Genomic DNA, 144,179 nt, shown 5'->3' on the forward strand with positions numbered 1-144,179 from the left:
CCTTTGATCCAATTGCCTGCCTGCTGTCAATCAGCCAGCCAATCACTATCAATGTCAGTCCCTTGACTTTAAACACAATGGATTGTTATCTTATTTAACAGCTTCCTATGTAGCAACTTATCAAACGCATTCTGGAAACCCAATCAGATACATCCCCTGGCTGACCTTTGTCTAACTTCCTTGCTACCTCCCCAAAGAATTACAACCTTCCTTTGATCACACCATGCTAACCAGCTCTATTTTACCTGGTACCTCCAAGTAATCTGCAATTTCCTCCTTAGCAATGGACTCTAAGTCTTGCCAAAAACCAAAAAGTCAGGCTAACTGGCCTATAATTTCCCATCTGTGCCTTATTGAAAGTGGTCAGCCCATAAAATTATTGAACTTGATATTGAGTCCAGAAGGTTGCCGAGTTCCCAAGTAGAAAATCAGGTGTTGTTTTCTAATTTACACTGAGCTACACTGGAGCACTGCAGCAAGACCCAGACAGATGTTGGACAGGGAACATGGTGGTGTGTTGAAATGGCAGGCAGCCGAAGCTCGGTCATTTGCCAGATAGAATGTAAGGTGTTACGCAAAGCAGTCACCCAGTCTGTATTTCATCTCCCCAATGTAGAGCAAGTGACATTATCAGCAGTGAATAGACTAGATTGAAGGGAAGTACAGGTAATCATTGATTCACCATAATAATGTAGTTTAACATCATTTTCTCAGGGGCAACTAATGCTGACCTTGCTTACAAAATAACATCCTACGAAAAAATACTGGTGCACATGTGCATCATAATGACGTTTAGGCTTCTTCAGCTTTAGAGAATGTATCTGGAAAAACCCCAAACTTCAAAACATATTCAAAACAACATAATGTCATCTTCACTTTATGTGATTGGCATCATTGTAAGCATTTTTATTACATCATGCTTGAACAATGTAGAGAACAGCAGAAAAGACAAAAGAAGTGACCTTGAAACAGAGAATAAAGAGACACCAACAGAACGAGGCCAACATGAAACAAACTGTATCAGCAAGAAGAGAGATAATGGGAACTGCAGATGCTGGAGAATCCAAGATAACAGAGCTGAAGGAGGGTCTAGGCCCGAAACGTCAGCTTTTGTGCTCCTGAGATGCTGCTTGGCCTGCTGTGTTCATCCAGCTCCACACTATTATCTTGTATCAGCATGAAGCTATTGACAGAGATTGAAAGATCATTGTGTGACAATGATGGGAGGAATGTTTTACAAGCCTTATTATTCTACAAGTCACACCATAGTATAATTGTTCCAATTCAATCAAAATGGCCAATTGTTCCCCTGATATCCAAATAAAAGAGAGTGCCACCAGGCTTCATCAATAGACTCAAAATAATCCATTTCTTATGTTACAGAGGTTATTCTTCAATCAAGTGACAAAGCCGGGTGACCTCTTAAGGTATAATTCTGTTTTAAAACCACATCACTATTTAAACCAAAACACACCCTCACGACAGAACAAGGGTGCTGCAGGGATTATATTTTTCAAAAAAAAAGGGGGGGAAAATACCCTATTGCCCAATGATGCCCCAAATACAAGTTGCTAAATTCTCATGGTCCACTGAACGTCATGCTGACAAAACAAACATCAGCTTTGGGTTTGTAAGTTAGTCAAAATACTGAGGGGTGGGCTTTATCAACTTCCCAAATTTCATCCAAGAGCAAGGGATGGAAACAGACATTTTTTGGAGCCTTACTGCTGCTTCTTGTCACACATTCTTTCTGAATCCAATGTTTGAAGCAGAAGTCAAATCCAGCCAGGGTTGCTAGGTAACCATTAGCACAGAGGCCCGATAGTCTTTCCAAAGACAGGTGATCCAGAAATTAAGGACAATAAAATCTTTATTCCAGATACGTGTCCAAACAGTTCAGTATCTTAACAGTTTTTTTTAAATCAAATAGTCCATAATTATACTTACATATTCACACCAATAGCCACACTTGCTAATTATGTATGATCAGTAAAAATTTAGCAAGTCACAAAGCCATCATAATAAGGTAGTTGTCCTATAACACAATAGTTGCATTCTTGTGTGACCTTGTGCTAAGAAAATGGTGATTGAAAATTGCGTTACAGGAACATCACTCTAGAGAGAGAAAAAAACGCTACACCTGTACAGCAGGACGTTTGTGTTATCCAAACAGCATCTACTATTCAATTGCATTAACGAAACACGCATTATACCAGAACTACCTGTACATCAAATTTTAAAGTGGTCAATCATATTCTGGTTACATTTGGACATGTGAATTATTAAGTCACTACAAGCAGTTAGGAAAAAAAATGGAACAACTGAGCCCTGATGTCACAAAGTGGAAAGACACTCAAATAACAGAATGGAAAACAGTACTGCTAATTCAAAAACTTTGTTAAATGATCAGGACTACAAAAGTTGAGCGGATAGGCACGCATGTTTATCATTTTATGATGTCACAAAACCAGATAAACTGTAAACAGCATGGAACTTTAAAGGTCAGAATTTCAAAATATAAGCAGGAATTGAGAGTCAAGAATTTTCCCAATGTCACAGCCCAGCCGCTGTCCCAGCAGTGCTGGCAAACTGAAGCAATGTCTCCTAGACAGCAGGATGGCCCAGAGTTGGGCCTGCAGTCAGAGGTGCGTTTATGCCAAGACTCCAAGGTTTAAAAATAAATTCCATTCATTTTTCCAAGAAAATGTTTCCGAACATTTGTCTAATTCTTCATCTTAGTGAAAGGACGACTCAACCTGAACCCTTTAATTGACAGCTTGGCAGTTGTCAAACCTAAACAACCTAGCAAGCACATTTTGTAATGGTCATTTGCACTTTCACTCACGTTAACATTCACAAATTGAAATTAACCTAAATTTAGATCCAAACCAGTCAGTGAAGCAGGAACCAAGACACCTTGCTTTGCAGAGTTTATTAATTACTGGTCTTACATCTCGTATACACACATACACAGACAGTCCAATTTTATAAAATCAAACTTTCACCATGCCACATATGCACTTAACAAGTTATCTTTCCTTAAATATTAATCGATTGTCCGAACCTTATCCAGCGTCCAATTCTTAAGTCTCTAGATCTGAAAATGCTTGATACCTGATGAAGTTGCAATGAGAAAGTGACAGTGCCAACGTCATGCCTGTTTCTCCTTTGGTAAGGGCGTAACACATTTACTTCATTTTTCCATTGATCACAAGGTTCAGCTTCATTGAATATTAGTGGGAAATCATATCCCAACACTTAATACTTTTGAAGATTGGCTGAAACCAAGTAACTTAAATTACAACCTTCTGGCTGTAAAGTACTCTTAGTTCCTAAACTTCACCTTTAAAGGAAACATCCACTGCAATCAATTTCAGTCCAGGTACAATCCAGATGATTAAATAAGAGCCAAGGCACATTTCTTTCTTGATAGAGTTTATTAACCTCTTCATCTCAATTCCTTCCACACTCCATTCCTACCTACTCCTCTGTTACCTCTACCTAATTAGTTAATCAATTAATCCTAATCATCTGCTTAACTACTTGCTATAGTCAGAAGTCACAACAGCATTCTATAAAAGAAACCACTACTTTTACTCACCTTCTGTACTCTTCCAGCCTCCAATCCATGGCTCATGCCTTTACACAGTCAGCATGATTAGGTGTTCCAAAATTAATCCACCATAATGAAAATTCAAGTAGATCTGAAATGACTACTTCTACAATGGTGCCAGCAATGTTTTTAAGTTGCGTGTGCAATATTCCTGACCCGTGCTCTTTCCTAGCTCACTGAAAATAGGAGACAGAAACAGAAGTGAGACTTGAACTTTTGCTGTTCAGTTGTGTTTCCACTGGCTCCCTGTAGTATCAAAACAGAACTACAAAATCTGGTCCTTGATGTCTATGTCATTCATGGATGAACCATTTAAATAATAAAGCTGCTCAGTCCACCCCAGGCTTAGGACACATTGCTTTGACAGTCTGGTACAAAGCCTCCTTTCATGTTTTCAAATACAAAGAGATACAAAGACAGAAGTCAATTTTATCATCCTGTAGAATGTTGTGAACAGATGATGAGGATGTCATGTGTGAATCCCTAATGTTTGATTATTCCCTACATTTCAGTTGAATTCAGAATAAAGCAAAAAGTTTCTCACAATTGCAGGCCTGGTTGAAAATATTTTACAGTGATGGCATAATCTGCAGTGTAATGTCATTTCTATCAATTGATTTTGTGCCCAGACTGAAACCCCTTAACTACACAGGCACGGGTGGGGTCACTGCAATGGACAGAAGAGGTAGCGGTCAATCATTTAATTTTAACTTCCAGGGGCAGCCCAGTGGGCCAGGATATGCAGGAATATTCTGTTCAGATCCTTCTAAACTCCTGATCTATTCCTTTCTTCTCCCGTTCAGTGCTAGAGTCAGCTTCCAAGTACTTTCCCAGTGCTAACTTCATGTTGGGGACAACTGCCTTAGTTTTCTGGCCTCGGAGATCTGACCCAATTTCTGTTCTGTCACCTGCCAATGATAACATCATTCCCATTGGTTTAGGGTGAAGTGCTGTGTTTTTTAAAACAAAAAGAGCTGTGCTCGTAAATTTGGCTTGGGCCCCTTGGTAAACTGCCATTGGGATTTTCCTTGCGGCTGCAGGGAACATAGTTCTGAGTCAAAATAAATACATGAGACAAGAGCAGCCAGGTTCAATAACCGTTTTGAAGACTGTGAGGTCTTGAGACAAAATATTCTATCTTGAGTTTCCACAAGTTTGAGAAGGATAATGCATGAGAGTAGATGGAAATATTTCTCTTCATTCCAAGCAAGAGGGCTCATTGATGTAAGGAGGTTTGCTGCATTTATTATTTTTATTACACAAAGACAAGTTTCAGTGATTGAATGGTGTAAATTTAATTACAAATAATTACCTTTTGCATGCACTTGTGAAATAAAATTACAGTGATTTATCGCTGACCACATCAGCAAACATTTACTCACACACTGGCAAAAGTACTGGAACACCACATAGACATATGTGAAAGACAGTACCCAATTCAGTTCACAAGGAACTGCTATTACAAATACTGGGACATGGGAATTAGAAGCAGGACTAGGCCACAATTCTTCTTGAACTTTCTCTTAGTCTCAGTTTGATCTTTGGCACCAACCACACTTTTCCACCTAGTCCCCATATCCCTTGATTCTCTGAGAAACCTAGAATCTTTCTTAACTTTAAGCATATTCAATGAAGGAGCATCCATAATGTTCTGGGACAGAGAATTCCAAGGATTCAAAACTCCGAGTGAAGAAATTTCTCTTAATCCAGTCTTAAATGCTCAATACCTTCACCTAAGATTGTGCCCGTGTTCTTAATTCCCCACCAAGTGGAAACAAGCTGTCAATATTTATCCTGGTAAGCCAGTTCAGAATCTTGTATATTTCTATGTAACTGCTTCTCATTCTTCTGAACTCCAGAGAATGCAATCCCACTTTACTCAGCATTTCATTACAGAAACAGCAAGTCACCCTGAAATCAATCTAGTGGGCCTTTGTTCTACTGTCCATAATGTAAGCATGTTGTACTCCACACATGGATTCACCAAAGCCTTATATATATATATATGTAGCAGAACTGTCTTGCTCTTCAGCTGCAATCCCCTTTCATTAAAACCAACTTTCCATTTGCATTCCTAATCAAGCACCACGGAAAATGGGAGACAGTGACAAGCTAATCTTGCAGCTAAACTCACCACCATCCAAACTCTCAAAACTCCAAGTCATTAATCCTGGCTATAATTATTTGAAGTTTCAACACTGGTCCTTATGGTGTTGTACTAATCCCAATCATTTTTGTTTCGCCATTGTACATTGTCCCTTTCAAAAACATTCCCAATTTAAGATAAGCCAATTCATGAGCATACTTACAACAGGGTATTACATTCCAGAAGCCTTCTATCCACAAGCTCTAAGAGTTAATGACATGTAATGAATCCCCTAACTGCACATAATGAGAAAGAAGTAATTTATTCTATGACAATATTGATTTAAGTGAAGTAGACAGTTCATAAGAACACAAAAAGGATAAAAAACAGGAGCAAGGATTTGTAGTTTAACCCTTTGAGCTATGATGACAGAGTAAAACCTTTACGAACATATGAAATACAAGTAGTAGCAGGATACTTGATCCCTCAAGCCCACTCTACCACTCAATAAAGTCATGGCTGATCTGTCTGGAATTTGAATTCTACGTTCTCATCTTCACCCGATAACTTTTCATTCTGCTACCTAACAACAATTTACCTACCTCGGTGTTAAAAATATTCAAAGTCTGCCTCCACTACCTTCTGAGGGAGACAGTTCCAAAGTTGCACAACCTTCCAACAGAAAGTAATTCTCCTTCCTATCACAACTCACTATGATTAATGTTCTATAAATCATATCTTACTAGGCCCTGAATTATGACAAACACAAGATTCGATTAAACTGCTGAATTTCACCAGTTATAGTGAACTGCCTAATTCAGGTTAAAAGAATATACATACCAGATATTTTTCATTAGCAAGTAAATCACTATTTGTTGCAAATATTTTGTTAAGTCAAATGTAAACAAGAGAGAATGGCTAATGTACACGTTACGCCTTTTAAAATATCCCAGCCACATTAAAAACAAAACAGACACAGAGACATGACAAAGCACAAATATTTTTTATGAAGGAGGCACAAAAACAAAAATGGCTGACAGCCATATTGCTGGCACCAGGATGGATCATGGATGTCAAAGAGTTATTTCCTTTTGGTTCAATTCCTTCTGATACTTTGCTGATGACACAAGGTTACAGGTACACCTATTAATTTCATTCGCTGGTTGGGGATTCACCTTTCAGTGCTTTTAAAGTTTTCTTTTACTCTTTTCCTTGCAATAGAAGATATGCAGAAACAGCAGCTCAAAGGAGAAGTGAGGGAGTGTAACTAGCTACTCAGAATTTGCTTCTCCTTTTCTTTACAGAAGTGAACGAAAGACATGGGATAGATGTGTCTGCTGTATTGTACATACACAAAGCTACAGTCATCTGTCCTGAAAGCAATCAGGAGGTTGGTTACAATGCTCGTGACCCCACATGACTTATTGATTTATCCGAAATTCTCTGTCACTGCTTGACTAGGGCAACATTGTTATTACTGGAACAGGTGGAGTTGTATATGCACAGTGCGGAGCTGGAGGAACACAGCAGGCCAGGCAGCATCCGAGGAACAGGAAAGCTGATGGTTTGGATTGGGACCCTTCTTGAGTTCCAAACTGAAACATCAGCTTTCCTGCTCCTCTGATGCTGCCTGGCCTGCTGCATTCCTCCAGATCCACACCGTTATCTCTGACTTCAACACTGGCAGTTCTTACTATTTCTACCTGTTCGAGAAACTGGTCTTTAGAACTGCAATGTCTTCTTACATAGCTTCCTTGTTTAAAACAGTACCCTCTTTTCCCACAGTCCAAATTTTAAAAAGTAGCCTTAACATTATATCTAAGATAATAAAATGTGAGGCTGGATGAACACAGCAGGCCAAGCAGCATCTCAGGAGCACAAAAGCTGACGTTTCAGGCCTAGACCCTTCATCAGAGAGGATTTTTGTGCTCCTGAGATGCTGCTTGGCCTGTTGTGTTCATCCAGCCTCACATTTTATTATCTTGGAATCTCCAGCATCTGCAGTTCCCATTATCTCTTAACATTATATCTGTTCTGAAAGGGTGACATTGAATTTTAGAACTGTGCCTATTAGTTTTGGACTGACCCAAAAGAGGAAATATGCTTTCCACATCAACTTTCTCAAGACCACTCAGGATCTTATACATTTCAATCAAGTCAATTCTCATTCTTCTAAAACTCTGGAGGAAAGAAATTAGCCTGTCCAACATATCATCATAAATCAACCTGCTTATTCCAGGTACCAATCCAGTAAGCCTTATTTGCACTGCCTCCAATGCACTAACATCCTTCCTTAAGTAAGAAGGCCCAAACAGAACACAATTTACAAGATACAGTCTCAGCTACATGCTATAACTGAAGCACAATATACTTACTTTTTAGTATGAAGGGAATTTAACTTAAGAATAGCATCCCATAGCTTTCTTGATTATGTGCTTTACCTGCATGCTAACGTTTTGTGACATTTGCACTGGAACAGCTAAATCCCCCTGTATTCAGAATTTTACAGTTTTTCTCCTTTTAAGTAATACCCTGCTGTTTAGTCCTCCCACCAGATCCTGATAGGGCCTTCTGGACTTTCTTTGTTGCAGAGAATGGTGTCAATTCCCCCTCCCTATATAAGCATACACTATTACTACATTCCTTTTTGTTTCCTCCACTTAAATAGCTTCCTTTACCATGGTGCCATGATCAGTGTGCACATTTACCTTGCAGCCCAAAGAGGCTGAAAGAACCTGAAGCCTATTGGACAATTTCAAAGGCAGACACTCCTGCACCTGCCTCACTCTTAGTCCTAAACGTGACCAGTGAATAAACCAGAAGACCCTATCATAATGGTGTCACTGCCTTCTGGCACAAAAACAATGCAACTTCCCCCTTCCTGATGCGTTGCAGTGTCTGAGCTGAAGCTGCTTGAACTTTAAATATTTATAAAGGTGTGTTTGCCCCGGATCAAAATGGTACCCAAGACCTCCCATATGTGATCCTTAATGAGTTTTACTTATATTATTCATTATTTATTTAGCCAGTTGTATGACTTAAATTTTAACATAGAAAAGTACAGCACAGTACAGGGCCTTCAGCCCACGATGTTGTGCCATGGAATAATCCTAATCCAAAAATAAAATAACCTAACCTACCCTACATTCCCCTCAATTCACTGCTGTCCATGTGCATGTCCAGCAGTCGCTTAAATGTCACTAATGACTCCGCTTCCACGACTACCACTGGCAAACTATTCCATGCGCTCACAACTCTCTGGGTGAGGAACCTCCCTCTGACGTCTCCTCTATACCTTCCTCCTAACACCTTAAAACTATGATCCCTTACGGCAGTCAATCCTGCCCTGGGGAAAAGTCTCTGGCTATCGACTCTATCCATGCCTCATTACCTTGTACACCTCAATCAGGTCACCTCTCTTCCTCCCTCTCTCCAGAGAGAAAAGTCCAAGCTCAGTCAACCTCTCCTCATAAGACGAGCCCTCGAGACCAGGCAGCAGCCTGGTAAACCTCCTTTACACCCTCTCCAAAGCCTCCACATCTTTCCCATAACAGGGCGACCAGAACTGGAACAATATTCCAAGTGTGGCCTCAGCAGGGTTTTGTAGAGCTGCAGCATAACCTCGTGGCTCTTAAACTCGATCCCCCGTTAATGAAAGCCAAAACACCATATGCTTTCTTAACAACCTTATCCACTTGTGTAGCAACTTTGAGGAAGCTATGCACTTGAACACCAAGATCTCGCTGTTCCTCCACACTGCCAAGAGTCCTGCCTTTAATCCTATATTCAGCATTTAAGTTCGACCTTCCAAAATGCATCACTTCGCATTTATCCAGGTTGAACTCCATCTGCCATTTCCCAGTCCAGCTCTGCATTCTGTCAATGTCTTGCTGAAGACTGCAAGAGCCCTTTTAGAACAAATTTGTTTCCCATATTAAAATGGAAGAGACCTAAATCACTTACCAGAGACTTACTGAATAACTAACTCTGTTGTCTGAAGCAGACCAAGAAACAAACTCATTTTGTTCCAATGAATCTAGCTCTGCCTGAAACTGCATGTCATGTGGTCCTCACCTCTGCCATTCTTGGTGATATTGACAGCCTGTGTTGGGATCCTCACATTACCCATTCCTCTCATAGCTTATTTTCAACAACTTCTTCTTCCAGCATAATACCTTATCCTTAATTCCCTGAGGGCCTACAAATCTATCAGACCTTGTCTTGAATTTTAAAATCACACATTGTATGTATGGAACGAGCTGCTAGAGGTGGTGGAGGAGGCTGGTACAATTACAACATTTTAAAGGCATCTGGATGGGTATATGAATAGGAAGGATTAAGACAGATATGGGCCAAATGCTGGCAAAAGGGACTACGTCAGATTGGGATGTCCAGTGGACGCAGACAAGTGGGTCCTAAAGATATTTTTCCATGCTGTACAACTCTATGACTAAGTGGTCCGATATTACAGCAATAGCATTATTAATGCTAAGATAACAGGATATTTTCTTGCAACAGTGCAAATAAATAAAGGTTTTACTGCCTACTCATATTTCCTCAAACAGAAAGAAAAAAGTTCATATTTAACTGAAGGCATTAAAATCTGCTCACTACTCTATGGCAATCAATACATATTTTCATGGTTTTTACAGAAAGCTCACAGATTAATCCACGATTAAAATTTACAGGTAGGTTAGCAGGGTTTTTTTTATAAATTGTTGATTTTGTCAGAATTGGCACTTTGTCAGTTAAGATATGCTGAAGATTCTGCACATCATAAGCTACCTGTTCCCAGTGGCAGAAGTTTGCAGTTAGCAGATCATTTTGTACTAACACAAGGTGTGCTTTTCCCAAGAGCAATTCAAGCCCTTCCAACTTATAAGGCTTCTGATAGGAATAGTCTTATGTTTTTCTATAAAACACATGACCCATGACTGACCCCAGTCCACCTAAGGTTGTGTAATTAGATCCTTCTGTCTGGCATATTCCCTGTGACATTAAAAGATGCTGTAATCAGTTATTTTGAAAAAATAAAACATATAAAGTTATTTGTGTTGTCTCTTTCTTCAAGAAAGATTGCAAACTTTAAAAAGACCTTGCAATTTTAATTAAAAAATGCATCTTAATGAAATTCTACACACACTACCTGAGTTTAGTAAAGAGAAAGGCATTGATTTACAGGTTTTTGAAAAAAAAAAGTGTCACTATTAAGAAGTCATTCAAATATAAGAAGAGAGATAGAGTCTAGGCCCAAAACGTCAGCTTTTGCGCTCCTAAGATGCTGCTTGGCCTGCTGTGTTCGTGCAGTCCCACACTTTGTTATCAGTAGTTAGTCATTGTTGTCTGCATTATGGCTGACAATGAAATTCATGCCTCTGCCATCAAGTGTATTGGAAAGATTGGCAGGTCTGTTCAGCTTCATTAAGAGTGCTTCCAGTAAAGCAGGTTACAGTCAACAAAATTACTTCTGTGCTGCTGTCAATGTGATTTTGTAGGCAAATGCAGTAGCCAATTTACACACAGTGAAATATCAAATGGGATAAGAATAGGAGGCCCCATTAATCTGTATTTGAATGTGTTGTTTGGCAGACAGTTGTTGAAGACAGAAGGAGAACTTTCCTTCTCTCGATCTAATCAAATGATCTTTTACATACACCTGAACAATAGTCAGGATCTTAGTTTAGCATTTCTTACCAAAACAGCCTTATCTCAATTAAATCTGCCCTCAGCAATCACTGAAGAGAACATTTAAGAACTCTTCAACTGAGGCTTAATCCTTAAATTGAACTTCCCCAATTCATTCTTCAAGCTCAGACTCAGAACTACCTCAGTCCACAGCAATGTTGAAAAAGCCGTTCAACAGCTGAAAATCCACGCAGCCTCTGGAGCAGATGGAATCCTTGCTAAAATCCTGAAACACTACATACAACTACTCCTGCATTGCTCCACATCCTCAGCCCGAGGAACTCAGGAATGCTGCAATCATGACCATATTCAAGAAGGGATCACAATCTTTGTAGAAAGTGCAGAGAAGTCTCTGGTGGAAACATTGGAGTGATTATGCAATATCCTTGAAAACTCAGTCATTGAGTCTCAGTATTCTCATGTCACCATGTCTGTATACCCAGTTCCAGATCATTGTCAACTCCTTCTCCAAAATATATGAGAAAAATGAGATTTTCATTAAACACCTGGAAAGCCAAGATCTCCTTTTCCTAGTACACCACCTCCACCATCCATTAGAATCAATGGGGGGATTCTGGAAAAATGTGACCCAAATTCCATATCTTGGGAGCCTATGTTAATAACAACAACAAACAAAGGCAACAAAATACATCATCACCTACAGTAGCCAGGTCAGCCGTCTGCCAAATCAAGGAAAGAAAAGTTTGCAGACCACAATCTCAAACAGGAAGCTAAGGTTATAATTAACTGTCCATTGGTAATACCATGCTCCAATGTGTTCTGGAGACTGAGAAGAACCTAAAACAGAAATGTCAAAGCAAATACAAAAAGTAGCAACAATGGTAACTTCACAGGATTCTTCAAAACCGAAGTGGACAAAGGCAATCCACAGCAATAGGAGATAACAAAGTGTGGAGCTGGATGAACACAGCAGGCCAAGCAGCATCTTAGCAGCAGAAAAGCTGATGTTTCGGGCCGAGACCCATCAGAAATGGGGGAGGGGAAGAGGGTTCTGAAATAAATAGGAAGAGAGGGGGAAGCGGGTCAAAAATGGATAGAGAAGAAGATAGGTGGAGAGGAGACAGACAAGTTAAAAAGAGGTGGGAATGGAGCCAGTAGAGGTGAATGTAGGTAGGGAGGAGATAGGTCAGTCCAGGGAGGGCGGACAGAACAAGGGGGTGGGATGAGGTTAGTAGGAGATGCCCAGGGTTACAAGGCCAGAACCCTTAAATATTTGATGGTGATTACAATTTGGCAAAGAATTGAGGGACAATGACTGTTTATGGACAGCGATTCCTTCAGGAAGAGAACAGTGTTTCATTTAAGCATAGAAGGAAGCCAAAGAGGAACCACCTTGCATATTCTTTTCCTTAGTCATATTGCAGATTGCACATTGAAATTTTAAATGGTGGGCTCTTACAAGCAGCTGAAGAGGAATGATCAAGCCTCTGAAGTATGCAAAAATAAGGAAGAGGGCCTGTCTGTAGCAGATCACCACATTACATATTGCTATGCATTCCTTGGAGCATTTTACAAATCTTCTCAAAACTTGCTAGTATTTCACAAAATTAAAAGAAATGCAATGAATGTAAGCTGTTGTCATTCATTCACAAAAGCAATGTATTGTATCTGAACTAATCTTTGACGTTGCTAAAATTTGAAGCATTTCATTTTCTTGTCCTTGGTACTCTCTCCCAACCTGCAGTTTTAAAAAAATTTCTTCGTCCTTAAAAACAATCAAATCTTGAGAACACTGCAGACAGCCTGTCACAGGTGACAGTGCAGCAACAGAATCTGAGAACCTTAGGAGAACTGTGGTGAATATTTTCCCCTATGTTTTTCTCCAACCAAAGCTGTCAAAAAAATGGTGATATAGTTTCTACCTCAACTACTAACTTTTGAAGTGAATGCTATAGTCTTTTCGTGGTAATCCTGTATCTAAAATCCCTCATTCTGCATCTCTCAACTTTTTATTTTAAAAGAAACAATCTACTTCTCTAACTATTCCAATACTTTACAATAAAAACAGCTAAAGCCTATGAAGTGTGTTGTTCTAATGAAGAAAGACTCATCTTTTCAACTCTTTGTCATCTTTGTATTTCTAAGTAGGAAGCAGCTACCCAGTCAACATGTTGAGTACTCGCCATTAAGGTTCTTTAACCTTTGTTCGACAGCAACCTTCTACTCACATCAAGCATAAATAATTTAAAAATATTTCAAAAAAGAAGATTACAACAGCTAATAGTACAACAGAACATTTTGCAAACTGTTATTAAGACAATAAAGCAGCTGTACATGGACAGCAAGTTGTAAAAATGTAATCAAGGTAGAGAGCTTCCAAGAGATTAACAACGCAAGTGTGTAGTCGACCATGACAGAATAGCAGAGACTCCAGGTCAGCATTTTGCTGTAGTCTTCTTAAAAGGCATTTATGGGGATCATAGCACCAAAGGCAAATGTTGAACTATTAACAAACATTAGTGACACAGTTCTGATAAATGCATAAATCCATTTTTACTTAAGGCAGGTGGATCACATCTGAGTATTACAACAGAGAAACCAGCAGAGGATATACAGAAACAGAAATTGCTAGCAACACCACAGGTCTGGCAACATCTGTAGTGAGAAAGCAGAATTAACATTTTGAATCCAGTGACTCTTCATCAGGTAATACAGTCAGGTTGACCATAAATGTGTCTTACCAGACGACAGGGGATTGGCAAATGTAACTCCCTTCTTCAAAAAAAAAAGAATGAAACCAGGGATAAGCCAGAAAATCTTACAATCAATGGTAATTAAACTACTAAAGTTTATATTAAGGGATGAAATTACCAAACATTTGAAGATACGTGGTTTAATCAGGGCCAGCTAAAGAGCAGGTCATGCTTGACTAATCTTGGAGAACTATTTAAAGAAAAACAGAAAGGATGGATAAAGGAAATTTAATAGATGTGGTTTATATTTTGTTTTCAAAAATATCATTTGATTAAATTATACAAAAGAGATTTGTAGAACATGGAATGGAGGGCAATGTGGTGCAAACGCTGCTATAACCTACACTTAAAAGTGGAGTGACCAGAAAGCATGCATGCTGAAGTAAATTAGCTCTTTACAAGCTTAAACAGCCTCCATTCATCATGAGAATGTAAAGGGTTACTGAAATAATTATTCACTTGAACAATTTTAAATCTCTTCAAAGCTTCTCTTTTTGCTTTTTGATAATTTTGGCAGTACTGTGAGAATGACAACTCTTTTGCTGAGCCCCATGACAAGATACTACAGTTAAAAAAAAAGTTCAACATGTAAGCAATCTTCAACAAGCCAGAAACCAGGATATATTACTGAGTCTGCGCACCAGCAAGGCAACTACAAGTTTACACTTGTAGCACAACAGAGTAACAGCATCAGTGGGTGCATCCTCACTGGCAAATATCTAATTTCCCACAAGAAGTTGGCCATTGACCTCCTGGAAGTCCAACTGTTTTGGGTGGAGTGAATGTGCTACAGTGAAGGGTGTGGAAAGTGGAAGTCTCAGTAAGCATGTTACAATCAATGCCTTGGCTTCCAATGGCTTCCTCTGAAGCCAGCAAAAAAGAAAGTTTTGCAACTTCAAAATGGTTGAGGTCCTTTTACTCTCAGAAGCACTGGTCTGTTATGTACAGATGCAAGGGCTTTATCTTGTGTTTTAAACCAATACTACCACCAACACACTGAAAGCAGTTTGGAGTACCTTACATAGTGTATTTCCGGGAACACACCATCTCTGACACTACTTGCTCTTCATCACTAAGTTAAGTTCTTAAAGTAAGACTTTTATTTCATCTGTACATAAGACTATAAGCAGTAGGAATAGAATAAACCATTCAGCTCCTTGAGCCTCCTCCACCATTCAACAGGATCATCACTGATCCTCATTCCTCATGTCCACTTTTCTGTGTTTTTCCTATAACAATCCCCAACTAATCAAGAATCCATTTATCTCAGCCTTAAATATACGGGAGGACTCTGCCCCCCACAGTTCTCTGTGACAAGAAGTTCCAAAGATTTACAACCCTCATCTCAGTCTTAAGTTGGAAACCCTTTTATTCTTCCATAAAGGTAAAGTCACCATAGACCACATGACTGCTTTCAATTTAAAGAAATGATTGCTGGTGGTTTGGCCTGAAGTTCACTAGTCTTCAGGTAAGAGCAGAGATTTGGAAGGAAAATCCCCCACAGTAACCTCAACTGGTACGGGAATTGAACCCACATGCCATTATTATCGGCCTGTATCTCAAACTACTTATCCAGTTTACTGAGCTAAATGCCCTGCACATCCATGTATAGTAAGTCATCAAATATAGCTCTTCAGCGCATTGTCTAAGGCCTCGCCCTTTGCATGCACATTCTAGACTGGTGTCTTCTCTTTTACTTATGTCACACTCATACTTAGCTTTATCATCATGATTTACATTCCTCTCATAATACCATAATAAAAGTTACCCAGACTGTAAAAGTAGTTTAAAAGCAGAAAGCCTTGGCCACACCAGCCGGCAAGAATTCTGCAAGCAGACAGAGGAAATCAATAAAAAATACACAAGTTCTGTGATTTTTAAGACCAATCCTGACAATTTAAGTTCAAGAATTGACTCAAAAGTATCTGTATTTTTCTTAACAGATTTTTGTTTTATTTAGATGTTTGAACTTAGACCCTAATCTGGGATGTGCCCTTCCAAAATTTCACTGCCAGTCTACCTATTATTCCGCCTTTGAGCTATTCCTTAAAACTTACCTCTTTCTGTTATCTATTCTTATGTCTCCTAACGTGGTTTGATGCCAACGTTTATTTGATCGTTCTCCTTTGAAGGATGTCAGGGTGTTTTACTACATTAAAAAGCAGTATTTAAGTGAAAACGGTTGTTGTTAAAGAAACATGCAACTACAGCTTAGGGGTATGTAAGTTTTCTTGGAGGTATCAAATCCAGCCAGTCTCGCAGAAAGAAATAATTATCTGCTAATAACAATATAAATTCTCTGTAGTCTTTGAAATGTTGTTTGTGTGAGAAACTGGCAGACTAAAAGTTATTCTCAGAGCCAATTTATCTTCCATGGAAGTTAGGCAATAGAAAATTATTAAACCAATCTGAACAACTGAAGCTAATTGTCTGAAAATCTGAATTAATTCAAAACATGCTTGTACATCTAGTGTGAAAGTACTGCTTTGATCTGGTACATCAAAGCTGGCCTAGAATACTGCACAAAATGCTGACTTCCCCTATTCTGCACTTCTCTGGCTGCAACTGCTTGTTCCACATCAATGGGGTTACACATATCTCTGGGCAGATGCACACCATGTTATGCCAATCAAAGCCTCAGTTGAGAGAGTCGGGATAGAACAAGTGGTTCAAATTCCTAGATTTGGAGGAGACATATCAAGAGAAAGAAAGATACACATTTATGCAGTACTTCAGAGTGGCCTGAAACCCTTTAGAGCTAATGAAGCACATTTTGAAATGTAGTCATTTTTGTAACAGAGTAGGTATGGGAGCCAATTTACATACAGCAAGCTTGCAAAATAGCAATGTCATAATGAGCAGGTAATGCATTTAATGAGGCTGATCATGTGATAAAACAGGGAAAACACCCCTTCTTTTCTATGAAATAGATATCTAGGATATTTTACTTTACTTTTGAGGGCAGACAAAACTTTGTTTTAACATTCTCATCCAACAGATACTCACTTCTACCAGAACAGTAAGCAATCAATACAATACTGGAATTTCAGTCTAGAGTGGGACTTGACTCCATAGCTTATCATGCAGGAAGTAGGAGTGCCACCAACTAACCCACTTCGGTGTTCACAGAATTAACAGTAGTTAAGGATGGTGAGGTGGCATGGGTGACAGTAGACCAGCCAGGAATATGGATGTGACTGTCAGTCTTCCTTGCTTTTTGACCAGTTTTATATTTTCCAGCTGCAATGAGGTGGTGGCATGAGGATGGAGGAGGGGAATGCAATATTTCAGACAGTGCCTTACACTGCTCAAATATTGGTGAATATTAACAATCACAGAAAGGTCAAAACGGTCAGAGCTATATACCTATCAATATATGCCCCTCAGCCCAAAATTCTCCTCCAGAAGTCTAACAATTAATCAAGTGTACTTACCCCTTCCATCTCTTAGGCATATTCATAAGGTCTTACAGTTCCTCAGGATTAAGATTTTTTTTCATAAAAGCATGTGTGCATATGCATGCATACAATTTCATGGTAAATTTACATTCCCAGAGCCTTCCAGACCAGGTTTCCACTGGCATGTATTGCTGTAATGCACGCTGGATTTTTTTTTAAAAACAGAACATCAGTGAAAACTATAACTCCTATGAGGTACCTTCCTTCCAGGAAGCCACATTTCTTTTGCATTAAAGTGGCAATTTCCAAAATCAGGTGAAATATGCAACTCAAGTGCCAGGCTCTATATAGAAGGGTAGATATCAACTGTAGTTTAATGACATTAAGGCATAAGGGGACAGTGCAGGAAAGTGGTATTGAGCTAAATGATCAGCCATTATCTCAAAGGGCACAGCAAATCTGAAGGATCAAATTGTGCACTCTTGCTCCTACATTTCTAAACCTATATGTGACCCATATTTAACACTAACAACTAATTGTATTAATACTATTAGTGGTTTTGTTCAGAGTAAGTTTATATATTTTTCAAGATTTTGCAAAGATACAAAAAAAAAATTTTTATTTGGTCAGTACAATTGGTGGGTTGAGGGGTATTGTTGATATTTCTGTAGATGGGTTTCTCCTTGGTGATTTGTGCTGTAATTTTGGTCATTTGAAATTAGTTGAATATTTGATTGCTGACAACAGATAAATAGTTATTTGGCCAAACAAGATTTGGTTTTGAGAGGAAACACTTTGGAAAATGGGGGGTGTGGCTGACACAAATGATTGAAGTCCACACTCTGCGGTATCTCCCCACGAAAGTATATTGGGTAGGATAGTTCTAATTGTCTAGATACACGGCTCTCCCGGGTCCCCACCTCCGAAAGAAAAACACATTTAACAGTCACATTGTCATGGAGTTTTGTTTTAATAAGCAGCAGCACCGACTGAACAAAATAACCAGAACTAGAGAAGACACATGTGAGGACAAGAACATTTACTGGAAGTAAAAAAAAACTACACTTCTGATGTAAACAACAACCAACAACAAAAAAAAGTGTCAATCATACTTACAGGTGCTGGAAGCAGTCGTGATTGTCTGAACACTTTTTTTGCAAGGACGCCTCTGCCAGGAGTTTGCAGACTGCCTGCGACGAACGCGCATCCCCCGATGGCCAACAGGCCGCGCGCCCTGCTCGCACCACGACTACCACCATCATCGCCGCCGCCGCGCGCAGACCCCGGGGCTGAGGACAGTGGTTGGAGAGCTGGGGACAACTGCAAGGCCTGTTAAAGTAAACGGGGTTTTGTTTTTACAACTAACATGCAAATATTTTTCTTGCGGGATTAACCCCTCTCCAACAATCGGCCTGGGCTTTAGTCCGCCGGTTTAAAACATTAATTTTAGCTGATGCTGACCAATTGCACTGGGTTGTGACATACGTCCCATTTTACTGCCCTGACGAACCGCAAATGAACAGACGAAGGAACACGTGGAAACATCTTTAGGACATTCTATTTGCAGCCTAACTTTCACTTAAAAACTGGTGAGCAATCAGAGTCAATGCAGTTAGAGGATCTCTTTGATTTTTATATAAAAAAAGACTGGTGTAATTCTCTCAAACGCGGGATGAAATTTGACATTTCCGAATTGTACCGAGAAGAAGTGTCCGTGGCGTACACGCTTAAGTCAGTTCAACGTAATGCGATTTTGGTTTAATACTCTAGCGCGGGTTCCTTTTCGGTACAGTACAGTTTCTGTCTGTGATTCGCTGTAAACATCACATTGGCTGGAATACGTTAAAGGGACCATGATAAACCAAGAAAATAAAGGTTATGGAAAAGCTGCTAAATAAATTCAGACCGATCCTTAGCATCGCCACTATCCCAACTATTTGATTACTGGGGAATCAAACGTGCCCAAAGAAATCACTGTGCTGCCCATTAATTATTAAAAGTTAGTTATCTTGATATACAGATAGATGTTTGTCAGTGTTAAAATAGTTACATGATGATGAATAGATCTATATAAATATCGTCATTCTCTTGGACTCGGGTTGGACCAAATTCCCTGTGTGTACGTTCTTGGATTTGGTGTGTGTTTGTCTGCGCCCGCGCTAATTGCAAGTGTCAAGAGTGTTAATGTAAATACAATTTCAGGCAATGATGGAGCTATATATTTATTATTTTGCTAAATGGAGACCAGGCTAGGCTATTGCATGGCACATTGAATTAAGCAAAATCTTGTGCACGGATAGTGCTATTCAATCTTACACAGTTATAACTTTTAATTTCTTGTTTTCATTTCTGAGTATTTGACTGCTTAAATGGCATTTAGTTATCTTTGATTCAAACCATTTGGACAACCTATCACCAATAAAGCATTCAATTATTTGCAACATGGTGAATTGCAGTTGCTTCTCATTATTATAGTTGGTTGTCAAATAGACAATAACCCATTTACAAGCATTGAAAATTATGTAACTGAATTACTTACAGTATCATTCAATATATTGAGTATATGATAGCAATTTAATTTGAATATGTAGCACCATATATGCAGCTGGTGTTGAAAAATGTCTTGCCAAACCTTATGTACTTTGCCTAAGAGAGGGTAAAAGCGACTGTCCTGAATTTATTTAGGGTGATGAGATCAGTTCTTCCTATTTCAATTCTACACCAAATATTAGAAGTCTTATTAAAGCATCCTTACAGGAATCTTATTAGCAATATACTAAACCATACAACTAGATCCGTATAATAAATGCAAAATTAATGGATGCATAATATACAAAAAAACAAAATTAAATGAATGTGCAGATCAGCAGGCTATGCATTGTATTAAAGAACAAATCACATTACATTGCTTAAAATTAGGAAAATTTCAAATGTAAACTACTTACAAAATAATATTTAAGTTCTTACAAAACAATATTAAATATACAATTTTAACAAAAGTAAATGATATTTTAAGCAAGATTAGATTTAATCATTTTCAGTAAATACATTTCAAACTCCAGCCTAATTCTTTTTGTTCTATTGAATTAAAATACTTTACTTCAAATAACTTCTGCAAGGGTTATAATATCATGTCATATAACATCTCCAGTTACGAATCGGAATGCCCTTGCGTTATGAAATTTTGGTTATTGCAGCATTGGAATAAGATACAATATTGATAATCTCATCTAATTTATGAGGTAATTTGTAATTATTAGCATTTTAAGCAACAATAATTACAGACATACCATCAGTATAAAGTATGTACTTTCTGCTTCTGATAAATTTTCACTGATTGCTTGAGGACTTAAGATCTACTACTATCATGAGATAGTTTTTTAAGAGCATTATTCAAGTAACACAATGCTAGGTTTTGGTGTAGGTTTTAGAATTAAGTTTAGAAGTTATGGTTTTGACATGTTACAGTTTTTATCAATCTCATTTTGTAAAATAATTTTGTTTTACTTTGATTGTTAGCCACAGTTTTTATGTCCAACTGTTCCTTTATTCTTCTGATCCAGCTGGTTGCATTTCCCTCAAAATTAGCTGAATTTCTGTCGTTGTGACAGAGGTTGCCTGTGGAGTTGGATCAGGCTACACATGGGCAGGAACATCTCACTGTAACCCATCTAATTTAAAATTACTTTGGCAGATTAGCATAAGTATAATTTTACTTATTGTTCTTATTTAGATACTTCTCTGTGGTAGATTGTTAGTCGTAACATTATGCAATCTGCTGTCAATATGTGAAGTTAAAACATATGTATTCATGTCCCCTGTGCATTAGATTGTACCCAAACTAGTTTACTGCTATTTAAAAACAGGGGATATGGATTAGGATGTCTTTTTGATTATACTAAAGTATAATGTCATTTAGTGCTGCATACCTCATGTCTAGGCCCAACCTGGCAGTTTATTTCATTTTGGCACTACCTTTGACCATTAACATATCACCTGTTATGAATAGCTGGATCCCAATAATTTCTCATTCCAATTTTCCAATATTTCTTTCTTTCTACCAATTTTCTTTTTAAAAGTTCATTTTGAGTTTCTCTTCAAAACTGTATTTATTGATCTATTTACACTATTTTTAAATAGAAAGAAGTCATTCCCATATCACAGTAACTACAATGAAGTTTTAAAGGTTTTGTGATTGGTCTGTATTTTCAAAATATATTTCACAAATGCTGTTCCATTACCTCCTTAGGAATTCAGTGTCATGAATTGTGCTCCCACCATTGCCTCTCGTAGCGTTTGTCCTCATAATCTACCAGCTAAGAAAAAGTTCTAGCCGCTTCCCACCCGTGCTCTTCTGATGAACAGGTATTGTTTTCATAGTGTCATAAAGATATACAGCATGGAAACAGACCCTTCAGTCCAATTTGTCCATGCCAACTGCATATCCTAAATAAATCTAGTCCCATTTTTGAACATTTGGCCTGCATCCCTCTAAACCCTTCCTATTCATATACACATCCAGGTGCCTTTGAAATGTTGTAATTGTATCAGCCTCTGCCATTTCCTCTGACAGCTAATTCCATACACTCACCACCTTCTGGGTGAAAAGGTTACCTTCAAGGTCCCTTTTAAATCTTAACCTTCTCACCTTAAATCTATCCCCTCTAGTTTTGGACTCCCTCCTCCCCCTCCCTCCTAAAAAAGGGAAAACACCTTGTCTATTTACCCTATCCATGCCCCTCAAGATTTTATAAGCCTGTATCAGTTCACCCCTCAGCCACCAACACTCCAGGGAAAACAGTTTCAGTCTATTCAGCCTCTCCTATATTTCAAACCCTCCAACTCTGGTAACATCCTTGTTCATTTTTTAATTTGAAGCAACAACTAAGTGAACAATTATATTATTGTCCTACTTAGCAAAAATTTAAAAAATGGAAATCTGTCTTTCTCAGATTTCTTTCTTGTAATCATATAACATACAGACCACTCTCCTGGTTCTCAGAAACTCTCACATATTCTTTAAATGGCCTCCCTGTTACTCTTTACTTCTTTATTTTTCTATCTTGATTGCAGATTTTTGATATTTCCTGACAGCTTAAAGCAAAAAAAGGCTTTGTCAGCTAAATCAAGGAGTGTGTGAACAGGACAGGAATATTTTTAACATAAATTAAATTCCTGATATTCTATACATCACTGAAATGCATTATGGAATTGTACTGGCAAATAACAATGCAGCAACTACATGTTCACCACAGATCATAGTGTCGGAAATCTTCAAATGAACATCATTAAAGTTTTATGATATACATCTGAAAAAGGTAAAAAAAAATTAAGTGAGTCAACCAACATATCCCATCTCATAAGTTCATATGCTTTATCCTACTTAGTGATTTCTTTGCTCATAGTAAACCATTAAGCCCCAGTGTGTATGTTGTAGACTTTGAGTCAAAACCTGCAAAAGAGGCAGCAACAATTAATAATAAGGGTATATGTTCAATTAAATTAAATCCATAAAATGATTGTATACTATTTTTGGACAATTTCATGTTGTTTGTTCAATGACACTTTATTTGAAAGCTGGATGTTGATTTGTTCAGGTTGTCCCTATTTACTAAGTGAGGAAAATTGAGTCTTCTGATGATAATATAATAATGATCTGATAGCAGTGTGATATATGTATGCATTCAGATTTATCTGATAGGAACATATTACGTAACAAAATGATATTTGGTATTTTGAAATAGTTTGGAGAATCAGATGTGGATATTTCTGGTAATGGATTTTGGATTCCCAGACAAAGATTTAACTGACATGTTTAAAAGTCAAAAGCATCATTTAATGATTGAGCCATAAGGTGAAATCACTGCCCCAAAATAAAATTACTATTATTTTACCTACATTTTACTCTGATGTTAGTGGAAATAATAGGTCTTTTTTTGTTTTTTAAGCTTTTTTCAATAAACTTGTGACAATGTTATGATTAATGTCAACATGTAAGATATTTGTGTGGTTCATATCTTAATGTTTTTTCCTTAATTCGGATGTAATCACTGCAGCTTCAGTTCTGTCATTGATTACCAACAGGTAATTCAGTGAGTATGCATTATATAACAATGAATGCACATGTACACATTATATTTCCAGATAGAAGTTAGAAAGCAAAGCTAGTTGACTTGCACTCAAGCTGATCCTTCAGTCATCAAAGTCTGCTCTCCATTTCCCCCAACAGTAAACATGCTATTGCTTAAGGCTACTCAGTCTCTTAATGTGATGTCCTTAATTGTCAAACCTAGGTGGCCCTTTTCTTTTGGACATTTTTGCATAATTATCTTCTTGCCATACTTAAAACTCACTAGGATGGGTAAAGATTATATTTCATAAATATGGAATTGCTAAAATCAGTTGCATTTTTTCTGTCATGGATATTTCAATATTTCAGCTCATAGTTTTACTATTTGCTTTGTTTTGTGAAATGTCCCTTGTTCCTTTTTGGTGTTATGTAATTGAAAAATATTGTGTGAGAATGATTCAAAGCTCAATTAAATGTAAGCTGATCTTTTTAAATGAATAAAACTTAATGTGATTAATAAAAAGATCTTGAATTTGTACATCAAGTTCCATTACATTACGTGCACACCTACATATTAGATTGATTCAATGTAACAGCTAAACCAATAAATAATAATAATAGCAACAACAACAAATGAAACTGGTAGTTATTTACTATTACAGAATTTATCATGTAGAGATTTTACATTCTTATTGATGTGTGTATATATGAGATTGCAAATGCTGTGAAAACCATGTTAACTCATGACTTTAAAGGAAATAACAAATCATAATTTATAAATATAATCAGGAGCAAAGCAAGATGCAGTTGGGTTTACTATTGAGTAATTTGTTTGCATTGTATCTTAAGTTGTGCCATAGGAAGAGGAAAATCCATTAAGGAACAAAGGTATGCCCCTAAGAAAATATTTTTCTTCAAATAGAAAAGATATTCCAGCACTTAGAAAGCCGATCTTCTAGCTAAATGTAAGCATGGAGAGAAAAATAACTTGTACTTGAAAATAACACCCATTTATGCACACATGTACAAGCTTAACATGATATCGAAAACAAATTGCAAGAATATTTGCATTTTTAATATCAATTCTGGAAAAAATATAAATTGTAATCCACTAGCAAATCTCACTTATTAGTCATGTTACTTTTATGCAAATATAATATGAATTAGTGGTTATATTTCTGTTATTTTTCATATTTTACACAACAGCAATATATTCAGTTATAAAATTATCTATTTTGTTATACATGAGTAGTTAGCCACTTAAAAAGATGTTCATCTTTATAATGACAAAAAATGGTGATGAAACAGAATAAAGTAGCATTACATCTTAATAAGTTGATTAAGTACTGAATATTTGCCTTATTTTACATTATAGCAGTTGATTGCTTAACGTTAGTGAGATTGATAAAGATTGTGGCAAAGTCAGTTTGACTAATGAAAACAAACCTGTTTTATATGGGGTGGATACGATGGGAAGTAGTGGAGAACTGCACTGTACGTTTGGAATCAAATGAAAAATAACTGACTTGTGCACTATCACAAACAAAATTTCTGAAAATATTGCAAAAATTAACGGATTTGCCATTGTAGATTGTATTTTATGTAGATAATAAAACATGAAGTTCTGGAGAAACTCAACAGATCAGGCAGCATCTGTGTAGAGAAAAACAGAGTTAACAGGACCAGTTAATGACCTTTCATTGAAAAGGGTGCAATGCATCATGCACTAACGACGAAAGCATGGACGAGCGTGCGGTTTGAATTTTTTAGTGTCTCCTCTTCAAAATTGTACTAAACTACGGTTAATTTTCACTACTGTATTGGATTTTAGTTAGCTTTATAGTTTTAATGTATCAGGATTAAAAAGAAGCTGATCAGGAATCTCATGTATTTGGATCGTTGTAGCGACGTTACACCAATCAGAGGTCACGTTCGGCCTGATCTGTAATATTGAAAATTAAACCTGAGTTTGCCAGAGCTCGGATGGTATGTGTGTGCTTTCCAAAAACGGCCCATTGGCGACGAGAACATTTAAAGAATGTATTTTATTTTACAAGGGCAGCAAGCAAGTGAATACAAACACTCAATTACAATCACTTTGTTCGTGGAGGGCTGTGCAGCAAATGGCAGCCTAATGTTCAGAAAAAAGTTAGGCAGATATTTTTAAAAAACAATTTTTTTATATGAGCCAATCGTGACAGAAACATTGGACGAGCAAATTTTCACGTAGAGTTTTGAACTGTCCATTTGCATGTCAGATTGCATTATTCTACGTAATCTTTAATCCTGCCGAAAAGACGGACAGTTTCTGAAACTGGAACATGATGGTCAGGGTAAAAGTTACATGATACTTTGAAAATATTTAACAAAATACGATCTACTGAGAAGACAATTCAGCAAAAAATTCTAAGAAATCGCAGACCTTGTCTTTAGTAATATGAAGGAACACTTGCAGTTACATTAATCGCGTATGTTAATTAAATTTTAAAATGTAAAAATATTCAGAATGTTAGTTACATTCATTGGGAAAAAATAAGTTTATCGTTTTGAAGACTTTTATAATATTATTTAGCTGAAATTGTGAAATATAATGAAATAAAAATATTATGCGACATAATGGGTCTGTCATTTTCCAATAGCAATAGGAAGGCGCTTCCATCACTTCAGTTTTCTGCGACATCTTGGAGCAATCAAGCAAATTAAGGCTGGTCGACCTACCAGCTTCTCGGGTTAGTAGTGGGAGGTTGTCAAAATACGGGGCAGCCATTAGTAGAAACGTGATATCCATTCATCAGCAAGTCTAATCACTGGTCAGACTCTGCCGAACCCTCAAGCTTTCCATTCTCAGATATGCAACCCTGGCACGAAGGAGTTTACAAATATTGTCAAATTGATTCTTGTACCGTCATTGAGTCTGTCATTCGCTGCTTGGCCACTGAAGCTTTTCGTTCTCTTGGATGGTTGTTCGTTGGCGACAATATTGTTTTCCGCTCAAATACGAGGATTAACTTTGAATCATAATTAAATAGTAACTGTTAGATGCAGATGCAATTTTCCACCTTTTAAAATACCTATCACGTTTTTCCAAAATAGTGTTCGCTAATCAATAGCGTTGAAAAATGGGCAATAATTTAAAATATATTTTGATTTACTTTTGTTTCCAGATTTCATTTGTTTTCAGTGCCTAATAATTTAGGCATCCAATTTCTTTCTATTGTATCAGCCTTATAATAGTTATATTATTTGAATTTTTCGCTTTTCTTATTTCAGTGGAAAAGAGTGAAACAAACCGGCCCGCGTATGGACTGAATTAAGGTGAATATGCCTTAATGTTGTTTTAAGATCTAAACTCACGATAAGCAAACCTAATTGGTGTAAGTGACAGAGCTAATGCGGAAATAACCGTATCGTTCTTCTCTCTCGCTCCTTCCTTTTCTCCCTGTCTTCCGGAAAAAGAAAGAGGTTGATTTCCATTATGTTACAATGAGTCTCGCCATTAATAAAAACTAGCACTTTAGATAAGGAAATTTATTGAATAACGTATGTGCAACGTTGGAATACATAAACGCAAAGTATCCTCAAATATTATCCAACTGCACTTGTCATGAAAGGCTGCGTAATTTGATTCAGCCGTCGGGTTTCCTGGAGTATTATCAATGGAATTAATCTGCATTGTTCATACAAAGGGGGCGATCCACTTCGACAGAATCTTAATTCACCACAGACCCGAAAAGATTCTCCCATGTAACAAAATTGCGCTCAAGTTGTAGCTTGTGTTGACTAAGGAAGTGTGGTATTAATGAAACGCATACTTCTTGAGATTAATAGTAAGTTATCTTATATCACGTCAAATTAAGACGTACAACCGCTTATTACTGGTAAATATAGTGGAGAGTTTCTGTAAAGCCTAAAGAAAAACAGTGCCTTTAAAAACAAACAAAAATGAATAATTTGGGATGAAAAGAAAAGAGTTTCCGAATTTAGTTCAGATAAATGAACAGGATGTGGCGGATCAGTTGAGAACGAGGAAAGCGGAGCGGAAACTTAAATCAGGTACATTTTACACTCTAGCCAGAAGTTAAATAAATATGGATAATTAAGCTGTAACCACAGGATAAAATTTATTTGTTGCGCACTCAGAACGCAACATAAATATTATTTTATCGGTAACAGTTTACTGTTTTACACTGTTAAAATGCTGGCTCGAATGATTAGGAACAGCTTTAACCTCGTTGTATTAGAACTTTGAAGTTTCTATTACCACAGTTCCCCAAGGTGAGGGTGTGGATTAAATTGACAACTCGCTAACAGCTGTTTAAGGCCTTGTTTTCTAATAAACTCTTCTAAACAGCTCAGTCTGTTAATTGAGGTGCGGGAAATGGAACGTTTTCAAACTCCTATTAAATAGTTGAGAATATAGCGAACTTTACGTAGCAAAAAACAGTCCCGAGTGAAAGATGTACTGAAAGTATAAGCAAGATTTAGACTTGGCTTTGAAAGTAAAGCCCGTCAGGTTGGGAATCCACGCTTTGTTTTGTTAATTCGATAGGTACATTCTGACTTGTTTTGATCCAAAGTGTTGCTGACGCACAAGTTGTTGGAAGAGTCGTAGAATGAAGCATTGAGCCGATTCAATGTTCTGGGATTTGCTGAAGTTGTGACTGGTTACCTCACATTTGTAACATTGCTCGCGGCAAAGAGAAGCATCTGTTTGATTATTCCGACCCCCGCCCCCGAAAAATAAACACGCAAAGCACACCGTCATTACCGCGATCCCTTCTTCACCTTTGTTAATATCTCACCTTTGTTATTTAAACTACGAAATCAGGATTTGCAAATTCGAAAATTAGACACAACAAACACTTAAGCTTGCATTGGATTACTTGAATCGGTTCTGCTTTCTTATCTCCTTTCGCACCAAGATCAATCAAACGTTGCAAATTTCGGTTCTGAAATTAGCTTTCATTGTTTGACATTGTGGTGCAAAAATGATGTTGTGATTAAGTAGAGTTTTCAAAACCATAGTTAGTTCTGTCCGACTGATTAATACAGATATTCGTAAACAAAATAATGTCTCTGTGTAAAAGCATCCTCTCAACAGTCCTCAAATAAGTGATTAGTATGAGTTCGCATCCAGTTAAGACTGTGCGTTATCAAAATCCCATCTATTTGCTTAAAGTTGGATGATGATAAAAGCATATTTCATTATAAGGTCATGAGGCGACAACCGCATTATTAATACAGTTGTTTCTGTTCAATCTCAATCAGATGAAAACCAAATTATACTTTCACCCTCTCCACTGCTTCCCCCAGCCCCCACCAAGCTCCCCTCACACGCAACCGCAACTTTGGGCAGAAAGGCATTGTGGGAGCTGTAGTTCAATAGCCATTGTCAAAGTTTCGCCAAGTATGAGAAATGTGACTACAGGTACCAGAGCCCAACGCGATCAAGGCCACGCGTTATTTCCAGATCACTGGCGCCACCCTTGTGTTCTTCTATATCGTTGCTGCAAATGAGGGGAAAAAAAAGCTCTCCTGTGCGGCTTGCTGCGACGTCAATCATTGAAGAGATTCCACGAGGTTCTTGTCAAGGCAGCTAAAACAAATAAATATATAGGCAGACAACAACAGAACAAGAAGCGAAAAAAGTGCCCTAGGATCGTTAAAGCGCGGCTTGTCCTTCCTTTCGTCGATTCTATTGTCAAACTATAACGTAACGCAGTGTTACAAGGTAGGTCTGGAGCTGGAAGCTGTTCGCTCAGCGAGGGAGACACCTCAAAGGGGATCGGGTTACTTTGAGTGACAGCGTCTCCATGGTAAATAATTTGACTAACTATTGTCTTATCCTCACCATCCGTAGGTCAGATAACCAACCAATCAAATTCTACATAATGACTATTCATGCCAACTTAGAATAATATTATTAAAAACGAAGGGAAAGCACTCTGGACGTCTTCAAGTGCAGTATGTTGGGTCTCCTGTGAGAGAGAGATTATTTTTTATGCGTCTACAAGTACAAAGCTCTAGTAGAGACTGTAACCTTCAAGCGAAGGAGCGGCACAGAACACTTTTTTTCCATTAGGACCTGGATGTGATTTTAGACTATCTCAAGGCGGGGGAGATATGTCGATGCTTCCAACTTTTGGGTTTACTCAAGAGCAAGTGGCGTGTGTGTGCGAAGTCCTCCAGCAAGGAGGTAACATCGAGCGGCTCGGCCGCTTCCTGTGGTCACTACCTGCCTGTGAACATCTGCATAAAAACGAGAGCGTCCTCAAAGCCAAGGCCGTCGTGTCTTTCCACCGAGGCAACTTCCGCGAACTTTACAAGATTCTGGAGAGCCACCAGTTCTCTCCGCACAACCACCCGAAGCTGCAGCAGTTGTGGCTAAAGGCTCACTACATCGAAGCTGAAAAGCTGCGGGGGCGGCCGCTAGGGGCCGTGGGCAAGTACCGAGTCCGGCGCAAGTTCCCGCTGCCGCGCTCTATTTGGGACGGCGAGGAAACCAGCTACTGCTTCAAGGAGAAGTCGCGCAGCGTCCTGCGGGAATGGTATGCTCACAACCCATACCCTTCGCCCCGGGAGAAGAGGGAGTTGGCCGAAGCCACCGGCCTCACCACCACCCAGGTCAGCAACTGGTTCAAGAACAGGCGTCAGAGGGACCGAGCCGCCGAAGCCAAAGAAAGGTACGAGTAAGTAAGACAAATACATCATTCTCATATTATTAAATCGAGCAGTTTAACTCACCTCACCGGGGACAAACCGCGGCATCTTTCATTTGCAGCAATCGTATCGATGTGTAAGTCTGCACTATCATCGATTCGGGGCCCGTTCACCAACTGGAAGTGCGTTTGTTTCAAATTGTGACTCTTTCTGGGAGAAATACGCTCGAACTGACAATAACCTCAGACATCAAAATGCAACGCAGGCTCCGCCTGGGTGGCGAGAAGCGAAGGCTGCGGCTGCGGGGGAAATTTTTTTTTAATTTAACTTCTCATTTGGCTTCGAAATGTCTCGAACCGTTAAGTAGAGGATGAAATGATTCCGAACATAACCTGCCCGTGGATACATTCGCTGCTTGGTGATTGATTTTAAAGTGTGTTTTCTGCAGCCGTCGCTGCGGAGCGCCGTTGATTTTTGTTTATGGAAAAGTGAAATTTTGCAAAAGTATCTGGTTTATTCTTTGGCGCCAGTTCCTTGAGGATACTTTAGAAATAAAGCAACGGTTTAGAAATCGGAATGGTGTTAACTGTAACTTGTTCAGTGCCTTCAGGACTTATTCCGTCAGTCAGTCCCCAGCTGCAGTGTTAAGTCAAAAGTTGAGAAGACTGACTTGAAATTGAAGTTTTTATATGCCTTTTTTTGGCATTGAAGATATTCTAACCTGTTTTTCGAATGGCCCCGCCGTTTACATAGAGTTGTTCCTTGATTCTTATTTGACTTATTCTTTCACGTGTTTTTGATTTTCTTTTCTCTCTCTTTGCCTGTGCAGAGAAAACAGCGAGAACTCGAATTCCAACGTTACGGCCGGCGGCCACAACCAAATGAATCATTCGATGAATGGGAACAAAAATATGTTAGCGAGCTCAGACGAGGAAAAGACTCCGTCTCAAACCCCCGATCACACTTCGAGCAGCCCAGCGCTACTCTTAGGATCCCTGGGCCAGAGCTCCAACACCAGCCTGCAGCCTCTACACACTCTGGCCGCGCCTCCGGGTCCTAGCGCCGTTGCGGTACCCAACTCAGATGTTATACACCACCATGCATTACAGGACTCCATGCTCAACCCCATGTCATCCAATTTAGTTGACCTTGGCTCGTAAAAAAAAGAACAATTTCCTTTTACCTGCGAATAATTAAAGACACTCTCAAGATTATCCTTTTATATATTTTACTTGACAATTAAGCGATGTACATAAAAAAGCGTTAGTGGATATTTTGTCAACCATGGGAAGGAAAGAAGGATATAGCTATTCGAGTTATAAGGTACTGTATTAGATCACGTAAGAGATTGATGTAGTAAAGTCTTAAGGTTTTATATAACGGAGGATGTCTTTGTTTAGACAGAAAAGTTAATATTTTACTGGTCACAAACACAATCTCGACGTATTGCTCAATTAAAATTACACTACAGCACATACAGTCATATGCACACAAATACATAAATATATGCCGGTTACAAGAGTGAGTAGATTTGTAATTGCGTGCATAATGAGCATTTTAAGTTTTGATAAAATATGCTAAAAGATTAAAAACACGCTATAGGAAGATCATTTACATGTAGATGAAAACTGTACAGAAAGCTGGCTTTCCTGTAGTAGAATGCGTGGAACGTGTAATCGCAGCTATATTGAACTGAAAACAATCCGTAAACTTATAATGTTATTTCATCAAGCATAAAAAATATCTCCGTCTACAAGAAGGAATGCTCTCACGCTGCATAAAAAGTGTTTTATTACTCTTTATATTACGTGACTACAATCTTTGGAGGCGAAATCCTGCTTATTTTATAATAAAATCAGAACACAGCTATTATCTGATACGTTTGTTTTTTCCCCCTCCCGTCCCTTCAAATAGTTAGCAACAATTGAAGTTAATATTTTTTAACATTGACTTCGGCACGGTTTTGTATTATACGATTATTCATTAACAGCTAGAATGTGCTCGTTTTGCAAAGGATGGCGGAGCTTCCATCTATCGCGTTTACCATAGGTGCATGTCTAATGTGACGCCGTTGAGATATATGTGAAATTTGCCACTGGGTTCATGTACAGGTTCCAGGTAATTATTGTTGGTCTAACCATGAAGCCAGTGTAATACAGATAAAGAAAAGGGGCTGGAAAAACAGTGCACAATGGGCCTTTAAAAATCTTGATGGCTGTTTTTTTTGAAAAAGATCACTGTCCGAAATGAGAAAACGATCCACACAAATCCGTTTACTAATTATGCCAGTGAAACTTAAAACGTTTTGAGGCTCTCTTCCTTTCTCAATCTCATGCAGCTAATTATTTACGTCAGTACAAAAATACAGACGTCTATTTAACCCCAATGTAGCCTGCTTCATAGTTTTTGATTAACTTGACAGTATAGCCCACACCGTTGCCCCCAACTTTTTACAGTATAAAACGGAAAGAAAAATATACTCGAAGGTTAAGTGTGGATATGTTCGGTATGGGGCGTTATTCCAGAATTGTCCATGTCTGCTCAGCTAAATATATTGTGCACACATGTCACTCTGACTGCTGTAGAGTCAGACTGCTTTTAATGTAATTTGAATGCTCCAGAAACGTAATCCTTTTCGCTGTAACGTTATTCGCAAAGCCTCTTACGATAACTGATGAACGTGATAATATAACACGATCATCCAACATGATTATATGTCCATGGGCCAAAACAACTGTGATATCTGGCTTCTCTTATTGTCCTTATACTGAAATAAATTACGTTGAGCAATGTACAGTCTGCGATATAGAAGTCTCGGTCAATTGCGTTATGCGCATCTTGCAAGTGAAGTGCTCTTAATTTAAATTTAAAATATTATAGTCAGTAGTCTTCACTGCAGTAAAATACAATGGCGAAGGAAGTTAATTATATGTTTATATCTGCACTGGGCAAATAAAATGTATAACAAATGTGACTCCTGGGATAAAAAACGATAAAAACATTAGTAACAGCAGCCAGTTGTTCTCTTAGACTCTTGCAATACATCAGTTGAGGCTTGAGAGCTCTTTTTTTTAATCTGGTGGCGATTGTAAATATATCTGCCTATTTATTTATCTGTTTGTCGGTCCGTCTTTCAGAATACCGACTTGAAAAGCCACTTTTGACATAGTGTAATCGCAGGAAGTCATTGCATTGATAATCTTTGCATTGTTTTAAAAAAAATTGGGTGTCTGATTATAAAGCCACGTTATCATGCGATATTTACGAGGCATCCTCCATGGCCCCGATTTTAATTTTTTCAGGGTATCGTGACTGTCTTTAATGAAATGATGTATCATGTTAAGGTTCACTTAGTTGCCAATGGTGATAGTAACCCAATTGTTTCCACGGCGATTTTATCCGTTAATCGGCTACTGCAATAAAATAGAACTGCGTTACAGAAGAGAAATAGTTGCAGTGACGTAGTCTCAGATAAGGACGGAGGGGAGTTACAAGCAGGTTTGGAAAGGGTAATACAACTTGAAAATGAGTGCTCTACATATCACATAACTGTAACCTAATATTCGGGATAGGCTTATAAAAGTTAACTCAAAATAGAGACAAGAGTGTTGCCGTTTATTAGACTAACCGTCGCCGTGCATGCTACTTTACTGCTTCATTCATACTATGATTCAGATGAAGGTACTAGGGTTTTAATATCTATATACGCGTTAAGTGGCGACTGGCACTCCAGTGCCATATTGCAACGTTAGCAACGAAACAGCAAACTCATAATCATGCAATTGTTCTGCAGTTAACTAAACAGGCTACATGACCTTATCCTCTGCCTTCAGCGCTGTTTGTTACTCCCGGAACTGTGAAACGTTTCTTTTAATTATAAGTACGGATTTCTTTGAGAGAACGGGAAGAGTGGAGGAATTGTTGCCTTGACACAGAAGCGTGAGTCGTGTTTAATTGTGCGTGCTCATTCGGAAGTAATTGGATTTAAAGTTTTATTAATGCACTGGCGTTCGCCATCTTTGACAGGCTTTACGAAATATATCTAAACATTTACTTACGTGCTAATACCTGGACTAATTTGGAATAATACTTTAAAATCAGGACGTTTAGCGCCACAATGCCTTTTGCTGTGCAACAACTTATCGTAGTTCGGACTTTTATATGAGCAATTCCGAGTTGTTCCTTTTCTAAAACGTAAATTTGCATAAATGGGTGAATATTACATATATTTCTCTTAACAGCCCCGTACGTTTAACTCTTTCATTAATCCTGCTACAATATAAATACACAAATAGAAAAGAAGCAAATGTATTTTGTTCAGAAGTTTGTCTTTAAATGTCTTGAGGCACCTTTCTTTGTTACTGTTGCTTATTAGTCCAAAGTTTATAACTGTATTTAAAATCACTAATACCTGATCTGAATTTTATTTATTGTTACTTTTACCGTGAAATAATTTGATAGAATGCAAGACGCCAAGAGAGTTAATGCCTTTTCAATGAACCAACATTTCGGTTGAGACTGTCAGAAAAGACGTCTTGTCACAAAGGTGAAACTGCCAATCAAAGTCACCAGTTAGGTGTAATGAGCAATTAGACGAAATGGTTGCACACGACAAATAATAATTGTTTTTCATATTTTGGATAAACATAATTTATTTTTTTCACGCGTTTAACAATTATAATCTTCTGTAATTTCAAATTAAATATTGTCGATCTACAGTCGAAACAAACGAGGGTGTTCAATCTGGTCCAAAAATGCGGTTATTTACTATTAACTATTTAAATTAGTAAATTATTTACTAACCCAAAAAGGCGCTAATCAAACATGAGAAAACGACATTAATTTTGTTGCATGGGTCAAATTAAAAGAACTGGAGGGGTAAACAGGAATTAAACAATAACGAGTTTGTTTCAAATTGTTTTGCCTTTTATTTCTTCCCCACACGGACAAATAGAGAAGTGCACGCATTGACAGGCTGGCAACTGACCCACAAGTTCAAATAACAGCAGTGTGTTGTGGTGGGGGTGGGGTGGGGGTCAGTGATTTAGTAAAACAGAATCACGATTCGCAACACCCTGCGTAACTTGGGGCTGAACATAAGATTATGTAAAATCGAAGGGAGAACCGCATTAGGAAGAAAGACTTGCTCTGCTGGAACCAGACGTCTAGCTGTTTGTCAGCCGTTTACAGGATGGGGAGGAAGCAGATTGTTTATTTGGAGATACAAAATTTCTGTCCAAATTGACTCTCGGTTACTTCAGAAAGTGAACATTGACTGCCAGAGCCCTCTATAGGCTTGCACTGTCACTTGTTCGCACAGTTCTTTGGCGATTCGCCTTTTACTTGAATTTTACTTAATTTATGGGACTTTCTCAATTTCCACTGTGAAGTTGATTCGCAGCCCAGGGTGCGTGACCACGCAGCATGAAACATTCGCTTCTTTAAACATGCAGTACTCATTTTATCAATGTTGGAAAGCTCAATCAACCAAAAATCTCTTTAGACTGTATCGCATGTATCCCCTTGAAAATAGCTTACTGTTTGGTTAATCTTTATAAATGAAAAATCAGTTTGCGAAGGACCACATAAAGTCATGTCACTACAACAGTTAAAAAAAGAGAAATCTCCTAATTGCGCTGTTTGGTTTCCCCAAGGAGAAACAGGACCTTTACAGGTGGACCATTAGGTTACCCTAATGGTATTCCCTTGTCTTTCCTAAATTGCACCAGCGGATGTCGCTCCACTCGGACTAATTTGCTCGAGCCCATCTGAGTGATTTTAATAATCTTTTCATTTTGGTTTCTTTTAATTGTAAGAGGTTTAGAGAACGACTGGATCAGCAGTAGAAAAAACCTGCCCCAGATATGACACAGTTCAATTGGTACAATTCAGGTGTTCACAGATAAACTTAATTTCTTCCATTGTTCCCGCGCAGGATTTTTTTAACCAAGCATACGTTAAGATCATGCATGTGATGTTTTAAATAATTAATATAACCTCACAAATCAAATGTTATAACACGCATTCGGATTTAAGTGGTTGATGAACATGTTGACGCTTGAATTCGGCCAGCTTTATTACTAAGCTTGAAACCTGTTTGGATTTTGTAATCTCATACAACACAATACAAAGTAAACGTCTTTGTCATATTAAAGAAATGTCGTTTGTTCAGGTGCATTTATAACTATTTTAGACTAGACTACTAAGCTGTCTCTCACGTTGTTCGGATGGTAAAACTGTTTTAACATCAATCCAAGTAAATGCTATGCTGTCAACGGTATGCCATTGAATTGATTATGTTTGTAAATCAAAATAACTAATGCAAAAGCACACATTTTCAATAAAGTTAAGATATTGGATCAAGGCATAGAAGTAACTTTAGTGGAAATTAAACTGATTTTTTGCACATGTTAATTTCAACCGGTGAAAACAATTCTAAAGTCTGACTTATCCACGTTAAGCTAAACTTGACGTTTTGACCTCGGCGTTCAGATTTCAGTTTATACAGCGTCTCGCTATGCCGTTTTCTCCGTCGCTAGCAGTTTCCTCCGTAAATCTAGCAGTAAACTTACAGGCTCAGCGGTGCTGGATGTTTTAAGTAACACTGAATTTAAATTCTCTTCTTCTAAAACAAAAACAAAATATCTTATAATGCTGTTAACCCCATCCCTTTACCATATATCTGCTTAAAAATTACAAGTCAATTTCATAAATTAAAAATCATTGACTACAAGCGAATTGCCGTACGGCATCGAAGGGCAATGCAGCCACCAATATTTAAAACTATATATGTGCTTTATTGATTTCAATGTAGGTCTATAAAATGGCTCAAGAAGATGAAACTGGTTTCCCAGTGCAATTATATATTAAAACTTAGGAGACGCGATGTTTCCACATTAAATTGATCATATTTTCGAAGGGGTTACCTTTACTTTAAATCTGTCAGTAAGACTCCTTTACATCTAATACAAGGCTTGTTTTGACGTGTGAGATGATCCATTTAAAAATCTTCCTCGTTGCGGCAAATGTCAGAGCAAAATTTGCCAGTGTTCCCCCGCCTCCGAGTCTGGCATTGGAACCGACTATAGTAAGTTTCAGACGTGTCGTTCACACATGGACTAGCTTCACCCGGTGAAGGGGAAGTAAATAGGACTCGTTGAATTGACTTCAGCAGGCAAAAACAAATTATGAAAATTGGATAACCTCTCAGGATATTTTCTCTCTATTCGGAGGACTGACTACAATACTCAGCACATTTGCGATCAAATATGAAAGCTAAAATCCAGCAGAGCTTTACAGCTGTGCTTAGACGCCTTTGAAAGTTAGAACGGAACTAAAGTGACTGAGCTGAGATACCGACCTAAGGGTCAGACAGCAGGTAACCTGTCAGTCGAGAGTCACAATAGGAATTTAGAAGTGTAATTAATACGTAAGCTACTAAACTCCATTCGAGTAAAGAGCACAAGCGAAGCATCTCTTTAAAATCAGGATTTACTGAATACATAAATAACGATCAATGTAATAAGTAGCACAACTGCTAACAATAGTTTTATATAGAGTAATTATATTCTCTGTACTTCGTAAACAGGAAAGGTTCAACGCGCTATTCAAATCAACAAGCCTCATTTAATTTGCGTGCTCCGGAGTTTTATATCACTGATAATAAAAACCTGATATATTTCCTTTTACATACTTCTGGCTCTCCCAGATGTCTTTCTGAAAAGATTAGTTGATTTGTCCAATAATCTATTGGCATTATACAGCGCAGAATCCATTTGTACCATTTGGAGTTTAGTGCGAAAGTAGCTAAACTCGAGAGGAATGTAAATCGCTGGGTCCGGCGGGAAAGATTATTCCAAATGCTATGAATCTGTAGCTAAAACTCGAAAACATTGAGCAAATGTCAACTGCTATTTAATTCCTACATTTTTAAAAATATTTCTAGATTACTAAGGGGAAATTGAGAGAGAAATTCGAATTCATACTGACACTTCTTCAAAACTTTGTTAATTCTTTTAAAGACTTAAACCATTTCTCATTCTGCACGGATGCTCTCAGGCCGGCTAAGTAATCCCAGTATTTTCTCTTTTTTTGATCCAATATTGCCAGCGTTCGCAATATTCTACTTCTTGTCTCCTTTATTAACTGCAGCTTGTTTATTGAGGAGCTGACGCCAGTAAAACGGAATGCCTCGAGAGTCAGTGTAACGCAGCTAATAGCTTCAGGTAAATGCTATTGCCCTAAGTATGCGATATATGTTTAGACAATTCTGCTAACCGATGGAAAACCGCACTTAAACAAATTATTATAAGAATATTTATTTTCAATTTCTCAAGCTAGAAATGCTGTTGGTTAACTCTGAAGAACAAATATTGAATTCAGATTTATGTATATTTATAGCACTGATATTACGCATATAATGCATGTAGGAGAGATATGTCTCGTTGTTGCAATATCTCCACCGCCTTAGTGTATGCCAAAAACACTATGCACCGGCATATTTGACAATAAAGGGAGACATCTAGATTTATGCACATATTTGCATTTCAAAACCCAGGATACGTTTATAGCTCAAATTTACTGTTATAGGGAACGATTTATCTTCATTTGCCTTTTTAGGCAATATATGACTATATGCAACAATAATAATATAACTAAAAACCTATTCAGATATTCATAAATCATGAAACAGAAGAGTGAAATGAAATCGTATAAAGGCAATGTAAATCAAGAGTCAGGGCAGACCTGAATACTGTGGTAAACGGACTGAGAATCTCGAGAAAGGAGGAATGGGGAACCAGCGATGCTAGAGAGTAATCTCACAGATTATAGTTTTTCAGGGGGCGAGTGCAAATCTCTTGCGGTCCAAAACCTGATTGCTACGGCGTGTAAGTTTCATAAACGTACCTGACATTAATTTAAATGCTTAGAAAACAAAGATTCTCTTCTCTCTTTCTAGGAATGCATAGTTTCTAAATTCTGAGTGAATGATACACAACCTGACATCCTGAATTATCTCTTTTGCCGCAATAATAATGTACTCCCGACATGTAAGTAGAGGTCAGAACTATAGGCTAGGTTCTCTCATATCGAAAAACCAATAAAAATGTTAGTATACGCATTTACACGTTATTTATCCACTCACCACCTATAACACTGACTCGACCTCCCAAGCCCCACAGCCCTCCTCATAAATACAATTGCATAATTGGCTAATCCTTGAATTACATTATTTCTAGAATTAGCCAAGCTCACTGTGAAACTACTTGGCTAAAATTTAAAAAGGCTTGTCGCTACTATGCTGTATAATACCCAGGAGTAACGCAAAGAAAGAATCAGTGGTTTGATTTATCACCCAAGCTTTGTTGAAATCATCTGTTTTTATTTTGTTCTGTTTATACTGCAATGCATGTAGTTTTGCAGCGTTTCAGGCATACCGCTTCTCTAATACAGGTCTATTTAAATAATTCGTGCAGATACGGTAGGATGAAGTAGAGTAAGGGGTTGCGATACAGAGCATAAACACCAGCGCACAATAGTTGGGCCAAATGATCTGTTTGGGCGCTATAATTTCTATATAATTCCATATAAGAGTGCAAGAGGTTCTTCAGTTGGGTCTCAGTTTGGTCTACCCAAACCCCAAACACATGAATATATTTCTAAATAATCTTTCAATCCTGGAGGATGTATGAGTTCTCATTTTCTTGCTGTTTAATTGTTGCTAGGCATTGAAGTAGGATATCTTATTAATTATTATCGTTATAAGTACAAGCTGCATGAAAGGCTTTGTAATTAACCTGTAGCATTTACATCGGGCCTCCAGTGGCATCAGTTACTGGTCTTTCATTTGTTTTTCAAACTGTTTTCGAATTAAGGTCACATTGACATTGGTGCTTGTAAGGCAGCGAGACGAAATAAGAGATACGTAGGCCGACCATTCAATAACGGAGTTGGATGCACAGCATAAATTAGTTTACGTTTGGCAATATCCTTTTATGTTCGGAACGACACTAAACGATTACGTTTATAATCCTACTGTTGGGTGATTTCTCTTGGATGGGAATGAAAGCTGAATTTGCCTCTGGTCCGGACAGACAGATGCAGTTGGGGTGCTAACCAAGTAGAAACCGCTAAGTTCCTTGGCTCCTGTTTGGCTGGAACCTTTGCTTGTCTTTTTCGAGGTAGTTCTGTCCCAATAGTTAGCGTTTCAACTAGAGATTGGTGTGGTGAATCCCTCCTCTCTACTTACCTGTATGACATCTTACGGATATCAATAAGTGCCCGTGAGGCCCAAATGACTGTCTGAACCAGTCTTGACAAGATGCTTGCTTTGCACTGAAAGCAGTGCCAAAACTATGAATAGTGAGTGACAGTCGGTTTCTCCTGGGATTTGGCGCAGGGCCTGATACCGAATTTGCACAAGTTAGCAAGATCCTGGCAGATATCGGTTTTTAATTAGATGTTAAAATTACAGTATAAATGCGGATCTGATCCTGAATACATAACTAGGCCTTGGCAATATTTACTTTTGCTGAGTGAGTTAATCCATTAAAGTACAAAAATAAGGTACTGTCGTGGATTTTTAAAATCACGTTTACCGGTTAAAATCAGTTATTTCATTGAATCTAATTGTGCAGTGTAAGTAGATCGCTGTAAGAATTGTCCTCCCGGTCCATCATTTTTGGCCTTTTGGAGGCCTTCTCGTCCTGTATGTAGATGCGAGCTTTCAGGTAATACGCCTGTGGAGTCAATATTTAGATTTTTTTTGCTGTACGTCCTTGAATGTTATGCAGAGGGGCAGACCATTCGACCCAACTAGACTATCCAGGTAGTTACTCCATACATTCACACGTATTTTATCTGATCGTATCAACATGTCCTTCTATTACATTCTCTCTCATGAACTTCTCTAGTTTCCCATAAAAGGTATCCATACTATTTGTCTCAGCTACTCCACGTGGTAGGATGCTCCCACTGGAATTGTCATTTTTGTCATGCTTTCCTGAAGGCGTTCCTTTGAAATTGTCTGTTGGACTGATGAAACATCGTTTCATTTTAAAGTTATTGTGCCGATTAGTGAGAAAATGCAAACGCTGCAGACAGCATCACAAGTGTGCCCAGTACTTCCGCATTGCTCATGATACACTTTCGACTGATTGCTGACTGGTGCATTTTATCAAAGCAGCCGATATTTCTAACAAAAAAAACTGATCAAAAATGCTTGAAATAAAATAACACATAATTCATGGAGGATGAATATTTCAACATTTCAGTTGACCATTTGGCATTGTCCTCACCAACAGTGTTGATTTACCAACATCTGACATATAAGTTGTGTGTTAAATGAAAGCAGACAGAATGGATGGCTCTGGATTGAAAACAGGTTTAAATAAGTTTGTGTAAGCTTGTTCACGCATCAAAAAAAATGTCTAAGTAACTGGAACAACAGCAACAGTAACAATGTGGTTGAATGCATTTCGAGAGCACTTTTTATGTAAACTTAATTTTATAACTATGTAAACAGAAATGCATTTCAGTCGGTATGGGTTTATTCCGGGGTTATTTAATATAAGAAGAGTCAGTTAGGAGCAGAGTCACAAGGGTTCAATTTCACAACTAAACGCCATGATGCATGATCAATTAACAACTTGACTGCTCCACGTGGATATAATTAAATTGTTCTTTGCAGTAAATCACATATGTAACAATAACATTCTTATAAACCTCTACAGGTAATTCTTACAAACTCACTATGGCAATTAACCACGTATTAAAACACAAAATTCTGTCAGTTCAAAATCTTATAACTATATCTTCATTTTAACATCGAAAGTGGACATTCACCTTTGCTATGAACCATTCCAGAGTATCATGATGTATGTTAAAAGATGTTCTAAAATTTAAACCTGGAGCCCAACCTATGAAGTCATAGGTGAAACACTTTATTGTAAATAGAGGGAAGAAATAAAAGTTTAGCAATACAACTGAAGGATTGCTGGAGGTAGTGTAGGAAAATGGGATTTTTTCTAGAGTAGAAGTTGGGGTGACCAGCAGGGTGTCCATGCAATTAGTTCTTGTGTCTCCACAATTTGGATGAAGGAGTCAAATGAAATGTTTTTAAGTTTACTGATGACAAAAAATACTAGGTGAAAATGTGAGTAGTGAGGAGGGAATGAAAACTTCTCAAGGCAATTTTGACAAGTTCATTGAGTGGGAAAGTATATGGTAAATGAAGGACAACATGGATACATGTTAAGTTGTCCACTTTGGGAGGATAAATAGAATAGCAGGATACTATTTAAATGTTGACAGATTGGGAAATGTTGATGTACAAAAGGACTCATGTGTCCTCATTTACCAGTTACTGGAAGTAAGCATGCAATGCAGTAAATGGTTAAGAAGTGTTTTTGGCTTCACTACAAAAGGGTTAGAGTACAGGAGCAAAGACGTCTTGTTGCAACTGTACAGAGCTTTGTTGAGCATTGTATGCACTTGTTTTCTTGCATAACAAAATATATCCTTGCTGCAGTAAAGGTTCACCAAACTGATTCCTAGGGTGGCATGCTTGTTGCACAAGGAGAGAATGAGTCAACTAGGCCTGTATTGATTGGAGTTTAGAAGACAAAGAGGAGATCTCATTGAAATGTCTGCAATTTTGTAAGGGCTGGACAGACTAGATGCAGGAATTATGTTCCCTCTAGTATCAGGACTCTGAGTAGGCTATTTAGGACCTGCAGCATGGTGACACAGTTCTTCTGGGTGCCCTGGCTTCCTCCCATGGTACAAAAATGTACAGGTTAGGTAGGTTGGCTATGCTAAATTGCACATTCAGTGCAGACTGAGTGAAATTACCCATGGGAGGGTTGATGTGATCTTTGTGAACCTTCTTTGGAGGGTTGGTGTGATCTCAATGGGCCAAATGGCCTGCTTTCACACTGTTGGGCTCCTATGATATTGAGGATTTTTTTTTGAGTTCCACTGTTGCTGACAATCCTTAGGACTCAAATTGAGTTTGACTATTTTGGAGCATGAACACCTCATTTCATGTTTGTGACTCACCCTCAGACCTCCAGATCCTCTTCTCTGTGGGTTGTTCCCAGCACAGCCAACCCATTTTTGACTTCACAATTCCTCAGCATTTACCTTTCTCCCAACTTATCATCAACAATCCCCTTGCCTATTTCTTGTTACTATCTCTCTCTCTCTCTCTCTCTCTCTGTCTGCATACAAACTCCATCTCTCGGCACATTTGACTTTCTCTTTGCAACCCTTCCCCCTCCACACACACAACTCCACCATTGTCAGCACAAATATCACCATTTCCCAGGTGCTTTCAATTCTCAGGAATGGTCACTGGACTGTATATTAACTCTGTTTTTATCACTCCACAGATGCCAGACCTGTTTCTGTTTTCATTTGGGATCTCCAGCATTCACAACTCTTTGTTTTATTATATTGGTGGTGGTGCAATCATTGTTTGTATTTAAGTAGCAAACATGTAGATTTCAGGACACGAAAGAGTAAAGATATGGAGAGAGAGTGGGAGATGGAGAAAAATAGAACGTAGGAACAGAAGAAAGCCATTCAGCCCCTCGAACTCGTTCCACCATTTAATGGGACTGTGGGCTGACCCGTGATCTGACTCCATTTACCTGCATTTTGCCCATATCCCTCAATACCTTTGCTAAACAAATAAAAAAAACTCAGATTTAAAGACAGATGATCGTTCTGAATGTTGGGGTAGGTTTGATGGGTCGAATGGTTTTCTCCTGTTCCAATTTTCAATGTTTCAATTTCTTTTTCACTCCTGAAGTCTATTTAATACATCGACTGGAGTTCGTTGATCAATTTATTTGTCAAAAAGTCATTTAGGTTCAAAGAAATCAATTCTTCATGACGCCGTGCAATTTCTGCTAAAGGCGCGCTGTTTCTCTTTCAGTGAAGAAGCATGTTGAGCCTCTTGTCATCTGTACGTCACAATTAAACAACAGAATCGGCAGCATATTAACCACAAATGTTCTCTTCTGGCTTAAACTGTTCGCCTGCCGCCATACACAATGTAATCTGCAAAATACGTATATTACATTATACATTTGGATTATTATTGTTCACTTGGTAGGCACGCCATGCCACTTGACTTCGCCATCTATCAGTAATTGCATGGGATCTTGCCTCCTATTCATAACTGTAGCACAACCACAATTGTATGTGAAATGTATCCATGCCTTTTTGGAAAGTTTGTGAAAAGACATGGACGCAATTCAGGCATAAGATCAAAATACATGCATTTATTGCAGTTGTACTTTCAAGCTAGTTGGCAAAACAGACTCTTAGAACTTGTAAAAGATCACCAATATTTTTAAGATTGATACAAGAAATTAGATTTTTGAGTTTCTAATCATACAAGTAACGTGATATCGGAGGAGAGACACAGCAGTACGAGATTTTCATCGAATTTATCGATTTTTTTACTAACGCAAGATCGCGCCCAGAATTGTCTGGATTCCAATTTGTAGGTTTTGGGCACCATAAATACTCCAAAATAAATGAAAGGTCGACCCAGTCAGGCTAGGGTGTTGGTGTTTTAATGCAGTTGTTGTCGTGGTTTAGACAAAGAACTAAGGAGGTGCTTAATGTAACGCTGAAATGAGGTCGTATATAGCAAAGGCTTCCAATGTCGTGGCCTGTGTTAGTAAGGTACTAAATCAAAATACTGAATGTTCTCCATTCCAGTAATGAACTGGTATTTTCGGTAATCATATCCAACCCCCTGGGTCTTACATGGACTGCACTGCATTGGATATATGGTGCATCGGTGCAAGAGGTCAATCAGCTCTACATTGACGGATCTATCTCGCCTCTAAAAGTAGACCGCATCAGTGCCTGAAGGAGTAACGGCGCGTTGTTAAAACAATAGTTACGTCAGTATCTTTCTCAACTCAAAAGCGAGTAGAATGTCTTCTGGTTAGTTAGTCCCGTTTAACTATACTATTAAGCCGCATCTAACATCCTCATAGCATTATCGCAGTCAGGGATATCTAGGGAGAGTCAAAACCGAAAACAAGAGTTCTTGTCTGAACGGTATGGCATATTTTAATTTTGCTTGTTTCTTGTTAAAAGATCATGCAATTTCGAAAAAAAGTCGAACAGTTTTTTATATCTTGAACCACGTGATTTCGCTAAGTGTGATTTCCCAACGTTGTGTTTGATTTCTCTATTGTTATGATTTATGCGACTTTCATGTTTCTATTAATTATTAGCTTATTTGATTACATTGAAGCATAATCAGATTCGGTTTATTGACCAGAAGAAAAATAAGCACCCATTCCCGATTTTCTTTGGATTTAAAGATCATTCCTTATTTTACGGGCACGTTGCTATTAAACATTTACACGACACCTTTAAGACCCTGCCCCCGACCTCCCTACCCCCGTCACAACCCCCTTACCCAAATTGAGCAAGGAACGCTACATGTTGCCATCTGCTGGCACTGCAGTAGTCTCACACCCCTAAAGGCGAGAAAGACTGAACCTTATGCTGCGACACGTTGTTCCATGGCAACATGTTACTTATCATCGTGATTGTGATTCTTCTTCGCTTAATGAGCAACAGGAGAATATTTATTGATTAATATTTATATTTATTTATTTACTGTTTATTGAGGACGCAAATAATTTTCAGTAAAATAATTAGTCAGGGTTTCACCATTGGTTTCACGCTAGAGATAACTTTTTTGCTTAAAATGTGGCAAATTTATAATAGGGATAACGAAACAATTCCTTTCGTTGTTCCTGTGGATAATCTACGAAAAATAAACATCAAAATCTACATAAAAATACGATTGAAAATACTCTCATGACAGAAATCAAGCTCGGAGGAAATCTAGTGAGAAAAGCTTTACTATTTTGATCATAGCTTTTTTGAGTTAGAGAGACCCAAAATGTCTTTAGTGTGAAGCGATCCAAATGAAAAGACATAGATTAATTCTCTGTCTTCAGACTGAATTAATGGTCCTTCTATGTGCTGAAGCGTAATGGAAATTACCGTATAACCGCTGGGAATGTACTGTACGTTTTTGGCTGCATGTTAATTCCCAAAAGGAGTCCGACCACTTTAAAAAATACCCCAGGTACACGCTTGGCGGGCTAGTAATCTTTCATGTCCGTGAATACAGTAGTGCGCTTCCTATCCTTGAACCAGCAGTAATTTCATAGTGCCATGCTAATTGAGTCTGAAATGTCATAGAATCTAGGCTGAAAGCCAATATATCTCCCTAGAAGTCTCCAACATTTGCTGTCGTAGCAGTGCCATAAGACGCGTTATTAAAGAGAGCGTGAGGACCGCGAGGGTACACATCCAACGAGCAGAAGTGACGAAGTGATCAACAGAAGATAATAGTTCTTATGCCATGCCAAAGGTTAAACGTTCTTTCCGAATATAATTGATTTTGACTATAACCTGAAAGAAAATCAGGAAAAAAAGTCGTATTCATATGTTGTATTCAATTGTATCTGGAAGCATTTAATCGACTTACTTAGAATTACATAGAAGCAGGGCATTACACCCAATCAGTGAACGCCAGCAAGTTCGCTGGAATTCAAGTCCTTCCTAATCTAACCATCAACATAATTCTGTTTCCTACTCCCTCATAACCTTATGGAGGCCACCCCCTTTTATAAATAAAAACCGAAAGAACTGCGGATGCAGGAAATTAGAGACCAAACTGAGGGTTACTGGACCCAAAACGTTAACTTCGATCTCTGCCCATAGATGCTGCCCAACGTGCCGAGCTTTTCTAGGAATTTCTGATTTTGCCCCTTCCTTTTGTGCATCTGTACTACTTCCTTCACCAACGCCCCGTGACAGCAGGTTTTAAGTTCACATCACTCTCTGAAAATGTCTTCCAAATACATTAATTGATTTATTGATGACTATTGTGTATTGATGATGTTTAGATATGCTGTTTTCCACAAATGCATTTTTGGGTCTATTCAAGGGGCCTTTGGTGAGGTGGCAGTGTCCCTACTCTGTGCCAGAAGGCCCAGAAGGCCTAGGTTTAAGTCACATTATGTCATATCTAGGCAGTTTTTTTATTCAGTGCCTATTCAGATGTTTAAATAAACATATTAGGTCATCTCTCCTTCTGTTTTCAAGTATAGAGATCTAGCCCGTGTTCACAGCATAACCACTTTTCTGGTACCAGCCATATCAATCTTTCTGGCATCTTTTCCAGTGCCTCAATGTTCCTTTCTTATATGGGGACCAGAATTGCACATGATAATCCAAATATGCTGGGATTAGTAAATGCAAATTGTTGTTGTTGAATTTTCTGTGAAATATTTCTATTTTATTTTCCTGTTTTCACATGTTTACAGATGACTGTTGCCCAATCTCCTACTTTTGCTTTGCAGAATAGTGCAAAGTAATGGAAAGGTTTCATAGGATAATGAACAGTTCTGCAAAGCAAAACCTCACCCTTAGGTAATATGGGAGGACAAAGCAGGCACCCACATCCAGAAAACAAGAACATTCCCCTGGGTTTCAAAGCAGAATTCAGGAGCAGAGTTCTGATCTCAGATTGACTCCTTTGTTTGGATAGAGAAAGAAGACTGCAGATGCTGGAATCCATGGTAGACAAACAGGAGGCTGGAAGAACACAGCAGGCCAGGCAGCATCTGGAGGAAAGGAGAAGGCAGTGTTTCTTTTCTCCTTTCCTCCAGATGCTGCCTGGTTTGCTGTGTTCTTCCAGCTTCCTGTTCATCTCCATTGTTTGGAATAGGTCTTGAAACCATTATTTTCTGATTGGGCATAAGAAGCTCTATTAATTCTTCACACCTGGTCAAATAAACAGATTATGGAACTATTGTCCACGGTCCTTCACCCTATAGAAAAAGATGTTTTAATATTGCACACAAATTTAGAAAAAAGATATAAATGTTGTGTCAAAAACTAGTGGGACTTTGAAGGCTTGACTCAGCTTGCCTCAGTCAATAATCATCAGTTATCGTTGTCAGCAACCAAATACACTTCCCTAAGAGGTACAAACTGCTTCTAAATAGTGTCAGAAATGTGCTGAGACCCCTTGCCCCCATCCAAACCCTAAGGCTATCAATATATTGAAATGTACATTGGGAACCAATTGGAGGAGCCATGGTAATGTTTAGGAGCTGTTCTACAAGTGGCATCAACTCTGTGCCTGAAGAAGATAATTAAATTAATTTCTAACGCATACTGTTCCTAAATGTGGCGCGGCAATAAAAGAAGGATTGGAACATTAGCATTTCTTTCTATATGAGCCACCTATTCTTAACTTAATCTTTGGCTTGTTGCCATTTGGTTCAGTTTACAGGAGGGGGCTGTGGTGCTTGTACCAAATCATAGAAACATTTAGAACAATCTAATTTCACTGGCCTGCTCTATAGAGTTGCCTTGTATATTCTTTAGGTCTAAAAGGTTATCCACTTTCCTTTTGAAAGGTTCATACTAACACTTTTTTCTAATTATTTTCATATCATAGACAAGGATAAAGTAGAAATCAAATTTTGGACTTTCAAGTGGTCTTTGATAAAACACCACACATTCAGCTGAAAAAAAATTGCCAGAGTATCTGAAGTGAGGGAACAAATAGTTGAACGGATAGCAAATTGGCTAAAACATAGAAAACAGATAATAGGGATAAAAGGTAGTTATTCAGATGGAAGGAAAATAGGAAATAATTTTCCGCAAGGATCAATGGCAGAGCTACTGCTATTCATAATTTTACCTAATGGTAAGCACTTAGGAAAAATTAATTCGGTTTCAAAATTTGTTGATGATTCCAGACGGAGTACAGCTAACCCTAATGGAAAATACATACAAAATGCAAGAACATTGAAAAATTTGCAGATTTTGAACTTAATTGGTGGATGAGCTTTAACTTTGATAAATGTGAGGTGATGCATTTTTGACATAGAAGTAGAAGCAACAGGTGCTCCTTAGACAATTTAAAAAGAAAATCTGAATGGTATATAACAGGAAAGAAATCTCGGGATTCAGAAGGATAAATCGTGTAAAGCAGCATCCTGAGTAAGCAAAATAGTTTCAATGCTAAACCAAGCATGAAAATATAATTCTGGAGTATAGAACCCAAAAGCAGAGAAATTGCATTAAACTTGCAAACCTGCTCATGCTCCACTTGAAATATTATGCACCATCGCTATTAAAAGGACATCAATCCATAGGGGGAAAGTGCATTAATTATTTACCAATATGATACAAGATAGATCTCTAGAAAATATTGAAGAGTTTGGGGCATTTTGTAGAAAGAGATCACTTATAGGTGATGATTGAGGTATTCAAAATTATGAATTGGTTGGACTGGAGAGAATGTTTTAGTTCTAGGAAAATCCAAAACTAAAAACTAGACAACCTAAACTAGCTCTAAATATTCAATCACTATTAATGAAACTGACTGGGAAATTATTCTCCAGTCTCCAGTTCATTGGATGTTTGAGCTTCTGATACCCCAATTCTCCATGATCCTGCAAAACAGTCTCTGTCACTGACTTAGGGTCAGAAACTTCATACATTTTTTATGTACTTTACTTGGTAGTTACCCAGGAAATGTTGAACAGAAATATCCTAGTGTAACTCGTGGGAACCTATTCAATTAACTCCACCCAAAACTCACACTGACATTCCCCGGCTCCCTACTCCGCTCCTAACTGACCTGCCCCCAACTCAGTTAATCCCCCATACCCTGATTTCTAAGTCATCCAGCCCAATCTGAGCTAACAACACTTTCGACTCGAAACAATAGATGCTGGTCCAACCTGACTACCCTGCACCACACAACTACCCTCCTGATTTAACCTACTAACTCCCATCAAACAGCCAAACCACGTTATGATCCAACCTGATTAGACCCAGATTTGACAACCCCACCTGACCCAACCTGGCTAATCCCTACCCATATACTCACTCATGCACGTAGTCACCTAATCCACATACCATCCGATCTACCTGTCTTCCCACCCACCTGTCAGCCTACCATCCCAAGCATTTTTCACCCTACTAACCTTCCATGCTAACCACCCTACTCACTTACTACTTACCTACCTACCACACCACTCACTTACCCACTTGCCTCACCCCCACATCCCGTCTATCACCCTCTGTTTTGCATCCACTCACACATTTGCCATTCACCAGCAGCACTTACTATCTTACTGCAGCAAATGCTCTTAAGCGGAGATGTGCTTTGTTTTCCCCTTGATGCTTTGTTTCTATGATAGAGCATTTCATGAGAATGTACACCCAATATTATGAAACAGCCCAGAATGGAAGACCCAGCCAGAAATATGGAGCAGGATCGGAGCACAGAAAAGTTGGAGCAGACCAAATATCTGGCAGCTGTTTCTAGGCGTACCAGATCAAGGAGAATTTTCTTTACTCAGAGATTAGTTAGAATATGAAACTTACTACCACAGGAAGTGGTTGTGGCAAATAACTTAGATACTTTCAGAAATAAACTAAATGAGCACAAGAGAGAAAAGGACTGGAAAGATATGCTGAATAGCTAAGATGGGACAAATGGAATGGGATGAGAGACATATGGAATCTAAACACCAGAAAAGTCACATTGATTCAATTGACCTATTTCTGTCATGCATGTCTGTTATACTGGTTTTCCAAATTCTTTTTTTGTCCCAAAGAATTAAATCAATTCCACCTTTCTTCATCCTCAGTTCTGCCTATTTTTAAATTATTCTTGCCATAGTTCTAAAATTCTGTCTCATTGAAATCTTACAGCTTCAGAGGTATAATCTATTCTTGTATATCTTACAACCTTAAAAAAACTTGAAGATGCTTGTCAGGTCTCCCTTAACCATTTCAGTGATATAAACCCTAACATGTCCAATTTTACTCAATTATGGTATCTCCATAGCCATAGTGACTACCTCTTCAAAAGATGTACCTTTCAATTCTTGGCATATCCCACTTATAATTTGGTCACTAAAACTATTCAGGATAGAGGTGTTCATGCATTTTCTTATGTTAGTGGAGTGAAAACAGCACTGAGGCATTTCCTAATTTGTTCATTTTATGTTGCTGAATTTTTGAACCAATATTTTCATAAATAAAATGGTCCACTCAGAGTTTGAGCCAAAACAAATTTTATTGGTGACCAGAAACAACATTTATGGGTTTTTGCAAAAACATCATTTGGAAGTTTGTTAAAATAAATCTGGGAAAGACATCAGAAGGAAAAACTACTAGCAATATTGAAGATAATCTGTCTAAAATTCTATATTATTATGCTTTGCTGAGTAGAGTGCTTTGCTGAGTAGAGTTATGAATAAAATAATAAAGTGAATAATAGAAAAGCTATCCCTCTTATTATCTCAAAAATTCTATGCAGCCAATGGAGTACAATACTTTAGCTGTGTAATTAATTCTGTAATATGAGATATTCAGAAGGCAATTTGCATGAAGCAAAGTTTCTCAAACAGCAATGTGATAATTAACAGCTAATCTGTTTATGCACAGTGCTTGGATACCAAAGTACAGCTATATTAGAACATCTCTCCCATGCTGCCTCCTGCCTGCTGCCCTGTCCAACACCCACTCCTACCCACATGGACAAAAAGAATGAGTCGTGAGAATAGACAACAGACTACAGAAAACTATTCTTCATTTAGAGAAAGAGGTGTAACAATAATTGTTGGTTAAAAGCAGAGCAATTAAACATTGGGGATAACAAAGTGTGGAGCTGGATGAACACAGCAGGCCAAGCAGCATCTCAGGAGCACAAAAGCTGGTGTTTTGGGCTTAGATCCTTTATCTGAAACGTCAGCTTTTGTGCTCCTGAGATGCTGCTTGGCCTGCTGTGTTCATCTAGCTCCACACTTTGTTATCTTGGATTCTCCAGCATCTGCAGTTCCCATTACCTCTGATACAATTGAACATTGGATTTTATTTCTCTGTTGTGAACTAATCTCAGATTGTATTAAGATTGAAGCTGTTTTATGACCCTTGTATGTGCAGAAATGTTAATACATTTCTGATACAAAGGTATGTTTAAGATATAAGGACGTTACCGGGACTGGAGGGTTTGACTTATAAGGAGAGAGTGAATAATCTGGGACATTTTTCACTGGAGTGCAGGAGGCTGAGGTTTAAAAAACCATGAGGGGTATATTAAGGTGAACAGTAAAGGTCTTTTCCCTAGATGGCATAATTTTAAGGTGAGAGGAAAAAGCTTTAAAAGGGTCCTTAGGGGCAACTTTTTCACACAGAGGATAGTTCATATATGGAACGAACTCCCAGAGGAAGTGGTAACTGCAGGTTTAGTTACAACATTTAAAAGACATTTGGACATGTTTATGAATCGGAAATGTATAAAGAGATATGGGCCAAAAGTAGGCAAATGGGACTTGCTTAGTTTCAGAAACTTGGTCGCATGGACCTGTTGGACTGAAGGGTCTGTTTCCATGCTGTTTGCCTCTATATAAATCAAAGGATTGAGAGACAGGGTGGGCCAGTATGTTAACACATCGTTTTTCTAACATAGGCTTTGAGTACAATCAGCACTAACTAAAGTCTGCTGTCTCACTCACTTTCCCTCACCCCTGTAAAAATTACCCATTCCCAATTATAATTAAAACAAATAAGATCCTGAAGGAACTTGACCAGTTGGAATCTGGAACATGGGTCACAAAAAAAAATTCTGGATTGTTGGAATGTTCATTGCCAAGGAGTTTTGGATATTCTATGGTCAAATACATTTGAACCTGAGATAGACAGATGTTTGGAACCTAAAAATAATTGGGTGACATGAGAAGCAGATAAGATGGTGATGTTCTGGCAGACTATAAACCATAATTTTACTGAATGTTGAAACATGTTTGAGGGGACATTGTTATTTCATATGTTCTTGTGTTCACAGGTCAGAAACCTGCATCTTAATTTCATACAAGTATTATTAACCGTTATCAAACAAGGTGCCACAACATGAAATTATGCATGTATTGGCAGTCACTAAGGGCAAAAGTCACAAGAATGGCTGATGTAGTAAATAGCAATGGTATGCTAGCAAAATAGAAGTAGCACTTTAAGATTGGGCCAAATACAATTGTAAGTGATACACACAGCCTTTGCTGTACATTTCCTAGAAATACCCAATGCTAACTATTGACAGCTGAGATTGAAGAGTCTTCCGTTCGCCAGAGTTATTCATCTTTGTCTTCATGAGCGCAAAATAATTAATAAAATTACGTTGAATTTTAAATCTTTATGACAATTTTCATATGCTGTCACTACCTTACCATGCTCATGTTTCTGTAACGTCCTTCATCTTGACATCACTTTTACTCTAGCCCTTGAATCTCTTTGCTGCGCCACTAATGGGTGAACTTTCAGCCTCTCAGTCTATTCTCTGGAATTCTCATCTAAAATCCCTTCATCCCTTTGCTTATGCCACAACATTTGAAAACCTTCTGAAATCTATTTTTTTCAATTGTGTGTGTGTGTCTGTGTCTGTGTGTGTACCCATTTGGAAAAGTAAGCCAAAAACGCTCAATGGTTAAAAACGCTTTCACAGGTAAACAGAAGTGATTTCACACTTTTTTGTAACCATCATTTAACGTAAAAGTCAAATAACTCCTCCAATATTTTGTTTGCTCAACTGATTATCTTTTGTCATATCCGTGCAGGAAAAACAAATTTACAGAGATTATTATCAAACCCCTTGTCGCCGGAAGTAATATCATGATGTTTCTGCTTTCAAAAGTGCATAAGGAAACAATAAATTTCGATGGAGTTTTCTTCCTTAAGTTTGGAGGCTTCATTAAAAACATGTGTTTGACTTGTGTTTAAACACAAAATGTGTTAATGTGTGTGTGTTGGGGGTGCATATCCCAATGATACGAAAAGCATGATCATGCAGAGCTCCAAAGGTTTCAAGTAATTAGAACTAGTAGGAAGTAGCTAGAGCATCAAAGTATGGCAACAAAGCTGTTAAAAGTTTTTTTTGTCAACAAGTGATGATAGCAGGAGGCTGCCTGCTGCTGGCTACAATGGAAAGGAAGCAAGAAATATCAATATATGATGTTTCTCATTAAGACATTTTGTTAACAAATCAAGGTTTGCTTTTGGCAGAACAACTGGGGAGTTAATTTGTGTGTTAATAGCTAACTGCCATAAAATGAATGAAATAAATTAGGATATGTTAAAAGGCAATCAGCTTACAGACTTCTTTTTCAGCAGGTAGCTTCTAGATATTATTACCCAACAAGGAAACACAATTCATATGTCATTACAATCCCACCCCTTCTGTTGAAATGATGTTTAACACAGCTCAGTGAGGTAATTGCACAAAAGGACCAAAGAATTGTTAAGCATATATAGACATAAATACATCATAATTGATTGTTTCTATTGAGGTTCTACAGGGCTGAGAGCTCAATTCCTTGCTTTTGAAGTTACATACATAGATCAATCATTTAGACTTAAATGTAACAAGGATGATTAATAATTTTCCGGATAATACAAAATTTGGCCATTTTAATAGCACAAGATATCAATGGACTGGTCTGCTGGGTGGAAACAATGCAACTAGAATTCAGTTTGGAGATGAGTGAGGGAATACAATTTGGGGAGCATAAACAGATAAGGAATGCACATTGAAATTTTAGGAAACATAACATGGTAAAGCACCTAAAGTACAGGTCCATAGTGTTATGAAAGTAGCAGGATAGATAGATGAGGTGGTTCACAAGGCCTCCGGGTTTCTTTGCTTAATTTGTTGAGGTACAGAACATAAATGGAGGATCAGTTAGCTCAGCTGGTTAAATGGCTAGCATCCAGGTCAGACTAATCCTATCAACATGGAGCTCATAGCCATTTCAGCTGAGTTAGATCTGCTTCCTTGCCCCGCTCCATATTAAAAGTAAACATGATGCATATCTATAGTTTTGTGAATAATTTATGGGGGCAGCGAACAACAAAAGAATTTCATACATCTGTGAGGTTATCTTAGAATTGTATAAAACACAGTTTGTTAAAGTACAGACATCTGCTTACTGGAATCCAGGAAAGGATATGATCATACTATAAAAGGATAAGAAGAGATTTGAAAGTATTTTGCCAGGAAAGGAGAAGTTAGCAATGTGGAAGTTTTAAATGGCATTTCTTTTGGAACAGAAGAATCTGAAGAGAGACTTAACAAGGAGTTGATTTTACTTACTGAGTATGTTTTCAGTTGGTGGAGTGAATAAATCAGGTAGGTGCTCGGCCTTGAGCTGACTCCCACGTGTAGGAAAAATGTCAAATTAGCACCCACTTGACATATTGAAATAAATAATTAAGCACAAATTCCACCCCCCCCCCCCCCCAACTCAATGTCTGACTTACCTGAATACTGATCTTATTGAGGCCTTCTTTGTAGGCCAGCAGTGTACACACACAGGCTGTTGATGCTTCTGGGATTGTAGCTCCAGAAAGTGTGACATCCCCCTATTCTGCAATAACTCAGCCTGTGCAGGGAGGTTATAGTCGCAAGGCAGGCTTCTTACCTGTCTGATGGTTGGCCACGAACCTTCCTCTGAAGTGGGTGGCAGTGAGCAGTTCTCTCCTTTCCTACTCCCATAAAGTTCTGTGCTAGATGTGAGGGATTTATGAAAAGGGCTTAGAAAGAATCTATTTCCTCAGCAGAAACATTATCAAAAAAAAGAGCGTTTTAAAACAATTGGAAGAGGATTATGGTAGAGCTGAGGGGATTATTTTTGAGGAAGGTCGGTTCTGGAACTCACTGCCTCAAACAGTCCCTGAGACAAAAACCTGCATTGCTTTTAAAAAGTGCTTTGATATATGCTTCAGGCACCCTAACTTACAAAGTGATGGACCAAAAACTGGAAAGTGGAAAAAGGCTGAACTGCTGTTTCTCAGCTGGATTAGAGATAACAGGCTCACTAACATCCTCCTGAGCCACAGAGTTCCATGATTCTAAGATCTATATTTCACTCTCTAGTTTCCTTATGATACTTCCTGAACAGAACACAAAAATACTCCATATCAAAGACAAAGCAACTTTATAATTAGTCAACACAGCTATTCTCAAAAATTCAGCATTCATTTATTTCTTTTCTTCCAAGTGACACTGTATAAGTAATGAAGTAAAGCACTTAGCAAACTTTTTCCAAGATTGGCAGAAGTGTTTTTGTAACAAACATTTCTTCCACTATCCTTTCAAAAAGTGGTTCATGGAAAGCAAAGAACACTGATACGAATTACATCTAATAGGGCAGAAAATACCTATGCTCCTATCATCCTATTATAAATGGGATGTTTTCATTACAATGAAATTATTGCCTGTGTTTCAGGACAACTGTGGAATAATCATTCCAGATTCTTTATGTGACAACTTTATTACCTTTACAACATTGCAGATGACTGAGAGTCCATCGTAGCTGAGATTTTGTCAGTGATCCGGGAGAAGATGGCATAACTGCAAATCAGGAAGATATGCCAACTTGACATGCTGTGATGGAGGGATCTCAGCTTTGATCTTATCCTGCAGGTTTGGGGAAGTTACTATCTGAATAGATGACAGCAAAGAATGAATGGAGGATTTCAACTGTGAGGAGTGCAGTATAGTGCACGTGGCCCTTCAAGTAAAAAAGAATGCAATAGAGGAAGCAAATGGATACTATTCTCTATTGCTGCAATCTTCAATCCTAAAGGATGTGTTACCTACCCATGATTAATGATAACATACCGTGAAACTTGGAGTGGGAAGAGAAGGATCAAGTTGTTATGGATATTGGAATAACTAATGCTTTTGGTAGAATTACAAGGTTCTGCTGAGGGAGCTTGAGAAAGTAGGATAGCAATTAATGAGCAGAGCCTGGATTAAACTTTGAATTACTAACAAAGTCATTCACAAATTAGTGAAATCTCTAACAAATCAGAAAGTTTAACACCATAGCTCAAAGAGTGATGTGGGTTTAGAAGAAACTTTCTTGGGGTGCAGACATCAATACTGGGAAAAGCCACAGCTTTTTCATTGGGATAGGTATCAGTTAAACTGGGCTATGATCTGTGTACTAGTGGAACAAACAACTAGAGCTGTGAATAGTGTTCTAAACTGAAAAATAGAGACAAGATTCATGAGAGCAAAAATTTATAAATCCAAAGATAAAAGGCAAGGTCAAAGATGAGTGTGCTGATTTGAGTAAACATGTGTAGATTATGACAGGAATGAATAGAGAGTATGACAGTAAAAGTACATTAGTGAATATGCGGAAATGGTAAAAAGCTTTAAAAAAGTGCTGCATCTAAATGTGCAAATATTTGTAAAAGATAGATGAATTGATGGCACAAATCAAGATAAATGGGCTTAATCTATTAAACACTATAGAGGTATGGTGACAAATTGATAAAAAAACACAAGTGCAATGGCACTTCGAAAACACAGACTAGTTTGAAAAGGCTAGGCAGGAGTGTGGAGTGTGGGAATTGCCCTGAGAATAAAGATGTCATAAAGACAGCAGGGAGGCAAGATTTTGACACAAAGAGCAAGAAGCAAAATCAGTTCAGTGGAGATAAAAAGTATTTGGAGCTTGAAGATATTGGTAGAAGTATATTTTAGACCCCTTAACTGTAACTATAAAGTCAGATAGGTAATAATCAAGAAATAAGAAACATTTGTAATTTAGGTGACAGTGATCATGGAAGATTTTAATAGTCACATAGACTGCATAACTCATATTGCCAAAAATAGTTTGAAGAATCCAAGTACAAGACTGAGAAACTAACCAGTGAGTAGACTGTTTTAGATCATATGATCGGTCAATAGACAGGACTAATAAGTAAACTTTTAGTAAGGGATCCTTTGGGCAAGAATAATCATAATACAATATAATTTCACTTTGAGTTTGAAAACGATGCAGTTTGATGTGCACCATGGAGTCTGAAACCAATGCCTTAGCCTTGAATAAATCCAATGACTTAAAGGTGAAAAAGAAGTTGACCAAGATAAAGTGGAAAATTTAATGAAAAGGTATGAAAGTAGATAAATGATGGTAAACATTTTGAGGAAAATGTCATGAATCTCACTGAGTGTACATTTTGATGAGAAGTAAGAACTATAAAGAAGAAGTTACCTATTCGGGACTAATTGAATTAGTTAAGGATTGAATTGACTTTTTCATGCACAGGGTGGTGTGTGTATGGAATGAGCTGCCAGAGGAAGTGGTGGAGGCTGGTGCAATTACACCATTAAAAAGGCATCTGAATGGGTATATGAACAGGAAGGGTTCAGAGGAATGTGGGCCAAATGCTGACAAGTGGGACTAGATGAATTTAGGATATCTGGTTGGCGTGGACGTGTTGGACTGAAGGTTTTGTTTCCATGCTGTACATCTCTATGATCCTATATCGCGTCACTTGAGAGGTGGAGAGCCTAATTCATTTCCTTCTCACATCCCTCTTGGCATACTCAACAAACAACTCGGAATCCAGCTTCAATATTTATAATTCCGAATTTGGCGTTGATGCTGCTGCCTGAGTCGTAAATATGGTAGTTGTATGACGTACAACCTCGTCTTCTCTCCGATTCCTACCTCCTATCTGTAATATTCCTCAGCTCTTCCACTATTGGAAAATGCTAAAATATCAATCAACTCTAACTTGTTGATAGGGCGCTACAGTAACATGGTGCGATTATAATGCCAAAATGGCCAGTAACATTATCCCATGCGTGCGTGGATTTATGATACAACTACAGTAGTGTAAACCGGCATCCGCCGTTTAGTTAAACAGCATGTCATTACCTTTGTTATCCAATATTGTGTCCGTCAACACATTAGGAAGTACTTTGTTCTTTTGGAACAATTTAACGCCTGTTCAGTACCCGACGGTTTTTTGCATCCTAAATATAGCCGACGGCAGCCGCTAAACTATTAAAGTACATTTCCAATATCGAGTCGAATGAAGAGAAAAGATGTAGACTTAGTCATTCGATTGTGTAAGGGAGCTGTTGGTCTCTGGTCTCTGGTGAATTGCTACACTGAGCTGGTGGTCATGCAATGTGAATAAATTTCTGAGGACAAGGGCAGTTCTGAGGACGAACAACGTTACCTTAACGGACTACTGGGGTGTTGAAGCAAGGCTGCGCAAGACTGCACACGAAAATTTAGTTGTGTCCCAGAGCTACAGCTCTCTGTTACATGCTTGTTGTGGCACCGTGACGATTTGCGATTGACAAGTGCCGCTTATTAAGGTAAACACTTGAATAATGTTCTCACTACAGACTCAGCAGGTCAGGAGCAATTTGGCGGATGAAGATCATAAATTTCCAAGCAAACTGTAAGGGAGTTGCAAAAGTCAGGAGGCTCAACTTGGGGCATTTTGTGCTCCTGAGATGCTGCTTGGCCTGCTCTGTTCATCCAGCCTCACATTTGATTATCTTGGAATTCTCCAGCATCTGCAGTTCCCATTATCTCTCAACTTGGGGCATAATGATTTAACTAAGGTAGACTTTGTCAAAGTTTTAAAAGTATTCAATTACTCATTGGCTACGGTAAACTATGCAACCTTGAACTTACACGTTACAACAATTGCGATTTAGAGTGTACATCTACATTGCGAGTGTGTTGTTAGATTGTGAATTCCGCGTGCTGTATATTTGAATGTGTATGTTGACTCTATGATTTCTATGAAATCAACTCTGCTCGCTTCCAAATGGCCGAGTGTGGAATATGTGCACTTCTGCCATTATCACTTACATGGAACAAATACCATTCTTAAAAATGACCAACTAGTTACCAAATTTTATATCTGATTGGTACGCCGTTCGTCCTGGTGCTGCACTGAAACAGAGGATAGCACATACAAAAAAAAAGAAATGGCTGAAAAATCTCAGCAGTTCTGGTGGCATCTGTAGAGAGAAATCAACCAATATTTGGGGTCTGGTGGCCCTTCCTCCGAAGTAGGGGATAACATTTAATGGTTGGGGAAGACAAAGTTTAACAAGTTCTTCGACCTGATCGATTAGTAGAGCAAAACAACAAGTTAGCAAAGCAAAAAGAAGCAGAAACAGGGTGTACTGGAGAAACTCAACAGTTAATATTTTATGTCCAGTGAACCTTAGAACTGAAAGTAGTGGGAAAAGGGGGATATTGATTCTATGAGTACCTGGATATGGAGTGCAGAGAGATAAAAAAAAAAGGCAAACAAGAAGAAAACTGGTGGTAAACCTAGGGAGAGATTAATGCTGGGTAGGGTGCTAATGAGAAATACGAACATTTGAAAATGGTTTTGCTGAGCAGGGGAACCTCGTATAATACAGGGAATGAGGGGTGGGGGACAGTAACCACCATGGAGGAGTGTGTTCATGTTCTGAAGCTGTTAAACTCAATGTTGAGCCCAGAAGAGCACACGATACCAAGGTAGAAAATCAAGCGTTGATTCTCCAACTTGTACTGGGCATCACTGCAGTATTGCAGTGGGCCTGAAACAGAATTTGTCGGCTTGAGAACATGGTGCACTGTTGCAGTGGTGGGCAACTGGAAACTTGGGGTCATTTTTACTGGCCAAACGTAGGTGTTTGGAAAGATGGTTACCCATTCTGTGATTGGTCTCTCCAATGTATGGGACACCATGTTGTGAGCAGTGAATATAGCAGACTAGATTGAATGAAGTGCAGCAAGTCACTGAATCGCTTGGAAGGTCAGTCTGGGACCTTGGATAGTGAGGAGGCAGGAAGTTAAGGGGAGTGTTGCACCTTCTGTAGTTGCATGGGAAGGTGACATGGCCTCATGGGAGGTGTTGGGAGTCAAGGAGGAATAGTGGACCAGGTTGTTCAGGAGGGAATGGTCCCTGTAGAATGCTGACAAGGGAGGCAGAGGGGAATATGCATCTGGAAGTGACAGAAATGGTGCTTATGATCCTTTGGACACAAAGGCTGATGGGGTAGAAAGTGAGTTCCAGGGGAACAGTATTGTTGTAAGGGAGAGAACTGGTGAGTCGAAAGTGCAGGAAATGGATCAGAGATGGCTGAAGGCTCTGTCAACCGCAGAAGCAAGAATTTTCCATGAGGAAAACGGTGGTCATTTGTGACCACCTACATCTACATCCACCACTTGTCACCTCCCCCACCCCTGTCCCACTCCTCCCATGGAAGGTGGAATCATCAGAACAAATGGGATGGAGAAGCAGACACTGGGAAAATGGAATGGAGTCTTTGCAGAAGCAAGGTGTGAAATGCATTGTCAAAGTTAACAGTGGGAGTTGGTGAGTTTGTAGTGAGTACAATGGATAAAAAAAGGAGGGCAGTTTCATGAGGATAGGTAACATCCACTATCTTAGAGGATTTAATCGAACTACTCAACATATACTAATATATCCCATTTACACAGACATACATTAGCAAATGCTATTTCAAACACATTTATACACTATTCTTCTTATTACCACATGACAATATATGACTCATGCATAAACATGAAGAACTAGTCATAGAGCCATAGAGGTCTAGAATCATATAGTATGGAAACAGACTCTTTGGTCCAACTCATCTGTGCTGACCAGCCATCCCAATTTTACCTAGTCCAATTTGCCAGCATTTGGCCCATATCCCTCTAAACCCTTCTTATTCGTTTATCGCTCCAGATGCCTTTTAAATGTTGTACCTGTCTCTACCATTTCCTTTAGCAGCTTGTTCCATACACACACCACCCTCTGTGTAAAAGGGTTACCCCTCAGGTCATTTTAAACCTTTCCCTTCTCACCTTAAAAATATGCTTCCTAGTTTTGGACTCCCTCACCCGAGGGAAATAAAAACCTTAACTATTCACCTCATCCATGCTCATCATGATTTTATAAGCCTCTACAAGGTCACCCCTCAGCTTAAACCCTCCAAACCTGGCAACATCCTTGTAAATGTTGTCTGCACCCTCTCAAGTTTAACAACATTCTTCCGATGGAAGACCACCACACAAATGCCAGGCAATGTCGATCTCCTATAAGAGATGATTTAATCACAGCCATTTGACAATCAATGCTGTTGCTATCACTGAATCCCTCTCTATCAACATTTTTGACATTATAATGGACCAGAAACTCAACTGGACTTGCTACATAGTTACAGCATCTACAAAAGTGGAACAGTGACTAGGAATACTGGGGCAAAAAACTCACCTCCTGACTCCCCAAAGCCTGCCCATCATCTAGAAGGCACAAGTCAGGAGAATGACGAATAGGTGCAGCTCCAGAAACACTGAACACAAGACAAAGCAGCCCACTCGACTGACATCGCCCCCACAAGCATCCACCTCCTCCCCACTCTTGCCAACAAATACGGTCACTGGTAGCCGTGTGTATTATATACAAGATGCACTGCAAAAATTTAATAAAGGACCTGAGACAGCATCTTCCAAACTCACAACCATTTCCATCTCGAAGGTCAGGGCAGCAGATACCTGGGAACACAGCCACCCGCAAATTCCCTTCTGAGCCAATCACCTTCCAGACTTAGAGATGTATTGCTATTCCTTCACTGTCACTGGGTCAAAACCTTGGATTTCCCTCCCCAAGGAGATTTTGTGTCAACCTACAGCACGTGGACTGCACTGCTGAATAAAGCACCATCACCACCACTTGTCAAGTGCCACGAGGATGGGCAATAAAAACTTGCCAACCAGCAACATGCACATCCCATGAGTGAATTAAAAATAAATATCTTCCCCTATTTACTTCAGTGATCCCTTACCCCTCCCCCATTTCTGAAGAAGGGTCCCAACCCGAAGCATCAACTTTGCTGCTCCTCTGATGCTGCCTGGCCTGCTGTGCTCCTCCAGCTCCACACTGTGTTATCTCTGATTCCAGCATTGGCAGTTCTTACCACCTCTTGAAAATAAGTCATCTCTCTCTAATGAAACAGCAGCCTGATAGTCTGGTAAGTCTATGGCTATTTTACTTCAACAGTAATCACAATTCAAACCTTAATTAATTGTCAATGAAATTGAATATAAACAGTGCTATATAAGGACTTGATTAGATGGGCCAATGGGCTGAGGAGTGGCAGATGGAGACTAATTTAGATAAATATAAGGAGATGTAATTTATTAAGGCAATCAAGGTCAGCATTTATACAGTTATTCGCAGAGCCCTGGGGGGTCATATTGTCATACAGAATAGAAATAGACCCTTCCGTCCAACCCGCCCATGCAGATTTCCCAAATTATTCTAACCCCATTTGCTTGCATTTGGCCAACATTCCTCTAGGTTTGCAAGGTATTTGCACTTCTGCAGTGCTGACCTCTTGCACATTTTAAGTGTTCCACCATTGGCTTTTCTGCCTTCAGATGCTGAGGCCCTAATGTCTGGAATTCCTTCCCAAAGGAATTGCCAAAAGTTATTTCCTTTTCCTCCAATACTCCTCTTTAACCTCTCATCAAATATTTTGTCATCTGTCCTACTATGTCCTAATTTAGTTTGGTGATAATTTTTATTCTCTTACCCACTGGAGAAGAAACTTGAGATATTTTACAGAAAAGTGCTATACGCATGCACATTTCTGTTGTTAACTCTGTCACCAGCATTTGCAACTTCAATAAAAGTTCAAATAGCTGCTTCCAGTTTCTGAATTTAAAGGGTGAAATGGGTAGGAATTGAAGGTATAATTTATCTTTTGAAGACTAACCTACTGTAGGTTTTCGACACAGATGGGCCTCAACCTCTTGGAATTGGCAATGGTATTTGTATTGTCCACTTTCAAAATGTCTCTCCAACTGCTCTCCCATGTCTGCATTCCAACCAATTTTTGGTAAAAGGACAGAAAGCTATCTGAGATAGTCTATCACAGCTGTAACTGAAACCACTCAGTGTGCAGCCAGCACTCTCATGTTTAAGGAACCAGAAGTCATCTAAAGAGCTCCAGTAGAAGTAAGCACAGTATTTCAAATCTGATACTTGTGATACTTGTGACATTGCTATGATTCCCTGGGCAATTTAGGTGTATGAACATAAGAACAGAAATAAGCCATTCAAACCATTAACTCATTTTCAGTGTATTGTGGTGGTCTTGAATCTTAACTCAATTCATTTACTATGATAGCCCTATCTATAAACAAAAAAGCCATCTGAGTCCTGAATATTTGAATTATCCGAGAAAGCACTTTTTGTTTCGCATGAATCCAGATTTTTACAATCTTTTGTATGGAAAATGCTTCCTGATTAAATCCGTAACTGGCTCAGCTCTAATTTTGAGATTCACGTCTTTTTATTGAGTTCCTTCACCAAAGAACAACGTTCTGTCTCTGCATAGCTAAAATAAGGAAATTACAAAAGTGAGTGAACCTTTTTTTAAAAGAAGTACTATTCACAGAAGAAATTGGGACAAACTGCTGAAGGTTGGGGTACATTTTAAAAGTGGAAGAAGACTAAGGAAACCAATTATTTGTGATCAACATGCTGGTAGGTGGTTGAAACTCAAGGTTCACAAGACTCTTGGAACGTGTAACTTTAATTCAGAAGTTTCTGAAGGAGCCACCTTAAATGATTGTGAACGTTTTCACATCTTTTAGAGTAGCCATTAGAGTTACTATTGGAAAATAGTAAATGTGACCCCCAATTTCAGTCAGTGATGAACCACTAGATTATATACTTCTAACTGTTTGAAAAATGTTTCAAGGAATCATGAAGGGTAATATAAGAGGCCTGAGCTAAGCTGAGACCGCCCAAATGGCTGTGGTAGTGCAAAATCATGCTTGAACAATTTGCTGGATTTCTTTGAGGACATTGTGGTCATATAAACATTTTCAAGATGGAAACTTTAGTCCTGACTTGTGTCACAGAATGGGATTGATGACAGATTGGTTGCACAGTAATGTCAGATCAGATACTGACATGCCTGTGTTTACCATGAGCGGAATAACACAGCAGGTTAAAGACTTTGATGTAAAAGTGGCTTGCTTCTTCAGTTACAATATTAGTCTCTTGTAGGCAAATGATGTTGATGAAGTGTTGAGTGGCAAAAAATTCAATGAGATTGTGTTTGATAACTGATAGGCCCTCAATATTAAGTTGTAAGATTTGGAGAGGCTGCCCTGTTGCATATAATGCAAGATTTGCTCAATATTGAAGGTGGTAATTCTGTAGTGACTGAAATTCTGCATGGGATTCTTTTGCAATCCTTACATTTTCTCCCTGAATTTTCTGCTGATAGCATCATTTGCTTCCACAGAACCCCGAGTACTGACCAGGATTGTGTACATGAACACCAACAGCCATTGTTCCCTATAGTTCCAGTGAAAATGGAGAATGTAATTGCATTGGACATCAGGGAGACCTTTGACGCTGTCTCACATAAACTGGTCCCAAAAAAGCAGACACAGATGAAAATATATTAAATTGGATTGGCAAAGATTTGTTAATAATAGATAATGTAATACATAGGAAATTCTGCAGTTAGCAACTCACTTCTTGACTCCCAAAACTCATCCACCGATTTACAAAGCAGAAGTCAGAATTATGATGGAATAGTTTTCACTTCCCTGGATGGGTGCAGCTCCAACAACACTCAAGAAACTTAACAAAGCCATCTACATGACTGGCAATTCATATTCCAACCTTAACACCACCAACACAGGGCACAGCAGAGTATATAATCTACAATGCGACTGCAATAAGTCAGCTAGGCTCCTTCAACCGTACCATCCAAATCCATGACATCTACCCTCACAAGAACAGCAGATATATAATAATACCACAACCTGCAAGTTTGCCTCCAAACCACAAACCATTCTGATCAGACACCCATTGCCTAATGCCACTAGAGGTATACCCACACTGTGGACTGTCATGAATCAAGTTAATTTCTCACTTGCAGCTTCTCAATGACAATTAGAGATGAGCAATGCATGTTGGCTTAGTTAGTTACAGGGCATATATCCTGTTTAATAAATTTTAACGTGTAACAAAATATGGACCGATATTGGTCACAGCCAGTTACCAGATGCGTGCTGCAATGATCAGTTGGAGTTATGTTAGTTTCTAGTGTCAGAAATGATCTAGCTGAATAAATTTGCTGAAAGAACTAAGTTGGTAGGAGGGTCAACTGAAAATCAATACACATACATTCAGAAGAACTTTACCAAGATTGATTAGTGGATGGAAAGATTGAAGGCTCAGCTTAATGCAAGGAAATATAAGGTTATGAGATGTAACAGAGGGAAGATTGAGAAATCTTTTTTGTTTCAGTGGACAGCTCATTAAAACCATTACTGGTAGGTTCCTACACAACTAAAAAATGAAAGCTAGCGGACTGATAAAATACATAGCAGAGGATTGACATATAAATTCAGTGTTCATTTTAAAGCTGTTGGCCTGCTGAGATCACATCTGGAATGTGGCATATAGTTTTGAACTTCCTATTTCAGAAAGATCGTTGAGTTTTTTTGGATGGGGTACAGAGTTACCTACACAGTTGATCTCAAATCATCAGGGACTGATGCATAAGAAAGATTGGTCACAGTTTTTCTTTTCTTTCTTGAAATAAGAATATTTAAAGGAAAGATAGCAGATGTGTTTAAAATTGGAAGGTATAGACAAATTGGATCTATATCTTCGTATGCAAAACTTAAATGCAAGCAGATAAAATGTGAGGCTGGATGAACACAGCCGACCAAGCCCGAAACGTCAGCTTTTGTGCTCCTGAGATGCTGCTTGGCCTGCTGTGTTCATCCAGCCTCACATTTTATCATCTTGGAATTCTCCAGCATCTGCAGTTCCCATTATCTCTTAAATGCAAGCAGTTGTGCAAGCACATACTTCGGGCATTGCAGGGAATGAGGACATGCTGGAGGACTTTTTACATTGTAGAACAAACTGCTAACATGGTTAAAGGATCAGGAAACTGTGATCTATTTCAAAATTATCACACTTCAATGAACTGACAATATGTTATTATCATATTATTTCTGCCTGATAGAACTGAACTACAACTCACACGTATGCAAACATCAAACACGTTCCCCTAAACACATACAGTTTGAAATAGTACATGTTCAATGGGTTCTATCATATTCTCTACAGCATGCATTTTCACTTCTTACGCCCATTTTTTCCTCATGCATACACATTTCCTTCCGTCTCTCCCTCCCTCATCCTCACACACAGCTCTCTCTCATATATTCTTTCTCTTACACAAACACACGCATCAATCTCCCAGACACATACTTATTCGTCTCATGCACACACTTGGGCGAACGTATTTTATTTTCTCTCGTGCGCGCACACAGCCTTAAGGCGAAATCATATTTTGAGTCCAGACAGTGATTTCATTGCGAAGGTATGACAAATATATAACAGCAATTGAATAGAATGAAAGACGTGTTCTTCTAATAAAGAAAGCGGAGACTAGTCGAAAACAACGGGCAAAGGAACTACTGTTGAAACTAGCCATGAGCACAAGGAATATCATATGAACAGCATCTAGCGAGGTTTTTTTTTATGCTTTTAACAGATTAACAAACCAGATGTAAAAGGTTTATTCTGTAACATCACAGTCCATTCATTTCCGGAGTCTGCTCTGTGACATGTTTGACACTTTTCACCTGCTAAAGTTCTTTCAGCCGTAACCTTAAACTGCTGCTGGCAACTCTTTAAAATACTTTCAGATATTTTAACAGAACAGACCACGGTGAGCGACAAGAATCTCCGGTAATTGATAAAACACTTTGACTGCTTTTGTAGAGTGTAGAGCTGGATGAACACAGCAGGCCAAGCAGCATCAGAGGAGCAGGAAGGCTGACGTTTCGGCCTAGTCCTAGAGATAGTAGGAACTGTAGATGCTAGAGAATGAGATAACAAGGTGCAGAGCTTCCTCCAGCATCTACAGTTCCTACTATCTCTGAACGCTAAGTGACTCTGACTGCTCAAAGTGCCAATGATCTCCACATATGTCACTATTTGTCGACAACGCGAACCAAATATGCAGATATTCAGTACATGGTGCTCAAATATGATTCTGAAGGAAACTTAACTCTCCACTACACACACATTCCACCAAAGAGCTGTTTATTCAGGAACAATGGTGCCTTTTTTGTTCTTGGTCGCTCGTCGGAAGAATCCTATTCTCTGGTCGGATTAGGATTTGCCACTTCCAAAAGGGTTTTCAATAAATATTGCAGCAGACGCTCCTGAAAGTGACACCAGAAGTCTTTTCAGCCCCGCGCCGCCTGATACAGTGTACTTTCCCTTCAAAATGTTATCCCAGCTCACGCCTACTGCGTGATTTCCCCAGAAACGTTAAACCTCAAATCAAAAACGTTTTTATTTTGACTAAAGTGATGATTTTAAAGGGGGTCTACAAAGGCAGCCTTTATGAAGTTGGGACTAAAGTGTGCATTAAAGTGGAAGAAGCGGTACTCTTAATATTTTGGATCACTTTGAGTTTCTTTGTTTATATCGATGTGGCTGACTGAAGTTTTGTGGAGCCTTTTGTCTGGAATTTGCACTTTCGAGTGCCCACCGTCAAGGCGTTTTGAAGCTCTCCTTTTCCCAGAAAGATCAGGTCACCTCTCGAGTCACGCTTGGGAAAGGCCGTCACTTCTACTGTAACACTACTTCGGGAGAGAACAAAGAATTTTGCCTGTTCCCCGAGGGGTGAGGGAGGAACTTTCATTTGTATCAATTCAAGCTAAACAGGTAGAACGAGCTATGTAAGTGCTGCCTGATCTCCAGGAATTCAGCTGGTTCAGTGGCAAATATCCATTACAGAAAACCCTTGTAACTCTAGCCCTCCGCATTGTACACTCGCCTGAAAGTGGACAAAGGAGAAGCAGCTTTTGGGGTTGCTCTGAAAAGGCGCCCGTGGGAAAAGGTGTCACAAACGAGGAGGAGCAGCACAATCGGCTCCATTGTGAACAATCGAGACGATTGTTTGTGCCCCAGATATGCCTCTGCTGTCGACATTTTGAATTTAAAAGTACAAATCATACCCTGCTATCATGCTGAAACGAGAAAATCGTGCGTACTTAGTTGGAAACCAGTGTAGGGCCGCCTGAGTGAATGCAGCGAAAGGCATGGCTTTAACCTGTGGACCGTGAACAACTTCACTTAAAGTTTGGGGTGGAAAGTGACATGTCACAACATTCTGAAAGCTAAAATTCTGGTTTTCAGCATCCGCAGTTATTTTTTATTCTGATAGCTACGAGACACTCAGTTGCAAAACACTTTCTTTTGAGATCTGTACGCTGTTTACATAAAATTAGCTATTTCCAGAAAACCGTTGTCGCAAATTTGGCTGGGGATAAAGGCAACTGAGCTCGCGTTAAAAGCTGAAAAGGAAAAGCCGACGGCGGAATTGAACGTGTTAGAGAACAGCGAAGCAATTCGCCTTGACGGGGAGTCACAAGACAAACTGCAGTGAATTCATCATTTTCACTTGTCGATCGTTTTGTTGGCAAACATTTAAAGTATGCTTGATAGAATTCTGGTATGAAGTTTTTATTCGGTTGTAACTGGTTTGTGCATGTATCGCTGTTGTACTCCCTGCCCCCCCCACGCCACATCTGTGCCCCCACCCACTCCATGTCCCCATATACTCTGCGAGAACAGACGTGATTCCAGTATAAAAAAGCTTCGCTGTGGTGTTCACTGGAATAAATCTCACGTAACCTCGGACATGTCTAAATTGGGGAAAAGATTTGATATATAAGTGTAGGTATGTGCCAGCGTAACTAGTGTTACCTTTGTGAAGAGCTCCAAATGCCAGTTAAAACATTACCTTTAGAATTTAGGTAAACGTCAAAAAGTATACATTCAAGTGCTTCTTGGAAATTGTCTGGAACTAGTACTGCTCTTCATATTGTTGTCAAGGTAATGTCTCCAGAGAGACGGAAAACAAACAGCAGTCTCTTAGGACAACCAATCCGTTCGAAGGGCTTTAGCGCCAATCAAATACTTTAGGAGTGTAGGAGGGTGGGGAGCTGGGATTTGATATGGGATGGTGGAGGTGACAGCCAATTTGTATACAGCAAGCTCCCACAAACAGCAAGGAGATAATGACTTGAACATCTGTTTTGGTGATGATATTTGAACGATAAATTTGGTTATGGCGTCTGCGATAACTCCAGGGCCTGTAATGGAATTGTATCATAGGATCCTTAATGATCAGACAGGGCAGATCTCTTGGTTAACTTCCTAACTGGCAGAGAGTAGCTCCAATGAACATATCAAATGACTAAGTATTAGAAGCAGGAATAAGCCATTCAGCTCCTTGACCCCGGTCCTCCATTCAAAGCAATCACGGCTGATCTGATTGTAACTTTAACTTCCTTATCCTGCCTAGCCATTTACCCTCTGACCACACCGCGTGCCACCCCACCTCACGTAAGTCAAAAACGTACTTCCTATTTCCTTGAAAATATTTAATAGTCCCGCCTCCACCATTCTCCATTCTCTCCGGAAGAGAGTTCCAAATATTGAAGACCATATCGGAAAGAAAACAAAATCCTCAAATCCTTCTTAATGGAAGACACCTTTGCTTAAACTGTTTCGTCCAGTTCTAGCTCTCCCACAAGGGGAAACATCTCTTCAGCTTCGACCTTGTCAAATTTCCTCAGGATAGTTTCTGTTAGAACACATCTCATTTGTCTAAACTCTAATGAATACAGGCCTAACCTGTCCAATTCTTCTCTAATGGATAATATCCTCAGCCCGGAGTCGGTGCAGTGAATCTGTTCTAAAATTCTTCCAACGCAATGATGTCTTTTTTTTAAATAAGGAGGTCAAAACTGTAGTGGGAACAACAAATGCTGGAAATCACGGTTCAGACAGCATCCATTGAGAGAGAGCTAGACCGTGGTCCAGATGTGGTGTCAGCCCATACAACAGCAGCAAACTTTGCTTTTTTTATGTTCCAACACCCTTGCCGTGAATAGTAACATTCAATGTACCGTTTTCTGTAGCTGCAAATTAACGTTTTGAAATTAGTGTACCATGCCACCCAGATCCCTTTGTGCTTCACAGTTCTGTGATCTCTTTCCATTTAAACAATACATTTGGGGAAAAAAGCTTGCTGCTAAAGTGAACAAGTTCACATTTTTTTTCTACATTATCCTCCATCTGCCTTTTTGCGACTCATTCACTTGACCTATCCACATGCTCTTGCTGATGCCTAATATCTTTTCAGAACTTTGCGGTCGTCTTTTTGCCGCATGCTCCTTGTTGCACTGGAGTACCAATTTTGACTTTTGAATTCAAATCCTGGAGTGGTACTTGAACTCAGGACCTTGTGGCTCAGAAACAATAGAGGTCCCATCCGAACACGCTTCACAAAGTAAGACTGCCATAGATTTATAAAACTAAAACTAGATATAGTGTTCAAGATAGAATCAACGATTATTTGTGGAATCTATGCACATCTGTAAGATAGGACATGTCTACGGCACAGTAGCTTGTGCTTCCTCTGAGGCAGAAGCACTAGGAATGAGTCCCATCCCAGTACTTGGAGCCCGGGGAAGGTGGCCAGTCAAACGTCAAAACAGCCATATATGACAGACATAAGCATAACCCTCCACCTGGCTCAGATTGCATAATGTGAAAAGTGCATGTTGGTATGACACTTGAACTCCTTGAGTGAATTCTGATACACGTGCAAAAAAAAATATGCTTAGAGATAATCTGACTGACCGGGATGGCGGATTTTACTTCTCATATTGTAAACTCGTTCCTCCCATACCAACGTGTTGAAGACCGCTCGATTGTAACAGCAAAGTACATATCGAAACAACTTTTAACGTTGTCAAATTAAGAGCGGGTGGAAATGTTTAGCTTTAATCTCATTGTGACCTCGATGGTCTTTAAATAAGAAAACATTTCATTGAGCGAGGGTGTTGTTTTTCATTAGTGGCTGGGGTTCTGGAAAGTTATCTGGCTTTAGAAATCAGGAACACGCCTGGCAGCACCATTCATACACATATTTATTACCTTTTCGCATCTTAAGGATTAACAGTTTTGTACGGTGTCTGACCATTCCGGCCACATTTTAAAATAGCTGCTCCGGAACATATTCACACTCTAATTTTTACTTGTTGCATTGTTAATAAATCATCATGGAAAGACAGCATTGTATTTCGATCATTGGCGCCAGATTAATCAGCATTTATTCTCACACCTTTTCTCGCAAACCCCTGGTGTGGAGCGTTTCAAAGCTCCACTTCAAAATCAGTCACACGTTGCAGTTTATATTTTATCTTTTCCAGTGTGTAATGAAACTGCTTTGATTTAATATTGGTTATCTTCAAATCAGCAACTCGAAAAAAATACCGCCGCCGTACTTGCAATTTCCAGTCGCCAAACACAAAGGCAAAAATTAACCCAATGTCACCGTCCCAGAGAAACTTCAGCTGTGTCTTCACTGTCCTTCACGGGATGCAGTTTTCATTGGGGCTGAGGCTGGAGGAGTCTCACAGCTCCTGGCTGCTATGGAGATAAACGGTGATTGTATACGATATCACTTTCGGGTCCTCTCTCTGAAATGCTGTCAACTGGACAAACGAAATAGTGACGGGTGCTTCGAAGCAACTATCCGGCAGGTAGCAAGATTTTCAGATCGCGGAATGAAGCCTTCCGCAAATATATAAACGGACATACATTTAAATGCCTTTTGATGTTTTATATGTGCATTGTCTGGCTTGGAGCCTTATTCTCTACTTCGTAAAACTGAAAACGCAGATTTCTTTTTAAGAAGCGGGTGGTAATGTATTTTGTACTTTACCGCATCATTAATTACCACAGGGAGCTGGGAGTTAGTCTAAACATACAGCCACCCAGTGCGTTTCTGAAAACGGGGCTGTTGGGCTGATTGGGGTCTTTTGGCCAGATTCAGTGATGGTACAGTGGACTTGTTTTTGTAAAGTAACTCATGTGTTGCATATGCTGCCTAGTTAAATGGACACCGCATTCCTAATTTTCAATTGATGTTCTCAGAGCCGCGCAGTGGCAAATCCAACGTGATTCTCCTTAATCCAAACAGAACATACTTTTCGAAAGAGACTTTAGGTAACAGTGTGAACAGATCATTTCCTTATCTACTACTTGTCTGGTTTGGTCAGACGTTGTGTATTTTCCACAGGCAGGACACTCATACTTGCGCTGCCGCTAGTGGTGGTCATCTAATTGCTTGCTGATGGAACTTTGAGCACAACAGCAACATTCAAGCGACCAGGCTTATACTAGCAATACAGCTAACAATGAGGAAAAGTAGCGCCGGGGTTTTTCGCTTAAGATAGTGTTGTTAGTCATTACTTTCATTATACCAGAAGTATTTGCTTGTTTTACAAGGACTTGAAGACTTGCCACATCCCCCTGCTCGCCGATTCCAGCTACCCAGCTTCTGCAGGGTCACTTGATGTTTGAAGATAGGAGTACACTCTCCGCTGACACACAAAGCCCTTCTCAGGACAATTCCCTTCACTTCGCATTCCTCAACATGTTTCCTTAAAAAACGGCTTTCTTTGCCGATTTATTTCAACGTCTACGCTACCCCTTTCGATGGGTGTTTTAGGATATGTGATTTGCCCCTTCTCCCAGTTTTCCAATGTTAAAACTTACACGTTTTTTTCAGATTTCTGAAAATGTGATCTAGTGTCCTCCACAGCACCTATAAGTGCTCAACATCTCAAAACAATTGCAATTCTGCATCAAACAAACTCTGCCGACGACAATTCTTCAAAATATCCTCAGGCAGCAATTTTAAGGCGTGTCTTCAGCCGCTTGCTCTATAAAACTGTCTTCCTACTTCGAAGGACATTTAAGTATGCAGCAGGTATAAACTATTTCCAATTAAATTAATTCCAACACTAATTATTTCATGCGATGATTAATTTGCTATATAGGCATGTATGCTTAGTTCAATGTTTATCAATGTTGATAATCACATGGCTCTGGTACATTCAAGATGACGATTGAGCGGTGGGACATAATGTCAATTTTTGGGTGTGTGACAACCCCCATTGTAAACAAGATCCCAGCCGTATATTGCCTTTCCTTCTCTGCGACTGGGTCAAAATCCCTCCCTGACGATTTCGTGGGTCAACCTACAGCAAATGGACTGCAGTGGTTCGAGAAGGCAGCTCACCATCACCTTCTCAGAGCAGCTAGGGATGAATAATAAATGCTGGCCAACCAAAATGCTGGAAATCCCACGAATGGACAAAAAAAGGGTCGCCGGAAGAAACAAGGACTTTATATTTACGGCAATCTCTCCTGCACGAACTTGGTTAGTTTTGAAAGAGCATTTACTTCACATTAACAAAATGACGTTTGTTTTGGAGGAACACTGACGAAACTGAGTCTTACCAAAGCTGGAGGTATCCTCTGTCAGTTTGAGATCCTATTGATCAGATGTATCTGTAAATCTATCAAAGAATCCATACAGTGGGGAGCAGGCCATTCGGCTCATCATGTTCACACAGTCCCTCCGAACAGCATCGCACCGAGACCCAACCTATCCCTGTAACTCCGCATTTCCCATAGCTAATCCATCTATCCCGCATACCCTTGAACAGAATAGGCAATTTAACACGGCCACGCCACTTAACTTGCACATCTTTGAGCTGTGTGAGGAAACCGGAGCACTTGGCGGAAACCCACGCACATACGGGGAGAACATACAAACTCCACACCCAGGGGGGAATCGAACCTTTAGCGCTGTGAGCCAGCAGCGCTAATCACTGAGTTACCCTGCCGCCCCCAAAGGCACGTTTTTACCTCCCGGGGATGTAGAAGGAAATGGAGAGATTCCTCGAATATGTGGCTCCAGCTACTACCTAGGATCAAAAGTGGAAAGATATGCAATCTATATGCCCGCACGTTTTTCAGTTTGTAAATGTTGGTCTTTGCCTAACAGTATGGATGAAATTAAAATGGCAACAAGTTTGCAATTCAATGGAGCTGGCTGTGTTTATTAAAGCATTTTTTAAGTCTGTGTATATTTAGAGTTGGCTTGTTTCCTCGTAGGAAACGGGATACAGCAAATGTTTAAATTGTCCGTACAGTGCGTTGCCCTTTCACTTTTTGAGATAAAGCAACCGCGTGTAGGCAAAAGATAGAAACAATTGGGTGAATGTGCTGGGAGTTAATTAAGCTGTATCGGCAGGACTATGTTACACTAAGGACAGCTATGTTTGAAAAAGTTAGTCCGTTAGTTTTTCCAAACTGTGATTTCATTCCCATATTCTGTTCTCACCTCCTGCTCTTGAAAACTCACCCTTTTTGACCAGACCTTTGATCCCCTGTCCCGAGTGTCATTGGGTTCAGTAACATTATTTGAACGAATGTGTGTTCTTTCGGAGGTTCTACGTTTCAGACGCGAAAAAGGAAGTTATGATTGGGTCAATTGGGTTAAACATTGAAGAAAAAGAGAAAAATATATTTAAACACGCAGAAGGCTCTGTCCAGCTTTCGTACCGTTTTAGATCATGTCTGATTAATGAACAGAATAGATGATAGAATCCCTGGGTGGGGACAGGCTTTTTGGCCTAACAAGTTCACACCTGCCCTCAGAGCATCCCACCCAGGCCATCCCCTAAAACCCACCTAATCTACACATGCCTGAACATTATGAGCAATTCAGCACATCCAACCCACCGAGCCTGCATAGCTTTGGGAGAGAACGTGCAAACTCCACGCAGACTACCCGAGAGTGGGATTGGAACCTGGTTTCTTAGTACCCAGACGCAGCAGTGCTAACCACCCAGCCACTGGACTGCCCCAAAAGAAACAAGGCTGAAGAGATCTTATTCTGCGTTTATTAAGGAAGAAAAGTCATGACAGAGGTGAGGTATTCAGGAAATTATTTATCAATAAAAAATCGCAGAAAAATAAGCGATGATGTCTTAGGCCAGTCTGAACGAGGAGTCATTTCATAGAAGCTGTTCGAAGTTCCCCATGGAAAATAAATGCGTAACAATACAATCAGCGAAAGTTAAACACGGCTGGATTAGTTAAAGTGGATAATTGCGAATTAAATGACCGTTTACAAGAATTGCAGAAGTTCCCGAGCAAATTCGAACTATAACACTGAGAAATAAAAGAATTGCCTTTTGATAAGAAATATACCGTAAAGCCTCAACGGATAGATCTTAGCCTTGAGCTAATCAGGCCATTTTACACTTTTATTCGTGGACATTAGAAAACCAAACTCTTTCAAAATAAGCATTGCCCCATTGTCAGGAAAGGTGAATACAAGCATTTACTCAAAGCAAGGGGAAATTATTTTTAAAGAAGACACAATATGAGTCAACTAACTTTATTCGGGGCGGCACGGTGGCTCACAGCGCCAGGAGCCCAGGTTCGATTCCAGCCTCGGGTGACTACGTGGAGTTTGCACATTCTCCCCGTGTCTGCGAGGGTTTCTTCCGGGTGCTCCGGTTTTCTCCCCCAGTCCAAAAAATTGCAGGTTGGATGGATTGGCCATGCTAAATTGTTCACAGTGTGTCGGGTGGGAAATGCAGGGATAGGACAGGGGATGGGTGTGGGTGGCTTGCTCTTCGGAGTGTCGCGTGTGGACTCGATGGGACGAATAGCCTGCTTTCATACTGTAGGTATTCTATGAATCAAAATAAGGCTTTTTGGTGCTAAGTTACCTCGGGAATCTGCATTAGAAAAATAATATTTAGAGAGCAAATTAAACTTCATAGAAGTACAATGTGTTCTGAATATTACAATATATCCTCTAAACCTAAAAATATGCATAACACGTATTGCAAACATGTTCCAAAGGGCCAACAAATTAAAACGCTCTTTCTGATTGGTGGGTTATTTTTTATGAGGTTTTCAAAATTCTAATTTACATAATGTCCCGCGCATAGACTGGGGGGAAATTCCCAACCTTAAAGCATACATATCAATTTACTTACATTTCTACAGTAATGGAGAAATCACTGAACGGTTACAAAACAGAAATAAGTCACTGGACCCATTGTAATTGTGCTGGCTTTTTGTCGGAGCAAGTTCTCTGCCCTATGACGCTTAAATATCTTTTCTCTTTACATATTTATCCAATTCTCATCTGAAAGTCATTAGTAAATCCAGCTCCCAACGCATTCTTAAAAAGTGGCCTGGATATCCCAACCAGCTCGTGTTCCTCATGCAGCCTCTCCAGTTTACCCTATCCGGACCCTCTCGGTGATGCTCTATTTTCCAACCCTCTCAACCTTCTCTTTCATGGCAAGAGACTCGATTCTCCAAAACATTAACTTTGAAAGTAACAACAGGAAATGCTCAGAAAGTTCAGCATCTGTGGAAAGAAAGGATTTTACATACGCCCAGCAATCAGGCTTTGAAGGTGGGGGAGTGGAGGCGACGGCGGAATCCAGCAGGTGTCCTTCCTCCTACCTCCAACATGTTTTAGGCTGAGGTATTTAGGTGCAGCCTCCCAGTCTTGGGCCTATTGAGGCCTTTATGTCGGGTCTCATCCTTCCACGACGGTAGCTGAAGCACATCATCAATCCTTCTCCCTTGATTTAAATTGAAATAATCTTTCCACTTTCGGTCCTAGGTAGTAGCTGCAGCCATATATACGATGAATCTTTCCATTCCTTCTACATCCCCGGGGGTAAAAAAAAATGTTTTTGGGGCCGCAGGGTGACTCAGTAGTGAAAACTGCTGGCTCACAGTGCCAGGGACCTGGGTTCGATCCCACCCTCGGACGACTTGTTTGTGTGGAATTTGCGCATTTTCCCTGTGTCGGCGTGGGTTTCTTCCAGTGTTCCAGTTTCCTCCCATAGTCCGAAAATGTGCAGGTTAGGTGACTTGGCCATACTGAATTGCCGATAGTGTTTAAGGATCTGTCGACTAAACGTGTTGGCCATGGGGAGATTTACAGGGAAAGGGTAGGGGGACGGGTCTGGTGGGATGCTCTTCGGAGAGTCAATGTGGACTTGTTGGGCCGAAGGGCCTGTTTCCACACTCTAGGAATTCTATACATCATCAATCCCTCTCCATCGATTTAAATAAACTTCCTTTGAGATCTTGACTTCTTATTACAGTGCCCCTTTAAGGAGTTGTCACATCAAACATTGGTTTTATTTGGTATAAGAAGTCTCACTTATCGATGCCACCCCCTCCCATATTTTATCTGAAGGGGTCAGCTCCCGTATTTAATTTGATGAGTGCACTCCATCTCATGGGGGCAAGTTGGTAACGTGGCCAAGTCAAGTTTGAGGGGAACTCTTTATTCAGTATACTTTGACCCATTGGACGCACTCCTTCACAGGGTGATTCCCTCCCTCCCACTGCCCGCTGACCCTTCCAGCAGCCTCTTGGACCCAACCGCCCTGACCTCTCTTGATGAAACCCTCGACCCTGACTTACTTGGGTTCTCCAATGCGGCAGCGCTGTCTGTAGTTCCAGCAGTGACCACCAGCCCGGGTTGGCGCTGCTGGGATTACAGAGATGCCGGCCATCCAATTGGCCGAAAGCTCTCGAAGACTGGAGTTCATCCCGAGGTCGGGGGCTGAAGTCTCACCTGAGAGAGATCAAAGCTGCTCTCAAAGTTAAATTGCTGTGGGCAGCCACCAACCTCCCATGTTCCAACTGGGGCAGGGACACCGACCGTGCTCTTCCAAAAACCCAGCACAGGAACTGAGTTTCTCTTCACAGGCGCTGCCTGACCTTGCTGAGTATTTCCACCGCTTTCCGTTTTTGTTCAGACTTGCAGCGTCTGCGGTATTTCGCTTGTGTGGACGTATAGCTGAGAGGTAGAGGATTTTCAGATATGTATTTTAATTGGATTTGGTATTTCCGGCATTACCTTTCCTGGTGTAAGCTTTCCTTAAACACTGATAACCATGATCAGTCAGAAATCAATGAGAAAATGACTTGATGACATGGCAAGTAGCAGCGATGCCGCGCGTTCGGAAACAAGATCCGGCTCTGAGTTCGGAACTCAGCTTTAAAGTGGACGAAAGCCGCTTAAAGATATTTGTTTGGGCCTCATTCAAGCCAGGAATTCATTCTGAGCTGTACATGAACAGCATTATTTTCCTTAATACAGCAACGGAGAAAAGGTTTTGGTTGTGCAACCTGCAAAATTAATTGCATATAGGTAAACTGTAAGTATACTATATTTCTGAATGTCTATTGAATGACTAACTGGATGGAATAAAAAAAACAGATTGTCTCTGCGAACAATTTTGTAATCCGAGTAAACACATATGCATTGTAATCATGTTTTTCGATGACTTTGCGGTCAATGACAAAACTGCAAATCTACATTAAGAAACAACAAGAAGTTGCAATGTTTTTAGACAATATTACACAAAATACAACATTACACGGTATTAACTACAGCATAACACGGTATAACCACAGTGCAGCGCATAAGTGGTGACGACTGCAGCCAGTTAACTAGAACCTGGGTAATTTACATAATACGTGGTTGGTTACTCACATCTATAAGGAATTATGACTTAACTACTTCATGCACTCGGACCATCTTTTTGCTTGTTCCAAGTCATTGCCGATTTATGTAATTTCCTCAATAATGCTGTGACTTCATAGTATACACGAAACCACAGAGAGATCCTTTCTACGTGTCCGTCTCCGTTGGCGCCTTTGTCCTTGCTGCCGTTTTTATTAATTCTCCCCTCACATCTTCTCACCTGAAATCAACACAAATGACACGAAATAAAGCATCAGCTCCACCTGCTGTTTGCCAGAAAGATACCAAGATAAACAGCAGATTCCAGTACTTGGTTGGGCATCATTTTGTTCCTTATTACTGACAGGCAAACGTTGAGCAAAAGACCAATGCGGAATTTTAAAAATGTTGTTTTTCACCCACTCACACATTAAGGAAGACATTCAGGAATTAGACGCGTGACAATTTACCAGAAACTCCCAGAAGAATCAATAAACTATGGTTTTGCACATAATAAAATGTGAGGCTGGATGAACACAGCAGGCCAAGCAGCATCTCAGGAGCTTTTGTGCTCCTGAGATGCTGCTTGGCCTGCTGTGTTCATCCAGCCTCACATTTTATTATCTTGGAATTCTCCAGCATCTGCAGTTCCCATTATCTATGGTTTTGCACAGTTGTTTTTATACTGTGTGATATAACGTTTAAATGTGTTGTGGATATCGCACGTGTAGATAATACTTCAGTTATTCTGTATATGATAAGAAAAGCCTTTTGTTTCAAAAACTTGGATGTAACAGGCTTTAATTTTCACAAAAGTTTAAAGATGAGCTAGTACGCCATGTCGGATGAAGCCTTTCCTGGCCTAGACGCAAAGACGCTCCATGTCTGAGAAAATGATAATCGTTTTTCAATACATTTTGGGTAATACTATGAGTTTTGTTTTGTAAATCTACGTTTTCTGTTTAACTGGGGTAGTATGACTAGAATCTTTACCCTTGAGCATGCGTAAACTTTCAACACGCAGAGGAAACGTGTTCATTCCCATCGTAAGAGGTCAAAGACATCAGAACTTCCGGTCAGCCTGTCATTCTGTTTATGGCTGGACGAGCAGCATTTACTGGCTGAATACAAGTTCAGGTCGTTCACACCAAAAATGGCAATGGAGTTTTCAACTTCCACTTTTAAGCCTACCTACTGCATGACTCCAGCAAGGCCCCAGTAAATGTTGCCCTAGACACAGCGAAGATGACTCGGAGATAGCAGGTCTTCTTTCGCTGTTCTAAGTGTGTTTCTGCCCTCATCCAAATTCAGTTCAATATTTACTGCAGCCTCTCTTGGTTAGCTCTGGTGAGGACATTTGCCTGAAAGTTAGAATGCATGGTTAGGGGAGTGGAGTAGTTGTTACGTAAGAAAAAAATGATTAATAGTAAGAAAGCTAAGTGGGGAAGTACGTCGTGAGGTAGATGTAAAGTGAGTTCAGCAGGGTTTGGACAGGCAGAATGAGTAGGCAAGAACAAGGCAGATTGAATATAATGTGGAAAACCTGATGTAATCTATTTTGTTAGGGGAATCAGATGTGCAGAGTATTTCTTAAACAATAAGAGGTTGGAAAGTGTAACTTGACGAGAGGACGTACTTGTCCTGATCAGTAAGTTATAGAAATAGGCCATTCAGCCCATCAAACCCACACCGACCCTCCGAAGAACACCCCACCCAGACCTGCCCCTCTACCTGATAACCTTGCATTTCCCATGGCTAACCCACCTCGCCTACACATCCCTGGACACTGTAGGGAATTCAGTAGGCCAATCTACCTAACCTGCATTTCTTTAAACTATGGGAAGAAACTGGAGCAACTGGAGGAAACCTACAAAGACGCAGAGAGAATGTGCAAATGCCACACAGGCAGTCACCTGAGGGTAGAATCAAATCTGGGTTCCTGGTACTGTGAGGCAGCAGTCTAACCACTGAGCCACTGTGTCGCCCCAAGTCACTGAAGGCTAAGATGCTGATTCAGCAAGCTATTTGGAAGGCTAATGGAATGAGTACAGAAGAAATGAATTCTTGCTTGAATTGTAAAAGCACTTGGTTAGACTGCACCTGGAATACTGTGTGCAGTTTTGGTCTCCTCCCCTCAGGAAAGACAGCATTATCACAGATGGAGTGCAATGAAGGTTTACAGGACTTGTTCCTTTGATGATAAAATGGTTCTATGAAGAGAAAAGGGGCAAGTTGGGTCTATCGTCTCTAGTGTTCTGAAGAATGTGAGGTGATCTTGTTGAAACTTACAAATCACCTCAAGGGACAAGTAGAGTTTATGCAGGTACAACGTTTCCCTTCATTGGGAACCAGTCTGAGAACCGGGATACAGTTTAAAAAATACAGGGGATGTCACTTAGGTTCAAAATGAGGAGTATTTAGTTTACTCAGAGGATAGTGAACCATACCACAGAACGCTGTGGAAGTTCAGTCTTTGAGTATGTTTGAAACGGATAGATTTTTAATTACCAGTGGCATACAGAATATGCGGATGAGGTGGATAAAAAAATTGAAATAATATTAGATCAGATAGTATTGAATGGTGATTTCAATGTGCTGAATGATCTACTCTTTCTCTCATGTTTCTATGCAATTAAATGAAACATTTTCAAATTAGTATGCCTGCTGTGGTATACCTAGTGAATTGCCACAAGAAACCTCATGGTTTTCCTATGACTTAGATTAAATAACACAAAGTAATGGTATCCAGTTTGCTGATCACAGAAAGCTGTGTGGGATAGTAAGTCATAAGGAGAACATCAATAACCAGTAAAGTGGCATACACAGTTTAAGTGAGTGGCAAAAAGATAGCTCTTCATGGATAACATAGTTAAATGTGAGTTAATTCACTTTAGTAGGAAGAATAGAAAGACAGACCTTTTTAAAGAGATGAGAAATTATAGCTGTTACTTTCAGTAGCATTTAGTGTCCTCAACGAAAAAGCACAGATATTTGGCAGGAAGATACAGCAAGCAAATAATTCAGCAAGTAGCATGCTGAGGTTTATGGCACAAGAATAATGAACTGTTGGTGAGACCAGACCTGAAATACAGGACATGCTTTTGGTCTCTGTTCCAGAGGAGGGACTTACTTACCTTTGAAATATATAACAGACAGGTTTGACAGGATAGATACTGAAAAATTGTTTCCCTTAACTGCAAAGTTTATAACTGGGGACATAGTGTTTAATACTTAGACATGAAGGAATTCTTCATTCAGAGGCTTCTGAATGTCTAGAATTCTCTGTCACAAAAGTCTGTGCAAGCTGATTTAAAAACCAAAAGAACTATGGATGCTTAAATCAGGAACATAAACAAAGTTTCTGAAAAAGCTCAGCAGGTCTGGCAGCCTCTGTGAAGGAAAAATCAGAGTTAATGTCTTGGGTCCAGTGACCCTTCCTCAGAACTGATGGTGGCTGGGAAAAAGTTATTTTATATGCAGAAAAAAGGGGCAGGGATGGGGTAGGGAGTAAATGATAGGATAGACCCTAAAGAGTTGATGACAATCAGGCTGGGAGGGTGAATAGTTGTTAATGGGGACTATTAGTGACTAATAACAGGTAGTATGTAATGGCAGGCTATGTGGTAACAAGGCCTGGTGTGTGGGGTACGGTCTGGACCATGGGAGAGTTTAGGCCCTAAAATTATTGAACTCAATATTGAGTCCAGAGGGCTGCATGGCCCCCAAGTCGAAAATGAGGTGTTGTTGTTCCAGCTTGCATTGAGCTTTGCTCGAATATTACAACAACCCAGAGACAGAGATGTTGGCCAGGGAACAGGGTGTTGCATTAAAGTGGCAGGCAATGGGTAGTTCAGCATCTTTTTTGTGAGCAGAACGTAGATATTCTGTGAAGCGGTCATCCAGTTTATGCTTTGTTTCCCCAGTGTAGAGGAAACCACATTGTGAGCAGTGAATGCAATAGACTAGACGGAGGAGGTAAATGGGCAAGTATTGCAACTTTGCCGGTTACAGGGAAGGTGTAGTAGGGCTGTGGGGAAGTGCTGGGAATGAAGGAAGTGTGGACCAGGGTGACCTGGAGGGAATGGTCCCTGTGGAAGGCAGACAAAGGAGGGGAGGGGAAAATGTGCCTGGTGGTGGCATCTTGCTGGAGGTGGTGGAAATGGCACCTGATGATCTTCTGGATGTGGGTGCTGGTGGGATGATAGGTAAGGACAAGGGGAATCCCATCACTGTTGAAGGAGCGAAGAGAAGGGGTGAGGGTGCAAGTGCAGGAGATGGGTCGGAAATTGTTGAGAGCTGTCTGCAATGGAGCTGGGCAATCCTTTGTTTAGGAATAAGGTGGACATTTTGGAGGCTCCCTTGTCAAAGTTGGCTTCCTCTGAACATATACGATTGAGACGGAAGAACTAAGAGAATGGAATGGAGTCTTTACATGAGATGGGGTGTGAGAATGTATAATACAGGTAGCTGTGGGAGTCAATGGGTTTGGGGTGGATATTAGTGGCCAGTCTATCTCCAGAAATGGAAACAGAAATGTGCAAGCTCAGTTGTTGAATATGTTTAAGGCTTGGAATTTTGGCCTCTAGTGGAATAAAGGAATATGGGATCAAATGGACATGTGGAGGTCAGGGCAAAGATTAGTTCTGATATTTAATGTTGAAGCAGTCTTGGGAAATTGTATGGTTTGCTCTTGTTCCTATGTTTTATGTTCTTATCTGGCTATTTGGTAGTCATGCAATGAGACAGATCATTTGCCTTCTGATATGACTCCCAATTGGTCTGGCTATCTTCCTGGGTTGAGGATCATTTTAATTTGTTTGTTATCTCCCAACTATAATACCACTTGCTGGCTACAAGGTGTCAGGAAATCCAAAGCTGTTTGTAGTTAAACTACTGAATAATTCAAATATACAGATGACAATATTTCAATAGTTGAATCCTACTTGAAAGCTTCTCTAAAAATGTTTATAAGTAGAGCTATAGCACCTTAATCCTTCAATTGATTACCAGAGGGATTACTTGTCCAAAATAAACAGGATTTGGAAGAAATATTTGGCATTGAATACAAGCATTTATCAATTAGGAGTACCCAGGCACAGTGGAAATTATTAGCAATGGGGCAATTCATGCCATCTTCAATACCCCTGCACTGCAATTAAAGTTAAGATAACAACCTACCTAAGGCAGCCAAAGTAAGAGGAGACAGTGGTACCTTGTAATGATAATAAACATTACAGTTAAAATTATTTTTCACTACATTTAAGTGCTCCTAAATTTACCACTGTCATGGCACAAGAGGTGATGTACAACTTATCACCTTGTCTTCTTTCACCTCCAGCTGCACTTTCCCTCAATAGCTAACGTGAAAGGATACACAAAATCCTCACACAATAACTTGTTCCATGAGCATGACTGCTGCCTCCCATCCCAATGCTTCTTGCCAACTACGTGAGACCACACAACATGGGAACCAGATGAGGTCATACTGTTCACTTCCTTCTTCAAGGAGAATACATCTGATCATTTGGATCAGAGAACTAAAATAGATGTTGGCTTCCCTCAGTTTCTGGTTTCTAGCTACTTATGACAAGGGTGCTGGCAAACCACTGTACAAGTCAAAAATGGAGGTCTTAGAAGATGAAAATAAGAAAGCAAATATGCAATGTCTATACCATTCCTGCTCTCTTACTCCATTATTTATAAGCATTGCAAATAAATTATAATCCTAATACATAAATAAACCAGCATGTAATTCATTCTGCAGATGATTCAATTTCACTTGTCCTATCACAGATCATTTTAGCCAAGAAACAATGACAGAAGCTCGGAGCTGTTTTCTCCTTACATTTGGCACTTCTTCTTAGTTTATGACTATGACCCTTAGGTTCATATTCTCTACCCCCCACTATCATAATCTGTTTACTATTTCCCACTTTAGTATCTTTCTCTTTGGCCTTAACTCCATTATTCAATTTACATCATCTTCCCAATTTTGATTCCTTGCTCCCACTGTTAAGTTTAAAATCCACTCTACTTCCAGCCATTGCCTAAGACTGATTTGACATAAGTCTTGCCAGTTTGAAGCTTAAGGCAGCGGCAAATGTCACCTCTCAGTTACATAAGTCTGAACATGGGTCCAACAGCAGGAAGGAACCTGAACCAAAGTTATTTAAAGGGATCATCAGCAACATTATTTGTTAGTTACTGATTGATTTATACTGACTGCTGCTAGAATTGCGCACATGTTTTGTGCTTGCTGCAGTTCTTTAGAGATGGTGAAGTCTACAATGAGAGGTGTGGCAAATAATGAAGGACTTTTACCTGACTTCAAAGTACACAACCTACTTTTGTTCAGACATGGATGCAGTAGCATGCATCATTCTTGGCTACAGCATTACAAGAAGAATGAGTAGAGGTGACCCATAGCAGATCCAATTGCTGGAATTGGAAGATGTCACACAAAATATGATCAAGAAAACCATTGGCAGTGCTGACACAATAATTCCATTGCCTAGCTGCATATGCAAGAGAGGCAAAAACGGAAAGGACTGCAGATGCTGTAAATCAGGAATAAAAACAAAGTTGTTGGAAAAGGTCAGCAGGGCTGGCAGTATCTGTGAAGGAAAAAACAGAGTTAACGTTTCGGGTCTGGTGACCCTTCCTCAGAATGGCAATGAAACATTAACTCTTTTTTTTCCTTCACAGATGAACTTTTCCAGCAACTGTTGGTATTATTGGTATGCAAGAGGCCTATAGTATTTGTTTAAATGAATGTCAAGATTTGTATTGGTCTGCTGCATGCTACACAAAATTGTCAGCATGTAGCTATGACAGGTATGCAGCAAGAGTATTAAGGAACAAGAAGAGGAAAAGATGAAGAGGACGGGAAATGCAATTTGGATGACAATTTTGTGGGGCTGAGGTGTCTTTGACTGGATGATTTGCCTGTGACACCAGTAACTGTAACTAAACATCTGCCATTCATCAGTAGTCCAAAATTTTACTTTCCCTCTGTAACAGACATTCACAGTGTCTGCTTGAACATCATACTAAAATAAGGCAGAATATAAACATTTCAAAGCAAAGTTATCAAATAGGCCATATTGCATACAACAGGGCAGATTTGCCCTTGTGCATTTTGGTAGTGCATATCTCTTAAGTCCCTTTGCCTGCCATAATTATCCTATAGAGAACTACATCAGGGTTACAACCATGCTAGTGAAAGGCTGGTTCAATGGAAGTGAATGCATATGGCCTTCGAGGGTAAACTTGAGGAATCCTAGGTCTAGAAGACCAGCCTGCAGGTGTACCATCTCAGTCTGGGCTGAAGTCTGGATTGTTTGACTGAGAGGCAGCTACTCAATGGGATGGCCAGGATGGGCTGAACACTACAGTCATGGTCTTAAGCAGGCAGTTGAAATATTGAACGTGAGATGGTAATTGCACGTCACAAGCCTGACGCCCATTTTCAGGGGCTTGTCCAATTTAGTCTTTATCTTTCTGTCAGAGATGGTTAAATTTCAGATATGCATCAGTAAAAGTACATTTCAATAAAATGTTTCATTTGTTCATTCAAATTAGTGCAGGTAATCTAGTAAAGCAAGTATTCAGCAAAATACCACATCAGCCTAGTCTCCTCTTCACCGAAACATTTTTTTTGAATCACAGGGTGCTGAAGAGATTACAAGCAAAGTTCATTTTTCTCCAAAGATTCAATCCTGAGTGTAATTTTGTTACATGTCATTGGCTTTGACAGTAATACTATTTTTGCCTTGAGCAATGTCAATGTAGTCGTGGATATCAGTTCCGCTCATATTTCAAAAGTCATTACACAACCTTTCTCACATTACCGGAACTAAAGAGTGACCTCCATTTGACACCTTGAGTTCATCTTGCAAACTTTCCTTTCCATCCGCGCTGTATCACACACCATTCTACACTGAGGGGATAGGCATTTTAGCCCTCTGCCAGTCATGTCCTTACATCAGTCAAAAGGAGTTCATTCAAGTGCAACATGGATTGATTTACCCTCTCATTTTCCTCCTATCTCACCAGAAAAGATGTTTGTATCTGCTGTCTTCAGATGTCCTCTCCGGCTGAGGTTGAAATCTCTTTAGAAGGTTAAAACGGAAAGAAAGGACCCCAGAGCTATCATGCTGCAGTGCAGCAGTCAAACATTCTAATACACGGTACAACTAGAATGCTTACTTGTCAAATTCTCTACACAAAATGGAGGATTGCCAATTAAACAAGACAAGGTCATTGAAATATCAATGATGCAGCAATTTGATTTCTGTAAAATAGGTATGTCTATAAATAATATCACCATAAATTGAAAGGGTTCAAGCTGCAACCAGGGCCACTCAGTGTCTGACTTCATTACAGCTTTAGCTTGAACACACAGCTGAATTCCAGGGGTGAGGTGCAAGTGATTTCCTTTGATATCAAGGCCACGTTTGACCAGGTATAGCATCAAGGAACCTGAGCAAAACTGGAGTCAATGAGAATCAGTAGGAAAACAGTCCACTGATTGGAATCATACCTGGCATAAAATGTGTTTGTTGAAGTCATCTGAGCCCTAAAATACCCCTGCAGGAGTGCCTCAGGGTAGTGTCTTAACTCTAACCACTTAGCTACTTCATCAATGACCTTCCCTTCTTCATAAGGGCGGAAGCAGGGATGTTTGCTGATGATTTCATAATGTTCAGCACTATTTGTGACTCCCCAGTTACTGAAGTGGTCCATGTCCCAACGCAACAAGACCATCGATGTGACAGTCAAGAAGGCACAGCAGTGCCTCTTCCTTCTCAGGTAGCTCAGGAAATTTGGCATGTCCACAAGGTCCCTCACAAACATCTCCAGATGCATCACTGAAAGCGTACTGTCTGGATTTATAACAATCTTGTATGACAACTGCTCTGCCCAGGACAATAAGAAACTACAGAAAGTGGTGTGCACAGCCCAAACCTTCACGGAAGCCACTGTTCCATCCATGGGTTCCACGTACATGGTTCGCTGCTGCAGAAGGGCTGCCAACATCATCAAAGACCCATTGCACCCCAATAATGATTTCCTACAACTTCTTCTGTCAGAAGATACAGAAGTCTGAAAACATGCATTAGCGGGTTCAGGAACAGCTTCTCCCTGGCCATCATCTGATTGATCATCTAGTCTCAAATAATGCTGATCTTGCTAACATGGATCTTGTCTAGCTCATGCTCTGTGCAATATAACCTATATGCGTCTAAATCTCTTTGATCTATACTTCCTGTGCTTACTATGATCTGCCTGTACACTTGTACTGCCTATACACGCAACAATAAATCAAATCAAATCAAAGACCTGGACAATACCTGGTCTTGGGCTGATGAGTGGTAAGCAACATTCATGTTACACAATAGAAGCCAATGATAAGCTTCAATAAAACACAGTCTAACTGTTGCTCCTTTATGTTCAATGGTATTACCATCTCCGAATTCCCACACAATCAACATCACAAGGGCTTCTTTCCATGCTTGACTAACCTATGATTCTGTAGTGGCACTGGGTTGGATTTAATGCTCTCCCACTGTTGGGTTCCAGGTGGACAGTTGGGGCATTGGCATGCTTGATGTGGCTGGTTGCCTGCATGCTGCATCACAATTTCACCAGTAGTGGAGATGATGTCAGACAGCTGCCCACTAGTGGGGTAGTTGGGATTGAAGTGGCGTGAGAGTGCTCCATGCCAACAACCGGACTAGCAGGGTTTTCCTAATTTGCGTAACCGATCCGCTAACCGAAGTGATGACCTGATTCCCAAAATATGACAATGCCTTCCACTGTTCCTCCACTCTCTGGACCTCTCAAATCCTAGTCCCCACCTGTTCCTCTGACCCTGAAACTCTTCCAAAGATCTAATCTATGGCTGAACATTATCTCATTGTCAGACTGCAGCACTAGGTACTTGATAGCTGCTGGTCTCTGACTTGCAACATTTTGAGGTGGGACTTCCTATCCCTGAAGAATGGATATTCTATCTCTAGCTTAAGTTAAATGATCACAGGGTAGCTGTTCTTCCTCCAGTAAGCTTCTTGCCATTGTGTGCTTTTCAGCCATGGAGATGGGATCACAGAGCCTTGTGTAATGTAGCCACATGTAACTATAAGATTCTTGTAAAAACCTGCCTTATTTACTCACGTCCTTTAAGGAAGGAAATCTGTCTTCCTTCCCTCATCTGATCTGTAGCGATGTGGTTGACTTCTAAATGGCCTCAGTTCTATTCAAGTAGGAAACTTAAAGTCAATTAGAGCTAGGCAATAAATGCTGCATAAATTATTGTAATTTTAATAATTACTGTGAATGAATAAAGTTACTTAATGAATAATAGAAATGTCTAATGACTGAAATATAATTTATTTTGAAATTTTGCGCATCAGATTACAAAGGTTTTACCTGAAAAACTACAGAATCCATTATTCTGTGCCGCCTTTAGTCATCTGTGCATTCTGAGTGTTCCACCTGTGCATGTTGAATATAAGGTAGTGGGTAATGATGTGGCCTATGTCACTGTGCGTGGGGATAAGGTTTCATTTGCCCTGATAATATCCTTGACAGCTGGACATTATTTTCATTTTGTCAAGCAGCCAGGCAAGGTGAACTGACAGTTGGCTGCTGTGTTGATGCCCTGAGAGTTACAGAGGTGATTGAGAGTATGCTTTGGGCCTAAAGCCAAAAGACTGAGGTTGTTATTGCACACTCAAGGTTACTTTTCTAATCCTTCACTAAAATTAGAGAATTATGGCCAGACAAATTCAGTCAATATTTCATTATGCCTTACCCTTTGGCTACATTCACTAACCGGTATTTCAATAGCTTGGCCTTAGTTCAGTAAGTACCTCACAAGCAGTCTCTATTTCTGACACTCAAGGTCAAGGGTCATTCATTCAGGCAGCACTCAACAAAGCGATAATTCACAGGTCGTCAGATTCCATATTGTAGTCCTCCTGAAAAGTTTACTTCAGGAATATATCAGTCCACTCTACTAAATTGTCAACGAACAGTGAAAAACATATGTCATCTGTCACTACAACGAAAATAATTAAGGTTATTAGGCAATGGTAATCACAACTTAAATCATTGCATCATTAAAGTATTGTAAAAATGACCACCCATCTGCCTTTCTATCTATCTCTAATATAACCAGCCAATCTGTAGTCAATCTATTTACCTACCTTTCTAGGGCTAATATGGCAGGGGCTTTGTGGCAGCATTTTCAGTGCATTACTGTGCTGACTGAGCCTAATTGAAATTAGGCCTGGGAAGTTCACTTGTTCCAAAGCACTGTGGCCTATTAAATGGCGGTTCCAAAATTAAGACATAATTGTGAGAAGCATTTCATTTTAATACTGAATACTTCTATTTTGTTTCACAAAGGGTCATGCCATCAGTACATCAATGGCCTCAGATTTGTATCATGTAAAAAATGTGTTATGTGGAACACTTTCAGAATAAGATTACACCAAAAATCATTGCTGTTTTCATTGGATTTGTCCTGATTCATGTTCTTGCAAGTCTTTAAACAAGAGATGCCATTTGGTAAACCTGATCAATACTTGCACTGGGAGACAATTGCCTACATGTTCCAATAATTTCATCAGACCAATCAGACTCCTCTCCATCCTGTAAGCTGCTTAACCATGGTTTTTAGGATCTTGCTATTTTCACCGCAGCATCACTAATTCTAATCCTTCAGTGTCAACACCTTTCAATGATATGGATATTGATATTCTCAACACAAGAATTTCAATCAGAAATCCACTCAGAAATGTAAATATTTCTTTAAAGGAAGTGATATGAATTTTTTTATTGTAATGACTAGATTCTGCAGCTAGTTATAATCTCATCAATTATGGTATTCACAGTCTTGAAATCGCTATTAGCACTAGCTATTTTAGGGATGCCATATGGACTTCTCAGCAGAACAGCTTGGGATCTCAGAGAGGTTAGACTGAACCTTCAGGTTATCCACAGAGGCTCTGTAACAATGTCTATCATATCCATGGAACCTGTAATTTGTTGTTTCTTCCTGCACAGTGCAAGCACTTCTTTTAATTAGATCAGTAAGTGTTCTTCCTGTACCACATTGTAGACCCCTACACTTCAAAGAGGATAGTGGCAGCAAAGCTACAACTTGGTGGTGTGCAGACTTAGCTTAGCTGTAGATACAATATTCTACTATTTTAATAGAGGCCTCATCTAGTTTAAGATAAACGGGAGAATTTAGTTTAAAAGTTTTAAGCTTCTATGTGATAATATTGCTATTGGTGTTTTCCAAGCTTATGTAAGACTCTCCTCAGATTAAGCGATCAAAAAAAAGTTATCTGTAATTAATGAAAAATTAAATTAAAGCATAATGCTTCATTGAAGGAAATTTTAACTGAAAGAAGGCAGAGGTTAAAACCTGCGATCTTCAATTTCCAAATGATACAAACCCATTTCTGGCTTTAAAGTTAACTAGTAAGTGAGTGGTGATTGAAAAACGAAGAGGATTGATGACAGGAGAGTGGCAGATGTGATCTATATGGACTTCAGTAAGGTGTTCGACAAGGTTCCTTGTGGTAGATTGGTTAGCAAGGTTAGAACACATGGAGTACAGGGAGAGCTAGCCATTTGGATACAGAACTGGTTCAAAGGTAGAAGAAAGAGGATGGTGTTGGAGGGTTGCTTGGAGGCCTGTGACCAGTGGTATGCCACAAAGATTGGTGCTTGATTCACTGCTTTTCATCTTTTGTATACATCATTTGGATGTGATCATGGCAGGCATGGTTAGTAAGTTTGTAGATGACACCAATATTGGAGGTGTAGTTGACAGTGAAGAAGGTTACCTCAGAGTATAACAGATCTTGGTTAAATGGACTAATGGGCGAGGAGTGGTAGATGGAGTTTAATACAGATAAATGTGAGATTCTGCATTTTGGGAAAGGCACATCAGGGCAGGACTTATATACTTTATGGTGAGGTTCTGGAGAGTTTTGCTGAACAAAGAGACCATGGAGTGCAGGATCATAGTTCCAAGAAAGTGGAGTTGCAGGTAGATAGGATAGTGAAGAAGGCATTTAGTATGAGTGATAATGGGAACTGCAGATGCTGGAGAATCCAAGATAATAAAGTGTGAGGCTGGATGAACACAGCAGGCCTAGCAGCATCTCAGGAGCACAAAAGCTTTTGTGCTCCTGAGATGCTGCTGGGCCTGCTGTGTTCATCCAGCCTCACATTTTATTATCAAGGCGTTTAGTATGCTTGCCTTTATTGATCAGGACATTGAGTATGGGAGTTAGAAGGTCAAGTTGTGGATGTACAGGACATTGGTTAGGCCACTGTTGGAATACTGCATGCAGTTCTGGCCTCCTGCTTTAGGAAGGATGTTGTGAAATTTGAAAGGGATCAGAAAAGATTTACAAGTCTGTTTCCAGGGTTGGAGGGTTTGAGCTAAAGGGAGAGGCTGAATAGGCTGGGGTTATTTTCTCTGGAATGTCGGAGGCTGAGGGGTGATCCTATAGAAGTTTATAAAATCATAGGGGGGCATAGGCAGGGTAAACAGACAAGGTCTTTTCGCCAGGGTAGGGGAATGCAAAACTAGAGAGCTTAGGTTTAAGGCTAGAAGTCACACGACACCAGGTTATTGTCCAACAGGTTATTTGAAAACACAAGCTTTTGGACCCTCAGTCACTGAGGCTTCAAAGCTTGTGTTTTCAAATAAACCTGTTGTACTATAACCTGGTGTTGTGTGATTTTTGATTCTGTTGGCCCTAGTCCCAACATTGGCACCTCCACATCATAGGTTTAAGGTGAGAGGGGAAAGATTTAAAAGGGACCTAAGGGGCAATGTTTTCATGCAAAGGGTGCTGTGTGAATGGAATGAGCTGCTGGAGGAAGTTATGGAGACTTGTACAATTACAAAATTTAAAAGGCATCCAAATGGGTATGTGAATAGGAAGGGTTTAGATGGATATCGGCCAAATGCTGGCAAATGGGACTAGGTTTATTTAGGATATCTGGTTGGCATGGACGAGTTGGCCCGAAGGATCTGTTTCCATGCTGTCCATCTTTATGACTCTATGATTGACCCATTTCTGGGAAGTGGATTGGAAATTAAATATAATTATGAGACAATGACCTTATTGCTTTTTTCGGTTTTTAAGCTTTAATTGCTAACTAGGTTTCCTAAACTTCAGGCAGTCTAGTAGTTTCATTAAGGTGAGGGCTTCGTCAATTCAGGATATTAAGTACATTCACACGTAATTGATCTAAGTGCATGGTGGAAGAGCTTAAATTATTGATCAGCCCCACCAAACCTTGTTCCAAGGGCTCCAATCCCATGACTAGACATCCAATCTTCCACCCTAAGGTGCTTGGGTCTCTTTAAGCCCTCTGATCTACTGGTCACCATGAATGTTTGATGACCAGCATGGACCAATTGGATCAAAGGGCCACTTTCCATACAGTAAACAGTCGGTATGACTCTTATACCAAGACTGTCTAGCCATCCCACCCCACCAAGGACTTTGGCCATCTATCTTTTCAATCTATCCCGCTTTAATTGATCTTTCCCTTCCCAACTCCAATCTTCAGGGACCCCCTTTCCTAATTGTCACTTCAATCAAGCCCTCTCTGCTTGGACCAGTTTTAGTGGGAAACTGATCAGTGATTATCAAGAGAGTGAAGAATTACAGGGGTGCACACAGGAAAGTGGAGTTACTGCCAAAAACAGATCAGTGATGATCTTAATGAATAGGGGCACAAACTCAAGGGATTGAATCACCTACTCTTGCTCTTAATTCCTGTGTTCTTTTGCTGCCCCTGACGCATTATGGAGTTAAAATATCCCAGTCTGCTGGAGAGTCCAAATTTGCAACTTCCTTCATGCTTCCTGAAATTAAGGTCAAGTAAAACCTCCCCCTATCAACGTTCATAAATAATAAATATATTCACCGCACGCATTTACTACCATCTTGTGGCGAAAAAGCTTTATTACACAGAGATCTTTTCCTGGAGAACAGAGGTTTCCATTGTCCTATGATGAATAATACTTCTTAAACAATTTATCACATATTATCTGAGAGTACTGTCTAAATGCACTCTATATCTGTTTTAAAATTAAAATCCATAGGAATTTAGTAAGGTCACAATGTAATTAATCCCAAAGCTTGTTTAAATGTACAAAAAATGCAGCCTTTTTTAATGCATGTGTCTGCTAGCATCCATTAATATGTGATCTATGTGGGCACCATTAAGTCATGCTGATAAATAACCTTGACCACATTGTAAGAATGCATTTTCTTGTGCACTTTAATGTAACATCTCAAGTTTCTTTTCAAAACACTGTAAAATTGTTACACATTTAACTTAAGACCAATTGAACTGACATTATTTCAGAGATAGTAGGAACTGCAGATGCTGGAGAATCTGAGATAACAAGGTGTAGAGTTGGATGAGAATATGCCTCCTCCCATCCACCTTCCTGCAAAAATGCCATCCACTATTCCTAATTCCTTCGCCTCCGCCACATCTGCTCCCAGGGTGAGGCATTCCACTCCCGTACATCTCATATGCCCTCGATTTTCAAGGACCGCAACATCCCCCCGCCGTGGTTGAGAGCGCCCTCAACCATGTCTCGTGCATTTCCTGCAACTCATCCCTCATACCCCCTTTCCCGCAATAGCAACCAAAACAGAATGCCCCTCATCGTCATGTACCACCCCACCAACCTCCGGATCCAACGCATCATCTTCTGACACTTCCGCCATCTGCAATCCAACCCCACCACCAAAGATATTTTTCCCTCCCCACCCTTGTTTGCTTTCCGGAGAGACCACTCTCTCTGTGACTCCCTTGTCCACTCCACACTCCCCTCCAGCCCCACCACACCTGGCACTTTTCCCTGCAACCGCAGGAAGTGCTACACTTGCCCCCGCACCACCCCCCTCACCCCCATCCCAGGCCCCAAGAAGACTTTCCACATCAAGTAGATGTTCATCTGCACATCTGCTAATGTGGTATACAGCATCCACTGTTCCTGTTGTGGCCTACTCTGTGGAAACCAAGCGGAGGCTTGGGGACTGCTTTGCCGAACACCTCCGCTCGGTTTGCACTAAACAATTGCACCTCCCAGTCGCGAACCATTTCAACTTCCCCTCCCATTCCTCAGACGACATGCCCATCCTGGGCCTCCTGCAGTGCCACAATGATGTCAACAGAAGGTTGCAGGAACAGCAACTCACATTCTGCTTGGGAACCCTGCAGCCCAATGCTATCAATGTGGGTTTCACAAGCTTCAAAATCTCCCCTTCCCCTACCGCATCCCAAAACCAGCCCAGCTTGTCCCTGCCTCCCTAACCTGTCCTTCCTCCCACTTATCCTCTCCTCTTACCTCAAGCTGCACCCCCATTTCCTACCTACTAACCTCATCCAGCCCCTTTGACCTGTCCATAATCTCTGGACTGACCTATATCCTCCTTACGTCCCCACCTGCCCTCACCTTTACTGGCTCCATCCCCGCCTCTTTGACCTGTCTGTCTCCTCTTCACCTATCTTCTCCTCTATCCATCTTCTATCCACCTCGCCCTCTCTCCCTATTTATTTCAGAACCCCCTTCCCCTCCCCCATCTCTGAAGAAGGGTCAAGGCCCGAAATGTCAGCCTTCTTGCTCCTCTGATGCTGTTTGGCCTGCTGTGTTCATCCAGCTCCACACCTTGTTATCTCTGAACTGACATTATGTTGGCATCTGAATCTAAGATTCACACTGGATCTAGAACATATGATGTAAGTACTAAATACTGTCAGATCATACTGCAATTTAACAGATAATACTTCTTTAAGATAATATTTAATAATCACACAGATGTTCAATATAACCGTGGATATACTATCAGATAACACTGATAGCTGATAAAACCATGACTGCAATCTAAAATCAGTGCTATCTCATTGGAGCATTTGCTTATGTCAGTGGGCTAGATAATTAGTATGTCAAACAGAATAATGCTAACAGTGTGCTTTAAATCCTTGTACTGGCTGAGCTAGTTCACCCGAATAATTTGTTATCGTGTAATTTCAGCTAAGGAGACCATTCAGCCTATTGTAACCATGTCCCCTCTCTGTACAGAAATCCAGTCTATCTCATTACCCTAGATAATAAAATGTGAGGCTGGATGAACACAGCAGGCCAAGCAGCATCTCAGGAGCACAAAAGCTGACGTTTCGGGCCTAGACCCTTCATCAGAGGGGGGGATGGGGGGAGGGAACTGGAATAAATAGGGAGAGAGGGGGAGGCGGACCGAAGATGGAGAGTAAAGAAGATAGGTGGAGAGAGTGTAGGTGGGGAGGTAGGGAGGGGATAGGTCAGTCCAGGGAAGGCGGACAGGTCAAGGAGGTGGGATGAGGTTAGTAGGTAGCTGGGGGTGCGGCTTGGGGTGGGAGGAAGGGATGGGTGAGAGGAAGAACCGGTTAGGGAGGCAGAGACAGGTTGGACTGGTTTTGGGATGCAGTGGGTGGGGGGGAAGAGCTGGGCTGGTTGTGTGGTGCAGTGGGGGGAGGGGACGAACTGGGCTGGTTTAGGGATGCAGTAGGGGAAGGGGAGATTTTGAAACTGGTGAAGTCCACATTGATACCATATGGCTGCAGGGTTCCCAGGCGGAATATGAGTTGCTGTTCCTGCAACCTTCGGGTGGCATCATTGTGGCAGTGCAGGAGGCCCATGATGGACATGTCATCTAGAGAATGGGAGGGGGAGTGGAAATGGTTTGCGACTGGGAGGTGCAGTTGTTTGTTGCGAACTGAGCGGAGGTGTTCTGCAAAGCGGTCCCCAAGCCTCCGCTTGGTTTCCCCAATGTAGAGGAAGCCGCACCGGGTACAGTGGATGCGGTATACCACATTGGCAGATGTGCAGGTGAACCTCTGCTTAATGTGGAATGTCATCTTGGGGCCTGGGATGGGGGTGAGGGAGGAGGTGTGGGGGCAAGTGTAGCATTTCCTGCGGTTGCAGGGGAATGTGCCGGGTGTGGTGGGGTTGGAGGGCAGTGTGGAGCGAACAAGGGAGTCACGGAGAGAGTGGTCTCTCCGGAAAGCAGACAGGGGAGGGGATGGAAAAATGTCTTGGGTGGTGGGGTCGGATTGTAAATGGCGGAAGTGTCGGAGGATAATGCGTTGTATCCGGAGGTTGGTGGGGTGGTGTGTGAGAACGAGGGGGATCCTCTTGGGGCGGTTGTGGCGGGGGCGGGGTGTGAGGGATGTGTTGCGGGAAATACGGGAGACGCGGTCAAGGGCGTTCTCGATCACTGTCGGGGGAAAGTTGCGGTCCTTAAAGAACTTGGACATCTGGGATGTGCGGGAGTGGAATGTCTTATCGTGGGAGCAGATGCGGCGGAGGCGGAGGAATTGGGAATAGGGGATGGAATTTTTGCAGGAGGGTGGGTGGGAGGAGGTGTATTCTAGGTAGCTGTGGGAGTCGGTGGGCTTGAAATGGACATCAGTTACAAGCTGGTTGCCTGAGATGGAGACTGAGAGGTCCAGGAAGGTGAGGGATGTGCTGGAGATGGCCCAGGTGAACTGAAGGTTGGGGTGGAAGGTGTTGGTGAAGTGGATGAACTGTTCGAGCTCCTCTGGGGAGCAAGAGGCGGCGCCGATACAGTCATCAATGTACCGGAGGAAGAGGTGGGGTTTGGGGCCTGTGTAGGTGCGGAGGAGGGAATGTTCCACATAACCTACAAAGAGGCAGGCATAGCTGGGGCCCATGTGGGTGCCCAGGGCCACCCCCTTAGTCTGTAGGAAGTGGCAGGAGTCAAAAGAGAAGTTGTTGAGTGTGAGGACGAGTTCAGCTAGGCGGATGAGAGTGTCGGTGGAGGGGGACTGGTCGGGCCTGCGGGACAGGAAGAAGCGGAGGGCCTTGAGGCCATCTCCATGCGGAATGCAGGTGTACAGGGACTGGACGTCCATGGTGAATATGAGGTGTTGGGGGCCAGGGAATTGGAAGTCCTGGAGGAGGTGGAGGGCGTGGGTGGTGTCACGGACGTAGGTGGGGAGTTCCTGGACCAAAGGGGAGAAAATGGAGTCCAGATAGGTGGAGATGAGTTCGGTGGGGCAGGAGCAGGCTGAGACGATGGGTCGACCAGGGCAGGCAGGTTTGTGGATTTTGGGAAGGAGATAGAAACGGGCCGTGTGGGGTTGGGGAACAATGAGGTTGGAGGCTGTGGGTGGGAGGTCCCCTGTGGTGATGAGGTCGTGAATGGTGTTGGAGATGATCGTTTGGTGCTCGGGTGTGGGGTCATGATCGAGGAGGCAGTAGGAGGTGGTGTCGGAGAGTTGGCATCCGGCCTCGGCGATGTAGAGGTCAGTGCGCCATACTACCACTGCGCCACCCTTGTCTGCGGGTTTGATGGTGAGATTGGGGTTGGAGCGGAGGGAGCGGCCACAATGATGCCACCCGAAGGTTGCAGGAACAGCAACTCATATTCCACCTGGGAACCCTGCAGCCATATGGTATCAATGTGGACTTCACCAGTTTCAAAATCTCCCCTTCCGCTACTGCATCCCTAAACCAGCCCAGTTCGCCCCCTCCCCCCACTGCACCACACAACCAGCCCAGCTCTTCCCCCCCACCCACTGCATCCCAAAACCAGTCCAACCTGTCTCTGCCTCCCTAACCGGCTCTTCCTCTCACCCATCCCTTGCTCCCACCCCAAGCCGCACCCCCAGCTACCTACTAACCTCATCCCACCTCCTTGACCTGTCCGTCTTCCCTGGACTGACCTATCCCCTCCCTACCTCCCCACCTACACTCTCTCCACCTATCTTCTTTACTCTCCATCTTCGGTCCGCCTCCCCCTCTCTCCCTATTTATTCCAGTTCCCTCTCCCCATCCCCCTCGCTGATGAAGGGTCTAGGCCCGAAACGTCAGCTTTTGTGCTCCTGAGATGCTGCTTGGCCTGCTGTGTTCATCCAGCCTCACATTTTATTATCTTGGAATTCTCCAGCATCTGCAGTTCCCATTATCTCTATCTCATTACCCTGCCTTCTTCCCACAGCTTTGCAAGTTTATTGCCCTCAGGTGACTATCCAATTTCCTTTTGAAATCATTCATCACCTTAGCTTCCACTACAATTAGGCAGAAATTCTAGATTCTTACCACTCTGAAAGAATAAGAACACCCACACATCCACACTGTTCCTCTGAAGAGCATCCTACCCAGACCCATCCCGCTACTCTATCCGTGTAACCTTGCATTTCCCATGGCTAATCCACCTAACCTGCATATCCCTTGATACTATGGGCAGTTTAGCATGGTCAGTCCACATAACCTGCACATCTTTGGACTGTGGGTGGAAATCAGAGCATTTAGAGGAAAGCCACGCGGACACAGGAAGAATGTGCAAACATTACACAGACAGTTGCCCGAGGGTGGAATTGAACCAAGGCTCCTGGCACTGTAGGCAGCAGTGAAAACCACTGAGACACCGTGCCACCCCTACACATGACTTAAATCTATGTCATTGGACAGAATTTAACGAGTGCACAGGAAACTCGTCCATTGGTTACAGGAACACAGTTGTTTCTCTCCAAGAGGCACAATGCAGTTACCAGGTAACCATGCATTAATTTGGATAAAATTGGGCTCTCATTCAATTAAACCCCCTGTGGACACTGCTGAAACTATATTCAGACCAATAGGATGTGTCAGCCATAGATTTCAAGCCAAAGGTAAGAGCGGTCGTGATAGGAGTTTGGGATGGGGTCACTGGTGAGTGATGGAAGGTTTAAATGCAACAGCAGTGATATGACATCCAGTGGACCTATCTTCCCAACTCTGGATCTGGGAATAGAATGGTTGTCAATAGGGAACTCCTACTAGGCCACAGGAATAACTAATAGTATTTGCTCAACAGCCTTCCCAAATGGTGAATCTTCCACCCACACATTGTAGAAGTTTAGTGACAGCAGGGCGAGGCCCCCTTTGGCCTCCAGGCAGGAAGTCCACCCTTTAATGGCATCATTTGTAAAACTTGAAACAGCAATGGACCTAACACCAGCCCTTGAGGAACTCCACTATCTACCATTCCTCCATCTGAATAATGACCCTTTACCATAATTCATCATTTTCTTAATATTTTATCCAACCTGACACTGACTTTCATATTGTCTGAGCTTCAATTTCTTAATAGGCTTTTAGGCAGCACTCCTATCAAAGATTTGCTTAAAATTCATATGGATAACATCAACTGCACTACCTTCATCTATCATCCGTTATTTTAGCAAAACATTTAACTAGATTCCTCAAGTAAGAGTTGTCTTTTACATATCAACACTGTCTCTCCTTTATTAACTCAAACTTCTCCAATTGCCAGTTACTCCTTTTTCCAGTATGACTGTTCTAAAAACTAACCCACTATTGATGTTAAACTGGCCAGTTACGAGGAATATCCTCACATGCTTTCTTGATGAAGAAATATCTGGCACCTTCCCAGTGTCTGAGGAAGATTAGACAATTTTGGCAAACCCTTCCACTAGCTCCACCTCCATGTCCTTCAGAAAAATCTGATGCAGCCCGGATGGAGTAGGTGATCTACCCACTCTAAACATAGCCAGCCTTTCCAGAACATTCTGTATATCAGTTTTATGCCATCCATTTTCTCACCCATTTCCGTATCGCATGATATTTTGTCAGATCTCACTTCCTTAGTGCTTATTAAATGTTTTAGGCTTGCATTTCATCTCGACGATTATATCACTCTCTTTGTCTCTATTACGATTTATCCTGTCTCTTTTTGCCACTTATTATTTAGATGACGGTAGAAGATTCTTCGGGCCTCTTTATCTTAACTACTATTCTATTTTCACATGGTCTCTTCGCTAGCATTATTTTCCACCTCATTTTTTTCTCATTCTCTTGTAATTGATCTGGGTCCCTTTTGAAGAACTTGGCTGGGATGCATCGTAAACTTGATTTTGTGATTCATTATCAACCAAAAGATTCCACTGGGAGATGATATAACTGTCTATGGGTATAGTGTAATACCACACTGATAATTCAAATGATTGGATGTGTGCTGTAAGATCATATAGATATCTGATGAATAAATGCACTGAAAGCTCACATTAAGTCCTACTGACAGCTGATTAGTAAAGATCAAGCTAAACTTTTTTGACTTCCTCTAAAAACTTGCAAACCTGTCCTCTCATCATTCCCACATCTTTGCTCTAACAATTATGGTTGTAGTGTATTCTACTGTTCATTAGGCCATAAGATATAGGAGCAGAAATAAGCCATTCAGTCCATCAAGTCTTCTGTGCGATCTGATCGTAGGTGATATGTTTCTCAACCCCATTCTCCTACCTTCTCCCTGCAGCCCTTGATCCCCTTATTAATAAAGAACCTACCTATCTCTATCTCAAATAAATTCAATGACTTGACTTTCACAGCCTCCTGTGGCAATGAGTTCCACAGATTCACCACCCACTGGCTGAAGAAATTTCTCCTCATCTCAGTTCTAAAGGGTCATCCCTTCACTCTGAGGCTGTGCCCTCGGGTCCTAGACTGCCCTGCTAGTGGAAACATTTTCTACCCATCCACTCTATTCAGGCCTCTCGGTATTCTGTAAATTTCAATCAGAACACCCCTCTCATTGTAACATTTCAGATGTTTTCCTTATACTACGTCTTAGGTTTCCTTAATCTCTTCTTTTAACTTTTTATTTTCAGTGATGTTTTCATTACTGTTCTTATGAGCATGTCCAAGTGTTTCTACTTAATGCCTAATTCTTCACTTTTAAATGATTTATTGCCTATTTATCGGTCACAAACTAAATTAACATGTTGTTTCCTTTTTTAAACGATATATACTTATCTTAAACCATTGTAGCATTTAGCAATAATACATCCCACATTACTCTCTCCATGCCAACTTTTCCTGCCACCTCTCTTCAGTCAGTTTGCTTCTCACCTTTTCAGAATCCACCCTAATGTAATCCCTATCCTGAAAATTTTCCTCTCTCTACTTGGATCATGATTGTATATTGTTGCTACCACTTGCAAGCTATTCACTCACATTTAGTACAAATCTATTTTGTTGCCCATAACAAGATTAAGTATAAGCCTACTAGCATTATATTTGATGAAGGAATCATCTACACACTTGAGAAATTAAATTCACTTATCTCCATTTGTTTGTGTCTTTCCCAACTTATAAGTGGATAACTAAAATCTTTCAGAATGTTAATTTAGTTGTTCCTATTCAATGATCTACTAAGACTGCAGATTTCTTCTTTGATTTCTTTCCACTATTTGGTGGTCTGCTTAACTCTCCTGTGTATATAGCCAGCCCTTTATTTTATCTTTGAATATCAAGCATATGGTCTCTCTCTGTACCCCTTTCAAGTTGTGCCACTGGCTGCTGGCTGATTCACAAAAAAACATCAAAGACAGGTTTCATTCCTCCCATTGCTGTGAAGGTAACTCTGGTGTTAAGCATCAATGCAACAGGATCCTGACGGCTCCCAGGAGGGAATCTTGGCCGGATGAACCAGTCAGGCCCTTGTTCTTCTTTTGAGCAAACACTTGACATCATGTTTGCTATGAGAAACACCTCTATTATGGGTGAATGGAAAGGAACAATAATGAAGGAGAACACAGAAATGCTGCCTGGCAGAAATCCCAATAGTCCCGGTGCACTACAGATGGAGTCTTTTGTCTGTGCTCCACACGTCAACAGATACATGAAAAGAAAAGGGATGTCTCTTCATATTTATGCAGTTAGTTTCAAATCACAGAAATCTGAAAATGTATTCTCTCTTCTTTCTTACTGTTAGCACTGGAATGTTTCTGCTGGGACCTCTGTCACTGAACCAGCCAGATTAACACCCGTGCCTCTGATCGAAATTATGGGTTAAAAACCCACTCCAGAAACTCGAGAATACAATTTACATTGCTTCCTATGTAACATTGACTGAGTGCCACACTGTTGAGGGTCCCAACATGTGAATTAAACTTTAAACAGAGATCCTGACCTCTCTGGTGAATATAAAAGTTCTATGGCAGTATTTGAAAAAATGAAGAGTCCTGTCAGGACAAATTTGATATTTATCCCTTAAAAAACAGTACTAAAACATTGCCTAATTATTATTCCATTGTTTGAGCGGTGCAAATGGGCTGCTTTCCTTCCCTGTATTGTTGGTTATAAAATATTTTTGAGTGAGATCAAATATTTTAAGGCAAGTTCTGTTTTTAAGCTGTTAAAAAGTATATTTTTAAGCTCATACTTCCCTGAGTGACCCTCTGAGATGTAAAGTATCTGCTTAGCTTTGAATCAGAAGGTTATGAGTATAAAATCTAGGCAGACATTTCAGTGGAATACTCGTGTAGTAATGAAAGTTGCTGCATTATCAGAATGTTGTCTTGCAAATAGGAAGAGAAGTAATGTTTCTATCTTTTTGTTTAGGTAGATATAAAAAATTCAAGAAAGGCGTTGATACATTATGAATTTGTTGGCATGCATACTACTCTGCAATCTGAATGGATGCATCTTTCTACATGTACCAAATGTGTCAACAGAATCATATTTATGTCAATTTTGTTCCACGAAACAGAAAGTTGTAGAATGGCCCATCTTCCACACAATGTATTAAAGTTGATATTACCACAGTCTGAATATCCTATGTTATCTGAGCTCTACAAACACCTGCAGGAACATTTGCCACATTGGGCAATCAGCAGTTTTGTATACTTATGTTTTTAAGAGGCAAATCTTTTATTGCTTTACCTACAGGAAGTATCCATCAGCTGAACAGGGAATACTGTGTGAAGTCACAGAATCAGAGAATCTCTACAGTGTGGAAGCAGGCCATTTGGCCCATCAAGTCACACTGACCCTCCAAAGAACATCCCTCCCAGACCCACCTCCTACCCTATCCCTGCAATCCTGCATTCCCCATGGCTAATCTACCTAACCTAAACATTCCTGTACATTATGGCCAATTTAGCATGGCCAGTCTACCTAGCCTGCACATCTTTGGATAATATCATTCCTCCAAAAGCATTCCAAGTATGTACCATCAGATCTTTTCATATAAATCCAATGAACTAAGCGAGTGTAAAAGGCTTGTAATCAATTAATGTGCAGGTGTTCTGTGTATGGCAATACCAAATTGATGTAATGACTCAAAGGACTCTTGTGGTGCAGTGATAGTGTCCCTACCTTGCTACTGAAGGGCCTACGTTCAAGTCCCAGCTGCTCCAGTACTGTGTGATAACATCTCTGAACTGGGTGATTCGAAAAATAGATTTTTTTTTAAAAATGAGTTAACGATTAAAAAAGCTGTGGCTGTGTCCCTACCTCTGGACTAGGAGACCTGGGTTCAAGTCCTACCTGTTTCAAAGGTAAGCAGGAAATCTCCGAACAGTTTGTGTGGAAAATAGATATGATTCAATGACTACCCTCCAAGAAATTATTGAAATACCTTCCTAGCGTAATTGTCCATAATGCCCCCTTCTTTTTGAATAAGGTGAAATGCTAGGAGGATGGTTTTGAGGAGACTATGACTGACCTCAGAATCCATTCCTGCCAAGCCAGTAAGAAAACTGCTAACTGCAGAGGAGCACCTTGAGTGGCAAACCTTGGCATTTGTTTACTATCCCTCAGCAGCTTCCTCCTAATTCAAAAATGATCATCTAACTTTCAGACAATAACAGAGATAGTGCTGAATTGATTAGAATTGCATAGAATTTAGAGCACAGAAACAGACTACTTAACGCAGTTCGTCTGTCTCTAATCCTCCAGACAGGCTTTGTCCCACTATTTCAGTTAAACTAAGCAGCATATCTTATTGCACAGGTCTTCCAGGCTCTGAATGGTCAGAGACCAGATGTATGACCAATGATGCATATTGACCTCAGACATCTGGTGAACTGCCTCTGTGGGAATTGCCCAGAAGGATTGAATAACCTATTCTACTGTTCCCTTGGACGCTGTGAAAAGATGTCTTTGAGTAAAAGTCAGAGACTTTAGACTGGGCAGTACCTGCCAACCTGGTAGGTACTCAGGAAATATTAGATAGACATATCCTAGGCTAACTCTTGGGTAACTGTACAACTGATTGCATATACCCTTACACCTCTTGATGATCTTTGACCCAATCTGAACCTTGACTATTCAATTCACCCACTTGAGCCAGTTGCCACCTCATTCACCTACCACTCTGCCATCCTTCTCACCTTCCAACCTAGACAGCTGTCATCCATACATATGCCATCCTACCTCCGTCCCCACTTCCCACACCAACCTTACCTCTTTTCTTCACTCATCTGACCCTCCGATGCACTTATCCTACCTATTCCGCTGTCAAACACATGTAGCTCACCCATCGCACTGACCTCCTCATCCACCCTGTCCACTCACACACCTACCAATTCACCCATCTACCCATAAAGTAATTCACTCAGCTGCATTCATTCATTAACACACTCAAAAATTGTTTCAACGTTGGATATCTTTTCAGTGTGCATAGGAACACTTACCAGAATCTGGCAGCTAGTGCTGTAAAAAGTGACATGGCTTCTGCGTGGCTTTCCTTACCTGATGGCTGATGTTTTCATTGCTGCATTGCTGACTGACTTCAACAGGATGCTCCATCTGAAGATTGGCCAGAAAAATTGGAAAAAGGTAAGTGTGCAATGTTTTTGTCTGATCAATGTCAAAAAGAGGATTTCTGACATGAAAATTAGAAAATTTGAGTTATTTTCTCATTCTTCATCATTTGACCATTCCTCTGGAATATCTCTATGTTATTTGCCTCAATTCTTCAATATGGTAGCAAATTCCACATTCTTAACTATTCTCTTGACAAAGAAGTTTCTCCTGAATTCTTTATTGGCTTCAGTTGTGTTTATTTAACATGTTTGTATTCTAGTTTTGGACTTCTCCAGAATATGATGCTGTAGTTGAACTCTAACCCGTGTTACATGGTAGATTTACATTTTTGATCATAATTTGGATACAAGAAGTCCTGGTGCTCAACCTAAAGAAATTCAACAGCTGCAGAGCAAAAAGGGAAGGAGCTGGTTGAACAGGAACAAATCTTGATTCTTCTTGTCATAAGTTTAATAAAGAGACTGATTGTCATTCACATGACCCTGCTTTAGTTTGTGTTTATTCTAACAAGAAACTTTATTTAGAGGCATTGCATTAATACAGTAAGAGGTCCAAATAAGCTCAGAATGCTGAGATAATGGAAACTGCAGATGCTGGAGAATCCGAGATAACAAAGTGTGGATCTGGATGAACACAGCAGGCCAAGCAGCATCTCAGGAGCACAAAAGCTGACGTTTCGGGCCTAGACCCTTCATCAGAAAAGGGGGATGGGGAGAGGATTTTGAAATAAATTGGGAGAGAGGGGGAGGTGGACCGAAGATGAATAGAGTAGAAGATAGGTGGAGAAGAGAGTATAGGTGGGGAGGTAGGGAGGAGATAGGTCAGTCCAGGGAGGACGAACAGGTCAAGGGGGTGGGACGAGTTTAGTGGGTAGGAAATGGAGGTGCAGCTTGAGGTGGGAGGAGGGGATAGGTGAGAGGAAGAACAGGTTAGGGAGGTGGGGACGAGCTTGGCTGGTTTTGGGATGCTTTGGGGGAAAGGGAGATTTTGCAGCTTGTGAAATCCACATTGATACCATTGGGCTGCATGGTGCCCGAGTGGAATATGAGTTGCTGTTCCTGCAACCTTCGGGTGGCACCGTTATGGCACTACAGGAGGCCCAGGATGGACATGTCGTCTAAGGAATGGGAGGGGGAGTTGAAATGGTTCGCACCTGGGAGGTACAGTTGTTTATTGCGAACTGAGCGTAGATGTTCTGCAAAGCAGACCCCAAGCCTCCGCTTGGTTTCCCCAATGTAGAGAAAACCACACCGGGTACAGTGGATGCAGTACACCACCTTGGCAGATGTTTAGGTGAAAATCTGCTTGATGTAGAAAGTCATCTTGGGGCCTGGGGTGGAGGTGATATACATTGGGGAAACCAAGCAGAGGCTTGGGGACCGCTTTGCAGAACATCTACGCTTGATTCGCAATAAACAACTGCATTTCCCCAATACCTCCTCCCTCACCCCCATCCCAGGCCCCAAGATGACTTTCCACATCAAGCAGATGTTCACCTGCACATCTGCCAATGTGGTGTACAGCACCCGCTGTACCCATTGTGGTTTCCTCTTCTTTGGGGAAACCAATCGGAGGCTTGGGGACTGCTTTGCAGAACATCTGTGCTCAGTTCGCAGTAAACAACTGTACCTCCCAGTTGTGAACCATTTCAACTCCCCTTCCCGTTCCTTAGACGACATGTCCATCCTGGGCCTCCTGCAGTGCCATAATGGTGCCACCCGAAGGTTGCAGGAACAGCAACTCATATTCCACTTGGGCACCATGCAGCCCAATGGTATCAATGTGGATTTCACAAGCTTCAAAATCTCCCCTCCCCCGACAGCATCCCAAAACCAGCCAAGCTCGTCCCCGCCTCCCTAACCTGTTCTTCCTCTCACCTATCCCCTCCTCCCACCTCAAGCTGCACCTCCATTTCCTACCCACTAACCTCGTCCTGCCCCCTTGACCTGTTCGTCCTCCCTGGACTGACCTATTTCCTCCCTACCTCCCCACCTATACTCTCTTCTCCACCTATCTTCTACTCTATTCATCTTCGGTCCACCTCCCGCGCTCTCCCAATTTATTTCAGAATCCTTTCCCCATCCCCATTTTCTGATGAAGGGCCTAGGCCCGAGACATCAGCTTTTGTGCTCCTAAGATGCTGCTTGGCCTGCTGTGTTCATCCAGCTCCACACTTTGTTAAGCTCAGAATGCTTCCTCCTTGAGATCTCTTTTGACATGCTCCCTATCTAGATGAGTGACCATGATCTCTTAGACATATGCTGTTAAGCCATTACTTCACAACTGTTGCATATTTCATAGCTTCTGTTTAGAGCTGTTTGGTGAAATCACATAAAACCCAACAAGATGCTGGACCACCAATATTCATGCTTATTGTTGCAGTGCATTTGTACCCTGAATCCTCATGAAAATTGATTATCTCTGGTCACAAAGAAATGCCTTCAGGAGTTTATAGCTATTCATATAAATTATTACTGAGAAAGATGAAATAATAAAAGGCTCATAATTCACCCTGTAAAATTCATCACAATTAATCAGAATCAGACCATCAAGGTTTCATGAAACCACAGGAAATAAAGGCACGGGCAGTTAAGAATGCATGGCATTATAAATCAAACATTGTTTTCAAATGGAAACTCATTTAAGTATATAACTGTAGAAGCTGAATGGGACATACAATGTTCTGCAGGTAGTATGTGCTGATTTTAGTAGAGGTTACAGCGGTCCTTGAGAATATGTGAAAAACTGAGGAGTATACTTACCATTCACCATGATTCAGATGCTCACACATTAGTACCTCATTTGCAGATGTAGAAGACCTTGTTCTGATGAATAAAATTGCTTGTTGACATCCCTCTATACGATTTGTCTTTACCAGAGTATGAGTTTCAGTACGTTCCTCTGATACAGTCCTGCAGAATTGTTTAGTGTACAAGAAATCAGTTGTTGCCCATCTCTGGACAAAAGGAATTTACCTTTGTACTATAATTGAAACCTCCCCTTTAAAGACTAGGAATATCAGAATTGTACTCCAATACAATCTGCACCGCATGAACTGGCACGTACCTGACTCAGTCATTAGCATCAAGCCAGGGGATCAACTCTGGTTCAGTGAAGAGGGCAGGAGGGCATGTGTGGAGCAGTATCAGGCAGATCTTAAAATGTGCTGTCAATCTGGTGAAGCTACCAAATAGGCCTAGTTACATGACAAACTGCATAAACAGCAAGTAATAGACAGGCTAGGTGTACTGTTGATCATCGATAAAATGATGCAAAGTGTCAACAACAGTGCTACCAAGCAGCACCTGCTCAGCAATAACTTGTTCAGTGATGCCCAGCTTGGATTCCGCCAGGGCCACTCAGCTCCTGCCTTCATTACAGCCTTGGTTCAAACATGGACTAAAGAGCTGAATTCCAGAGGTGAGATGAGAGCAACAACCCTTACATCAAGGTCACATTCAACCAAATGTGGCACCAAGAACCCCTAGCAAAACTAGAATCAATGGGTATCAAGTGACAAATTGACCACTGGTTGGAGTCTTACTTGACAGATAGGAAAATGGCTGTGTTTGTTGGAGGTCAGTCATTTCAACTCGAGGACATCTCTGTCAGAGTTCCTCAGGATAGTATCCTAATCCCAACCATTTTCAGCTGCTTCATCAATGACCTTCCCTCCATCATAAGGTCAGAAGAGGGGAGGTTTGCCAATGATGGCACCTTTCACAATTCCTCAGAAACTGAAGCAGTTTTTGTACAAATGCAACAACATCTGGACAATATCTAGGCTTGGGCTAAGAAGTGGATGACAAAAATGTTACGCAGTGACCGTTTCCAATAAGAGACATTCTAACCACTGCTCCTTGATATTCAATGGTGTTAGCATAGAACATAGAACATAGAACATTACAGCACAGTACAGGCCCTTCAGCCCTCGATGTTGTGCCGACCTGTCATACCGATCTCAAGCCCATCTAACCTACACTATTCCATGTACGTCCATATGCTTATCCAATGACGACTTAAATGTACCTAAAGTTGGCGAATCTACTATTGTTGCAGGCAAAGCGTTCCATTCCCTTACTACTCTTACTACTCTCTGAGTAAAGAATAATCATCACTCTATACGATTTGTCTTTACCAGGGTATGAGTTTCAGTACATTCCTCTGATACAGTCCTGCAGAATTGTTTAGTGTACAAGAAATCAGTTGTTGCCCATCTCTGGACAAAAGGAATTTACCTTTGTACTATAATTGAAACCTTCCCTTTAAAGACTAGGAATATCAGAATTGTACTCCAGTACAATCTGCACCTCATGAACTGGCACGTACCTGACTCAGTCATTAGCATCAAGCCAGGGGATCAACTCTGGTTCAGTGAAGAGGGCAGGAGGGCATGTCCATGTTTGAACCAAGGCTGTAATGAAGGCAGGAGCTGAGTGGCCCTGGCGGAATCCAAACTGGGCATCACTGAACAGGTTATTGCTGAGCAGGTGCTGCTTGGTAGCACTGTTGTTGACACTTTCCATCATTTTATTGATGATTCACTGAATCCTCTACTAATAACATCCTTGAGGTTACTTTTGTGTCACCATATAAGTACAATGTGTATAAGAGCAGGTCATAGGCGAGGAATATGGCAGTGAGTAACTCAACTGCTGATTTCCCAAAGCCTGTCCACCATCTATAAGGCACACGTCAGGAGTGTGATGGAATGCTCGCCACTTGCCCAGATGAGTGTAGCTCCAGCAACACTTAAGAAGCTTGACACCTTCTAGGACAAAGCAGCCGTCTTGATTGGCACTACATCCACACACATTCACATCCTCCATCAACAATGTTCAGCAGCAGCTGTGTATTCTATCTGCAAGATGCACAGAAGGAATTCTTCAAGGCGGCTTTGGCAACATCTTCCAAACCCATGACAACTTCCATTTAGAAGGACAAGGGCAGGAGATCCCTGGGAACACCACAACCTGCAAGTTTCGCTCCAAGCCACTCACCATTCTGACATGGAAATATATTGCCTTTCTTTCAGTGTCACTGGGTTAACATCCTGGATTTCTCTACTTAAGGACATTGTAGATCAATCTACAGCATGTGGACCTCAGTGGTTCAAGAAGGCAGCTCACCACTACCTTCTGAAGGGCAACTAGCGCTAGGCAACAAATGGCCAAGCAGCATCTCAGGAGCACAAAAGTTGACGTTTCGGGCCTAGACCCTTCATCAGAGAGGGGGATGGGGAGAAGGAACTGGAATAAATAGGGAGAGAGGGGGAGGTGGACCGAAGATGGAGAGTAAAGAAGATAGGTGGAGAGAGTATAGGTGGGGAGGTAGGGAGGGGATAGGTCAGTCCAGGGAAGACGGACAGGTCAAGGAGGTGGGATGAGGTCCCACCTCCTTGACCTGTCCGTCTTCCCTGGACTGACCTATCCCCTCCCTACCTCCCCACCCATACTCTCTCCACCTATCTTCTTTACTCTCCATCTTCGGTCCGCCTCCCCCTCTCTCCCTATTTATTCCAGTTCCCTCTCCCCATCCCCCTCTCTGATGAAGGGTCTAGGCCCGAAACGTCAGCTTTTGTGCTCCTGAGATACTGCTTGGCCTGCTGTGTTCATCCAGCCTCACATTTTATTACCTTGGAATTCTCCAGCATCTGCAGTTCCCATTATCTCTAGGCAACAAATGCTGGCCGGCCAACAATGCCCATACCCCATGAATGAATGAAAAGAAATGTTCAAGAAAAATGTTCTGGATTTATTAATCTTGCATGCTTTTTATGTCAGATAATCAGGAATCTGTTATTAATTTATGACTAGTTGCAAAGTCTTATTGACTCTTTAATCCTCTCTGTGACTGAGTATTGATAAAGACTGCCACCTACTGCAGGCCCATAGACAGTGCAATGTTGCATATGCACTATGTATATTCAGCTTCTTTGCTCTATTAGCAGTATCAATAATGTATTAGTCCCCCCTTTTCATTCCTTAATGGAAAGCTTCTAAAAGGTACTAACTATATATTTCATACTCACCAAGTGTACTGCAAACAAATTAGACAAATTTCTATGCACCGGTAACCTAATAAATTTAGGGGAAGGGCCTTCCATAAGCTAATTCAACCTTATTATTGCTATTTCTGAAAAAAAATTAGAGCCTAATAACATAATATCAGGGCCAAATAATATTGTGATTTCCAATGGATAAAATATTTATTTACATTAACTCTCTTGTATTATACAGTGTAACCAATCGCCATGTAAGTGGCTATGAAAACAGATGGAAATTGGGAGAAGGAGAGAAGTAGGAACAGCTTCTTTGCCCATACCTCTAAGCTGGATTCTGCCTGCAAAACTTGCACTTTCTGCAACAATTAATGTGTGTTAATTGTTATATTAGTCTATTAACATTTTTAATGAATTTTCCCACTGATGAGTATTGATTTCTGTTCATAAACTGGTCAATTATATTTTCACAAAGGACATCTTTCAGTGTGGAACTGACTGAAATGGATTTCAGGAGAATATGAGGCAAACAAAAGGTAATTTTGCTGACCTAGCTCATCTTGGTTCTCAATCGGTTAGTGGTTCTCAAACTGAAATCTACGTTTTCTTTGGGGTTTGTAGAGATTTTCCATAAAGTCTGTGAAATAATGTGAAATGAAAGCATGACCCACACATGTGTACTGCAGAGTGGATTAGTTGTCTCAGCAAGGAAGGGAGTAGATAGGCATAGACAAACTCTTCATTGAGGACCAGACATGACCCTATCACTGATATATGTGCCTAAATACCTGTTTCCTAAAAAGCATCATGAAAATACACTGCATCAATTTCACATTATGAGTATTACATATTATTAGAACTTACATGGGGGGTATTAAGTGAAAGGGGTCTTTCAACAAAAAATAGCTTGTGGATAACTGCAATAATTTATTGCACTGCATATGGCTCTCCAGAGTAGCAAAATATAATACTTGCTGCATATACAGTCAAAGCGTTCAGGCAAATATTATCCTTTTCTGAAATATATCCATCTAATTTCAATAGATATAAAAATTGTGATGAATCTCCTAAGTGGTTGAGCTGTAACCTTTTCATCCATTCTCACACATAAAAGCGGGTTTATTTCTAAATGCATAATGTTGAAATTACAAGCTAATCTATTACATATAACTCATCGTGCTGCTTAAGGAAAATTGCAATGACGTGATTGTTATGAAATAATCAACTGTGAATGAAGTAATAACTATTATTTCAAGACTTCATAATGTCAAATATTAATATGCAGGGCATCATTTATTTTACAGTGATAATACTTTGTAGTTTATTTGAGGCATATATATGTCACAATAATATGTCAGCTTGGTACAATTGTGATGCAGGAACCATTACCCATCTAACGACATTTCCTGAATTACAATAGTAACTACACTTCAGAGAAGTACATCACTGGCTGTAGAGTGCTTAAGGACACCCTGAGCTTGTGAGAAGTGTTTTATAAATACATGCATTGCTTTCTTCTTCAACAAATGGCTTTTTCTTATTACGGTGGACAGACAAGGGAATTACTGTGAAAATTGTCTTCCATCACATATTCATGGTACTATTACGCGATGTGTAGTTTATCTTAAAACAATGATATCCATTTGTTATTTCACACTAATCAGTGGCCTGTGAAAATATGGTAACTCCATTTTATATGTGATCAAATAATGTCGTCAGGCTGATTTTCTTGTCCCTAATCCATTGAAGACCCTTAATAAATGTTTCCTGCTCCTTTGCCACATGCAGAGAGCATTTGCACATTTTTGGTCAATGCATACAATCTGATAGGCAATATTGATGTAAAGACATCATAAACGACATTTTAAAAATTATTTTGATCTGCTTCATGTTCTTGCCCAATAAAAAAATGAAGAGATTTTTAGAGAAACTGGTAATGTTGGTGCTTGAAATTACAGCTTATAGAGTAAATACTACTGGTACAATCTTGTGACATGCATAATTGTACAATGCATGATGAATCCAGACAACTGCAAGTATATTCTTTGGGCTGCATTTGACATCATTTGGGCATCCCGACTTCACTGATTCATTGAGAGCTTAATGACAAATCCAACTTACCACAGTTAAAAGCCATTCTCCATGAGCTCAGTTTCATTATTCCCTAGTCCATTGCCATTTTCCATAATTTTATTTTGTTGTCCTCGACATCATCAGTCCCATAAACATGAATCACACCAAATAACACTATTGAATCTCTTGTTTGCATCGACTTGTTTCCATGTTTCCACTACTCTCTGCAACAATGTGGTAGTGGGTGTGATTACAAACAAATTCTGTGATTTATTGTAGAGATCAGTATAAATATGAACTAATACTGTCCTATTAACTTTTTCCACTTAGTCACAAAAATATTTTGTATTAGTTTTTTTCCACAAAAGGTGGACTGATGTCATTCTCCACTATAAGAAACTCATTTCTATTTAGACTTTGTCCACAGAGATAGCTAAGATGGTTAACAAATCTCCCCACAGCCACTGCATTAACACACCTAACATTTACTCACCGCTGCCAACTTCAAGCAGTTGAATGTTTGAGGTGTTCGGTCTGGTGATAGTCTGATTGACAAAAGTTGCTGCAATCAGTATGATATGAAATAAACGTGAATAAGTATGTCCTAAGGTTGCAGGTATGACTTTTCTACATCCACTTTATATGAACCCAACCATACAAGTTTCAGCCTAAATAGTTCCTGTCAACTCATCTTTCATTTTTAAAGTATGGCAAATATCCATGCACTGTCAGTCTAAGTGCAAATGTTTCCCAATTTCTGAAGTAGTTTGTCTGAGCAACAGTACAACAACATGTAAACTATGCAAATGAAAGAATTCTAAAACTGAATGCCTTGCAGGTAAATTATTCAATGACTAAAATATTGCTATTCTTATCATTCATCTCTCTGTAAACCTGTGTAATACTGGGTATTACAGAAGGTAGAGATCTAATATATTCATCTAACTTAAAATGTTGTGATAAATTTCCTACAAGTACATCCAGAAAAAGAAAAGAGCACTCAAAGATATGCAAATAAGTATATGTACGGTAAAGAATGGAATGGTGTGGATTACACAATATGTTTTGCTGCCTGATAACTGGATGAATTCCAGATTCCAATCCCATGCCTGGGGCTGTGCACCCTAAAACAACATTTGATTGTAAATTGCCCAAAGGGAGGAGTGTTTGATGCCATAATTCAGTGGTTCGCTGTCTCTAAGAGGCAGGAAATGCCTAGCTGGCATCAGTGGCAAAGGCACACAGTGGTCATGTTAGGGCAGTCTCTGTCTTGCTGATAAGAGCAGACAGCTCCTGTGATGATCATTGAGGTGGAATGCAGTGGATAGTGACCTTTAATGACACGGTAAGGACCAGTCCTTCTGCTATCAGATGTTGTCTCCACCAAATTATTTCCAAGATAGCTGAGAAAGAATTTTGTTGGGTCCCACAATGAATTGGACAGTTTTAGACATTGGGCACTGATGTGCACAGGTAACTTTGAGTTTATTGGGAAAGCAATGAAAGTTAAGAGAGACTGCGGTGTCATAATCCAGAGGCCCGGGTGAACGTTCTTGGGATATGGGCTCAAATGCAGTGGAATTTCAATTCAATTAATGAATATAGAATATGAAGCTTGTCTCAGTAATGGTGACAATGACAGCCTGTTGTGAAAGAAATCAGATTCACTAATATCCTTACTCAATCTGCTATCTTTACCCAACCTGTCCTTTCTGTGGTTTACACTTAAATGCCTTCTGAAGCAGCCTAGCTAATCTACCAATTCAAGAGCAATTAATGATGGACAACAAATATTTGTTTCCTAGCAGAGCCACATCCTATGAAAGAATGCAATAAATGCATTAGACAATTAGTTGACATATTAATAAGTACTTTAAGGAGCTATTATGTGGCAAATAATGCCTTCCCTATTTCCTGTTCCATTATCAACAACCAATCCCCACCCCAGCCCCTCCACCTCCACCCCCCACCATGTCATTCACCACTGGTCCTTTGTAAATTCAAAACCCTCATAGAAGCATCAGGCAACATCTAGAATTGTGATTTTTAAATCCTGCCTGCACTGGGTCCTGACCCTGTAGTCCTTTGAAAATTTTGGCTCTGTCAGTTCAGTTCAGTAAGTAGTATCCTTATGTATGATCAAGAAGGTTGTATGTTCAAGCATCACTCGAAAGCTTGAGCGTACGGTCTACGTGAATACATCAGCCTGGTACTGGTTAGAATTGCAGTCCTTCATTTGTCACATGAAACTGAACTCTTCTGTTTGCTAAGGTAAGTCTCAAAGGTAAATGGCAGTCATTGAAAATGATTAGATGGTCAGTAGATAATCATAAATTAAGAAGCTTGGCCTATTTTCATGCATTTAGCCGATGCATAATAATGCATGACCCTTCACCCCATGCACCCTCATACCACTCATTCCCCCTCAGATTTCTTATGTGACCCTTTATCATCTATTATATCCATATCCTCTCAGCCTGAACTTATCACCTAACCACCCCCATGCCCCAACATGCCTCCTCAGGTGGCCCACTTTGTAGTGATAGTAATGAGGTCAGCGAGGTAGACCTCAAAAATACAAGTTCCCTGATTGGAGTTGTTAGTCTTATCCAAACACAGAGCCTTGGCTGAGAGATATAAACAGAAGTGTCAGAGATTCTGGTCACTCTGAGAGCTGATTCTGAGGCAGCTGGATCAGTGTCAAGGACTCTCTAAGTGTAAATAAAGGGTGAATTGGTGACAGAATACTGGCCTCACTGGGGTTATTTCATGTGTCATATGAGTGTCCACAGATTTCCAATGCCATTTCATGCCCTCTTATCCCTACCAAATCCATTTCCATTTAATGTCTCATATGACCTCTGCCACATCACACTGACGTACGGCAGCGTTTCCCATGCATCCTCCACAGCTGTTGCTATAATGCCAGGCTAGACCCCCAAATTTAGTTATGATCTGGTTAGAGACCAATAACATTTTGTTTACAAGCAGACAAAATTCCTCACCCTAAGAAAATAAAACCACAAGATCCTGTGGTTTCAAAACATACAACTGACATGTGATTACACAAAGTCAGGAAAATAGACAATCTACAATGCCTATCTTATACAGTAATATCCAGAATTAACATTAAGGTAAATATGAATTAACTGAAGTTGGTGGTCAGACATGCCTAATTGGACATTAAAAGTCAGACGTAATAAAGAAAGATCATCTGGATTTTTTCAGAGTCACCCAGCAACTGGAATCACTGTGAGTTACAAAATAAACTTGTTAACATTCTGTCTTCCACTTGAGGGATTGCAATTCTTTATAGACAAGTATTCAGCTTCAAATTTCTGTCAAACGCCACTCCAATCCACTTGTTCACCTCCCAGTGGCTCAAGCTGTTCATCTGAGATTGTGTCACCCCATATTCCCAATCACTGATTCTTAGGCAAAATCCCAGTTCATTAGACATACTGAGTTGAACATCATTGCATGGAGCCAGCAATTTTCAATTCCCTTCCCAGCTTTTGATAGCTTCTTTTGAGTCCCAATTACATTGAATAGCTTCCTGGCTCCTCCTAAGCCTTGTTACCAAATTTTATCTGTACCTAACAGCTCCCAGGACTACTCTGACCCCCAACTGCCTGCAAAGAGGAGTACTTTTTTTTGTAATTGGATCTCTTCCTCTGCCCTACTTCCCGAGTTCCTTTTCTGGTATATTTTCTTGGAGATCACTTCTGCCAGCGGTGTTTCTCCTCAGTGTCATGGCACTCCCCTCTTATGATACCATGCCAGGTATTAATGTTTATTATACCACTCAATCATGCAGGTGCATTGTTCCTTTTAAATGTGCATTTCCTTCATCGATAAAATCAGAAGTTTGAATGACACTGATACAGCCTGTGATATTATTCGACTCCACACATGTACTGGAATACCTGGGCCTTCAGGAATTGGAATCCTCAGCCTCCAATCAGAACCAAGCAATTTGAAGTTATATAACACTACTTTACCCAAAACCTCAATATTAAATCCTCAGGAGCAACACAATAGTGATGGGAAAGATTTTAAAATGATTAGAAAAAAGCAATTAAACCTTCAACAATTCATTAAATCCCTGAAGGCAAACACATCAACATTGGAAAAATACACCAGCGCAAAAAACTTTACAAACCTTTAAGTGCTTATTAGATTTGGAAACAAACAAAAAGCCTCATCAAATGCATACCCTTTGATTAGTGCCTCTTAAAGTTTTCTGCCAATCTTGGATAAATAGATCAGCTGCTGGGCTAAAATCATTGGTAATATTTGGAATCCAGACAAACATTCATAATAATAATAGCTGTTGTAACAAAGGTTCCAGTTTTGCCTGAAATTCATGCTTACTGCTAAGGCCTTCTGGTTTCCAACTTGCAGTTGTTGTATTTAAAAGGCATTTGAATGATTCTTCACTCTCTTAAAGCTAGGAACATGAGCAAGCTTGACTTCATCACCCCTGCAACCCTAAATATAGAGTCATAGTCATAGAGCCATAGAACCATACAGCATGGAAACAGATCCTTCAGTACAACCAGTCCACATGGATCATGTTCACAAACTAAACTCATCCCACCTACCTGTGCTTGGTCCATATCCCTTCAAAACTTTCCTATTCATGAATTTATTCAAATTTCTTTTAAACATGAAAACTTTACATGCATCTACCACTTTCTCTGGCAGTTCATTCCACACACAAACCATAAGAGTCATAAGACATAGGAGGAGAAATTAGGTCTTTTAGCCCATTGAGTCTGCTCTGCCATTCAATCATGGCTGATAAGTTTCTCAACCCAATTCTCTCGCCTTCCCCCATAACCTGTGATCCTTTCAATAACCAAGAATGTATCAATCTCTGTCTTAAATGTACTCAATGACTTGACCTCCACAGCCTTCATTGGCAATGAATTCCATATATTCACCACTGTCTGGCTGAAGAACGTTCTCCTCACCTCTATTCTAAAGGGTTTTCCCAGTACTCTAAGGCTGTGCCCTTGGGTCCTAGTCTCTTCTGCTGATGGAAACATCTTCCCAACTGTATCCAGGCCTTTTAGTACTCTGCATCCTTCTAAACTCCACCAGTTACAGATATAGAGTCCTCAAACTTTCCTCATATGTTAAGCCTTTCATTCCTAGGATCTTTCTCATGAATCTCCGCTGGACCCACTCCAGGGCCAATATATCAATCCTGAGGTATGGGGCCCCAAATTGCTCAAAATATTCTAAATATGGTCTGACCAGAGCCTTATAAAGCCTCAAAATTACATACCTGTTTTTACATTCTATTCCTCTTGAAATAAATGCCAGCATTGCATTTACCTTCCTAACGACTGACTCAATCTGCAAGTAAACTTTAAGAGAATCCTGGACTGGTACTCCCAAGTTCTGCTGCACTTCAGATTTCTGAATTTTCTCCCCATTTAGAAAATAGTCTCTGCCTTTATTCTTCCTACCGAAGTGCATGACGTCACACTTTCTCACATTGTGTTCCATCTGCCACTTCTTTCCTCACTCTCCTACTTGTCTAAATCCTTCTGCAGCTTTTCCACCTCCTCAATACCACTGTCCCTCCACCTATCTTTGAATCATCTGCAAACTTAGCCAGAATGCCCTCAGTTCCTTTATGTATAGAGTGAAAAGTTGTGGTCACAACACTGACCCTTATGGAACTACCCTTTGTGTAAAGAAGTTGCCCCTCACATCCTTTCTAAATCTTTCTCCTCTCACCTTAAAATTATGTCCCCTAGTTTTGAATTCCCCCACCTTAGGAAAAAGTCTGTTGCCATTCACCTTGTTTAGGCTCCTCGTGATTTGAGAAACCTCAAGAAGATCATAGCCCAAACTTGTAAGCTCCAGTGAAAAAAATACTACTGTTTCCCATCTATTTTAAAATCTCAAACCTTCCACTCCTTTCAACATCCTGGTAAATCTTTTCTGAACCCCCGCCAGTTTAGTATTATCCTTCCTATAACAGAGAGACCAGAACTGCACACATATGTTTCAGTTATGCCTCTGTAAAGGGTCTCCTAAAGTCTGTTGAGGGAGAAGGGGGTATTCTTTTCAGAGAGTTGTCATTCAGCTGACGATCTTTAGCATCCACAACTTATCACAATTGCACAAACCAATCAGTTACTTGTTGCCGACCAAATTTCATTCTGCACACACACCATCTAAAAACAGCTTCACCAATGATAATTTATAGTTATAGGCAGAATAGTGTTTCAACCTTTTTCAATTGTCATGTCTTCGACTTTAAACTACTTCAAGAAACTTAAACCAAGGAATGCCTTCCCTTTCTTAGAATTACAAAGAATTTGAGCTGATACTAACTATGATAAATCTCTTTTCTCATAATATTGTAGCAAGTAACAAATTATGGTATTTAAGCAGTAATTTACAGTTCCAAATGATGACATATCATTTGTTTTCTATTGAACAGAATAGAATTAATTGTCGTGTTCTTTAGCTAGGCAGATGTTAGCCCCAAGCCAACATTTCATATTCACTTATACAGATTAGGTGTCTTCTCATCTTCCACTCTGTGTCTGACCATTTATTACCCTGTACTTTATTCTGCAGGATTATCAGACTCATTTAGCCTGATTTTCACAACTGACAATGAATCATGATCTTTCCTGATTCAGAAGATCAACTGCCTCAAAGAGTTCTGTTAAATAAAATCTTTTCTTTGGGTAGATGGCTGTGAGATAAGTTAGATCCACCAATCTCAGTAGTTGACTGTGGATGGCAATTGGGACAGATGAGTGCTGAAGTGGGCTTGTTAGCAGATCCAACTTAGTTCTCTGTCACAGTTTGTTAGTTGTATTAAAATTAATTAGCTCCCTCAACTCCTTATCCCCTCCATTTCCAATGCCCTTCATTCTCATCACACCACACAAATGGCCCTCCAGATATTCCCTGCCATGTTCATGATCGCTATCTAGGAACTATTTCAGTAGAAACAATAGCAAGATATCTGGATTATCCACGGTTGGTAAAGATGGATGCTTGGCTGAGCTCCAAGACTCACAAATACATTAGTTTAGCAGATGTTCTGTTTTGACAGTTGATTGGAGCATTCACTTCTCTTGATTTTCATCTGGTGGGTTTAATATAGCACTTTGTCTATAAGCTTTGATGCAATACCTAGGATTGAAGAATTTAGAGTCATCTCAGTGGTTAGCAGTACTGCCTCACTGTGACAGATTTGATTCCACACTTGGATCACTATGTGGGGTTTTCACATTCTTCCCATGTCTGTGTGGGTTTCCTTCGGGTGCTCTGGTTTCTTCCCACAATTCAAAAATGTTCAGGTTAGGTGGATTGGCCATGCTAAATTTCTCAGTGTCCAGGGATGAACAGGCTATGTGGATTAGCCATGCAAATGCAGGGTTACAGAGATAGGGTGGAAGATGGGACGCAGTGGAATACTGTTTAGAGGGTATGTACTCAATGGGCTGAATGGCCTATTTCCACCCTGTAGGGATTCTACGATTCTATGATATTGAGCTTTTCAGTCATATCAGGCTCGAAACATGACATTTTTTCTCTCTTTGTCAATACTGCCAGACCCACTGAGTTGCTCCAGGAATTTCTGCCTTTATGTCAGACTTCCATCATCTGCAGTATTCACCTATGTATCTAAATAATTTTGCAGCTCAGCTTTCGCAGAATGGGTTTTCACTCTTTTCTCCAGGATACAGAACAGCACCAATGTTGAAGTTGCCATGATTAGCACTCACCATTCTATTCTGGTCATAGAAATGCTAATCTCTCAGCTTTTGACATTGCTAGCCCACACATTAATGCCACTTAACTGTTTTCATCAGAACTGCACCACACACAAGACTGGTGTTGGTCAACCAGGTGAGTTGTACAAACTGATTGCATTCAGTCCTATGGTAACAGGTTCACTTTACAGAACTCAGTCAGATTGACTGGCAAATGCTGTAATCAGCTCACTTTATTAAGGATTACATTTTACAACTGCCACAATGGAAAATAACTTCTTAATAAACTATTAGCTATGATGCAGAAACATGATGATGGTATTCTGGAGGGTGGAAGCTGGAGCTGATTGAAGAACGCTACTGTCTCCCACACTTTGAATTAATAAGCTTTAGTGAAAAGAGAACTGTGTGTATTGGAAGTTTGAATTAAAAATAGAAAAAATGTTAGGAATGCACAGCAGGTCAGTTTGATTTGTATTCTCTCTATTAACAAGAGATATATTTTATGCAGAACATAGGTTTTACATTTTTTAAAAAAACAATCATCTTATTGATGGAACAACAGGAATAATTGTCAGTAAAAACCTGTATTCCTCAAACAGTTATTACCCACTAATAGTCGTAATAACAATGCAGGACTTATTGACATATCAAGATGAATTTAGCACTTGGTGCACCATTTTACAACACCTATGCTTTTGTTTATAATCCTGAAAAATGACATCAGCAATTCTGACCTTAGCATCAGTTGTATAATATTAATAATATGCAGCCAGTACTTTCAGAAGCATAGCACGACCTATAAACAGCTGTACCTTACAAGAGCTGCTGAAGGCTTAACCATTTTATGATTGCATTTGACCTTTGTGTATTTCTGACCTTTGTGGAATCCCCACAACACAGTACCTTGAAAGCAATAAAATATGCATTAGTCACCCTATAGTCAGACCAAAATATCAAATTAGTACCAGAAATTATTGATGTAAATTATTAAGGAAGTAGAGTAGCAACTATGGTTTTAGTTTTCTAGCAACAAACCCATAGGAGGAGGCCTGAGTGATAGTAAGGGTCATCTAGGGGAATCAGCAAGAAAACATTATAATTTCCAGGTTGCCCTAACTCCTGATTTACTTGGTTGTGGTGAGCTTTAAATGAAAAGTGTACTCTGTCAATAACTCATCATCTAGGAAATGGAAAATCAGGCTCTTACTGGTTTTCAACAACTAATAGATGAGGTGCATTTTTATGATTAAATCAGGGAATCAAATTCATGGAGCTCTACTAAGGTGACAGAGGACAAGAAGGTTATAGGAGCCCTCAAAGTTTTCAGATGTAACTGCGGAAATGCAGATGGAACATTTTCAGAATTGAGAGGAAGTCCCTCAGTGGTCAACAAGTGCCAAGGCAAATTAGTGAAGTTGAATGACAAGAAGAAACATGAGTGGAGTCAAGACAACAAGCAGATCAGCCATGACTTTGTTGAATGATGGGCCATACTAGAAGTACTAAATGAAGCATACCCACTCCTAACTTATATGTTCCTATATAATTTCTGGAAGGGGCAGAGAGAAGAAAAGATCTAATGATCACATTCAGTAACCAGAGAAACAAAGGCACAATTCATTGCTTACCGCCAGCAAGCATAAATCACTTGTCTACAGACTAGAAGAACTGCACAGCAGTTATAGCAACTGGACTGAAAATTCAGAATATGTTCCATCAAACAGATTTTTATGTAGGCAACTTATAGATAAATAAGTTGAATTAGATATCCAAGAACAACATACTCAGTGGACTATAGCAAGGAGTTGTAGCTGTGTTGTCTGAATAATGCATTTCCTTTGTGAAAACTATCTCAGTTTTTACATTAGCAGTTAAATTAATTAATGTAATTCGCATTTGCAAACCAAATGAGCTGTGTCAAAAAAGTCATTAAAAATAAATTAGCTTTTTTCCATTATACAAAGGACAGCTGGCCATCTCTTCCAGTCAATTGTCCTAAAGATGGGTCCTAAGTGAGCCACTTATTACAGTACACCAACCATGTATTTACAATCTGTAATCAAATAGCATGCAATATAATGCAAGACTTCAAAGTTCCTTCACCAATAAGTCAGATATGAGGTAATGATCATTTTGCAGCCAATTCACATTTCAGCTGTTGCCTATTCCTTCCCAATTAAAATATTTCTTGCTTTTACCACTGCTACAATAATCATTGTTCCTTTCTTCTTCTAGTTCTCTATCTTCTATTGTTCATGCTCCCGCACTCATTGCATTTTTACGATCAATTGAGTTCTTCTTAGAGATTTAAAATTGTTCAACTACTCATCTTCCTCAATTGTTCTTTCCTCCTCCAACCTATCAGCTTTTAAAGCACGAGCTTGATATACGCGTTATAGAAGCAAATTTTATAAATCATTCCGAGGCATAACACATAGATTATTTTTAACAGTAATGCTTTAATTCTGTGTACATGAAACTGAAGCTTATTGAGAGCACTGATAGTTGAAGAAAATAAATGAACTATTGAAAAGTCAGCCAAAAATTTTGAATTGTGTTCTGCTAAAACAGTAGAATTAATCAAAGCTATTTAAGGTTAAAGCAAATTTTATAAATAGCCTGTAGTTCATTGACCGTAAATGGTCTGCAGTCAAAGTGGGGGCTCTGTAGATGCTTTCTTGACCATTATTAAAATAATTTGTTTAATTTTTACCGTTTTTCTCATCTCTCTTCCCCATCTCTGTTAAGGTATCAACCTCTTTCTTGGCTGAGCTATTCTGTTTGCTTTGATATTCTTCTCTTCGATTCAAACTATAGTGATTGTAACGAATCAGCCAGGTGGGCCTCATAAGACCATAAGACACAGGAGTGGAAGTAAGGCCATTTGGCCCATCAAGTCCACTCTGCCATTTAAATCATGGCTGATGGGCATTTCAACACCACTTCCCTGCACTCTCCCCGTAGCCCCTGATTCCTCATGGAATATGAGTTCCCTGATTGAGGCTGTTAACCTGGTCCAATCAAGGAGCCCTGGCTTACAGATTTAAACAGGAGTGTCAGAGATTCTGATCACTCTGAGAGATCATTCTAAGGAAGCTGGATCAGTATCAAGAACTCTACACGTGTAAATAATGGGTGACTTGGTGATAATAATAATTTGAAGCGGACTAGTCTATGTACTTCTTTAGCCTATCTGCCATAAAATGGCAGAATTCCAACCCTGATGCCAATTTTCACCCTAAGTCATATCTGTTAATTTCACTTGTGCTCAAATATTTTTCAAACTCACTCCTGTGTCACCTTTCAACTGAGCAGCCAAAGCTGTTTGTGGTCAAGATACCAAAGTTTTACAACCTTTTGAATGAAGAGGTTTCTTATCATTTCCTTGCTGTGAAACTATAATCCTTAATAGTAAACTCTCCAATTGTGTCGCTTAGTATCTGCCCTGTCAAATCTATGAATTTTCACTTATGTCCTAGCTCTTCCATTCTACGATTCTTCTTTTACCTTCTCCTGCATTTTAGATGCCATGTAGAGCAGAACAAACCGCTGTGAAGGTGAGAATGAGAAGGCCGTGGTGTTCAGGGAGCAATCGTCTTGTCTGATCCTCAGTGGCTAAATGAGTTGAAACTTACCAGAAACTGGCAAAGTGCCAGCTTTGGCACATTTCATTTAAAATTTCTCCCTATGAGCCCTAGTGAGGTTTTTTATTCCATCCTCCTGAATTCATTTTATTACCTATGTTCCGTTCCCCTATTGCAACCTGCTTTTTGTATTCTCCCACCCGCTACAGGAGAAGTATGGCTACTGCCAGAATCACCTGGGATTTCTCATGCTGGTACCATCTTTAAAACCCAGCCATGCACCCAATCAAGTACAGGGAGTCCATAGCTGCCCTGCAATGGTTAATTTCACTTGCCCAAGGCCATGGTCAGAGGGTAACAGGAGTATCGACTTTTTGCTGTTCACTAGTGAAAAATGTGTGTCAATTTTCAAAGCTTGATTGGAAAATGGGGCTTGATAATGGGAGGCTACTCACTGCTGATCTCATCCAATTCTCCTAATTTTTTTTACCAATTGCCCACCTTGGCCAGTGCCTTGGAAGATTCCCTTCCATGCCTTCAATATCTGCATTTCAGTCAGGACATTCTGTCTGAGTCCTGATCTGCCACAGCCCGAAGTGCAACTTAGAAACAAAGGGAATGAGATAGTTCCAGTGCCCGAAAGGATGAATTTGGCAATTAACCTTGATATACCCTCTGCTATCCAGACTTCAGCTGGAGATATTTACAACAATTCAAGTTACCTTTCATGAGTGAAGCCTGACCATGATTACAACAGGCTGACCTAGCACAAAAGAAATCTGAACCCTCTGCAGCTTTCAGATTTCTGGAAGCAGCTGTTTGTACTACAATTGAAAGTGAGATGTCAGCCATCATTTTGTACTTGACAGTTAGATTCACTGTAGCTGAATGGAACTGGCCGCCACTCACACTTTCCATGTTCTGTGCAAAACCCTATGCAAATTGGTTCTAGACACTTGCGTGCTTCTTGACAATGAACAGATGTTTTCTGGCAGACTTTCAGATGCAACAATCATTTTACTGAGCATAACCTTCAGACTTTTTGCATCTGCTACCCCATTAAAGTGTTCTTCTGTGTCTTTTGTAGCATAATGAATCAGGGATCTTACCCTTTTGGAAGCTATCACCTGCATTAACAATACATCTTTACTGTTGATAGACTACATTCTCACCACATGCAGATCCTGCCTCTAATCCAAATTGGTATCTGAGTGGGATAAATCCGCTTGATGGAGCAACATTTTTCTTATCTCTTCTTGTGGTTCTTCCACTATCTGACAATTTTGCACTTCTTGACTATCTAAAAGGAGAAAGGCACACGTTAAGGTTGTAGTGCAGGATAAGGGAGTGGTCAGATAAAGCTCGTTTATGCCATCTGCAATCAGTAAATCACTTGAGAGCATGGTATGAGGAGGGTAGACGGATATCGGATATAAGGGTACTGTAACCTTCAATTGTTTCCATGTTTCCACTCGAGATGGCCTTAGCAACAGGCATCTCTATAATGCCCAGCATAACCTCCTTCATGGAAATTAGGATACATTTTGTGGTAATACCACTGACCACATTGATTGTGCTCCACCTTGTACTGCAAGAAAGAGGAATGTGCTTCAATGAGGGTCATGCGGTTTGTTTGGCTGATGTAGTTGTCAAGTTTGTGTGTGAAGGTCTGGTTTGGCTTGTAAATGCTAAGTATGAGTCCCGATTGTGCAGTTGTTGACAAGTTAAAGGTGAGGCTGTGATGAATTGAGCACTGTCTGGGCTTAGTAGTCCAGTTGATAAGATATAGCATTTGATGGTACATTCACTAACCCAATCATGTAAGATTAATGAACTTTTAATGACATTGCATCCAGATCCTTGGACTTGATTCTTGCAGTTAATGTCATTAGTTATCTGTTCCCATTACATTCTGCACTTTCTTCTGGAGGGCGTTATGACCCTGTCTAGATACAGGATATCTCTCCAGCTTTGCACTATCACATCCTCCTTGGCAGCATCCAAAAGGATTGAAACGTGCTCTCTCTATGGTTGTGGTATTCTCCTGTTATTCCCAGGTCAAATTCATCTCCCTCAGGATTGCCAGCTTCTTTATGAGCCTCAGTACAAGTTTTCTTTAAAACAGCTAGTTAGCTTTAAAAAGTGAAATCTAACTTAAATGGGGCAAACCACACCCAAGTTGTGTTCCTGCTTGGGTGTCCAACAATTTCACAACACAGTTGAATGCTGAAATCATTGAAAACAGCAAAGTTTATATGCTGCCTGTGTCACAGTCAATGGTTGCAAGTTAGTCAAATTGAGCCCTTATTGTGAGAGATAATGGGAACTGCAGATGCTGGAGAATCCAAGATAACAAAGTGTGAAGCTGGATGAGCACAGCAGGCCCAGCAGCATCTCAGCAGCACAAAAGCTGACGTTTCGGGCCTAGACCCTTTGAAGAGTCTAGGCCCGAAACGTCAGCTTTTGTGCTCATGAGATGCTGCTTGGCCTGTTGTGTTCATCCAGCTTCACACTTTATTATCTTGAGCTCTTGTTGTTTCATGTTTTGAACTTGTCCGATTTATGAGAAAGGGACTCTTGTTTCAGATATTTAGAATTGAATTGTCAGAGTGGCGTTTCAACTTGAATCTAAATAAAGTAGGAAATTTGATATGGCTTAAATGATAGGAATCCTGTAACTACATGCAGATTGTGAAGTGAATTGGTGGAATAGAAGTGGTTTCTTTACAAATACAGCATTTTAAAGCACATGCCTCCGGAGTGACAACTTTTGTTAAAAAGCTGCAGAAAACATCCATTGCTATCATATCTAAGAACTGTTTCAGCATAAAGTAGTTTCACATAAAATTTATTACCCATGAGCAAAGAAAGTTAGTTCTCTTGTTAAATGGACAACTACATCAGCCAAACAAACTGCATGATCCTCATTGACGCACATTCCTCTTTCTTGCAGTACAAGGTGGAACACAATCAATGTCGAGAGGAAATCCGAGCAGTAGAACATTGGACCACCAACCATAACTTTGGTTCAAATCCCAGCCTTGTCTGCCATTCAGCAATGCATGGTTGCTGTTGTCAAGATGTGCTAAATATCATCACACTTAAAACTCTGTTGTGGTGAAGCACTCTCTCTTAGGAATGAAGGATGCTGGGGACAAGTAAGGGGTCGGATGATGGATGGGCAAAAAGCTTCGGTGCCATCTTAAAGAAGTCATTTATAGGAGCGTCCAAGATAATAAAGTGTGAGGCTGGATGAACACAGCAGGCCAAGCAGCATCTCAGGAGCACAAAAGCTGACGTTTCGGGCCTAGACCCTTCTTCAGAGAGGGGGATGGGGTGAGGGTTCTGGAATAAATAGGGAGAGAGCGGGAGGTGGACTGAAGATGGAGAGAAAAGAAGATAGGTGGAGAGAGTATAGGTGGGGAAGTAGGGAGGGGATAGGTCAGTCCGGGGAGGACGGACAGGTCAAGGAGGTGGGATGAGGTTAGTAGGTAGGAAATGGAAGTGTGGCTTGGGGTGAGAGGAAGGGATGGGTGAGAGGAAGAACAGGATAGGGAGGCAGAGACAGGCTGGGCTGGTTTTGGGATGCAGTGGGGGGAGGGAAGAGCTGGGCTGGTTTTGTGGTGCAGTTGGGGGAGGGGACGAACTGGGCTGGTTTTGGGATGCGGTGGGGGAAGGGGAGATTTTGAAGTTGGTGAAGTCCACATTGATACCATTGGGCTGCAGGGTTCCCAAGTGGAATATGACTTGCTGTTACTGCAACCTTCGGGTGGCATCATTGTGGCACTGCAGGAGGCCCATGATGGACATGTCATCTAAAGAATAGGAGGGGGAGTGGAAATAGTTTGCGACTGGGAGGTGCAGTTGTTTATTGCGAACTGAGTGGAGGTGTTCCGCAAAGTGGTCCCCAAGCCTCCGCTTGGTTTCCCCAATGTAGAGGAAACCACACCGGGTATAATGGATACAGTATACCACATTGGTAGATGTGCGGGTGAACCTCTGCTTAATATGGAAAGTCATCTTGGGGCCTGGGATTGGGGTGAGGGAGGAATGTGGAGGCAAGTGTAGCATTTCCTACGGTTCCAGGGGAAGGTGCCGGGTGTGGTGGGGTTGGAGGGCAGTGTGGAGCGAACAAGGGAGTCACGGAGAGAGTGGTCTCTCCGGAAAGCAGACAAGGGTGGGGATGGAAAAATGTCTTGGGTGGTGGGGTCAGATTGTAGATGGCGGAAGTGTCGGAGGATGATGCGTTGTATCCGGAGGTTGGTGGGGTGGTGTGTGAGAATGAGGGGAATCCTTTTTGGGAGGTTGTGGCGGGGGCAGGGTGTGAGGGATGTGTTGCGGGAAATGCGGGAGACGCGGTCAAGGGCGTTCTCGACCACTGTGGGGGGAACGCATCATCCTCCGACACTTCCGCAATCTACAATCCAACCACACCACCCAAGACATTTTTCCATCCCCAGCCTTGTCTGCTTTCCGGAGAGACCACTCTCTCCGTGACTCCCTTGTTCGCTCCACACTGCCCTCCAACCCCACCACACCCGGCACCTTCCCCTGCAACCGCAGGAAATGCTACACTTGCCCCCAGACCTCCTCCCTCACCCCTATCCCAGGCCCCAAGATGACTTTCCATATCAAGCAGATCACCTGCACATCTGCCAATGTGGTATACTGTATCCATTGTACCCGGTGTGGTTTCCTCTACATTGGGGAAACCAAGCGGAGGCTTGGGGACCACTTTGCAGAACACCTCCGCTCGGTTCGCAATAAACAACTGCACCTCCCAGTCGCAAACCATTTCCACTCCCCCTCCCATCCTTTAGATGACATGTCCATCATGGGCCTCCTGCAGTGCCACAATGATGCCACCCGAAGATTGCAGGAACAGCAACTCATATTCCGCTTGGGAACCCTGCAGCCCAATGGTATCAATGTGGACTTCTCCAGCTTCAAAATCTCCCCTTCCCCCACCGCATCCCAAAACCAGCCCAGTTTGTCCCCTCTCCCCACTGCACCACACAACCAGCCCAGCTCTTCCCCTCCCCCCACTGCATCCCAAAACCAGCCCAACCTGTCTCTGCCTCCCTAACCTGTTCTTCCTCTCATCCATCCCGTCCTCCCACCTCAAGCCGCACCTCCATTTCATACCTACTAACCTCATCCCACCTCCTTGACCTGTCCGTCTTCCCTGGACTGACCTATCCCCTCCCTACCTCCCCACCTATACTCTCCTCTCCACCTATCTTCTTTTTTCTCCATCTTCGGTCTGCCTCCCCCTCTCTCCCTATTTATTCCAGAACCCCCACCCCATCCCCCTCTCTGATGAAGGGCCTAGGTCCGAAATGTCAGCTTTTGTGCTCCTGAGATGCTGCTTGCCCTGCTGCGTTCACCCAGCTTCACACTTTATTATCTTGGATTCTCCAGCATCTGCAGTTCCCATCATCACTCATTTATAGGAGTGTGTTAGCCAATAATGGAATAACATTGACATCAAGCTTTAACAAGTTCAAGTCTAGATGTCTACATAATTTCCTTTATCTTGGTGAAAGCAAGTGGAGTAAAGATAAAATTTGGTGGGTGTGGGGTGATAGTTAAGTCTTTAATGTTCAAATTCTCTCTTCCCTTGTACCAGTTTGCATCAAATTCTCTCTGTTGACTATGGGCTGAAAAGTCAAAGCGAGTGGAAGGGAAATATAACGATGAAATAGTTACGTTTCCACATTCAGACGTCTTGCCTGAAGTGATGGCATGAGGGTGTATCTGAAAGTTACACAGACAATGTGATTTTCAAATTTGTGCTGATAGGAGACTGCTATTAATATGGATAATCCACCCAGATCCCATGTTAAGGACTGTGGCATTGATGTTGACTTCTGAATGACTGACAAGTGGATAGCTGCCCCTTGCAGCAGTGAAAAGACCCCAGGGGATTTTCAAGCCCATACATTAATTCAATTTTACTGGTGAGCTGCACGATGCTAATCAGACATCCTGATGCAGCCTTTCAGATCAAGGTGTCAACACTGGGCCAGAGCAACTGCCAGCAATAGAAGGAGGGAAAATGTTAAGTAGAGTTGTAAGATGGCAGCTATTCAGATAACTTTTATAGGTACTGGGGCCTCCTGAGTCCGTATTAACAGCTTGACCATTCATTGAGACACTTGGATTCCAACACCCATGAACAGCCTTGGCAGCTTCTCAACTAAGGAAGAATTTGGGATTTTGTTTCTGCTGGCATACCTTCCCTTCCACTATTTTCAAATTAAGAGGAGTCTTTATGTTAAGCAGGCAACTGTTTTAGAACCATAGAATCCATATAATGTGGAAGCAGGCCATTCAGCCTACTGAATTCAGACCAACCCTCCGAAGAGCATCCCATCCAGACCCGATTCCCTACCCTATCCCTGCAATTCCCATGGCTAGCCCACCTAGCCTACACATCCCTGGGCATTGCACAGCAAAGTAGCATAGCCAATCCACCTAACCTACACACCTTTGGACTGTGGGAGGAAACTGTCGCACCTAGAGAAACCCACGCAATTAAGGAGAGAACGTGCAAACTCCATGGACAGATACCTGTGACTGGAATTCAAGCCCGGCCCCTAGCGCTGTGATGCAGCAGTGCTAACCACTGAGCCACCTATGCTTCTTTGATCACCTGGCAGTAGGTCCTTTTCAACTTCAACAATTGTGGTCAGTAAGTCTATGTACCCTACTTTGAGGCCATTATCAGTCTGCTAACAGCTGTGAAAAACAGAGAAAATCAACACTTATGAATGAATTAGATGAAATTTGAGAGATGACAGGTTCAGCTGCACTTTTTAATCTTGTCGCTCAAAATGTCTCTTTTATAATCAATCCATTTCTCTCCCTTAGTGTCAATATTTTTTTTCAGTGATAGGCTATTATCACAAGTCACTGTGCATCTGTAAAGGTCAGCCCACGCCACTTTAGTTACAATCAACTGCATCATCAATCAATTAAATATAACTTACATAAAAATGACAGCAAATTTGTTATTATACTTTAAATTGAATCATTATCCATGGATCACTTATGGGCATTTGTTTTTAGATTTAATTGTTTCCTCCAGAATCCGAGACACAAAATAGCATTTTTAATTTGTCTTTGTCCTACACTCCACATACAACTAAACTGAATATTGGGAAATGCTCTCATATAATTGACACAAATACAGGTCCCAAATCATGCAATTAATTATCTTAGTAATTTTCTTTGGTGTGACTTACATATTTGATTGGTGCTGGAGTAGGAAACAACCATTTTTTATTCCTATTTAGGACATCATATCTGTGATGGTTTATTAATATTTAATATATAACTAATATAAATAGCACTAATCAGTGACAAATGGAAACTTCAACAAAGTCAAACCTGGATTTTCAAGTCTTTAAATGAATAGAAGAAACATGCTTTTACCATCTCAGGGCTACAATGTTGTGAGAAAGATCAAGATGCACAGAGCAGTAGAGATTCATAATGGAGAGCAAAAGGCTGTCACAAACCAGATAATAACTATTGCAGGATGACAGGTGGGGTTGGCCACTGTTAGACGAAAAGAACACTGTAATGGTAATGTGAGAAGGAATAGTGTTGAGGGCATGATCTTATGAGGAGACGCAGCAGATAAAAGGAGAACCAAAAAACGAAATAGCTAACATGGAAAGGACCTAAATCTCTACATATAAAAACGATTTAATCCAACTTACCATGAATAATGCCACAAGAGATCAGCTTGGAAAAAAAATAAAAATCAAAGTGATAGCCTCTCTTGCATTAAATTTTCAGCTGTTCCCAACCATTATGTGGTAGTGCAAGAGAAGAAACTCATATATATTGCATGAATTCTCCTGTGTCCTCTATGTTCATTTGTGCACTTCCTCCTCTTTTCTCTTGCAGTCATTCATAGGTTGTAAAAATAAAAGCTTAATATGGATCATTTCTTATTTCTCTCCACAAAATTAACAGAATTGCAGTACAACCTTGGATTTTCAAGGCTACGTGTTACTTATAAAACCTTTCACGCAATCAAATGGATTTTAAAATTAGGAATATCCCTACTGGAATTATCTTCATAAGGTATAATTCTTGCTATTTAATAAATCTCACAACTGGTATGTATGGCCTAGTTATAGTATTTAATAGAAGGTAACCAGTTATCAAATTGATTTTCATGGGTGTGGAAGAAATCATGCTGAAATTACACAACACATCCATTTTATATGAAAATAGAGAGTAGCAGTGAAAGTGCACTTTTCAGAATGGAAATCTGATTCCATAGGGTTCAAAGTGGGACCTTTGTTGTTTGCACTATATATAAATGATCTGGAGGAAAATGTAGGTGGTCTGATTAATTACTTTGTGGATGATGCCAAAACTGGCAGAGTTGCAGATAGTGAGGATTGTCAAAGAATATAGATAGATTGTAGATTAGGGCAGAGAAATGGCCATGGGTTTAATTCAGACAAATTTGAGGTAACACATTTTGGAGGACCAAATTCAAATGTAAATTATACAATAAATGGCAGAACCTTTAGGAGCATTGACATACGGAAGGATCTGGGCATACAGATGCACTGATCCCTGAAAGTAGCAACTGGTAGTTAAGGTGGTCAAGTAGGTATTTAACATGCTTGACTTCATCAAATATAAAAGTTGGTAAGTTATGTTACAACTGTATAAACCATAGTTAGGTCACATTGGGAATATTCCATGCACTTCTTGTTGATACACTGCCAGAAGGGCATGGATGCATTGGAGAGAATGTCTGTTATGTGCGCTGATTTCGAAAGTCCATATCACAGTTTTCTACTGATCTGTTTGTGCTTTTCCTTTTGTTTTGATAGGCTTTAGCATTATCAGCTGTGGAACCGTTGGAATATAATTTTGCACCTATTTGTTCAGCTTGTGATTTAATATTTAGCTTAGAAGATATTCTGCATCTTAATAACTATTTTCTCCAAGGTGTCTAATCAAACATTGCGTTCAGTCTAACATAAGTCCATAAAACCATATGACATAGGAGTAGAAATTAGGCCATTTGGCCCTTTGGGTCTGCTCTGCCATTCAAACATAGTTGATAAGTTCCTCAACCCATTTCTCCCACTTTCTCCCCGCAACCCTTGATCTCATTGATAATCAAGAACCTGTCTATATCAGTCTTAAATGTACTCAATGACCTGGCTTCCACAGCCTCTGTGGCAATGAATTCCACTGAAAGAAAATCTGTTAGACAGTATTATTTTTCCTGCCATTTCTTCTTAACTGATAGTGTATGCTTTATTTAAAACTTTTCAGTTTTGTAGTATCTCAATGCTGCTTTATTCTAGTTGTTTTGAAGGAAGTACATCAATGCCTTTTAATTATCTTTGCCAAGTAGACTTTTGATTCTTCCAAATAGAAATATTGTTCCATTTCCCTCTCCTCAAAGACTTTTAACCTTTGTAATGTAGGAATGCCAAATTTCTCTACTGCTTAATAGGGTCAAATTGAAAGCTGCATGTCTGATGCAACTAAAATAAGAGGTTCCCACATTCTGCAGGCAAAATGGAAATTTCCTGCTCTTGTGTCAAAATGGAATATTTCCTGCCTTTCATGGGCAAATAAACAATGATCATCTCCTTAAATGACTTCCTCAAATAAAACCTAGTTCCTGTAGCCTTAATAGATTCTTTTTGTTTGAGCCATAGTTTAAATTATGAAACTCCCAATCTTATAATGGCCTCAATCACCTTTTTCAGTCTAATTTGTTAAACTCCATCTGTTTAGGCTTTTAAATGATCTTTAATGATCCTATTTCTGGTTTTGCAACATTAGTGGTGCTACAATATCAGACTCAAATAATTCTATGGCTTTAGATTTCACTACAGTAGCTGTGGGCTCCTGGTGTAAAATCTCAGATTAGGAGAAATCAGTTACCTACAAAGAGGAAGTTGAATATTTGTAAGTCATTTTAATGTGGTTGATTAATTTTTTTAAAAAGATAAACAGAAAGTAAAACTATACAATCAATATATGACAATTCAGGGCACTTCACTGAAAGCAGAGGACAAATGACAATTGGGACACAGTGTGTTGAGCTCATTTGCTCATGAAGGTGGCATCCTACTCCCGAGCTGAATTAAAAGGAGACTCTCTTCTGGCTCTTCTTCCATATCAACATAGTAACCTGACCTAGGTCACCTAAATGTTTCCAGAAACAAGAACAGAAATTGCTGGAAAAGCTTGGCAGGTCTGTCAGCATCAGTGGAGAGGAATCAGCATTAACTTTTTGGGTCGAGTGATCCTTTTTCACATGCTTCCAGGATTGCTTATATACATTTTTTCATACAGAGAAAGAAAACGTTTTTCTGCTCAAGTTGCCTTGTAGTACGCATATCAATTCTACACATCATCCAAAAAGTATCATTAATGCACATCCAATTTCTTACAGTTCACTGTGGTGCAAACACCCATTCTGATCTGCAAGTATTCATTTTTAATCTTTATTTAAAAAAGGCTTCAGATTTCTTTTTTGAGGACTTGTATTCTGAAAGGTTGTGGGATAACAGATTTAATTCACGTTCTGTGAATGCCTGAATTGTTTCTTTTCTTTAAAAAAAGGTCACTTTGGACATTGGAACAATATTTTGTCACAGAGTGTTTCGTAGAAGCCACATGGTTTCAGCCAATCAAAGTAGGTTTCCTGCTTGGGCTTTATGTTTGTTAAACAGCTACTTTCAGTTTGAGCTGTATTTTGGATGCAGTGAGAGTTGATAACCACCCGACTGGTTACTAGCTCAGCCCTTCTATTTCTAAAAAAGGCCTTGTTGTGCATCCAGTGTGGTACCTGAAATGCTGATCCAGCTGCTATCACAAGAAGCTTCTGAGGGGATTTACCTTGATATTTCCCAAATAACTGTTTGCAGAGAATAACCACATGCAAAAAAAGTACGTGCCCTATAACCTGTACACATGGACCAGTTTACCAGACCGTCAGCAACCTAAATATGTTTTTAATGCATTCATTTAATGTGGACATTTCTGGCTGGGCTAGCATTTATTAAATAGCAGAGCAGACTTTAAGGGTTGAATTGTCTGCCCCTACTCCTAATTATTTTGTTCTTATATTTCCACGTCGGGATGGTAAGTAGCTTGGAGGGAAATTTACAGGCAGCAGTGTTCCCATGTATCTGCTATCCTTGTGCCTCAAGCTGGAAGTGGTTATATGTTTTGAGGGTGCTGATCAAGAATCCTTGGTGAATTTCTACAGTGTATCTTGTAGATACTACACCTGAACGTCAATGTTAGAGGGATAGAATTCTTGGGAATGTGGTGCCAATCAGGTATTTTGTCCCAGATGATATTAAGCTCCCTAAGTACTGTTGCAACTGCACTCATCCAAGCAGCTTCTGACTCGCGCATGGTAGGGGCAACCAGGCTTTGGGAAGTCAGGAGGTGATTTTCTCAGTGAGGGATTCCTAGCTTCTGACCTGCTCTGATTTCTGCGAAGTTGATATGGCTAATCTGTAAGACAGCTGTCCTAATTTTGGCACTTGCCCCCTGATGTTAGGAAGGTCGTCTTTACAGAGTCAACAGAACTGTTTTTGCCATTGTTATTTCTGGTGCCTAGATTGATACCAGGTGTCCCACTTGGTTTAATTCATTTCATCTGGGACTGTGTTTTGGAATAATCGAGATAGTAAGTTATTAGTCAATCAATCCTCTTAAGTGACAGAATCCAGACTGTATAGATGTCTGTGACGGAGTTGTATTGGGTTTACTTGTTTTTTAAATAAACCTTCTGATACTTGATCTCTCTAATAACTCCAACTGAATGTTCATGTTATAAGATCTAACATAATAACACAAAGTCAGAAATCACACAACATCAGGTTGTAGTCCAGTGGGTTTATTTGAAAACACAGGCTTTTGGTGCCTCAATCTAACACCTGAAGGAGGACTGAGGCTCCAAAAATTTGTGTTTTCAAATAAACCTGTTGCATTGTAACCTGGTGACATGTGATTTCTGACTTTCACCATCCCAGCACAACACCAGCACCTCCACATCATAATAACACAAAGACACATTGTGGCACTGCTGGTAGCATTGGTGACAGCTAGTGCACAGTGTTAGAAGAATGGTGAGTAGAAATCAAAGAAGACTCCTTGTTTGAAATATTCCAAACCTTGTTATAACTCTAGAGGCCATCATCATTGTCACCATAGTCTTCACAGTCACAATTCACTATCTCTGCGACAATAGCAATGCTGAACCCAGGACTAATGTCTACAGTCAAGCAACATGCAGAATAAAAGTGTGTCAACATATTTTGTTGCAAAACAACTTCCATGGGTGAAGAAAGATCTGTGTGTATACTCTATTTAGTAGGTGTATGCTTGATTAGTTTGCGAGCTAATATGCTTGGTGGAACAGACCCAATAATTTTTTTTTAAAGCAGAGAAGTGCCTGAATCCAAGCATAGTATCCATCCATTGTTGACACAGCTTCAAGGTCAAGAGGCCAAAATTAGTCATTTAGGTTTTCCAGGCTGTAATTGGTAGATTTATCACTGTTATCCACATGAACAGATCTGTGACTTACATGCAATGACAAAAATCCAACAGTACCTCTGTGTTGCACAACCCAACACTGTTTTGATAGCAATCCCCAGCCAAAGAATGAGCAGAAATGCTAGGAGTGGACTCGATGCTTTTAGCACACTCCTCCATCAAATCACCATTCAATCCCACCACTTTAATTTGCAGGAAGAGGAATGAAGTGCAAGAAAGACGCATGAGACTCTATTTTGTGCCCTACTTTTGGTGAGAATAGCAAACATCTTAAAACCCATTGAAATCAATGAGATTGCAACCCATAGTCAGTAACAAGTACTGATTTGCTACACTGTATCTAGTTGCAGCAATTTTCTAGCACAGTGAGAAAAAAGATTGTCAGTAGCCACATTACTTAAATTTAAAAAGTCCAGTACATTTCAGCTGTTGGCAGCTCAGGATAGGGGTGTAGAAATTTCTACAAATAAATTAAAGATACAACTAACATAAGATATATATTTTCAAAATGGATTAGCAAACTACTGACTTCATAGCTGAGTTCCAATTGTTCAGATAAAGATTAAATTCTACCACATTGACTAACAAGAAAAGAAAGTATTCAAAATCCTCATTGCTCCAGGAAATGAAGATTTGAGAAGGATTAATTTTTCAGGTTTCTCCAATAGTGGCAACAAGACACTGAAAAGATTTTTAAACTTATATACCGCCAGTTGAAGGTTAGATTAAACTTTGTAATCCAGAGACTCAAGCTCATGCCTAGAGAAAACAACCAAGTGAAACAATCAACCAGTTCATTGGCACAAAGGTGCAAAGTGTGTTCATGATGAAGCACAAACTATGCAAGTGTTTGTAACAGAGTTGTAACTAAAGCTTTTGACACTTAGAAATATAAGGTAGAGAAGCAGAACTAGGCCATTCAGCCAACAGCTATGCTGCACCATTTGAACATGTCTGATATATTTCTCAACCTCATTGTCCTGTATTTTCCCTGTAATGATTGTCTCCTTACCAGTCAAGAACCTATCTATCTCTGTCTTAAATATACCCAATGACTTGTACTCCACAGAGAGCTGTGGAAATGGATTCCACAGATTCGCCACCCTCTGGCTGAAGAAATTCTACCTCCCTTCAGTTTTAAAGGGTTGTTCCTTCACTCTTGTCTCTCTTAGCGTCTTAGTCTCTCCTGCTGGTGGAAACTTCTTCCCCATGCCCATTCTTCTCAGGTCTTTCAGTATTCTGTAATTTCCAAGTTTCACCTGCTCACTTCTGGCCTCCTCAGCATCCAAGGGCCCAGACACATCTTGCAAATGAAGCAAGACGTTACCTGCACTTCACTCAATCGAGTCTACTGCATTCCCTGCTCATAATGTGGTCTCCCCTACATTGGCAAATGAAGCATTGACTGGGTGATTGCTTCACAGAATACCTATGTTCTAACCACAAAAAAGACCCTGAGTTTCCAGTTGCCAGCCACTTCAAAGCACCACTGTGTTTCCTAGCCAACATCTCTGTCTTAGGCTTGTTGCAGTGCTTCAGTGAAGCTCAGCACAAGCTAGAAGAACAACACCTCATTTGCACTTGGGAACTCTATAGCCTTCTGGACTCAATGTCGAGTTCAGCAATTTTAGGGCTTGGGGCACCTTCTGTCATGCTCTTACCCCGACACCACAAACCAGGCCTTGTTATCACATTGTCTGGTATTACACACCACTCCATCATCAGCTACTAATAGTTGTTCATTCTCCCAGACTGATCTGTATCTACTTCTTTGTCTGTCCCACTGTTTTACTCTCTGGGCTCTCTCTCCACCTATTATTTCCTCCTTAACCCCTCCCCCCACCCTATCTTCTGCAAATAAACCCACATCTCACTAGCTACCAATTAGTTCTGGGGAAGGACCACTGAATTCAAAAGATTAATTCTGATTTCTTTCCACAGTTGTTACCAGACCTGCTGAGCTTTTCAGTAATTTCAGTTTTTGTTGAAGAATATATCTTTGTACTCCGCTCCTCTACATTGGGGAAACCAAGCGGAGGCCTGGGGATCGCTTTGCAGAACACCTCCGCTCGGTTCACAAAAAACAACTGCACCTCCCAGTTGCGAACCATTTTAACTCCCCCTCCCATTCCTCAGATGACATATCCATCCTGGGCCTCCTGCAGAGCCACAATGATGCCACCCGAAGGTTGCAGGAACAGCAATTCATATTCCGCTTGGGAACCCTGCAGCCCAATGGTATCAACGTGGACTTCACAAGCTTCAAAATCTCCCCTTCCCCCACTGCATCCCAAAACCAGCCCAGCTCGTCCCCTCCCCCCACTGCATCCCAAAACCAGTCCAACCTGTCTCTGCCTCCCTAACCTGTTCTTCCTCTCACCTATCCCTTCCTCCCACCTCAAGCCGCACCTCCATTTCCTACCTACTAACCTCATCCCCCCTCCTTGACCTGTCCGTCTTCCCTGGACTGACCTATCCCCTCCCTACCTCCCCACCTATACTCTCCTCTCCACCTATCTTCTTTTCTCTCCATCTTCGGTCCGCCTCCCCCTCTCTCCCTATTTATTCCAGAACCCTCACCCCATCCCCCTCTCTGATGAAGGGTCTAGGCCCGAAACGTCACCTTTTGTGCTCCTGAGATGCTGCTTGGCCTGCTGTGTTCATCCAGCCTCACATTTTATTATCTTGGATTCTCCAGCATCTGCAGTTCCCATTATTTCTGAGCTTATTTGAATTCTCCTGTTTTGGTGGCTAGCAGTGCAGCGCGGTTCATTGTCAACGCATTCCATTTTATGAAGTAGCAGTGTGGCATAGATCGAAAACAAGATATATTGTTTTATCACTCTGTTGTGGCTCAAATCAAGAATTTCCTTTCTCAAACTCTCCCTCCGACTGAGGCATGGTGACCCTCAAGTTAAACCACCACCAGCTGTCTCTTCCAATGTGAGATCAACCCAATGGTCTGGTAAAACTACGTCTTTACCTTTTAGTTTTAGTCTTGTTTATTTTTAACCTTCAAATGAGCACAAAATTCAGAGAAGGAGAAGTGGGTTGTATTACTTAATTGTACTTGAAGACTTATTTGAAGCGCTGTGGCATGCAGGCCTCAAGAACTAAATCAGGGGGATGGATGGCTTTTTAAAGATGAGCAGTTCCTCTGGAACCAGATCGGACACAATGGGCCAAACGGCCTCGTCATCGCTCAGAAATGGGTCCATGAGTTTCGTTCTACGTTTTATGAGATTTGGTTTTCAGTGAATGCTGTTATCGTCAGATATTGCATTCAGCTTTTCTGCTATTGATTGATCCTCTGTTCAGCTTCTGAAAAAAAAAAGTTAAGTACGTCAAAAACTAATGAATCATTAATTTCTAAAGTTAAGATGCAAAACAGTTTAGAATATGGCATGCAACCCGGATCGGACGGTAAGTGGTTGTATTTTGTGCAGTGAGTTCTATAATCAGAGTCTCGGTTACACTGACGCAAATGTTTCTGAGCGCCAGAAAAGGATGATTTCCACTTATTATTAAAAATCCGTTGCTTTTGTGTGGGGTTTGTTTGCTTGCCTTCTCAAGAAAATCGTAAAATGTGAGTTTACGTGGAGTTACATTTAGCTCCTTAAACTTGTAGGAATCGTTATTGGTATTGTTTCCAGCCGTTAACAACTGGAAATCTTAAACCAAAAAAAATTTCCCAGCATGTGAGCTGCAGACGATGTAATTCTTTTTTTAAAAAAGAGTCGGCATTGTATACTCAGAAATGCGTGGGACGTACTTTGGAATTCCTTGGCAAATAACCCTGCAATCTTGTCTTTTACTGGCTCTTGAGCGCAATGGTCCTGCTGGCCAGGCATCGGGCTGTCAGCGCATAGCTCGTGTTTGGCCACTGGGTGGCGCTGCGGTACCGCCGGTGCGAGCTACTCAGGAGGAGCAATTGGAGCTAATTTTTACTACCTTAAAGGCTCTCAACGTTATTATTTCCATGTTTTAAGTTCGCGGAAAAGGCAAGGTATAACAAACAAATCAAGTTTGCACCATCCCTGGCTCCCATAAAAACTTTATATCGAACTAAAGCAGAGTGTGCACAAGTGACAAGCTCCCACCACCCCTCTATCTAACAGTAGGTATGTGCCGGTTTGGGGGGGTGTTGTATGATTGAATGTAGGTCGGGACGTTTTCTGTAAATTATCAATTGTAAACACTCTGCACGAGGGAGAGGAGAGCAGATGGGTTCCTTCAGACAGTCTCTCTCCTCGCCCCCACCCGGCCCCAACTCCGTGCAACTGGGCCGAATAGAAAATGAGAGAAACTCGACATTTACCAGGAGTGCACAGCAGTGGGCGGTTTGGCGGATCAGGCTAAACGCTGGAAATATCTGTGAGATCAGGCCGCGGAATTGAGAATCTGGACAACACTTTACAAGTATCACAACACCGGCGTTCGCTGAATGGCTTCGTGCGGTTCGCATCGTGGGGGCTGGGTGGAGGAGGGTGCATTTTATTGCTAAAAGTTTTATTCATCAGATGGGTGCCTTTTCACCTCGAGGCCCTGTGGGAGAAGGTGCTTTTATTCTGTCTAACATCTACCTCTAGCTGTCCTGGCAGAGAGAGTGGAAACCATCCTCAGATATTGTGGAACCTGCTCAACGCACTCTTTGTCTGAGACACTCAGGGAAAGGTTTCGCTGTGTAGTCGGTGTCAGAATCGATTGGTGTATCTGTTAGGTACAGGGACCTAGTTCCTTGGGACCCCAGTTGCGCATTCAATCCCGAGGCAAACGGAAACCTTTCCCTTGTTATTTGTTTTGTAAAGTGTTCGCAAAATGATCATCCTCCTCTTAGATCGAATTTTGCTCAGCTCACGACTTAAAATGATGACGCTGCATGTTCAGCCAGGACTGTGTATTGATCACTTTATATGAGTATCCGAAGAACATCTGTACCGTTTGCAGACAGCTTGGTGTTCTTTTGTCTAACAAGCAGCCTGATTTGAGGGTCTTGGTTTCGACCGAGGTCTGACCGCTCAGTGCAGGATCAGCACGGCTCAAAAAACTGTCCAACAGATCAGGTGTTTCACAGTTGCTGGTCCACAGCAGCAATATATATGATTTTGTAACCTGCAAACTCATATTGAAAAAAAGAAAATACTCATTTGAATGACATTAATTTATTTCAAAATCCCCACTGAGCACTGTTATGAGGTCAGTCACTCCCCTGATTTCTGTCATTCTTTTCCCATTTGAAAGATGTCGTCGAATCTAAAACTCTGTCTTCCATATATCTTCATACTGAATTCAGTTAGAGGGGTGATAGTGGATTAGCAGGCACAAAGTGATCAGTGCATATGTTTGTATGGCCAGAAAAAGAATACTGGCAGAGATCAAAGCAATTTCAGGAATGTTTCGCTGTTTGTTAGCTGATTTTATGTAGATTGATAGCTTTTCACTGGCAGTTCGCCTTTTACTGGTTGCACGTGTGAACACGGTGTAGTGCTTGTTGTTTTCGGTTGGGAAAAACCATTGGCAACTAGCAGTGAATCTGATCCTGAACCGAGGACAAACCGGAAACATCTGTCCAAGTAATTTCTTTCGTGGGGAATACCTGCAATCGTGGCCATGATCACTTGCAATATATTTCAGGGCCACGAAAAGGCGAAATTGGAATCAAAATTCTCACTGGCTTTAGGTAGAGAGAGTGACAAGACAACCTCTTGAGTCTAAGGACTCCCACTCATTTCACTGTATTTCGACTAAATCTGATGCACTCGAGCTTTGGAGGAAAAAGACCAGACTCTTTTTCAAATAAATATAAAGTTGGATTTCACGTGGGTCTTTACATTTATATTTATTTGATTGCAGGTGAATCTGCATACAGTCCAGCCCCGTCCC

The 144,179-nt window shown here is 40.4% G+C and overlaps 1 protein-coding gene and 1 long non-coding RNA gene across 5 annotated transcripts; both read left to right on the forward strand.

The window, feature by feature from the left end:
* The first annotated feature begins 18,489 nt into the window (after positions 1-18,489).
* On the forward strand, positions 18,490-32,733 carry LOC125454575 (homeobox protein SIX2). 4 transcript variants are annotated; one of them, XM_048535476.2, is made up of 4 exons: positions 18,490-19,085; positions 26,837-26,881; positions 29,427-30,255; positions 31,056-32,733. In XM_048535476.2, the coding sequence occupies exons 3-4, from the start codon at positions 29,690-29,692 to the stop codon at positions 31,384-31,386; spliced, it is 897 nt and encodes a 298-aa protein (XP_048391433.1). In that variant the 5' UTR covers positions 18,490-19,085; positions 26,837-26,881; positions 29,427-29,689; the 3' UTR covers positions 31,387-32,733. The 4 variants fall into 4 exon arrangements, with proteins under 4 accessions (XP_048391433.1, XP_059504598.1, XP_048391434.1 ...); XM_059648615.1 differs by having other exon boundaries at positions 29,427-30,249; XM_048535477.2 differs by lacking the exons at positions 18,490-19,085; positions 26,837-26,881 and adding an exon at positions 27,523-27,619.
* Positions 32,734-45,181: 12,448 nt separating this feature from the next.
* On the forward strand, positions 45,182-113,307 carry LOC132210036 (uncharacterized). The gene is made up of 3 exons (XR_009446200.1): positions 45,182-45,307; positions 106,160-106,323; positions 112,551-113,307. It is a non-coding gene; the product is annotated as an uncharacterized LOC132210036 (long non-coding RNA).
* The last annotated feature ends 30,872 nt before the right edge of the window (positions 113,308-144,179 follow it).

The sequence above is a fragment of the Stegostoma tigrinum genome, chromosome 9, assembly GCF_030684315.1.
Source record: "Stegostoma tigrinum isolate sSteTig4 chromosome 9, sSteTig4.hap1, whole genome shotgun sequence".
In the NCBI taxonomy this organism is placed as follows: Eukaryota; Metazoa; Chordata; class Chondrichthyes; order Orectolobiformes; family Stegostomatidae; genus Stegostoma; species Stegostoma tigrinum.

Excerpts from the sequence above, each read along its gene's own strand:
- LOC125454575 (XM_048535476.2), top strand. The coding sequence starts at position 29,690 with ATGTCGATGCTTCCAACTTTTGGGTTTACTCAAGAGCAAGTGGCGTGT. Across the intron at positions 30,256-31,055 it reads GAAGCCAAAGAAAGGTACGA|AGAAAACAGCGAGAACTCGA; the intron begins GTAAGTAAGACA and ends TTGCCTGTGCAG.